The 144179-nt window shown below is 36.8% G+C and overlaps 1 protein-coding gene across 3 annotated transcripts; it reads right to left on the bottom strand.

Moving 5' to 3' along the window:
• Positions 1–56613: 56613 nt before the first annotated feature.
• CEP170 (centrosomal protein 170) lies at positions 56614–122249 on the bottom strand. 3 transcript variants are annotated; one of them, XM_062489205.1, is made up of 19 exons: positions 122145–122249; positions 117385–117474; positions 113626–113704; positions 113007–113065; positions 112727–112889; positions 109964–110098; positions 101514–101990; positions 98752–98922; positions 98279–98574; positions 87111–87260; positions 81017–81143; positions 76494–78290; positions 70502–70736; positions 65812–65959; positions 64180–64347; positions 63807–63895; positions 60677–60770; positions 57822–57873; positions 56614–56900 (listed from the first exon to the last, which is right to left on the bottom strand). In XM_062489205.1, exons 1-19 carry the CDS (start codon positions 122247–122249, stop codon positions 56614–56616), a joined length of 4722 nt encoding a protein of 1573 aa, XP_062345189.1. The 3 variants fall into 3 exon arrangements, with proteins under 3 accessions (XP_062345189.1, XP_062345190.1, XP_062345192.1); XM_062489206.1 differs by lacking the exon at positions 98279–98574 and adding an exon at positions 97307–97308 and having other exon boundaries at positions 98758–98922; XM_062489208.1 differs by lacking the exon at positions 98279–98574 and adding an exon at positions 97307–97308 and having other exon boundaries at positions 65782–65959; positions 70502–70628; positions 98758–98922.
• Between the last annotated feature and the right edge of the window lie 21930 nt (positions 122250–144179).

Raw genomic sequence — 144179 nt, 5'->3', positions numbered from 1 at the left:
TCAGTTGTTTCAGGATGATGTTAGCTGCATGAACTAACTCATCAAAAAAATTAAGCAAGAGCCATTGCAAGTAATAAAGAAATTGGAAGAGCAGACAGGAGTGACAGAGGAGGTGTAGGAGTGTTTTAGCAGCAAAGACCAACCTTGTCAAGATATCAAGCAGTGCCCCTGGGGACACCGATACAGATATGCAATATTCAAAAGAACAGTTTAATCACATAGGCAAGTTGTTTCCCTCACTCTACCCCACACACACAAAGTACTTGTATGATATTAGCATAAATTTGTCCTAATTACAGCAACTTGCAAGTATCTCCTTGTGTTTTTCACCATCCAAGACAATTAGTTCACTTTCACTACAGCCATGAGTTTCTGTAATGGTTGATGAAACACTGAAATGGTGAGAAGTGGCAATAAATGCATTTACACTGTACTCAGCAGGAAATCAGAAAGTTATTAGAAAAGTCAACAGCAGACTTTGTAACTATTTTGACACAATCATCAATATAGGCATTACAATGCAGCATTTTTCTACTTCCATTTTTTAGAGGATAAGTAGTCCCAATAGCAGGAAACATTTAAGAACAATGATGCAAAATGATTTTTAAAAATTGATTACATGTTTACAAAATAATTCTCTTATGTCCAAATGGAATTTTGAAATAGAAATCAGAAAAGGAATGTTTTTTCTATTAAATACAGATCTTTCCTAAACCCACTGAAATTAGGACTTCCAAATGCAAGTCTGAAATAGAAGATATGCCATTGGGCAGGACTAAAGCAAAATTAGCCTGAACAAACCCCTGAAAGACATTCCAAATACCAAGTACTCAACATCAACTCTTTCAGTCTATAGGTCTACTTCTACTTCAAAGCAATACTTGCTTTTGAAGTAATTGCTGGAAACTCAACTTATATCACCTACAAGATAAAGGACAAAGTCTTTCCAAGTTGCCCAATTGTCTGACTAGCTCCTGAACATAAACCAGGAGTTCTGGTACGGAACACCCTTAATTCACCAGAATATGGTTGTACTGCCTTTTACTACTGATATGAAAAGATAATCTTCCAAAGTAACAACCATCTCTGTATTAAGGCCAGAACTTTATGAAGCTACTGAATTGTTACAGCATACTGGTAATAAGGATTTTTCACTAATTTCTCTGTCAATTTTCTTTTAAAATGCAAGTTACTCACCAGAAGTCATATAACTGCTGTTATACATTCAGTACGAAAACAGTGATGATTAGTAACACAGCATGGGAATAGGTTCAGCAAAAGCACTTACAAGCTGGATGGAGAAGCTGCATGACTGCCTCTCTGTCAGGCTTACATCCAACATTCTGGGGTGTTAATGAGAGGTGGAATGGCAGAAATGGTGGATTTCAGTTCTTTTAATACTCATCTATCCTATTAGAAAGGAATCTGCCCCCTAAGGAGATTTCTGGGGATACAAGGTTATGGTATCATTTGAGGAAAATATAAATCAGATCTCCTGCTTTTAAAACTGTCAAGAGTGCTTATATTATTGCAGAGCACCTCAAGGGATCACTGACATATATTATTTACTATTTTAAAAATATTATTTCCAATTACCAAATACCATTTAAAAACTTGTAGATTATACCTTCAGCAGCTTCACAATAGGTAAGTGAAAAAGCAAATGAGTTGTCTGAACTGAGAAGAGAAAAATCTATATGAGGACATGCATCTTTCTTTGCTGTTTAGAATACATTTCATCTGTGACTGCAAATTCACTTGTATTCCCAAGCAGCTGACCTCTCTTTTTTCTGCAGACTTGCTAAATTGATTTCACATACACCACCTTTTTAAATGACCATTTTGCTCAAATTAATGAAGCTCTAGCTATCACATAGTTTCTTCTTTGCCAAAGTCCTTTCAAAAATAAAATAGAAACAAAGAAAAGACAATATGTTCAGTATCATGGCTTTCCATTTCCAGATATCCCTGGGGCAATGAGAAAACACTTAACAGTGCAAGCTCTGCATGTAACTGTGGTGGTGATTAAACACTGCACAATACCTTACCCACAAATTTGGATAAGGCATTATAGTATATGTTAGAAGGAAATAAAGTCAGTTGAGATACAGGCTCTCAAATAATTATTCTGAGTTTAAGTGGTGATCCTGAGCATCCTTTTTATTTGTAGAATAAAGGATATAATCAGATATGCCAAGCATGATTGCAAAGCTTGAAAAAAACTAGTGGAACAGGATTAAAACCTCACAAAGGAAAATAGTTCCCAAAATTGTCTTAGGTAGTCTGTAACAAAACCCAAGGAAATTTCTCTCCACTTCTTTTGCAAAAGATAATGCATTGTTCAGATTGTCACTTCTTCACGTAACAGCTGCTGTAGCAACTCAGGCTTCCTGTTTAGAGGATAACAGATCTAATCCCACAGCTGGTGCCTAGCAGTGCATCAACACATCAGCAAGGTAGAGGACTACTGTGTGAATTCTGAATCTCAAAACATCCTGATCCGTTCACTATGTCTGACTCTGACATGATCGAAGTAGTCATTTGGGCAAAGTTAATAAGGTTGAATTGTAACTGTCACATTTGTGCAAGCAAGTAAATCTATTGAGAGCTTGCCCAAAATGGAGGGAGGAAATTAAGACAGAGAAAGAGAAGTAAATGACATCTACACACCTTTGAATATTTAATGCTAAGAAGCACAATCACACCTGGATACAAGAAAAATCCAACCAGTTATAAAACCAGTTAAATCTTTCCTGACATCTCAAATTTATCTGTGACATACTGCAGCCTTTTGGGTATTGTTTAGTGTCTGCACCAGCTCAGGCATTAAGAGCTGCAGCTGACAATAGTAAAATACCTATCTCTCAGCAGTCATAGAATGAGGAGATAGCTCCTTTCAAAATAACCTTTTTACCCTGAGAACATGTCCAACGACTCCACGTTACACACAGATGTACTTCCAGAGGGTATGCCATTTTTATACCAGAGGAACCTGCAGCGTCATCACTTCAATTTGGTCTCCTAAAAATTCCACTTATTAAGTTGCACTGCTCATGCACAGCTGTTTGGCTGCTGTGTCATGCTGAGAAATGCTCTCCAAACACACTAATGCTGCATTGGCACGTTGCATAAATTAAGCTCCTCCTATCTATAGATGCAACTGTGCTGTGCCTAGCTCATTGTACATTAACTACATCATTTGCCATCTGTAATCTCTCAGCTACTTTGCATTGAATGTAGTCTAAGCAGGAAATTACCAGCAGGGACAGGTACTTATTCCACTCTCATAAACCCTGCCCAGTACAGCACTTGCTCCTGTATTAAGAGACCTGCTTGAAACACTACAGCTGCACTGTGCCTCCTTTATCCATCCTCCTTAGATTATGGATGAAACATATATTTCATGTTCAGACCAACTGTGGCTCAATTTCTTAAATTTAAAATAAATAGTATTATATTCTTCAGATTCAGGATGGCTGCAATACAATTCACGTTCCCTTTAATTTGCTGTGTACCATACACGCAAGTTCTGATGTTAAAGCTTCTGGAGTGCCACTCCCAAATCTCAGCAATGCACTAATCATTCCTCTGAGACAGAGCCCTTTGTTTCACATATCCTGCTCTCTCCTGCTGCTTTGCTTGCAATCTGCTACCAGATCTCGTATGCAATTTCTTATAGATATTTGTGCCTAAAAGCTATTTGTATCCTTTTCCTCATTTTGGAGGATAAAAATTTGCAGGATGTTTTAAAAAAGCAGATAGCATGAAAAATATTTTTTTCCCAAGTGAAAAATAACTAAGCACAGACTCTAACTTTATTTTTTTTTCTAGTACCATAAAAAGAAAAAACAACCCCAGGAACAATACCAAAGCTTAGAAATATGAATGTAACCAGTAAGTTTGACTGCTCTGTGACCTGTGCAACATTATTGCATAGACTGGCTCTGGTTTTCAAAAGATATTTGCTTTCTTATGATAATAACTATATTAGTATCTAGTAGTATTTACTATAATTACAGGTAAATTACAGCTCAGTATGAAGGTTTCCCAGCTATAAATAGTTTAGATTTAGCATGCCACAGAAACATTTTTGAGAACTAAGTTTTACTAATATCGAGAGAGGAGTTAATTTCTTCTTAAAAGGATATGTGGATGAACTTCACTGAACTCCATTTCAGCATTCAGGCTTACATTATAAATATAAAACACCTTTATGAAACACCCTGTGATGCTTCATAACTTATTGAGTTTTCTATTTCTGATACAGATAAGAAAACTCACATTCTATTAGAAGTTGTATATTCATGTCAGCTTTCACTGCTAACAAATAAACTAAACTACCCTAGAATATATACACTTGGCAAAAATAATCAATAAACTATTTCAAATAAAGGTTTTGCTCAAGAACAGATAAGAGTTTGTAGAGATATCCAACACCAGCATGCCTATTTACATGCCTATCAGAGAGTATAGGGATAGGTAGATTTTTTCAGTTCTAATAAAAAAATATAGTGAAAGAGCTTAATAAGGCAGGGTCTATATGTTTGGGTATTTGGTCTATATAGTTTGAGTATTTCTATAGTTATGCTCATTAATAGAGATACAAAAGCATGGATCTGAGCAAGGATGTAAATCTCCTGTCTAAAGTTACTTACCTAGTTCAGATAATGTGCTTTTATTATCAACTGGGACAACAGTGCATCCTCAGGAGAGAGAAACACAAATTGTAAATATATGATCACTCTTTCCTCTTCTAATTTAGCCTCCCTCCTGACTTTTACCTTGTTGAGCTAGGAAAAGGATTCAGAAACTTAAGATGCATAGGATATCTGAGGCCTACACGTCTAACTCTGCCTTCCAGTAAACTAATCCAATATGGCTCATTTTTTCATTTGATATCTGGTTAATATCCTTCTTTTTCATACCACACAAAACTTTTTGAGACTTGTGATAGCTAACAGACTACCTTGAATTCAACACTTCTACATGAAGACTCTTTTCACTGCAGAACTAAAATTGTTGAGAGCAAGAGAGGTGAGGGAGAACTCAGACATGATTTCAATCTTCCTGTGCCAAATACTCAACAACTATACTTAAAACATGTTCTCAAGAAGGGATAAATATTTAGGGTATAAATTAACAAAGTACTGAAAACACATGTTTAGTTTGGGACACATCTTAGTATCACAGATTCACATGCTTAAAACCCAACATAGCACATGCTGAAGAATTTCACCTATAGTGGTTCTCTATAGAGAAAAGAAATAAAATCCATCACTCAGTGAGCCAGGGAAGGAGGGCCCAACTATGCTATAAAACTCTTGAGAAACAAGCAGAATCAAATGATTTTTTAAATGGTGATCTCATTCAATAGCCCTACTTTCCAGACTTTTTTAACAGCGAAAAATCAATGTACTAATTGATTTTTCAACCATTTTTCATTTTCATCTGTAAGCAAATGGCATTAATAATGAACTGCGCTTGAGAAAGGCTTTGATTTATTAGTGGGCTATATTGTTGTATAATTAGAGGCTTCACTCTTTCCCATACTTCCTAACCTATTATATTCTGGACCATTTAAAATGTCTAATTTTCTAGAGATGCAATTAACCTTTTTTTCCTTTTTAATTAGGGGAATGCACATTTCATACTTGTATCATGTCAATCATATAATTTTTATATTGCTATCTAATTGCATTTAAGAAAATGGATCCAGTTCAGAATTGAATCTAAAGGAAGTAAGAAAACTATCAATGACCTCTTTTTCTGACCTCTAATTTTTTCTCCTATGTGTTCCCTGAATTAGATTTACCTTTGCAGCAGAAACATGGAAATAAAATGGGATTGTGGCTCAATGAAGCTGACAGTCATAGTGTTTCATTCCTTTACCCCGTGAGCACCAGGCAGAAGCAAAGATACTGCAAAAGGAAAGTATCCATAACTACTCTGTTTCAAATAGGTTCATGCTGCTTTTGTCCCCAATGGAACTTAAGCAATCTCACAGCAGCCTAAATTATGCTGCTGATCCTGAAAATGATCTCAGCAGCCAGACACCTTTTTTTACTATGCCATAAAAGCAGGGTGGGGAGAAGTACGTTCGAAAGCATGAGACAGCCTGGGGATTCTCTATGCTGAAGAGACGTCTTACTGAACTGCTATTTTTAAATATTCCATTAGAAAAATTGGCACAAATTTGGAGGCTTAATGACTCAGTTGAAACTGCTTATTGATAAGCAATGTGCATCTCAGAGCTCCCTGAGATTTATACTATACTTCTCATAGAGGATTCTTTAAAATGCACTTTATTAACACCTCATTAAAATCTTATTAAGCTCTTAAAAAAAAGTGTAAGAAACCAAAGAGCTCTTTTTTCATTTCATTTGAAACCACACTTGCATGACTGTGAGTAAAAGGAGAGAAAAGCTAAACAGGAAAAGCAGTAACTAAGCCTTATGCCCAGCATCTCGTCTCAGGCAGTACAAGTAATAACAAGGTTGGTTATATGATTGATTTCTTTAAAGGCTGTTTGGTACCATACATGTGCAGACACTGCCAATACTGTCACAAATTAATATGATGTACTGTTATTTTCATGAAACCTCTAATAACATACTCACCAATACCGTATATCCTCTTCTCAATGAAAGAAGAAATAAAAGAAACTTTAAAAGAATGTATGAATGAACAACATAAAAAAAGAGGATAGCCTTACAGTGTTTTGTGGTGAGGTCATCACTTTGGATTTTCTCTTTGGATATGTTTATATTAGTAGGAAGCAAACTAAATCTTTGACAATGCGTTTTCATTTAATTTATTTATTTACAGAGTCTTTTCAGCAGCAGTACATAGTATCACTTCTTACTCTTTAGAATCCCTCTTTTTATACAAATTCAGGTCTCCTGGGAATCATAGAGGTGCTTTCAAACTTTTTATTTTTGAGGGATCTTTATGTACACATTTTATAATACACTACTTCAACTCAGGACAAAGGTACTGATATAAGTATTTAAAAATAAATCTACAATTTTTTCCCTGAAATATGGTGTTGAATCTAGTTTTAGTCTACTCATTTATTAAATGAGAATTTTTTGTTGCTTTTCCCTCACATGTAAATTTTTAATCCATGGGCTATATTTTCAATGGGAGGACAAGGTTTTCAGAAGGAAGTTCTGAGAAACTCTAGAAAAATTGTTCATTGATTGAAGAAAAAGTAACTGATTAGAAAGCACTTTTCTGAATGAAAGATATGGATGAATTAGCATTTTTCTTCCATTCCTTGGCAGAAGAAAGCTGTTCTTGGTGCCTGCATGATATAACTTGGCTTTTAGGCACATAATCAAATTTTGACAGTCTTCGTACATGTTCTTTTTAACCTAGTGAACAACTGCACACACAAAAGGCAATAGGGAGCATTGGTACAACCTGACATTACTGTAGGTTTTGGAGGAGAAGGTTATAGAGGATGTGAATGAGACAGAAATAATAAATACTTCTTATAAGCCTAAGGTAGCAAAGTTTCTTTACTCTAGCACAAAGAATGTTTTAGTGCTAAATTAATTCGAGTGCCTTTCTCTATCCATATGGTTCGATTGGAAGCAATGGCAATAAGCCAAGCCTGGTTTAAACCTGTAACTCCATTTTTTAATGGACCCATTACATTATGGATTAAGTTGGAGAAAAATTACATACATGGCCAGTATTGTTCATTAGCATGGACTATTAGTACTGCTTTTCTCAGTTTCAAAAATTCTCTAGAGTTTTCAAATAACTAATTTCTTTTCTTCTCTGAGTTCTGTGGCCACCCAAGTACAAACACTTTGAAAGGATTAGATGTTAAGAGACTGTCTAACTCTCTCAGCATCAAGCTTATTTATAGAGGATCAAGTTAGACACCTAAATGTTGAACATACAAAGCAGAGAAAATTACTTATTTCATTTTCTTCTTAGACAAAAAATTAATATTAATAATTTACCATTTATTTTTGTTTTCTGTCTTTTCCCCTTTGGTCTGCTGCTTCTGTATTTTTCTCCCATTCTTCCTTGTTACTACTTAGACTGCCAATTTATGCTTGGAGTAACCTCCGTAAAAACATACAACATCCCACTTATATTCCTCCTACAGTATATCTTAACAAGGCATAAATATTACAAATTATCTCAGTCCTAAAGTCCACATACAGAGAAGACTTCTTGGGAACCAGGAAATAGAATTCAGATTATAACATTGCAGGGAGAACAGTTGCTCCAACAGTTAATAAAACCCCCAGTTAATGTAAGGGAAAGTGGATGAAATGTGACAAATAGCAAAGATTATCCAAGCTAAAGTACGGAAGAGTGTTAATGCTGGACAGAGCTCATACTCATTCCTCACATGCTGAGCACAAGGTGATGCATAACACCAGGCACACAGAGAAAAAAAGACAGAAAAGAGGACAGAAAATAGAAGGCAGAAATAGGTGAAGCGGCAAAAGAAGAAAAATGAGAGAGGAAGGAGAATAGAAAAGCAGATAAAGCTGACATTACTTTCAGCATCAAAATAATGAATCATGACAGGTGAATGTATTTGCATTTGGTGGAGCATGTGGTCTCCAAGTATCTGATACTTGGATAATATCCTTCCAGTAATCTGGCACTGTGCCCCATCTGTATCCTTAGACTGCTGAAAGCCACACCTTCTGTCCATCACAAATACAGATTCCTTCTCAGATTAAGCACAAAGAATGCACCATTCAAGTACCTCCTTTTTCCTTCTTGTATTTTATTGCCACTAGAATTTAAAAAAAAACGGCGGTATGTGCAGTCAGGGAGTAACACCCTTTCATCCAGGCCCATGGAGTGTGCCTCGTGCAAACAATAAAAAGCCCCCCCTTGTATATTAATGTAAAAATACCATATAGATAATGAGAAGAAAAAACTCTTCTGCAGTGCCTTGCTCTTAATGAAGTGATAAACTTGAAGGGTCAATAAATATAAATCTATTCCCTTTCAGTTCTTGACCTGGCACCACCAAACACCAACATGGTTTATTTTTTAGCTGAACAAGGAGAAAAAAAAATTAAGAGAACAGTAACATATAAACAGTCCAACTTCTGAAGTAATAAACCATTAACATTGTTAAAGGAGGTGCTGGGAAAAAATACTGTAATTATGTTTCTTTAACATTCAGGTCCTCTTTCTGTAACCAACATGAGCATGCACATATATATTAAAAAAAAATATGACTTGTAAATTTCTTGAAGAACAAATTTTCTTCAAATTTTTAACCAGTTTAATTTACCAATATATTTATATATATTTTGTTGGGCAACTGTTAGTTGTACTGCCTAACTATCTTCATCTGTCTCTCTTCACATTGTTCTTTCCCATTCTTTCACACCAGAAAAAAAAAATTAAAAAAGGCTTTTGTACACTCAGTGAACCATAACTCTCTATATAATAATTCATGTTTAGCATAAACATACATTATTTTCTTTTTCCACCATACTAAGAGCAAATGTCCAAAGCAATCATGTTGAAGTCCACGTTTTCATATCAACCAATCATGTCTAAATTTTCCAAACACTCTGCTTCTAAACTTTTATTTAGTTGCTTGGTTTTGTACTTTGTACAAAAATACACCAAAAATATTTTAATACTCAGTGGTAACATGACAATGCACAGTGGTACACAATGGTACACGTTTAATACACAATGGTACCAGATATTTTAATTTTCTCTTCTGGGGGCCCTGTATGCATGGAAACTACAATGTATGAGGTAATAATTCTACTTAAATTAGGTCTATGTTTGCTTTTACTTTTAAAGAAAATTGCATGTCACAAATATGTTATTGGCTGGCATGCCTTTCTATACTGTAGGATCAAATAACCAGTGAGGTCATATATCAGAATCTACTTGCATATTCCAGTATTCTTGGCAGTCTTTCTATTCATCCAAAGGCTATATACTGACTTTGTGGTTACTGTTTTACTTCATATGGTGTGGTCATTCTAATGCTATTTTAGACAAAGTAGATTTGGTTTAAATGAAGCTGGTAGCAATTTATTTAAAATATACTGATGCTCTGCTTTCCCAAAGCAATTTATGCCAAACATATTATTAGCCTTTTGTATTTTTTAATCAAGACTTGTCAATGCTTTTAACAGGCATTTTACCTTCCCTACACAGTTCACAGGCAGCCACAACAACTTTGAACTAAGTTCTTGTCCTTAAGCACAGTTTGCATATGCAGTCACAAACATTCCCCTCTGGATGAGGCAGGCATTAACACACCATCTATGTTTTCAGCTTATCAGATATGAGACCTCTAACAATGGGTCTGATGTGTACTAGCATCGAAAGAAGGCTCAGCCCTCCTCAGGCTGCCCATTTACCTCGTGTCCTGTCCCATGGTAGAGAAATGTGGAGGGACATGGTAGAGTGTCCCTCCACACTTCTGCGGAGGCATTTGTGGTCCTGGACCTCACTCGCTGGTCCTCCCATCCCAAACAAACAACAGGAGTGAATGGCTGGAAAGCAAAGGAGGAGCCCAGAAGAGCAGCTGGAGCAGTGGCTTCAGTGGCTGCTGTCCCCCCACCACCACCACCTCAGTGGGATATTTAGGGTGTCCTGGGGCTCGCAACTCTCAGGGCACAGGGGGCAACTGTGGTCCTTCCTCCAAGCTGCATCCAGCTTTACAAGGAATGTCGTGGCTTGATGCCTCAAAGCTCTGCCATCACAGGATCTCTTATCCACTGCGCAGCCCACAGACTGCAGCTAATTCCAGGTCTGTGTTAGGGGGTTTAAAATTCCTTTGGGAAAGGGCCATGAGAGTAAGACCAAATAGAAGTCAGGAAAGGGGTGGTGATGGAAGATATCTGCAATAATAATTACAAAATTTCTGTGACTACAGCTCTCTGCCTTGCAGCTCCCTGTGCTGTGTTGTTAGCCTAAAGGAGAAGTTCAGATCATCTCAAAACTGGGATCAATATTTTGCAGTTATGTGCAGCTGAGGAAAGACAATCTCACTGCAAGGTCCACAAAACCCCCACATTATGACCTATGCCCTTTCTCTGCGGGAATATGAAAATTAATCCATGCTTCTAGTTCTGAATCCCTGTCTGTGGTTCCAGGCAATGGAGGGTAAAGATGTATCTCAGAGATCTGTAGATATCAGATGATGGTACTCACTCTTCCCAGAAGGTTGTTGACAGGTTATGTTCATTAGTTTTCATATGAGTCACACTGTTACTAAATTGATAGAGTTACAGAAAAGCCTACCAGTGAACAAAAATAAATAAGAACACTTCTTCTCCCTAACTCACCATCTGCCACAAGCTTATGATACCTTCAAATTACTTCAGGTGGTTAAGGCATGTTTTCTATAGACTAGGCTCACTATTTACTTGATTTTTCCTCAGAAAGTGCAAGCAATTGAAATCCCATCAATACAGTCCCAGGGAACCATCCTGTATTTGGTCCAGCTAACCTCTTCTGTGATGTTTTCTAAATGCACTTAAAAAATCATTAACTTTACAGCTCCATGGACTTGCTAAAAAAAATATACTTAGATATGAGTACTACTGGTAGGTATTTTCTGAGTTGGTTCTGAGAATGAATAGCATAGCTATGTAAAGTCAGACCAAACCCAGGACTAACTCCAGCAGAGACTAAGAGCAGGGGACTCAGGAGCAGCAGGAAAACAAGGCAAAGCAAAATGTTCTGTCTCAACAGTGTTTCTACACTGTCCAGGCATTTTCAGCACAGGGATTACATATACCTTTGTAGTAACTATTAATAAACCCACTTGGCCAGTCCTCCTATAGAGGATTCATCTACACAGACCTTTAGACTCAAAATGACTTCTAGCTCAACAGCTCAGATACCTCAGATACAGCACAAAAAGTCACCTTACATGTTTGAAAACGTTTCTTTCCATATCCTTAGTTTTTGTACACAAGTGATACATAATTACATAATGTTGACATGCTGGTCATAATTTTACTATTATTTTGCTTAGTCATTTCCAAAATGTAGATCAACCATGTTTTTTTCCTGATGCCCTTCCTCAAGTCTTGCTATTGAATTGTCTCTGAGGTGAGGGAAAGATGGAAATGCCTAACAGGACCAGAGATGCATGCATACAATGGATGTACACAATGCCAAAGACACATCACTAAAACTTCCGAATGTTTGATTTTTCTCTTTTGATTGATAAGAACATTAATCTGACATTGTCTTGGAAACCTCTGTCATAATTCCCAGATTTCATTCAGAGCAAAGGTTAACTCAGAGCCCATCCCTTTATATGTGGAATTTGAAATTTTTGAATCAATCAGTGTTTCCATTGGATTTTAACTGATGGGCCTACAGCATAGCTCATGCATGTGAAAACAAATAAAGGTGACCACAGCTCTGAAACCTAGATACCTAAGTTAAAATAAGCACAATTTGCAGCAACAGCAATAAAAATGGTGGTACTGTATTCTATTCTGATGTTGCAAATGAAGTTAATACCCCATCACCGACACGTTTTGCACAGGTTAACTGTTCTTCCTGACACAAAGGGGATCTACGCTGTCCTGACTGACACAGGTTTACCTAAAAAAAGCTATTTTATTTGCAGAGAAAAATAATGTGTCTTGTATGTAATTAATGTAAAACAAGAGACTTTTTGCAGCAGCAAGTTCTGGACTTACACTTGTTGCGTGTGGATTTTTTTTTTTTTAATATATATAACTGCAAAAATCCACAATAGATAAAGCATAAAAATAAAAGCAAAATGTTTGCTGATTTTCACTTAATTTAAATGCAAATAAAACATGTCTGGCCTAGATTCCCAAGTTTGTCAAGCTGGAGCATGTATGAAAAACATTACAAGAGGTAAGTCTCAGCAACAGGTCTGGTATTTGGAAAATGAGTTGTTGATGAGTGACCAGCAAAAAAACTAAAGGAAATAAATTACAAACTGAAAAAGAAATGTGAATTCCCAGCTGCCTGTAAGTGGGATTTCATTTATTATATTTGTTCTGATATAAATAATCAGGTTGAATTGCTTTTCTGTAATATTAAGCAAGATTGTATATTGGTTTTATTTCAATATTTAATCATTAAGAATGTAAATAGATTTTCTGAGAATCATGTGAGCTACCATGAATCAGGTACTTAGTACTTTTATGTTTTAGCATTTATTCCTTCTTCATTTGCAATAAATTCATAGTGTATTTGGCCCACATCTATCTACTTTATTGAACATTTTTCATTTTGCAGCAGCTTCCCCTTTTAGAAGTGTCAGTTATAGAAAATCAGAAAATTAAACTTCTAGAATTATAGTAATTTTAAGCCAAACGTTTTCTTCCAATTCTATTATGCAAGCAGGGAATTTGGACCCAAATAGTACCAACACTGCCACTTCATTATGGATTCCCATACTAGATAAATGATGGAATGTTTCATGTTTTTTTCTGATTCCTGTGTCTGGGCTTTTCTCAGCAGAACCTAACACAGTCTGTCCTACCTTTACAGTAGTATCACCCACAGTGGTAAATTGAATTGCTGGTAAACTGAATGTGAGATCCACAGCCTGGGATGCAAGCTGGTAGTAGCTTGAACTTTTTAAGTAGAAATTGTATTGTTTCCAGTTGCTGAGTTATATCTGAGGTGGCGCAAGGGTTCAAAAGTAAGCAGAATTGGAAGTTTGTCTTTGTTGGCCTTCAGGAGCAGGAAGAAAAATCATGTGACATAAATAAATAGCTTCTGATTACCTGCAGGTTGTTACAGTTTCCTGAATGTTGGCCAAATCCAGAACGAAGTATAGGACTGCAAATAATAAGATTTGCAGGACTCAAAGAACAACAGATCAAGGATCTTGCATTAGTTTTGGTTGCTGAAAGGCCTGAAATAGTCTGACAGTGTCTGTTATCAAAATAATTATGGCTAGTTCCCAAAATGTTCTCAGTGGGAAATTTTAGGATTTAGATCCTGCAATAGAAGGCTAACTTGAAGAACCTTAGTAGCATGGGCATATGCTGGCAGCAATAATTTATAGCTAGCCTTCATTCCATAGGATACCCTCAAGAAATGAAGGGTTTAGCCCTTTGTACCACACCTAACACCCTCATCCTAAGAACAGCTCAAGTGAATGAGACAATCTGGACAGCCAAGTAACTTGTTGATGTTTCTGAGCTGCCATTCAAGACAAGTTTAGACTGCACTTGGGATTAATAGAAAGACGATAAAGATTCAGGTGGACAAAGATAACAAAGATGAGGGCTGATACCAGCTGGGCAACTTTTCATGGATAAGATATGGGATACTAGGCTAAGATGGATGGTAGGTTAACAGCTAGAATTTCAGTAAGCGGCACTGAAGGGCAAGACTGTTGCATTTTTAAATATTTCTGAAACAAGATGTGGACTGCAGAAGTACAGTGATGTGAATCACAATTTGTTAGGTGTGGGTTCATTTAGGCCAGAGTTTTAATGGATGCATATATTCATAGACCCACTGATAGGACCATTATTTACTCTTCTGTAACCTACTGCCTCATTGCAGCATGTGGGTGTTTTTCAGATTCCACCAGAAGAGCAATCATTTTGGTCCCTACTGCTGTGAACATCCACCCTATGCCACAGCTAAACCTATATGCTGATCCAATCTGCAACTAAACAGAAAAGCTGTTGGCCGGTTCTTCGCCAATCCTTATCTTACTGATGGGGACTTTGCATGACCTGTCAATCAACCAAAAGCTTCATTACCTCCTACTTCCATCCATAATTGAACTCTTAATACAACACCCAACTGTAAACACAGTTCTCAGATTTGGTTTGTACCTTTGCTCTGGAGGATCTGGTGGGTTCTCCAGCCTAACATTTGCTCTACCTTATTCCATTTTGTCCTGTCTTAGGCAAAGTCTTACTTCAGAACAGAAAGTTTTGTCTCATTAAATCACAGTACCATTTTTTACTGTTTTCCTATCTATTTTGGAGGATTCAATGACTAGCCTTAACCTTATCCTCAGAATAAATCAGGAAGGAATTGCCTTGCTGGCTTCAGTATCTTTATATCTTGCAGTATTCAGCCATAATCATAAATTCTTCAGTGCTCACTGTTCTAGCCCCCAACCCTCAGCCTTGGACATAACCTACCATATGCCTGTACCTGAGGCAGACACAGAATTATCTCAATCTCCACTGCTGGAGAACCAACATTCTTTCAAAGAACATTTACCCTTTGACTACTTCTCCAGCTCATGCTGGAAGAATCATGTGCTCTTTGGGTTGTCTTACAGATGTAATTCAGGTTAAAACAAAGTGCTGTCATCAGACTGAAATGCTATCATCCTGAATACAACAGCATCTAACTAGGACATATTTATACTCTGTACAGAGGAGTTCAAGGCAATATCATGTAAGAATACTAGATCAGGGTGAACTTAGACTTTCACTCTTAGAGACTGCAATTTCAGGCTATAAAAGGGTTATTTCTACATTATTGGGGTACCTAAATCTAAGGTACATGACAGTGCCTATGAGCACATGAGTGTGAAGCTATTATCTCGCTTCCAGACTTAAGTACTGCCAGATCTTTTGTGCAGAAATGGGTCTCCTGAAGACAGTAACAAAATAAGACTGTGATAACACTCAGATTTTATAGTAGCTTAGAAGTAGGAAATTCTTTTCTGGCTTCCTGGCAAATCTTCTCCAAAGCACTTCATCTATCATGGTATGTGGATTTCTGCAGTGGAGACAACCAATATCCACTAGTGAAACTGCTCTGGTTTTTAAAACTAATTGAAGTACAGCTTGGAAAGCACAATGGATGTGAGTTTGCTAATGAGGTTTTTGGATTAGAAGAGCTGATCAAAGGAGGGAGACCTCAGCTTCTGTTCCTTCTTTAAAGAATATTCATGCATTTCATCCTGCAGCTTTTTCATATGTAAGCTGTGGGGACAAATGCCAGGACTCATGTCTTCCCCTCATCAAGAAAAGTGTGAAGTTAGAGGACATGCACAAAATACTCCCTTCTACTCTTAAAAAAAGCCAGTGCACATTTTTCTTTATTCACAACACTGGTAGTGGTATTTCTCAAAAATATTAGTAGATTTTTAATGAAATGCACCATGGGGAATTGATTAAACAGGGTGGTGTTTGTAAGTTATCCTGTAAAAATCTAGCAAGACGGGGAGGAGGACAGGTATGGTTTGGGGTCCAAAGTGATTTACAAGCCTCACTTTCTGGCTCAGCTGGAGCAATCCGGTTCCATTCTCTAGTAAGGATAACAAACTTCGTTTTGACACCTTCATTATCACTTTGATAGGACATCTTTTGACCAAGCACAATTTTTGAAGACAATCTTCTAGGTTCATAAACAGTATGTCTTATATTAACCCTTGGGAGCTACAGCCCGAGTACATTTGGCTGCATAACCAGTGCAGGGAAGAACCTCCTATGTCAGTCATGGGTGCACGGATTGCTTTTGCACGGGCTCTGGGTCACTGATTGCAGACTGTGCAACTTGAAGGAGAAAGCCAGAAGCAGCAAGTGCAAGGGTGACTGAGAGCACAGACGCAAGTTGTAGAGGATAGGGTACAAGAGATGTGTCAATTTTAAAACAAAGCAGTTTCATACTGTGTGTAGAGAAACGTGACTTTCTGCAAGTAAACAAGATTAGGCCAGAGACTACACCAAACATTAGAGTCTGCTTTTTAATTCTAGTAGAACAACTGAACTCAATAGATTTGAATTGTATGCTAAGAACAGGTACTGTACTCAAATATTTTCCAGATTTATGATCTCTGCTTCTTAAATAAGAAGTCAAATTAATCAAAACACTGAAAGAACTGAGGGGAAAAAAACCCCAAAATTAATGACTGCCTGCATGTCTATTTCTTGTACATCAGTAGGAGCTCTGAAACCTGTGCCCTAGAGACTATAAACATTATCCTCAGGCTTAGGTTTGTGCACATTAGTCATATTGAAGACAATGTTTGAGTAGTTTCTGTACTGTTTAAGAGACCAATACAGAAAAATGACTGCACACCGAAATCAGGGGAAGCCTGACAGATTAGAATTTAACTGAGGAAAACAGGCTTCCCACTCTAAGCAATGAAATATTTGCAATTATTATGGCAAGTTCCATATTGCTAATGCAGACATTTAAAAGCAAAAGATACTATTGTGTTTCTGATGTCAAGTTAAAAAAAAAAAAAAAAGAAACTGGTATAAACTTTGAGTGAATACAAATGTGTTTCTCTCAATAAGGGTTTTCCAGAAGATTAATACAGAGACTTTGATTCTACAAACATCTGTACTTTTTTTTTTCATTTATGAGAATAAGCAGATGAAGTTAATCTACTGAAATGAGATTCAATATTTGCTTAGAACTTTGACTTGTTTGATAAGAGACTCAATATAATAATCAAAAGGAGTTTTCAATCAAAGGAATGTGAAGATACACTTTAACTGTTTGCACGGCAAAAGGAAAAATATCATGAAATAAAGAGATCGTGTACTTCCTATTAGTGATTGAAATTATGTGAGTAATGAATATTAAAATGGTTTATCAGCAACAGACAGTAAGAATTTGACCATTATATCTCAGGGTATTGCAAAGGAACAAGCAACTTACTAGATCTGTTTATATATACTATTCTTCCATTAGCAGAATAACTGACTTAAATTTATTTCAGAATTTAAAGGATAAAGAATAAGTATGTCTAGCTTTTAGAATATTGTATTTGACAAAAAAAAAATTCATATGTGCATAGCAGGAAAGGCTAATAAAAACCATACTGTTTACGAATCTAGAAGATTGTCTTCAAAAATTGTGCCCAGTCAAAACATGTTCCATCTAAGTGATAACAAAGGTATCAAAATGGAGCATAAAAGGAATAAGACCACTCTACAGGGCAATGGAAAACAAGAATTTTCTAAGTAATGGGATTCTTCTAGTTAATTTAGTCATGAGACTTAAAAAAGAGATATCCTAGTAGAGATTTCTAGTCCATTTCCATTATTAAGTTGAAATAAAGAGATTAATGGATATTCTGCCTAGGGAAAATGGAATTCAAGTGTTTGACACAGAGCAAAGTCCACTGAGATCATGGTAAAAAAACCCCAAACTTTCTGTTCCCAGTTTTTGGCCTACATTGAGAGGCATGTGTATCCAGTGGGTAGAGAACAAAACAGGGACACTGGAAAACTGAATTCTGTTCCAAGATCTCACACAAACTTCTTGTATGACTTCAGACAGGCCACACCATGTGCCTTTCATTCCCTTAAAAACACTTTGTCTGTTGCATGAGGTTAGCTAGCAGTCCTTGAGAGACAAGGGCTTTTACTGTGTGTTTGTGCAGCATAAATGAGACAATGTCAGGACTTAAATTTAAGTCTCTAGTGAATAAATATGAGTATGTTAAAAAAAATAAGATAAACAGCAAAGGAGATTGCACATGACAGTACAAGAAAACAAAGAAAATGGACTGCTCAGATTTGACACCATCTCAGTGTTAAAGTTAACATTGAGTAGATAAACATATATTTTTGATTCTTGCTATTGACACCAAAACGAAGCTAGAGACCAAGTTTAGGATTTTTGTAAGACAAGTTCTGCTTTGCAAAACATAATTGGATCTGTTGCAGCAATTACTCTTAAGTGGAGGCTCACAATTCTCCCTTTGATAATTACGTTTCAAGGCTTGAGAGAGATTTGAATATTAATGCACCTAATTGTCCTTTCACACAAGTGAAAATTCCCAGTAAGGCTGATAGAGGTATGAGTGAAAGCTGAAAACTCAGTGCAGGTGAGATACGGCAGCTCCAGCAGCTATGAGCAGCTACTCCTCATCTTAGACTTGCCTGGTTTATTACAATGTCCTTTAAAAAAGATGGGGAAATCAGTGCTCACAGAGCACAAAAAATATGCTTTAGCTTTTTGAAGACAGCTGCATTGCATCAGAGGAGTAAACTTAGTTTTATGTCATTGCTAGTTGATGTCTCAGATTTCCTGTGCTCTAGTTAGCAAACACTTGAAGATAAGAATCTGACCTTGGGTTTTCCACTTGGAGAAAAATCTGTGAAATGAACAACAGATCTGAAGGGTTTGTGGCAAGCTTTACTGCTGAAGAGAAGCAGTTCATCAGGCTGCAGAAGATAAATTTTCCAGAGTACTTTAGGTTTCTTGCTCATTTATAATCTCATTACACTTCAGAAGACGTACCAAAGACATGAATAACTGAAGTCAGGTTATTACTTCAGGGTGAGATAAGTCTCCTAGCCCACAAGAATTCCCAGGAAGTGTTACTCACTACTGTTCAGAGTTCTACGCACTTGCTGGGACTCTCGTAAGTATAGAACCTAAATGAGTAAAGTGTGGGTGTAGATCTTTAACCATAACAGCCTACATGGCAGCTTCTCCCAAATGGATCCCCAAAAGCTCCATTATCATCTCTCTTTTGCTCAGTTTACAGTAAGGTGTTTGCAATATATACCCTACAAAAACCGTTGGTTTTCAAACAATGAGCCATTCCAATAAAGGCAGTGTGTATATACATGCCTTAAAACAGGAAACAGTAGTAAGGCATTTGCTTATTGATGATGTTCAAGATCATGTCACTTATTTAATTTACTGGAAGCATGTAGATGTTGCTTAGGATCCACAGACAAGTGACCCTTGATAGATTTCATAATGAAAATGTCAGTGAGCAAAGAAGCACATTGCTCAGATGTATCTATCAAGGGCAGATTAAAATATTTTATAGGCACCACATAATTTTAGCTATTTTGATTACTAAGTGTATGGAATAACATAACTGGTAAATGGTCTAGAGTACAAGTCTTGTGAGGAGTGACAGTGAGCTGAGGTTGTTTAATTGGGAGAAAAGGAGAATTAGAGGGGATCTTACTGCTCTCTACAGCTACCTGAGGGGAGATTGTGGCAAGGTGAGTGTTTATCTCTTCTCCCAGCTAAGAAGTGTCAGGATGAGAGGAAATGGCCTCAAGTTGTGTCAGGGGAGTTTGAGATTGGAAAAATTTTTCGATTAGGAAATTTTTTTCACTGAAAGTGTTGTCAAGCATTGGAACAGGCTTCCCAGGAAGTGATTGAGTCACCATCCCTGAAGGTATTTAAAAGGCGTATAGATGTAGTGCTTAGAAATATGCTTTTAGTTAAACTTTGATATAAGCATCTTTTAAGAGACAATGAAATAATTTTAATTTTGTCAGTAAGTAACCCAGAAAAATAGTCAACTGTAGGTACTAAAGTTAGGGGGTCTTTTTTCTCTTATCTGGTTGATGTCCCAGCTGCTAATTCTGTGAGTTCCAGCAGAGTCAGTAGAGGGAAGTTGCTTTACAGAAAAAGACCTGCAGATGCAGGTGAACACCAAGTGGAACATGAGCCAGCAATATGTTCTTGTGGCAAAGAAGGCTTATCCTGGGCTACTTTAGAAGGAGCACTGCCAGCAGGTTGATGGAAATGATCCTTCACTCTGCATTGGTGAGGCCACAGCTGCAGTGCTGTGTCTGGGTCTGTGCTTCCCAGTACAACAGAAGTATGGACCTACTGGAAGAAAATCAAGCAGAAGGCAATGAAGATGGTTAAGAGACTGGAGAATCTTTCCTATAAGGAGAGGCTGAGAGAGCTGGAACTGTTCAGCCTGTGAAGAGAAAGTTCAGGAAGGAAGTCATCAGTGTGTACAAATATCTGAAGGGAGGACATAGAGAATATAGATCCAGGTTCTTCTCAGTAGCTTGCAGTGACAGACCAAGAGTCAATGGGCATAAACTAGAACACAGGAGGTTTTTTCTGAACATCAGGAAACACTTCTTTAGTGAGCAGTTGACTGAGCACTGGAACAGGTTGCCCGGAGAGGTGGTAGAGTCTCCATCCTTGGAGATATTCAAAAGCTGTCTGGACACTGTCCTGGACAGACTCCTCTTGGTGTCTTTGCTGGGGGATTGGACAATCCAGAGGGCCCTTCCAACTCAGCCCTTCTGTGATTTTGTGATCTGACTGTGAGTGCTCTGAATTATTAATGCTGGTGCTTGGTAATTCTTGGAACACTGGCAAAATTCTAGATAATAGAAGAAAATTTATGCTATGACAATATTAAAAACACCTAGTAGAAAATATCAGTCTTGGCCAAGACACTAGAACGGCTGGAAAAGAGTTGAAAAGTGAGGAATTAAATATGATAGGGTAGTAACAGCTAAGCATTATGGGTGCAAGCAGTGGATATTTTCATTAACTTAATTGTTTGATGGCATTATATTTTGGGATGCAAATACACACACACTCCACCCTAAAAAGAATTTATGTAATAAATTGCTTCATGACATTTTAATAATAATTAGAAAACCCAAACAACTTTGACAGAATTTAAATTACAGTTATAGAATCTTTATGTTTAAGCCAGGATACATCAGTAGCATTTATAATTAATTTATTCAGGTTTTCATCCCTCAATCTGAACAGAAAAAAAAATAACATATAAAATTATTAATAAGATATGCAGGTGAGATTGGAGAGCTGGACACTAATTAATAGGACAGATTACTAACAAAAGTCATACCAGGCTACTGGGTAAACATAAGTGAGGAAAAAAAAAGTAAGCAATCAAATCAATGACCCACACTCATCAAGAGAGTATGGGACATTCTACTTAAAATACAGGAGGCTGTATTGTATATGTCTTAAGAAGACTCTGTCCTGCACTGTATGAGCATATCAATATAAGCACACTGTGAAACTGTCCCAGACCAATAAGAAAACAATCCTATAACAGTCTAGAGCTCAAGGCTGTGCAGGTTGAAACACTCCTACTCTTTGTATCGACGTTAATGCCATTGGGATCTAATAGCTAGAAAAGTAGGAGAGAAATCACAGAAGATTTAGAGAAAATAAATCACAAGGATAACTAAGATGGGGAAAATGTTCCTTACAGTGGAGGACTTTCAACTTCTACCAACAAAGAGATGAACTCTCTGCTATACATGGGGGTGAAAAATGTCATCATGCCTCTGAGATAACTGTATCTTTCAATGCAGTAAAGTCTAGTCGAACACTGGAACTTGCTTAAGTATAGCATCAACTACATTTAATTAGGTTTTGTGTTTCTCTAATTCTCCAGCCCACTCTCTCAAGAAAAAAAACCTGCTTCTTAAGACCTCCCAGTGGCTGATGACTCACACAGCAAAAGAACTTTGTGCAGCAGAAGCATAATATATGCAGATAGCTTTTTCAGTTATCTCAGAGAGCCTCTTTGGCTCATCTTACTAATTCAATGCACATATTTCAGACTGTATGCTTTGAATTACAACTTTCTTTCCCCCTTCAGAATGAAAATATTCTTAATGATACAGTGAAAGTCCTGACATTTAGTGTCTCTAAATTGGTCATAGCTTTAAACTTCAGCAACTTCTCATGAATTTGTCTCAAACTGCTACTTACCTATATTTTTTGTGTTTCTGTTTCAATTGTTGTAGTGATGCTCAGGTCATGACTTCAGGCAGAAAATATTAATGAGGATTTGCTGAATGCTAATAAGATGATCCCTTAGACAGTAAATTTATTTAGTATAACAAATGTGGAAGAAGATGCAGATAATAAAGAACAGTATTTCAGCAGAACCATGCAAGTTTAAGTCTTTTGCAGCATCCTTTGAAGCATCAGGCATTCAAGCTGTATATGACACAAGCACAAAAAGAAGTTCTTTGGAGCAGAAAACAGTGGACAGCCCCATTAACAATGCTACAGTAATCCATCATTATACCTTTGAAGTTAACAAAGGAACTAAAGAGATTAAACAATTAGCCAAAATCTGTATATGGTAAGGTAAATGAAGCAAATATCGCACTCATTTAAAGTTGTTCAGCTAAATCCACCTAGTACCAAGGGTCTCAGTAAAAATTAGATTCCTGATTTAGCCTTCGGCTATATATGAGTAAAGTCAGAAAGAAAGGTAAAAGGTCAACACCCTACCTCAAAAACTCGATTTGATCACCGTTTAATAAAGTCAAGTAAGATCTCTGAATGCAAATTATTTTTCAGTCAGGAATCCTGAAACTGTAACTACACAAAAAGGATAATCCAAGTGTTTGAATCTATGATCAGTAAATAAAAAGCTCTAATTCACAACTGCAACCTGTCTCGATTAATGTTCTTTAACAAAACCAGACACTATTGTGACAGTTCCTCCAAATTCTTGCTATTTTGTCATCTCATTTGCTTCATTCAGCATCCATCATGCGTGGCTGGGTCTGACAGGCTGGTGATAAATCCACAAACTTAATATGTCATCAGGGAAGTGGTTGAGTCACCATCTCTGGAGCCATTTAAGAGATATATAGATGTGGCACGTAGGGACATGGTCTAGTAGTGGACTTGGCAGTGTTAGGTTTACAGTTTCACTTAATGACCTTAAAGGTCTCTTCCAAACTAAATGATTCCATCATCATTAAAAAGTTGTACTTATCTACCTCAATGCAAAGTGAAGTAGATGAAAATGTTCTTACTGAATAGTACTTTTAAAATTTGCCTACCATAAATGTGGGAATGTAAGCTTATGTAAATTTTCAAGTTATTATAGAAAATTTATCAGTATGCATTCTTACTTAAAATATGTCTGTTTGCTATCATCTTGTAAACAAAAATATATAGTTTGCGTGTGTCTCAAGCTGTGAATGCATCTAATTTCTTCCTACCACTGCTGTATAACACAGGCATCTTCTGAGCTTATAAAGACCAGAAAATTAATGTCAGTCCTTCATGTCAATCATATTTGTAGGTTAACCATGGGTTTAATTTATTTTCTATACAGATTCTAAAACACTGTTTAGAAACAGTCTCTTGGAAGTGACATGTACTTTCACTTCTCATTGGTTGAAAGCTATTGATCTCAGAATATTGAGTTTTGTCATCCCTCCTCACGTAAAGCCATGTGTGTGGTTGGCCATGAAGTCCATTCATTCAGTCTACATCCCATGGACTGATTTCCTGACCTGGTCTCATCCTGACCCTGAGCCTGAGGTCAACAACCTGAGCCTGTCTCTGACTCTGGTTGCCTCCCCCAGCCTCAAGCCTTGCCCTCATCCATGAGCTGATGGCCCAGCCATGCTGTCCTGCCTGCCCCTCAGCCTGCCCTGCTCTCTGACTGGAGCAGTGGGACAGGCTCTGGCTGGCCATGCCCTGCCCTGCCCTGCCCTGCCAGCCCAGAAGCCCCTGCAGCTCCCAGCTCCCTGGGATGCCAGTGAGCAGCCAGCACACGTGTGCCTGGATATGGAAAAACTACCTTCCCTCAAAACCCTCTCCGTGAATCATATCTGTGGAAATAAAAGCTAAAATCGAAGTCTGGTTTTTGTTTTGTTTGGCTTGGTATATTTGTAGGGTTTTTGTGACATGCAGCTGCATGTTTTCATCCTTACTTTTTCTTCATGTCTTTAACTGTTTGTATACAGCCATGTAAAGGAAGATACTAATCCACGGCATATTCAGTCACTGGGAAATCTTATCAGCATTACAAAGAGTCTGGAAACTCACTTGGAAACTCACTATTTAAAACTCTTATCTGGAAACCTGGGAAAAATCCTGTATCATTTTACTCTAAATTAAGGTACTTCTCTAGCATGATTTACTTTAACCATTCTATGAGATACATGGTTTTGAAAAACCAAACAAGAAATAGAAGAAAGTTGAATTGTTTCCATTTTGAAATATTATTATGATTTGGTGATATTTAATGCTTCCCATGTGGAGGTAGAAATGCTTTGTTAAATACTGTATGGTGAGCACAAGTCCCTCAGTCTGGGAAAGACAATTTAACTTTACAGTCTGAAATATCTGATATCTCCAAAAATTAAACATTTTCACTGCATACACTGTCTTATAGAATTAGGTCAAATTCCAATAAAAGTTTTGAAGTATAAGTCTGAGTAACTTTGTTGACTTCAGTCTGGAGATCTGGAAAGTTCTAGCACTTATATATTTTCATGTTTTCTACTGTCATCAACATGGCAGCCTTCCCAACATTTGTATGGATGACAAAATTATATCCCCAGTTACTTCCCCCAGAATGATATTGATCAGCTTAATAGATTTTGGCAGTATGCCCAGAATTTTCTTTAATAAATAATTTTCATACTGTCTAAAGATTTTTTGTCTTGAATTTACACAGTTTTTATAACAAGCCTCTTTGATTAAAAGCACTATTAAGTATAGTTAAGAATGAATGGAACCAAATTCAAGCAATTCATCATTTTCAATTCCACAAGCCAATATTGGTAAGTATAGAATAGCTCTGACTGTCCCTTGCTGAGATATGGGTAATTTTTCAAAGCATAATACCTGTCCAACCTGGAAAACAGCCACAGGATATGTTACAAAATTCCATTCCCTGGCATTTTTGTAGCTATCATGCTTTATGAGTCTGCAGAGGTTGTTGACTGTTCTCTGTGGAGTTTACTTCTTGCAGACTGTGAATAGTAAGTTTACCTTGTCTCTCTCTAAATGACCTTGTTGTTCTTGCATTCTTTTCACTTGTACAGACTAGGTTTTCTTTTTGCAGGTAGGTATTTCTGAACTCAAACACCAAATGGAAGCACAACTTTTAGGAATGAGTATTTGCATACTCAGGTGTGTGGTCTGCAAGCAAGAGAAGGCAAACTGCTATTCTTTCATCCTTGCTGTCTTGTGCAGTGTACCCAAGGCACAACCACCTGTTCCATTCTGTGCCTGTGGGTATTGTCTAGGGTCAGGATTCAAACCTGAGAGATTTCTAGGAGATGTACAGACTGACAGACAGACAGATAAATATGTCTACGGTGGGTTGATCCCTGCTGACTGTAAGCCCCCACCCAGTCACTTGCTCACTTCCCCCAGAGGACTGGGGGAGACAATCAAAAAAGACAGACAACCCAAAGGTAGAGATAAGGACAATGTAGTAAGGGCATTGATGGGAAGAAAACAAGAAAACAAACACAAAAAAATACTAAAGCAGAAAACTACCCAAGTGATACAGAAGCAATTGCTCACCATCAGCACCCCAATTCCCACATAGTCACTTAGAAACAGTTATTTTGGGAAAACTCCCCTCTCATTTGCTGCTTAGCATGATATTACATGGTCTAAAACATTGCTTTGGTCAGTTTGGGTCAGCTGTCCTGGGGCTGTTTCCCTTCCCAGCCTCTTGTTCACCCTCAGCCTTCTCCACTGGGATCACAAAGTGAGAAACAGAGAAGACTTTGGCACTGTATAACAAGTGCTCAGCAATAGCTAAAACACTGTTTTAGTCAACCATTTAAACAGGCTGCTGTGAAGAAAAAAAAATCTTCTTCCCAGAAAAACCCAGAATAGTGCTTTTCAAGAAATTAGCATGCCTATTTTTTCCTGAACAACCCCAAGTGCAGAATTTCTTTGAGTCCACTGTCTACTGTGTGCAACTTTTTTGCCTTAATACACTGAGGATATTTCTTCAGCCAAAAACAGGTGGTTTTGGATGATATTCTGCAAAAACACAGTCTTAATATTTCTTTTTGTGAGAGTAATCGTCAGAAAAATAATCTAAAATATTAGAAAATAGAAACAAAATGGACAGAGTGGTCATTGAAAGACTTTGCTGAAAAATATGATGTGCTACTGTCCTGTCAATCTTTCTTTTCACTGAAGAACTGCAGCACAGTAGAATAATGCTCATCTGTAGACAGAACTTGGTTAAGAACAGCTGCTTTTTCCAAGAAAGTAGATGGGCAGGCTATCTTCTATTCTTGTAAATAAAACAAAGACAGTGAACAGTTCATTGGCCCACAATTATAGCAACTTGGGCTACATTCACACTGTCTAGCATTTGACAAAACATTCACATCTAGCTCCTACGAGGAGTTGAATTTTCAGTTCTCAGAGGCTGTGCTGCCACACCTCAGAGAGATGCTTTTGTAGGATGAGACAAAATATGTCTCTTCCTGCTTCTCTGAGGTAGGAGCATCTGACAAATCTTGCTGGACAGTGCTGAAGAACAGTAAAGGGACAAAGAAAGTAATCCTAAAGCAGTGTGGTTCACACAATGTACTGAAAATGGCTTCTGGCACATGCTTTTCCCTGGACTGTTGCTAAGCATTGTCTCAGAGATTGCTAATTGTCATAAATCAAAATTATGTCAGGAGCTAAGCAGTGGGAGGGATAAATGATACCTTACTCAATCTCATGTCTTAACCCAGATTGGTTTTGCACCAGAGACAAAGCCATGGGGTCTGAAAAAGATCTTTTGCACCCCAGCACACAAACATGCATTTCTCTTGCCATTTGAGATGCAGCTTCCACAGGTCACTACAGCTGCATAGCTAAGGAACCACTGGCAAGCATCTGTTTCATTGCTAGGGATGAAGGGTTATATTGCTGTTGTCAACTGGCAACTCTTATTTTAGGAATGTACCCAAGACTAATTATGGTTTTCAGATAAAGTAGCTTTCCCACTGTAGCATAAGTCAGAGGCATGTCGTTTGTGCTCAGACAAAATACAAGAGGTTTGTTAATCAAGAGGAGTACTGTGTCATGGATTTGGGAAACCACACGAACATCACTGCAGAGCACTGCCAAGTTGCAGCACAGGATTGTCAGAACATCTGGCATTTATATTCTTTGATTTTTTCAGTGATGAAGCAATCATGAAGGTGCTTTTGACTACCTTTGTTTTGTGACTTTATCTCTTTTCTTTCCAGCTGCTAGCAAAAGCCTGTCTACAAACCACAAAACTGCAAAGAAATTCAAATAAGCTTTCAGCATTTGGTGCTCTTAAAGAGGCTAAAGGAAAAGTGGCACTTGATTCAAAAACACAAAATTCAAACATCACAAACATTTTACAGAACTGCAATTTCACACCAAGATACCATCACTCCAAAACTAAAGAGAAATGTTTGGCATACTAAAGTTCTCTGCTGAAGGAATTTTTCACCAGTTCACATATGGGGCCTCTCCCAGGCAATATGGAGCTAGGGTCAAGGAAAATTAAGATGCTGTGTAAGATAATATTTAGGCCACATGGTGGTTATAATGAGCAATGAGTTGTTAATGCTTGTAGTGTTTATGGGTTGTGAAATGCCTTGGGACATGTTTTAATGATATGTTACCGGGTACTGAAACGCCTGTTGTGCTTATTTTAGACTCCTGGTGTGAAAGGACTGCCAATCTGCAAGGGTTACAGTATGCTAAATTGATTTTATAGATTGTGTTGGTAAAGGTCAATGCATTTAGCAAATAAAATATAATTTAATTTTATCTTCAACTTTGGTTATTAGGGGCATAGTGTGCCATTTAATTGGTTCATGTAAATTGTGTGAGCTTTTCTGTGTGTCTGCACATATCAATAAAAAACTTTTGCAGATCAGGGGATTTCTCTTTCTTCCATTGAAAGCACTGAGAATATGTGTTTGAACATGATAACTTAGGAAAATCTTGATGATAAGTAAACGTACTTAAATCACTAAGCAATCTTCAACTTGTGATTCAAACATGAATGTGAAGGCATCTTTGGTAGAAAGAGAGAAGGATTTCCAGGTAGATCAGTACTGAATTCAGTAGAAGGAGAAATTTTGTGTTTTGCCAGGTGTGTTTGGCTTAACTATTCTGCATCTCTTTCTCAACACTGTTTTCCCAGCATTGCCCACCTCAAGGTGATCACTCCCCATGATAAAATAAACTGGAAAAAACACAATCCAAGCACTAAATGTACTGCTACTTCACAAATGTAGCAACAGCTTTAATGCATCATAGGCCAGTTGGGAATTGTTGCTGAAGATCAGATGCTGGGAGCACTGTCAATCACATCTTCAAATTGCACAAATAAGAGGCTTTGTTGGACTGCTGGCTAATGTCTTTTGTCTTTCACGATTGTTCATTTGGCACTGTTACCCAAATCTATGAAAGACCAGCTTAGTGAGATTGCATTATGAAGACTGATTATTTTGTTACGGAAGCCAAAATTATGGTGCTTGGCCTGTTCTCTTCATCTGCTCACCAGAGATAAAGTATCCCTTTCTGAGCAAGTATCTGCATAGGAGTATATCCTTAGCTTTCTATAATGAGTGTTACCTGGACATAGAACTCAGCAGGTCCTTGCTGGTACTCTGTAGGAAAAAATGTGGCTTTAATGCTGAATGCGGCTTTCTAAAATGGCATCCATCTTCCACTCAGAAGGGGGACAGAGTGGTCAGAAGACACAGAACCAAGAATCTGTAGGGATAATAAGGGCTGGGGTTGTCTGTCCTTGAGGCCATCACTTTCATTTTCTTGACATTCTTATTGCAAGCTGAATGTGTACAGAAGTGTAAGTAAGAGACTGGAATGTACTTGAGACTTGAGGAAACAGCCTCAGTACAGAGCCTGAAACATCATTGCTACATTATTGGCATATTTTAAATGAAAACAAGGCTGTTCCAGTGAGAAGTGACTTTGAGGAGAAAATCACCTCATACAATTTTACAGATAAATTCTGCAGAGGGGTAACTATAGGGGCTCCCAGGTCTTTGGCCTCCTTAGCTTGAATGGGTGAAGAGGTCCATGCAGTGAAAAATTATTGTTTTTAAAGAGAAGAACACTAATCCCTTTGATATGTAAATATTCATTGCTCTCTTTGTGTTAAAGAATTTGAGTTCCCTTCTAATTTGGTGAATTTTATTTTATCCACAGTTCTTTGAAAGACAGTTGGAATCAATTCACTTTATTTAAAAGCAGGGCATCTCTCCATCCTGCAACCCAGTCAAATATCAGGAGGCAAATCTATAGAGGAAGAGCATCAGACACCTAATTTGCATTTATGAGATTAACTTGTTGGTTTGGAACCAAGGAAAAGTAAAATTTCAATGGGGTTGCACCACTACAAAACTACTGTAAGGAACAGCAGAATGAGTACAGATATTGCTGTCTCACACTGTTGAGAGTACCTCAACTCAGAGTTGATTCTCAGTTGCTCTGCCTCTGTATTTAGCATTGCAACTGTTTAATATCCCACAGACAGAAAGGGGATGACTAATTCAAGAACCTTTTTTTATTAATGACTTCAGTATTTAAACAGCAGATGTTTGCTTCATCCACATTTCAGCTATTTAAAGATATTCCTCTTGCTTATCTTTGATGTTCCTTGTTTACTCCTCATTGTGTGTGACAATTTTAGACATACTATGCTAATTCAGTTTTCTTTTCAAGTCTATGTCATGAGAACAGATCTGAAAGCTAGTTTTCATTGTATTTTTATATTCTCACAGCTGAGGCATAATCAGCTAGGTTCTTCCAGAAGCTCTGGAGCTTGTAGTACTGTCAGCAGAAAGAAGACAAGCACTGTTACATCCCAGAGCATTCAGAGTCTGCAAATGGGCTACACCATGACAGTCTGTAAAGAGGTGCTGCAGGAGGCAGCCTGACAATCCCTCCACTGTGCTCTCCTGACGTGAATTGCCTTGTTAGAGGCTTGAAACATGGCCATGATACCACCAAACAGCACTGCACATATACCAAGACATCCTAATAAAGCTTCTGTTAAAGTGTCCCTGGGGGCATGAGAGCCTTCAGCTAATGGTTTAATTGCATTGATTTGGTGAGGAGTAATGAATTATTGCTGCTATGAAGCAGGAATATTTTATGGGTGGTGATATTTGTTAAAAAACAAGTGTTTGGAAGACTTTGGATAGCAAGGAGAGAGTTAATGCCAGGCTCTACAGTGTTGAAACACAAATCAGGTATTTCTTGACGTAAATGATAGAACAACACTAACTTTCCCCAGTGGAATGAATCTTACTGAAAGTATGGCTCTTCTGGGGTATTCATTATGCTCTAGGATGAAAATATATCTGTTTTGTTTTTTTAAATCTGGTTATCTGAAAACCAGGTATTTTGCTTGGTGTAACAAATTACCAGTTATGCAGATCACAGACAGATTTTAACAGTGCTGGCATCTGGAGTATGTTAGACATATATCAGCGGTACCCTTATATCAGAATCACAACATTTGTTTAATTCTATCTTGCACAACAGTGGAATGCACTTCAACACAGAAATATTTTTAAGTTTTAGAAGAATGCATTCAAGCATTAACCTTCAGGGCATCAGTCATGATCTATGATTAATGACCAACTTCTAATAAACAGCTCAAAGTAAAGATAAAATTAATGTTGCAGTCAAACATCATCAGATAAAATTTGTCTGAGCAGCTCTGTTTCTAAATCAACTGTCATCTAAAAATGTCACATAATCCATGTGATATTATGAAGTAGATGTTTTGCTCAAGAGAGGATCAAGTGATAAGTATGCTCTATTGTTAAACTAGAACTGGCCTTCTGAGGATTTCTTTCTTATGTTGACATGTAGCTGGTCTGTTGGTTAACCTATGCTGAAGTGTTTTCTCTGTAGATGACAGCTCATACACTGGGCATTCCTCAAAGACCAAAGGAAATTTAAGATACAAAGTCCTCATTTCTTATACGACAGTTTAAATGGGCTAAGCATGTTGATACAGAATATTGCCATGGGGCTTTTTCCTAAGTAAACAGGAAGCAGGAAGACAGATTTCACATTATTTCACAGTTACGGTTTCCCCAAGAATCAGATGAGGGAGAAAGTAGCTGATGCAGCTCAAGAACATGCCTGATTTCTAAAACCCTGCATTTGCCACTATTTTACTTTCCTCCTTCTCTAAACTTCAGCTAACATATTTGAATTCATTTTTGTTGGAAAAAAAAATAAGTACAAAAGGAAATACTTCGGGTGAAGTGACTGATACTAAGATTTTGGAAAATCATCTTTCAAAATCTAAGAAATGTAAGTTTGCTCCCAGAGGTCATAATTTATATGAATCCAACAAGGAATAAACACAATAAAACACAGCAGACTCACATAATGGGAAACTTACAAAGCTGGGCATTTGCCTAGAAATGAGTTCCAGCAGCATCTTGTTACTGCCCAAGCCACACAGAGCTGCTGTGAGTTGCTGATAGCAAAGAGAATGAGGAAAAGTGTTGCATCAAGCAAGTCTGACATCAGAATAAGCCATATTTTTATCTTCAGTTTGAACCTTCTTGGAGGCATTTGGGTCACAGTTTTGGCACAGAGATAGCAAATGTTTTCCTCATATAAAATAGCCCATGCCAGTAACATCATTTCATGGATTGCAAATTAGATGAGGAATGTTGTCAACAAAGCTTACGCTGTAGAATGGCACAGTGTGTGAAGGATATTGCTGTGGCTGTGTTACCTGAAACAGGAATGTCTGTACCAGTGAAGTGCTTCCTCATGAGTAGTTGAACTCTGCATGTTACTGTTGCACAAAGTTAATTTGTATGGCCTGAACTAACGATCAATAATTTTTACATTAACTTTGCAGTAATGAAAGGTACTGGAGTGAAACTATTGATATATTTGATAGCTAATTCCAAAATAATAGTTTTGGAAAAGATTTTGGCTGACATTATTTATCACCTATGAGGAAGGTTTAAGCTGCCTATGGAAGCAAAAGAAGCTCCTTAGCCCTTAGTGCGCTGAGTCTCTCTTCATCGTGATTTTCACCTGTCTGGGTGTTTTCTTTATCTTTTATGATTTTTCTTTATAGATAAATGTGTCAATTTTTATTATTTCACCACAGCGAAAACATCTGTTATCAACAAGTAAACAGAGCAAAACTGTAAGTAAGCAATTCTCAGATTCTTGAAAAGGGATCACATGAATGTCTCTTAGAAGAGATCTAAGATGTGTTCCTAAATTCCTTGACCAAATCTTCCACTGGCTGCAGAGAAATTGAAATTTTGTGGAATATAAGAAAAATGGATGAACAGCCCTAAAAAGACATTATCTCCACGTTGTCAGGGTTCCTTGTAGGCTACTCATTAATGACTTTTCTTTCTGGCTAATTTTGTCCCACCAAACAGAACAAGAAGTCTCATTTTTTTAAGACATACATCTTCATCCCATGTACAAGCAGCCTGTAAAACACAAACAAACAAATCTTGACTCCTTCTTATGCTCAGATACAGATGACAAGCAAGATTCATCTTTGGATTCTCTTCCAGAGGACAAAAGATGAACTCTCCACTGATCCAAAAAAGGAATATTGACACATGCCCCTGTTTACCACTACCTGCACCATGTGGCCACCTCCATCTGTTTTCCTTTTCTCATGAGTATATAAAATAAGAGAATCACCCTCAGCAAAATTAAGCCTGCCTTTAAAAAAGTGTCTGGTAAAAGACACTACCAATGGTGGCAGTCCCTAAAGCTTTTCCCTGCTTCGAGAACTGGGACAGTCCTTTTAATTCCTACCCAAAGATCACAGCAGAACTGTTAGCTAATTCCTGAAGGTTAAAAATTCAAGACTATCCCAGACTTGGTAAAATCAAGTCATATTTCAGAATTAAGGTGAAGAATGAATCCAACTGCAGAGATGTACCTCTAATTTTAAAACTGCACTAACTGTAAAGGTCTTTTACCAAAATCAATTACTGTAATGTGAAAGAAAAAGAACAGTTGTTGAATTAATAACCTTTTTCCCCAGGATTTTATCTGAATCTGAATTTCCACTTAATATATGCTATTATAAATGCCCAGTCCCACATCTCAGGACAAAAATACATAATGCATGGAGGATAAAAGTAAATGGGGGGGAATGGAAAGCCACTTAATTCGTCTAAGATCAAGATCAGTTTTACTGCACAGTAGAATTCAAAATGAACCTGACGTGCTGAGTCTCCCATGAATTTCCTGCTTCAGTACAGAACAGCTTTACCAAGAACAAAAATGATTTCTATACCTTAGTAAGATTCTCAACATGCCTGGCTTTTTCCAGGGAGCTGGGAAGTTAGGATAAATTGAATGCTTATGCTATTAATAAAAGAAATGCAACACCTTCTCCATAGATAGACCTCAATCCTGTGTTTTTAATACGTATTAGCCCTCTGCCTTCTTTTGAGAATTCAGAACTTGAAATTACTTCTGATAATCAAAGTTCCTAGCAGTTACAAATCCTCAAACCAAGCTTTTAGTATACAAATACCAGAATCAAGGGGTAAACAACAGCAGAAAATAGGTAAAGACAGTCATGAGCAAAAGAGAGTGTGTAAGGTAATCTCTGCATGTGTCTTCTTCAAGAAGGCATGAAACTCCTGTAAAAGAAAGTCAGTGCATAGGAAATAGTTGAAAAAGAAGGTGCTTCCCACAAATGAGAAAACAAATCTCTGAAATGTGTTGCTAGCACAGTGCATTGAAGAAATTCATGTGCAAGGTAGCCATTTCTCTAAGCTGCAGTGGGTTTCTCAGCCAGCAAATGGTTTATTCATAAAGAATGGCAGGACAAGGGACAGGGCAGTGGGAAATGGCAGTAGTTAGGAATAGGAGGCACTTATTCATGGCTTAAAATAAAGACAATAGATACACAACACACAAAAGAGTGTTCTCGGCTCTGACTCATTGCTTTTTTTCAAATTTCAGGAAAAGACATCTAAAACAACATCTGAAAGCACCTTACTGAGATATTGGAGGAAACCTATTCCTCTCTACCTGCAAACTAAAATCCTTGTTATCTGTTCTGCACAGAACACTTTTTTAGTCATTTAAGGGTAGGGTTCCTAAGGTACATTGCACGTTCTTTTAAATACGAGGTCCTAGATAATAAAAACTTCTTCTAAGAGGCACTGAAGTGTACAGACTGGCCTGACCTTCACCTGCTTCAAGCACCAAAGAGACAAGAACGTAAGTCAGAACAGGTAAGTCAGACACACATCTTCATGTTTTTCTCTCCTCATCCCTGCCTTGAATACCTGTATATAAACATCAAGTGTCTGTATCTAATGTAACTATAATATCCTCAGGGCAAGAGTCTCAGAAAAATCATCCACACAACTCTAATCCTGTATGTCCTACCTATGACTTGTACACACTGGCACGTGTACGTACACACATGCCCACACAGAGCGATTAACTACACAATTAGTCATAGCTGGTTCCCATCTATAACTTGCTGTTTGTCTGTGCATTTGCTCTAACTATGAGCTGAAACTTTAGACCAATGTGCCATCTAGTGACAATGCAGATGATCCTGAAAACCAAATTCAGAATCTACCATTTTATCTAAAATCCAAATCACTACCTTCTGCCACAGGAACCCGATTCTTCTTGGAAGAGATTTGTGTTTTCTGGACTTTGCTTGGTGCTGCAGGAGAATATGTGGGCTCTGTAGTCATGAATTTCCATACAAACTTGTTTGCTTTGAAAAAATACTTAGCCTGCAATGGACAACTCTGTAACTCCTATTTCCAGCATTTCAAGGTCTGTTAAATACTCACATCCTGCTTTATAGAAAAATTTTCCTGCTAGAAAATCCTGCTTTATAGTCATCCATGAATCTCACAGGTATTCATGAGGGTATGCCAGATGTGCAGCCATGAATGTTGTGTGCTTGCAGCCCAGAAAGCCTACCATATCCTGGGCTGTATCCAAAGCAGAGTGGCCAGCAGGTCAAGGAAGAGGATTCTGCCACACTGCTCTGGCGAGACCCCACCTGGAGTGCTACACCCATCTCTGGGGTTTTCAGCACAGGAAGGATATGGAACTGTTGGAGCAGGTCCAGGGGAGGACCAGCAAGATAATTAGAGAGACGAAGCACTTCTTACATGAGGAAAGGCTGAGAGAATTGGTGTTTGCCAGCCTGGAGAAAAGAAGGATCCAGGTGGACCTTACAGCAGCCTTCCAGTACCTAAAGAGAAAAAGAGACTTTTGCATTGGCATGTAATTACAGGACAAGAGGAGAATGGTCTTAAGATGAAGGAGGATAAATTTAGATTAGTTATTAGGAGGAAATTCTTCACTGTGAGAGAGGTGAGGCATGGAGCAGGTTGCCCAAAGAAGTTGTGGGTGTTCCAGCCCTGGAAGTGTTCTAGGCCAGGCTGGATGGGGCTTTGATCAGCCCAGTTTAGTAGACACTGTCCCCGGTGTCCCATGGCAGGAGGCATTGGAATGAGATAATATTAAAGTCTCTCCCAACCTTAGCCATTCCACGACTTGAGATTTTACTATTTTATATTACAGTTCTTTCCTTTTCCTCTCCTTTTCCTGACTGCAGTTAGAACAGCTTGATTAGTTTATAATAGTGTTCATTTATATTTGAAAATGTCCAATTGCCAGGAAATCAGTGCAGGGAAAGCAGATGATGACAGAGAGATTAACATTTTATTTTGAAAAATGCTCTTAATTTAAATATTAGCAAGAGGTGATCATTCAGCAGAGCAATACCATCATCTGCACTGCAACCATATCTGAAGGACAGATAAAACAGATTGGAAAAGATACCAGGAAGCTGACAGAAGTCCATGAGTTTAATGTAGCTCTTTTTATTATTATTTGCATGGGACTTTGTTTTAAATAAAATGTTAGTTATATCTGGGTTCTGTTTATGTTAAATACATCAACATATATATGTGTGTAAATGCATATAACATGTGCATGTGTGTGTGTATTTAATACTAGACAAATTAATGTCTAAGTAAAGATGAATGACTCACATGAATTCTTGACTGTTTTTTTCTAATGGTGAATGCAAGAGAGAGAGGCAGAACATAGCAGTACCAGGTAGGTATCAGTACAAGACAGCTTGTGAGGATCAGAACTGGAATGATACCACACTGAGCAGTCTACCAACAGAGAAACAGATTAAAAGTCACTTAAGCATGGATAAAGGTCAAGAAAAGAAATCAAATGTTCTCAATCATAGCAAGATAATCACTACTGAAAGTTTTTTTCAATTTATGTTGTTCATTCAGCTGCTACTAAAGCAGAATAAGATCAGAAGAGCTGATCCAAGCTGGAAAGTATAATTGTTTCTATGGCCACAAAAGTTTTGAAGTGACCACTGACTTTGGTTACCTCTAATTTTGGCATCCAAAGATTCAACTTTACAGGATGTATTTAACTTTGTCCTTTTTGAAAATTTCACCATAGATCTGCATAGAATGTTGGGAGTTTTTTTGGTTTTGTGGGGTTTTTTTTATTTGTGTTATTTGTTTGTTTGTTTGTTTGTTTGTTTTTTCCCGCTTGTTTGGTTTTTGGTGGGTTTTTTGTTTGTTTTTGGGTTTTTTTGTTTATGTTACAGAGGTCACCTCCATTTAATATGCCAGTTTTTGCCACAACCCAAATTTTGAATACATGAAAAAAATCACATCTTTAAAAGACATTATCCTTTTAGTCTTGTGTCCAGTAAAACCAGCAAGAGAATTTGCAAATCCACAATTAATTCTAAAAAAAAAAAAAAAAAAAAAGAAGAAGAAGAAACTGTAGCTTTTAAAAATGAACCAGATTAATTGATGCACATCTAAGACAAACATTATGGGCCAGACTAGCTGGGTTTGCCTGATGTCTTTTGCTATCATTTCCCAGTTGATACCATCAAATTTAAAAAATCCAAGGAGCAGAGAGCTGTTTGGGGTGACAAGTGATTCCAGTTCCAAGCCTGCAGTTAAAAAAGCAGCAGCTCAGAAACAAAACTACCCTCTCACAAGTTTTCATGAGTATAACATCCATGAAAGAAAAAATATTGTTTCATCTTCTGAGCTGAAGTTTCTAGATTGAAGATACAGAAAGATATTTATAGCCTACAGGGGCCCAGTTTTCACCTTCCAAGGAGGGCTTGGAGCACTAAAAGGGCATTGTATTGACTCAGTCTCTACTCTGAATATTTCACACTACGTACTTCAGTCAAAGAATGCAGAGCTTTACAGACAAGCCCACAGAAATTAACTTATTCCAGAACCACAGGGAGAAAAATAGGCAGAAATGGTCATGGTAGCACACTCTTTAACAAATATATGGTATGCCATGATTTCTTGTAGGGCTGTGAAAGTCCAGGTCAGCACGAAATCCTCTCTCCTTGCTCTGGGACAGTCTAGAGCAGCCAGCCAGCGCTCATGGTCTCAGCCAGATCTTTTGCTGGGACTCAGACACAATGATGGACCAACCCCCTCTTCTTTCTCGCCTATGTCACCTCCTCTCAAGGTGTAATAGGATGGGACTGAGTGATAACAGCAAGTTATTAAACATGACATGAGCAGCATGCAGGTGGAAATACCTCATCATGGTCAGTATCTCTCCTGGAAAGGAATTAGATCTGTGAAAATGGACAGCTGCAGGGGAATTTCAGACATCACTGCAGCAAAGAGCACATATAACAGTGAAAGAGCTGTACAGTCTGTCATGCATCTTTATATAGATAGACAATAGAGAAGGTCAGATTTGCATCTATTATTTCTATATCCCTTTGGGAAACACCTTTTTCAATAGCATAGGTTCAGGTAGGAACATCATGTTATTATAATTGTAGTATCCGCATTCCCAGTAAAACTGTGGCTTGATTTGTAGTTCCTCCATTTACAATGCTCCATAGGCTTAAGTAATGCTCTCCAAGAAGTGTCCCAAGACACCAAAAGCATCCTGGATCAGGCTACAGGAGGTTAGTCAGCTACCACTCAGGTACTCTCCCATGATTTCTCTTACCCAAACCTAGGAAACTGCCAGTGCTGTACAGGATGAGCAAACAAACCACTGAGTTCAACAGGAGTCCAATGAAAATGTTTGGAGTTATTTGCATATCTGATGGACTTGGGGCAGCTCACTAACAGCAGCAAAAAATAATAATAATGGCTAGAGATGGAGCCAGGGCAAGTGCATGAGCAAGGATGAGGAAACATCACACATGGAGGAGCTTAGATCCACTAAATCACCCAGGATTTGAGAATCCCTGAGAGACGCAACACTGGAGTTTCAGTACATGTTGCTACATGAACAGGAGCTTCAATGGCTTTTAAATCAAATGCCTGTTTTTAAGAATTTTGATGTCTATTTGTGTCAAGCAAGGCAATTTTGCAGTATTGAAAAGCCCAGAACTATCCAGCTACCAATTTAAACCAGGCTGAGTCACTTACTGTATCAGGTTTGGTATTTCCAAATTCTGTGTGGATGTTTATAGGAGAAAGCACAGTTCAGCCATCTGCCACACAGCTGGATGGCTTGTGTCACACACTGACTGATTTGAAGGTTGACAGGTGTAGCTTTTGTGAAAGAAAGAAAGAAGGAAAGAAGGAAAGAAGGAAAGAAGGAAAGAAAGAAAGAAAGAAAGAAAGAAAGAAAGAAAGAAAGAAAGAAAGAAAGAAAGCAAAAAGGAGAGATGGGGAGAAGAAACATTAGTGGGGGGGGCATAAAATCTCCACAGTCTTTCCTAGTTTATGTTTCCTTTTCTATTTTCCTCAACAATGGGAAATTTCAGCACCTCCCAGGTGCTCAGTCAGCAGCCGAGCTAGTGCTTGTAACGTGTAGGACTGGTATGCTGGCTTTTTTTGAGCTCTTTGGTAAGAAACAAGAGCCTGTACTGGAGACATGCACATAGTGGAGGGAACAGAGACCTGACAGCAACCACCACAGTCTGCTGGCTCTCTCATTTTAGTTACGATGAGTGTTTAAGTTCTGGACTCGTTTGTGTTGCAAGATAAATAAGTGTAGACATCCTTCCATCAACGTACATGTATTAATGGATCTTATCTATGTATTTTTTCCCAAGACAACAGCACCTTAGTTTGCCACCTGGTGATGCGTGGAGGGTGAGCAGAAGAGTCAGTTGTTTGGAATTGAGACAGAGAACTTTCTAGAAGAAATAACTGCTGAATATTGGTAATAGATAGCATAGAAACAGAAAACCTGAGCATCTTCACTTCTTTTCTACGGCTTCCCCTCTTGCTGGGCTGGGAATGATGGAGAAGCAAAGGAAGAAAAGTATCTGTACCAGGAATCTCAACAGCCATTGTCTCAGAGTCCTTCTATGGCAAATAGCCAGGATAACCTTACAAATGTCTAAAAAGCCTCAGTAAGGATGTGGGCTGACACAGGTAACATTTTGACTTGATAGAGCATAGTGCAGACACTCATTCTAGAATAACTGAGTTGATTTTCAGCTATTGTATGCCTGCTAATGGAGTGAGTGTCAGTGAAGGGTAAACAGCTAAATGCTGCAGTGTGAACCCTTGGTTTAAGTACTGCCAGGTAAATCAATATAATACAAATCTTGTTAATCACTTTGCACTTCAACTTTGAGCCATAGCATAGTCTCCAGAGATACACAGAAGTTAAAGGGAAAACAAAAAAATGAAGGAAATTGCAAAATTCCAAGTCCTTTGGATCTGAAACATCTAAAATGATGCTTTCATATCATATCTGAAATAATGATTTTAGACATGATTTCACATGTTTTCTCTTATCCACATATGCCATATTTCAAATGTCTATGGAACAAAAATTTAAAGCATTAAATCTCTAAAGTGTGCTCAGCAGAAACGTGGTGAATGCATTTATTCTCCAGATGTCAGTCACATGTGAAATGAGTTTGATATGTTCAATTTCTTTTCACAGCTAGCAGAAGTCTTAGTTCCTTCCCTAGCACCAAAATTACATATGTATGTATGGTTTGCAATCCTATCTCACACTCCAAATTGTCACCAAAGCTCATTGGCAAGGGTGCAGGGAATTGCTTACAAGAAATTTCTTGCAACATATTACCTAGTTGTTGCAAGTGCTTCACTATCAATTCTTATTATTACTGAAAAGAGTTCATAAAGATAAAGCAAATAGCTATATACAGCATAATAAAGAAATAGGATGAAAGATGAGAGAGGTTCCCCATTCCTTAAGACATCAGTCCTTATTTGCACAATCTGAAGAAACTGGCAGGAATTCAGAGTATAAAGGAAATAAGATTAAATACAAAACAAAGTAATGTTTTTGTCAATTCACCTTTAATGCCCAAAATTTGCAGCCAGAAACCTGTTATTTTTTAAGTCAGCCATTTACACAGCCTCCCTCAGCATTAATTTCCTGTGTCTGAAATGCTGTATTTGGTTGTGCAGTTGAAACAGGAGAGCTGAAATTTAGCAGGAGCTATTGCATATTGCACTGCGAATCAGGAGGTGGTTTTAATGTCACTTGAGAAAAGCCATTCTGTAGTTTGAACTTTAATTTGGTATCATTAACTGTACACCATGACTAATGCTGAAATACTAAGGGCTGTTTCTCATGGCCTCAAGCTTTAGTCCCTAATGACCAACAGGCACTGTAGACTCTGTGCCACTCCTCAGATGTGCATGGGAAATGTAAATATTACAAAGGCAGATTTAATCCTTCAGCTGCGTGATGGAAAATGTCTAAGGAGTTATAATGAAAAACCCCACAGCTTTCTTACAAGCCACATTAATCACATTTTTTTTTCTCCAAGTTCACAAAAATGTTATGAGATAGATGAGACAAGGAGAAAGGTACCCTGTAGGGGATGACAGCACAGTGCTCAAAAAACAGATATTGAACTTCCTTGTGTCACACAGCTCTGAAGTGTAAATGTGAATAGCAGAAATCAAGGGCTACTACTATCAAGATTATAAAATTAAGTGACAAATAGGAGAAAGATGCAACTGTCTTGTTTTCATTTCCCTGGGGGCAAGGGGTTCCCTTCAAGGTGAAGAAAAGCCAGACTAGGAAACTGACCCAGTTCTCTCCTCTCCTATTAAATGGTATCTCTCATTCTCAGACCATTAGATCAGATAGTCCTGCTGACTAGCCACCACATATCTAGGACCCTTCTAGTTGAGTTGAAGGGTGAAAGAAAAACTAGGACTCACACTTCAAAGGAAAATGGTGGAGGCAGAGCCAAAATACCAAGAGCAAATACTGGCACTTCTTTCAGGGTCAAGGCGGGAGACATTGTTGCCTTCCATGTTTTCCCTTCTCATTTAATGGAGTATATAATTTAGTAAGTATTCTGCCTGCAGCAGATTTCTGTCAGGATTTTCCAGTTCAAACTCCCCCCTCCTCCACATCTCTGAAGTGCACAAAAGCACAGTAACCTGCAGCAGCAGGACTTCTGTTATGTGACCTGGCTGGTGTTGGCCAGCATTCCTCCTGCCCATGGCAAAACCTGACCTTTGTTGCATCATTTCTTCCCTGAGTGAGCCAGAGTTGCTTTAGCTCTCACTAGCTTGTTGTTTACAGGAGCTGGCTGTCCACAGCTGCACTGAAACCAAGAAGAGTTGCTGCTCAGCACTTGTAAGCATCTGGCAGTAGCAATAACAATAACATCATTATTTAAGCAGTGGATGCACAGTCTCTTACTGTGTTTCACTGCTGAGATTACATAGCACAAATCGCTTACCTACAGCAGTTTATTAAAGCTGTCGCAATCTAATTTAAATCAATTCTGCTTGGTCTTTCCTTGTCTAATAGCTATTGTTCATCACTGCTCAGGTAACTCAAACTCCTGGAAGCAGTCAAATATGATATCTTGTAATTTTTGAAAGCTCAGTTACAGGTCATTGATTTGCCTTTTGATGTAAATAATTATGCATGCTACTGAGAGCATGAAAAATCTGGAAACCATGATAAGTACCAAATGCCATTTTGCAGCAAAGGGTTAGCTTCCCAACAGGAGCACTTAACTGCGCTGCTCAGCACAGCTGATATGTATTAATTCTTACTGATGGTCCCCTGGAAAACACAGACAATTAGGGAACAAGTACAGGCACAAAAACATCAAGCTGAAATACTGCTTTTGCTTCTTGCGTGTTGCCCATAAGATGATGTTTCTCTGACTGTACCAATGTAATGGATGCTGTGAGAAAGAGGAAAGAGTTTGAACAGCAAAAGTATTTATCCTGAGGAACTCCATTGTGGGATTTGTTCAAAGCGACTGACTGGAGAAGCTGCCAATAACCAGAGAGGCAGGGAGAAAAAAGGATATTAAATTGCAAGAAAACACAGAGCCCAAGCTGCTGGCAAACGTACCATATAGAGACAGCCCATAAATTGATTAAATGTGTCAAATAAGTGAGGCTCTAAAAAGATTTGCCCACACATCAGATGACAAAAGGAAAAACCCTGAATGCTCACAATTGATCTCAGACTCACAACAAAACAGTAAAAAATCAGACTTTTTTTGTCATGTCAAATGATAGAAGATGCAGAATGGGGTGTCTAATGAACATGACACTCAAATGGCCTTTCCTGATGTTCAGGAGAAGCTGGCATGTCTCAGAAGCTGCCTGGCTCACTGGGACAGACATTGTGACTTCTGTTGCTGTGTGAATGGAATCAAGACCATTGGGTTGTTCAGCCTCCTGAGATGTCTCCGTCATTTGTTTATTTAGTGCAGGAGCAAAAAAATAACTAATTCATTCAATTTTACTTTAAATGTAGAGGCCAGCCTGTCAAGTGCACTCTGAGCTGTCATCATTTGACTGGAATTTGAGGGGCAGTGAACTTAGAGCATTCATTGTACAGGATACAGGAATTCTTTGCTTGTTAAACAATTCCAAAATGTTTATTCTTGACAAGAGGAGCTACTTTTTCCCCAGGAAAACTCGGGGATCACTATGGAGTTGGCAGATGCATCCAGAATTTGAGGACTGCAGAATTAAATTAAATTAAATCCATCTCTATTCTGTGGATAAGAATTGATTTATCTTGGACTATTAGAAAGAGCTCTTAAAAAGCCCAGACTGAAATATATGATCCAGCTTTGCTCTTCAGAAAGCTGTTTGATAGTAAAATGAAAATAAATTACTAATCTCTGTTTATCTAAGATATAGTTTAAAACAACATAAAGAACAACAGCCAAGTTAAGTTCTTGTGAACCTTTTAAGACAGATTTTGCTTTTAGTCACAAGTTCCTCTCACTACAAAACACAATAATTACTACTATTATGGTAGATCTAGGTAAAAATTTAGTAGTCTGAGAAAGATACAGATTCAGCTATCAGTGAAAATCAGGTCTAACTATTTTAAGTTCATTGCAATACAGATGGGAAAATTTGCTGACATACCTTGCAGTGCAGCACTTCACTGTGCACACACCCTTCATCTGTTGTGCTTCGGCATAAGAGAGCAGCTGCTTCATATTCCTTCTGACTTTACATCTGCCTCTTGAAAGTATCTCCTGTACAGAGAACCTGTGTCCACATCTGAACTAGCTCCTGGTTCTGGGCTCCACACACCCACCATGCTGCTGTCCTCCTCTACTGCCTCTACAGGTAATGTTGAGTATTCAGTGTGTGCTCACTTCTTTGCAAAATTTTGGAAGTGTTTGGAACTAAAGCAGCAGAGTGCAGAGTGTGGGAAGTCGTGTCTCTGCCCACGGCAGGGGTTTTGGAATTTGGCAATTCTCTGACAAGCACATGGATCTCCCTAGTGGGATGGACGCTGTGATGAGACTGTGAGAGCGCTGAAAGGACCATAAAGTTGTGTTTGAACAGGTCTCAATATGCTGAAAATCCTTTCAGTACATTGATAGTCAGAGCTGGAATGGTTAACATGGTTAACCAGGCATGAGCCACAATTTTTTGAATCGTCCTGTGAGGGATAGAGACCAATCAATCGAATCCAGTTTTGTGTAGGCAGTGAAAAACTTCTTCTTTGCTCAATTGTAATGTTAATATTAGGGATTTGATAGCCAGATCCTCAGTTTTGTTTTGACTTGAATTCTCTACAAGGCATGGGATCTTTTTATAATTACATTTTCTGGTGGAAATAAAAGAAGATTCTCCTTATTTCCTCTGTGTCAAATCTTGCTGGCCAGGCCAAGGGCAGCCAAAAATAGAACGAGGTGATGAGAAACTATCAATCATGCAAACATGTCACTGTTGAGGTGGTCCCACTGGCTTTTAGTGTAACACTGCAGTGGTGGTGGCTCTTCAAATCTCTTCACATTTCTTGTTATCTTGATAAACCCAGCTGGAGAATGAGGAGGACAGTCCAGAAGGCTACATCGGGAGCCTTAGTCAAAGTGCTGGGGCATGTTTGCCATGGTACTAACTGAGCAGGCAATTTTCTATCTGCATTTGTAATAGTTTGTATAGTAGTCTTTCCGTGTGGTAAAAGTTGGAAACTGATCATTCATACTTCACACAATTTTCTTCTGAATATCTGTCAGCAGGCAAAAAAAATTTTAAAAAAATATATATATATACTCATAAAAAATAAGTAATGGCCAAAGTTGTTCTCTTTATTATGCATGAGTAGGTCATGTGCTGACATGTAAGGGATTAAAAATATTTCAGTTATCCAGGTTCTCAGAAAGTCAAAGACAGATTCAGATATAGTAATGACAAGCAAGTAAGTGTTTAAGCTTAGCCAGAATTATTCAAGTTATAGTTCTGACATAAAAATTTCACTTAAAAAAAACCCGCAAAAATAGTTTGAGAAACTTCAAAATGCAGAAGGATTTTAAATTGGGGGAATAAAATTATTTTTGCCTGGACTACATAGAAAGGGCAAGCTCCATGAATGAAATATTCAAGATACTTTTCCATTAACTTTTCTGCAATTACTTCCCATAATTAAATTCCGACTGGTTCTTAGCACACTTCCAGCTCAGTTAATAAGCCTTCTTGCCCAAAGTTCAGAGTCTGGCTTTTATTTATCAGTAAATGGGGGGGGGGGAGGGTGTGCGTTGAGTTAAAAAATAAATCTCTACTTCTCAGTTCTCTTTCTTTTTTGACCCCAAGCAATTACATTTGGCTTCTCCATTTCTCAGTTTTGTTTGTACATCTGGGCGAAAAGCTGTGTTTGAGCCCATCCCCTACTCGTCTTGGTTTTGTGGATCTATTCACAACATTGGAGCTTTAGCACACCCGACTGTTCTGGCATCTCAGTGTAGCAATGGCCCTTTCCTCTCTTTCACCTTTTTGAAGCAGTTTGAGGGATTTCATAAAGCCCCTAAGGCATTTTCTTTCGTCCTTCAAGCAACCCCATCTACGTTCCACTTATCCTAAGAGGCAGGGTGAGCATTTACTCAGCCCTTCAAAGGTGTTTAAAATGCAATGGACGAGAACAGCAGCCTCTTTCTACCTTGCGTATTAGCCACAGAGGAAGTCTTGTTTTCCAGAGCCGCTGCTGACATTTCCCTGTCCTTCTGTGTCTCCTGGGAGCGCTCCGAGGGCTGTCCCTGTCCCGGGGTGACCCAGCCCCAGCAGCCCCGGCTGCCCTCGCTGCAGCGCTGCCTCCTGCCGGCCTCGCTCTTCCCACGAGTTAGCAAAGCCCGGCCGAAACCGGGACAGAGACTGAAATGTTAATGGCTTAAACACCGTCATGAAGGGCTTTTGGCTCATTATGGCAGAACTACGTAAAGAAACTGTCACCACCGAAGACCACCCCTCCCTGAACAGGCCTCCTGAGGGGACCTTCGGGCTGCGAGATAAGGGTACTTCACTCACAGAAAAGATAAAGGTGACACTGCCGTCCCGTCTAGGGAGGAGTAAACAAGGCTGAGGGAAAAGAACGGATGCACGAGAAAGCCAAACGCAGCAGCTGCGCTGAAATTGATCCCCGGCTGAGTGCCCCGGGGCAGCCCGCAGCCCCCTCTGCTGAGGGCAGCTTTGCGAGAGAGCTCGGCTGTGTGGGGCGGCCGCTGCCCTGAGGGAGCGAGCGCCCACCCTCCCTCACACACACAGCCCGGAGCAGGAGCAGGAGCAGCAGGAGGAGGAAAGTTCGGCTGTGTGGGGAAGCCTCTGCCCTCCCTCCCTCCCTCCCTCCCACGAACCGGCTCAGGTGTAAAGCCCCTCCGCAGCCCGGGAAGGGCACGCTGAGGTGAGGGGCGGCTGAGGCGTGTCATCATCCATCAAAGAGCCCGAAGCGCTCCCAGACTCATTGCTGAGGCCTTGCCCCAGAGCACTGCACGCGCTGATCCGAGGGATCCAACAGATCCAGAGGCTGCTACAAACTTGCGCCCCGCTCTCTCCCCCAGGAAAGGTATCTGGCTATTCCCACCTGGCTGAACGTAGACTGACCCATTGAACCCTATATTTTGTGGGACCCTCGCCACTAAGAATACCAGGAGAAGAGGATTGGTGGGACACCATTAGGAGCCATGGAGTGGTGCATTTCCAACTTAATCCCTCTCTCGTCACTCTCTTTCTCTCCCTCCTTTCTCTCCCTCTCTCCTCTTGGCCCCCCACACCACCCCCCACCACATTTTCTGTTAAATAAAATTCATAATACTGACTTTGGCACAAGTTTGCACCTTAATTCAGGCAAAGACATCTCTCTGAAATTTTTAACACTCAGATCTTAACATGGCCTCTTAGTCAAGTCCTCTTGCGTAAGGAGAGTGTCTCTTCTAGACAGCCTGATTTTCTACCCACACAATCAACTACTGAGAAATCTCTGACACTTTCAATTTCTTTGCAGCATGACCCATTAGTTGTTGAAACCCAGACTGAGAAAGTTGTTGCTGGATGTGCAGGTTTCCCTGAAAATTGGATAGATGTTGGTCCAATCAAAGGTTTACTTTCCTCCATTCTTTCTGTGAAACCTAAATTCTTTTTTAAAAAATGTTATATGGGAATTTTATTCCATTTAATTTTATTTATTTGAGGAATTTCTGGTCCTGATGGAAATGCACAATGATTGACAAGCTTTGAGTTCAGTGCATTATTTGTTGCAGCTTGGTTCAGCAGGAGTATCAGCTTTCCTTAGAAGCTCTGCTGCTACAAACAGCAGCACTGTTTTGTCTTTATTATCCACCTGTCAGGCCAGTGCACTGGTTTCTATCAGAGAGAAAATCAGTAAGACAAATCTAGTATATCCTATGATGAAATTATCTCACAGGATACCAGAGTCAGAATGGGCCAGGGAGAACCTGACTGTCTTGAAATAACCACTTTCTCCCACCTCTGGTTTATCCTGTGACAGCAGTGCTAAAAAAAACTTGTACAGAATGTGGGATTATCCACTTAGCTCTGCCCTTCCAGATCCCTGAAAAAAATGAAAGCCTGCAATCCTTTAAACACTAACTTCGTATAGTTCAGTGGCAGCTATGACAAAGAAATTAAAAAACTTTTCAAAGGAAGGCAGATCTAATGGGCCATGTGGCCTTTCTCAAGAATTTACAGTTAAATTCTTGTTTAAATGGCAGCTTAACTAGAAAACATTAGAGGTTTTAGATTATTTTTTTTCTTCCAGATGTATCCATGTGCTCAAAAAGGTGCATCACTATATTTTTCCTTTTGTCCAATATGTTGATAGGACGTTTAACATATGAAGAAAACATGTACAGTCAGTAACTGAGCCTCTAGACCAAAGTGTTTCTATAGAACCCTCTAGAAACACCAGGGGTCTGCAGCTTCAGGCAAGCTGCTTTGTGATTATCTCTCTCAAATACTGCTGATACGTTTTGGACAATTGAACACAAACCACTTGAGTAGATGCCTTTCACACTGGGCTTCTGCAAACATTTAGGAATGAAATCAATAGATTAGAAAATGAAAGTAAACAGCTACTTCAGTGCTTCTGCAGCGCTGCAAAAGCAGCAGCAAATCCAAGACCCCAGGTACCAGTGGCTGAACATGACTATTGATATGATCTCTGTTAGTCCGTTAAATCTCGAGAATAAAAAAAAATGGATATTTTTAAACATATGAACATGAACCATGATAATTTCCATGGAGAATTAGAACACTTCAAGCACAGGCAGACCATGCTAATTCAAGAAAAACTGACACACGTCATTGTATCTGGCGTTGTAAAGAAACAAGGATTAATGTGAAAAAAGGAATTTTCAGGAGACATGGAAATTCTGAGATATGCACAGTACTGAGGCTTACGTATTTGACGTGGTTAAATGGAAGAAGAGACTATCCCAAAATGCCAAGTTAGCTTCCTGCTGCAACCAGCTGCTGGGGAGCATGCCTAGACCAGCAAATGCAGCTCACTGGGATAGATAGCCACATCTCAGAAGCTACAAAGATGCCAGCAAGATGCACTAGGGAAAGAGAAGTGTTCAAAACTGACCTGGCTGGAAAGACACAGGTCTCTGGCTCTGTCACAGTGACTCAAAAGTTTGGAATAATTTTGATATTAAATATGTGCACTGTCAGATCAAGTGGCGCATTATTAGTACCACCAGGCTGTGTGTTGTCACTTACTGAGATTTTGGTGATGGCAGAGCCTTGTCTCAGCACTTCTAAGAGAGAAAACATGATTTTTCTGAGTCCCTTTTCACATCTGTAAGACCAGGATGAAATACTTTCTCATAGAAATTTCATAACAGATTGAATGCTTGTGAAGTGTCTGAAAGATTTCAGAAGAAAAGCACCACTGGAAGGTAAAATCTTGTTACTGTTTCTTTGGCTTCAATACTGCAGTGAAAGCCTGCAAGCAATACTGATGTTTGTAAAATTATCTGTGCTAGTCCTCAGCACTGCCATCTGGGAGGCTCCAGGAAGTGCTAAGACCAGTTCATGGATCTGCAGTGATTCTCCAAAACTCATTTAGCATGAAGCTTTTAACCTTGTCTCCCTGGAGGAAATCCTTAATTAGAAATCCCATTCACATATGCTTTTTAATCATACCTATTATTGTGTGGATTTTTTTTCCCTACTATCCTATGCCTACCATTTTTTTCACTCATTGCATTTTAAGCAGTAAGGTAAGTTCCAGTGTGTTTCTTCATCGGGAGAAATTTAAATATCAATTAAAAAATCATTTATGTCAGTCAGGATTAATTTTTTCCCTACTAATTTTAAAATCATTGCTTTTGTAATGTCAGGCTAAAGCTTATAACCAGCTCATTTAAAAATCTTTGTGCTGGGGACAGCTTTTCTTAATTTTACATAACTGCATACAAATGAAAACCAAAATGTAGTGATTTGTGTTTGCACTCAGATAAGCAAGTACAAAACTTCGGCTGCACGAACCTTTCCATTGACTTCATGAGACCAGCTCTGCTTAACTTGTATTTCACTGCTGGAGCATCAAGGGACATAATTTATTCGACAGTTTTCTTCCAGTGACATAAAATCCACATATTTTTCCAAAGCAGATCACTTCATCATTAAAAGGGAAACTATGGATTTCTTTATTCATGTCACTTTGAAAATGCTTTTTACTCTCCTACAAAGAAAAGCTAAGAGAACTGGGATTGTTCACCCTGGAGAAGAGTAGGCTTCAGGGTAACGTAATTATCTTTCGGTACTTTAAATGAGCCTGCAAGAAAGATGGAGAGAGACTTTTTACAAGGACATATAGGAGAAGGGGAAACGGCTTCAAGCTGAAGAGGGTAGTTTGAGATTAAGCAGGAAAAACATAATTACTGTGAGGGTGGTGATGTACTGTAACAAGTTGCACAGAGAAATTGTAAATGCCCCACCCCTGGAAGTGTTCAAGGTCAGGTTGGATTGGGCTTTGAGCAACCTGGTCTGGTAGCAGATTCCCTGCCCATTGAAACCAGAAGCTCTTTAAGGTCCCTCCCAACCCAAGCCATTCTGTTATTCTATGATTCTCTGACAAAATACTTAAATTGGCAAAAGTTAGGAATATAGATACTCAAACAACTTGGAAGCCTAAAAACATTCCCAAAACTAAAAGCAGCAAATGTTGCTTGCATCAAAGAGCAAGCCCTGCTCATGCAGCTTGAAACATGGCTCCAAAGGTCTGTACGCCTGGGGCTCACGTCAAGGCTGAGATAAGCCACTAAGCTGTGTTTTCAGTTTTGTATTTGAACTTCTGCTGCCCCTGGAGTAATAACTTCAGTGAAGCCTCAGATGAGGTTTTCAATATAACTCAGCATTTTTAAACCTGCAGAGGTGTTGAAGAGGATCTAAATTTGAGGAGCTTGTACACTTAGACAATCAACTCAAGAAATTACAAAAGCAGCAGTTTTACCTCAGACTTGTGATGGGAAGAAAACAACTTATTAGGTGTTCAGAGTAGTGCATAAGTTGCATTTTAAAAAGTGGATTTTTGTGAACAACCATCTGCTCAGCTGCCCATCATACTGACAGCAGCAGTCACATGAGGCGCCTGGCTTGTGTATATTCCTTGCATGTATGAAAACAAAAGAAAGAATGAACATGATTGTACAGCAAATCTTTTGTTACCACTTGAGATCCCGAGTGTGCAGGTAATGAAATTACAACATTTTACACCCACATCTGTAGTCAGTTACTGAAATTTTGTCTGTGAAGTCAAAAAATGATTTCAGGAAGACATAAAAGAAAGTGCACTGGGGGATACGAATGTGTTTGGAGTGTTTAATTCCATTGTATGGAAAGTGTTGTCAGTTGGTTCAGTCAGTTTGAGAAACTCCAGCTATTCTGCAGAGTGAAAAATTATATGGTTACTGGCACATGCAGTAACTCCCACGTACACAGCTGCCATCCCCTGCCAAGGAGCAGCTCTCTTGCATCTGATGCACACCTCGGAGCAGGAAAAATGTTTTCCTGCGCAGGTTCTTACCAGCTCTGGATGGACCATTCTTGCAGGCAAATTCTTATGTGCCTCCTGCATCTTATAGTTCTCCTTTGTGCTAAAGCTGACTTGAACCAACTCCATGGTTCTGCCACACCTACTGCCGTGGCCGGGGACACTGTGTTCCCTCCCCACTCCACTTCTGTTCACCTCTGTCATTTGATTTCTTTCAAAAGCTTGTTTTAAAAGTTTGCTTGACTTTCTGCACTTCATTGACTTGCTTAATCCAGTAACGTCTGCTGGAAAATACCTTATGACATTTTCTTCAATAACTTTATTAAGGTATTTAATTTCTAAATACTTTTAAAACCTCCTGAATTATCTGCAGTCATTTCCCTCACCTCTCAACAAAATCAGTCATGGATAACCCAAACCCACAACTCACATCCACATCTGGTCTCTTTCCTGAATGAATTTCTCTCAAGTTACAAATCACCTTATAAGATGCGAATGCTGAAAATGAAATGTGAAGTCAACTGGTAACTTTTGTAAGTTTATATATAACCCTCGTTCTTTGTGCTTGGCTTCATGAAGGTCCACATCTCCATACAGAACTTAGAAATCTCATGTTGCCCATATTTGTTTATATTTTTTTAATAAAAACCAATTATCTTAAGATCACAGATTGGTTCAAAGATAATTAATTCAGCTTCTAAGCTTTTATTTTTTATTAAAAATATTTATAAAACTATATATAAATCTTTAGATTTCTGATACTTTTAGCTATCCCATAGCAGTAGAAAGCTCCATCAACTGTCTATTAATCTTCTGAAATAGGTCTAAAAATGCTAGTCCTAAGGAATTGATAGGCAAGAGCAGCAAACTTAGAAAGGACATGTTAATTGTTAAGTGGAAATGTAGGGACTACCCTAGAAATGAACAAATTTCTGTATCTCCTCACTCCACCCCTAAGGCCTTAGTGTGTGAATAATTTTGGCAAGTATTACTTGAAAATATTGTCCTTTACTGCCATAAGGGTATGCAATAACTACAAACACCTGTTTTAATACAGCCTCCCAAGAGAGTGCATTTTCTAATACCCTCTCATTTTAAGAGCTCTCCACAGACATGAGGTAAGAACTGTTTCAAAAAATAATAACTGCTCATGAAGCTGTCAGCAAGACAAGGCGAGAACTGGGTTTAGTTTTCACTAAAACAGCTAATTGTGGACTCATTGGAACAGGTGAAGATCTTTGACAGCAGGCTTCCAGTTCTCTTATCCTGCTTTAAAGTATTTCCAGGGATGCATTATCCCTGGCATCGCAGCTTGTTTGCTAAATGCATTTTTTTCTCCCCAAATATGTAACTGGTGAGAAAATAATCTGAAAAGGAAATGCCTTGCTCCCCGACCAGTGCTCTGTTGGCTGTCACTGGCAGGAACAGCACTGGCTAAGGCTAAAGCTTACCAAGTAGAAAACAAAAATTGTTTTTACAAGATTCCTGAGCTAGCACAGCTGGAAATGCTCTTCAGCATTAGGCAGCTGTCCTTTGACAATATTGCCAAGATAGACATTGCCGGATGTTTTTAATATTTGGTAATCATGGCTGAACTACCAGGATTGTAAACCTGCCAGCATTTGCAGCTCTAGCTGTATTTGAAGTCAGAGGTGACATTCTTACACTTGGAAAAACAGATTATTCAGCAAGACAAAGCTAAGCAACTTGTACAGTGAGTGGCCAAGTTTCTTCCTTGTAATTCTCTTCAGATACAAAAGACTTGGTGGTATAAAATCTTGGCAGGCAGCAAGTGACCTCCTTTTACTATACACACCATGTCATTGATGCTTTATATGTTCCTGCATGAAGGAACACCCTTGCTTTCCATGGCTGCATGCCAAAGCAGTAAATGTTGATCTTCCCTATACTTAAAATCTTCCCAGTTCAAATTACAAACAAAAGTCTTCCACCAGGTATTGACTGGAAGTCAGTTTTTGGTAGGAGGCAGTGTTCTCTTCTGAGATTGCAGTACCAGTTGCTTTGGTATAATGTACTTACTGTGGTGAAGTATCACCTTGCTGTGACCAGCTCAGGCACATGAATGATGTCCTTAGCTTTATTTCTGTGTGCTGCAGCTAGATGTCAGTGTCATTACAAAATGTTGTTTGGTGTAGAATTCGAGCAGTGCATGTAGCCAAGGGAGGAGGCACCAGTGCTGATCAGAAAAGGCTTGAGTTCTGCTTTCCCTGGATCCTGGTGTGTCAGTACCATTTGGTGGTGTCTAAAGGGAGCACATGACTGGTGCCATCTGGCTGGATTTCCTAAATACTTCTGAGTAACAACCCTGCATAACCATGGCTCCAAGTAGAGTGGTCCTGTAAAAAACTGTATGGAAAGAGTTACACTTCTGCTTAAATATCAGGGAGTCTGTACATGAGAATACGAGCCCAGAAGTGCATTCCTCTGTCCTCTGCAAAGAGACAGGGATGCTGGCAACAAGCGAGGAAATTATAGCAGATAATGAAGCTGGGGGATATGAGGAAGTTAGGTGTAAGTGAGCCCTTGTAACTTTCTTATGATTTTGACTGTACCAAACTGGCATCTCTGAAAGAGCAGTAAAAATCTCCTGCCCCTGCAGACCTGAGTGCTGTCTGTGCAGCAGAGTGAGTGTTACTGTGTGCCATTAGTGCTGTCTTAATGCCACCGGGCTGGGATATAAAGGAAAAATACACACACAGAAGCAAGATCAGAGCAGCTGATGCTGAGTCACAGCAAAGCTCAGCAACACCAAAATGAAATTCTTGGAGCTTTTACTAAATTCAAGGTTTTGTTCCTGCATGAAGCCAGCTAAGAAAAGGCAGTTTAGTGTCTTGCAGGAAAAGCACAGATAGAGTCAAACCTGGGACAGAAAAAAAGGCACCAGTCTGGAGCCAACTCAGCATCTTCAGTAAAGTTTTCCAATATGTGAAGCAGAGAGAAAACAGTCTGATAACCATCTACTGTTGCAGCTGGCAGGTGCATTAAAACTCACTTTCATTCCACAAAGGGAAACAGAGCCACTGTTTGGTGACTGGCATACTGGATTATTTTTGCCTCTAGCTTTCACACAAAATCAATTGAGTGTGGAAAAGAACCTGAGTACGGGAAAGCGAGCCAATACTGTCAGCACAGAATAAATGATGCAGTGGTGGCAATAACAGAACATTTTTCTGAAGAGAAGATATTTATGAAAAAAAACGTAATTTCCTATTTCAGTAAAGGCGAGTTGGTTGCAGAAAGATTGTGCGAACTTCCCAGCTCTCAATTACATATTCACACATTTGTAAAGTTCCAGAAACACTTTATTTAAAAATGGAGCTGTAAATGCATATAACAAAATAACATACATAATAAATGTAACAAAAATAAATAAAGAGAACATGTCCATACAAAATAATAACATAGTAATGCAAAATGCTTATTACACAACATAAAAGTAAAAGCGCCTGAAATAACACAAACAGAATCTCATATGAAGAGCCTGCACCTTTAATCCTTCCTAGCCATCTCCTACTTTCCACTTCTATCTGCAGAAAAATTATGTTCCCAAGCATTAAACAAAAGAAGGAATTATGGTGATGGTTTGGTACACTGAGTTTTCAATACCTAGCTCTAATTTCCATTTATTTTTGCCCTTCTGCACCTTCAAAAAGTTTTCCTGTAGCCTCTGTAAACTAGTGTCATTCAGGCTTCCACAGTTAGCTGGAGTAGAGCATATTGAGTCATACATGAAGACTGTTTGCTTTTAACTTTTTTTAAAGAAAATATGAAATCCATTATACAACACATTAGTGGTTTTGTTTTTACATCTCTACAAAAAAAGTTTTTGCATCTTTATTAACTGGTCCAACTTTTACTGATTTCTGAAAGCCTGTACAGTTTAAAAGCGTACAGAAAGTAGGTTTTTAAAAACAAATCTCATATAGGATTATTGCTGAAATATTAAAGACCATTTCATAAAAGCTGCAAAACTGTATCTTTAACCTTAATATATAGAGACTGATGCAAACATAAGAAAATTCCAGTCTATTAGTTACATTTAACAGAAAAAAACCATTCCTCCAAATTACAGTGTTCTGGAAATACAAAGTAATTTGCTTTAGTTTTTTTTAATTATTATTTCCAAATGTTAAGTTACTGGGACAACTGATAAGGAAAATAGGCTTATATAGGAAACTTTAAATAGACTTGCTTTTCAGTGGTATAAGCAAAATGTCCATGTTAGCAGTCATCGTCCAGAATCCTTTTAAATATGTAAGACAGGGACAGCTTTACTAGCAAAACTACAGGAAAATATACAGAAGCAAATAAAATAATTTGCTTGGGAGTGCATCTATCAGTCAAGCAAATCATGACAACTCTATTTCCAAGTTCCCTAAAGAAAATTTTACATCTCATGATCATTCCAAATTAACGCTAATTTCTTCTGTAAGCTTACTTTGCATTTGGATTGGTGAGAGCTCATCTGCCTCAGTATTCTTTAATATGTCCCACATTGCTATATGTTCAAATTTGTTTCCTAGTTAGTTTCAACGAAGATTTGGACAGAAATGGATATGAAATACTTCTACTTTCATTAACATCAAAAAGACTTTTGAAGAAGATCAAAAAGTGCCAAATAGTCTTTTCAGAAAGTGGATTAAAACACTGTAATGATAATACAAGGACAGTATTATCAGTTTTCTATGTACACCAAAACACTGCTTGCTGTTCAACGATATCGATATGTTCACCTACCACTCCCAGCAAATCTTAGTGCAACTATAATATGTGAACTTATTTGTAAACCCCAAGACAATTTACGCAGCAACAAGGTTACATAAACCACAGAACTGTTTGAGATTTTCCAGTACATGAGAATGAATGCTTTCTGAAATCTGTCTTATTTTTGCAGTAATGTGTCATTGTAGTCAAAGATAATGTTTCCTATATAAATCATCTAATTCAGAATCAGATGTAACTGTTCAACGGTTCTGTGCAAGCTTTAGAGGAGGAAGTCTGTTCATCAGAGCAGCTTGGCAAAGAGATTTGGGGTTTTCAGTAAATGTTAGACTGCTTGCATGGCTTTAAAAAAGAAATAAATCTATTAAGGGGAAAACTGCTGATATAATAATTCTTTTGCAAAGCACACAACCACAAAGGGCAAGCCTGCCACAATCTGCTTTCCTACACTGGTATCTATGCATATCTTTATGATCTGAAACGGATTTGTGTGACAATCGAAGCATCACAATTGAAGAAAACTGGTTTAATAAAACAACTGCTGTTTGACCAAGCCTTTTGTTTTTTAATTATAAAAACAAACATTATAAGTTTTCCTTGATTTCTAAACATTCCACATGAAAGGTTTTTGTATCAAACACTGAGATGTCACTCACGCAGCGTGGCATCTTCTTCTTCCCCATCTGGGTTAAACCTATTGAAATGTATGCTGAAATCTGCCTCGGATTCAGCATTTTCCAATTCAGCTGCCACAGGGCCGGTGGCAGGACGAGCAGCCCGAGCCTCAGGCTGGCAGTTTGGCTGTGCTGGCGAGCGGGGGCCTTGGGAAACAGGGCTGGACTTCGGCTTCGGCTGAGCTGGTAAGATGGGGCTGGTAAATCCCAAGTTGCTCAGAGCATCCAGGGTACCATCAGGGTCAATCATGGCATTAATTGCTAAGCAGTCAAAAAGAGATGAGGAGGAGAGGGAAGAAGCCATAAAAAAATGTGATTTTCAGCTACTATAAAAATATGGAAATCCTTATCTCACACTGTTATTTTTATGATGACAGATGTGAGTTTTTATGTGGGCTGCCCATGAAAAAGAAATGGTGCATCCAACATAGATGTAAACTGACACATATATTCAAAAGCAGTTACATATATTAAAACTTTAGATGAAATGAAACTGCACAAACTAAACATGAACTGATGTGTGGACAGGAAACAGAGATGATAAACCATCTATGATTAGGTTATAGGGAGTGAAGGATGGTATTAAATTAAGTGGCTTTTCCCCCAGTGTTACCATTATATTATGCTTTGCTCCACCCCACCCCCAGAAAATAGCCACAGATGCTGATTCCATGACTGTATAAAAGAGCAGTCATTTATTCACACAGTGAGGGCAAACTGAAGTACCTAGTATAATTTCATTTTATCATACTATTAACACATTTGTCACATTTAACAGAACTTGTCTTTTTTATTTCCAAAAATGTATTAACATTTATTACTAATTTGTCTCTAAAGGTGGTTAATGACTTCTCCTGGAACATTATTTTTAAAAAATTATGTGCTCTTGGATATGCTCTAAAAATAACAAATATAGGAAATCTACAACTAACATCATGATGATAAGCAGGGACCACTGATCCCATATAAAAAGATATGATCACTCTGCTGCTTTTAAAAAAAACAGCTACATTTGTTTATCAAATCAGCAATTATAATAATGTGCATAACTGATACTATAAATATATTATAATAAATCACAGTAATCACAGTTTCATGTTATACATACACACATATAGATATATGTATTAAAGAAATTGAAGCCAGCAACCACAGAATAGAGAAGTGAAAAAAGATTTGTACCTTGCAGCTGCTTCTCAACTCTTTTCAGTTCCTGTAAGATTGATGATATTTCCTAGAAAAGAAACAATCATGTTTCATTATCACAGAATCAGAAGACACCCTTAAGCTTTAAGTCTGGCTGTCCACCCAGCACTGCCACTGTAATTCCTATACCATTAAACCATCATCCAGTGCCAGATCCAGATGCCTCCTAAACACCTCCAGGGGTGGTGACTCCACGACCCCTGCGTAATCTGTCCCAATACCTGATCACTCTAACAGCGAAAAATAATATATATTTCTAATATATTATAATATTTAATCTAATCTATATAATCTAATAAAATCTAATATATAATATTCTAATATTTCTAATATCTAATCTGAATCTTTCCTATTGCACCTTAAGGCCATGATGGAAAAATAAAGAAGACTTCCAGTAGGGAAAAAGAGATTTAAACTACCCCTCAGGAGTGAACAATCCCCTCCCAAACCTGTCCAATTGCATTATGCTATTTGGATTGTCCCTCCTGGCATGAACAACACCCCTGTTTGGGTGGCAGTGCTGGAGGCTGGAGAGCCATGTCCCACTCAAACACAGAGCCCTCTGCACCGACTGCCTGCTGCCATCCCCAGGGCCTCATTTGACCCTTGCTCATCTGCCTGTGCCACCTCTGCTCAAGCACAGACTTACAGACACCACAGCTCTGTAGAGATCAGGCAAAGTAACAGCAGACCTTGAAAGGGAAGTGACGGGATAAACTCAGTATTAAATGGAACAGAGCCATTTATAAGATTGTAGAGATGTAACATCTCAGTCAGTGACATGACCACATCCAGGTTCTGTCTGCACCACTGGCCCTGTGCCCATGAGTCCCTGCACAGCACCCTGGTGCTTAGCACTCCTCTGCCTTACACATTTTTCTCCTCTGTGCTGCACTACTTGCTACAGCCACAGCCACAGCAATGCACTCAGAAACACAGCATTGATTAAATGTGCCACATCTTAAGCTGTAGGACCACAAGGAAGGGCCCACAAGGATCATCGAGTTCCAACTCCTGGCCCTGCACAGGACATCCCAAGAATGTGCCTGAGACCATTTTCCAAAGGGTACTTGACCTCTGGGAGGCTTGGGGCTGTAACCACCTCCCAGAGTAATTTCCCTAGTTACATAATTAGCAAATTTATATTAGTATAAATATGTAAATCCTACAATTGAAGGATCTTACACAGAAGAGTAGTGTAAACCCAGCTGCTCAAAAGAGCTGTCAGTAGTATTCTAAAGCTGAGAATTTTCAAAGACACTGATTTCAGAAAACCATTAATCCATTTCAGAAAGCTGCTCCGTACTAAGTGCTGTGATTTTCATGGGTGGCAAAGAGATTGATTATCTTTATGAAGTCATTATCTTTAAGCTGATTTCACAACTGAGCTGGCCATAAATGTTCCAAGGACAAAACAAACATTTACAACTGTCCTCTCTTAATCTGTAGTATTCTGTGGTAAAAAGAAGGCATTGCATTTGAACAAAATATTGCTCTGAAAACTAAGCAGAAACTTGAAAACCAGTGCACAGAGAAAAAAAACCCCAAACAACCCATAAACTTTCAAGCAGAGTGAAATTCTCTAACAGACTGAAAAAAACCCAGTAAAATGGTGAATTTAGGAATAAATATACAACTAACCATTTTTTTTTTAAAGAGTACCTGAACTCCCCATATTTAGGGCATTTAGAATATAAAACACTAAATTTGGATCTTCTTCTAGAGAGGGATAAGATAATTATATTATAGTATTTTGAAAATTAGAAACTCTCATGAGGAACTTGCTTAATTAAATTTTTGAAAAGCCTTATAAAAACTATCAGCAAATCTATTAAATTATAATACTGAGTTTCTAATGATTGCTCTTGACAAATACACCATTACGCAGAAATTACAGGCCAATTCTTTTATACTTCCAGAAAAAATCAGTTTGGAGGAGTTTACTAACTGATGATGAGCTAATAGAGAAGTTCTAGCCTGTTCAATGCCAGAGGAAATGTATTTACATTTGAGCAGTTTTCTCTCCCACAAAAAAACCTGCCTCTGTAAACAGATATTTTTAACAGCAGACTCTGCAGATGGATAAAGCAGGTTGGCTCTGCTTGCTGTCTCATGCAAGGATGTTTTTCAAACCCTATGCTCTGTGTTTAGAAGCAGAGCAGAGATGTAGTGAGACAACAATGTGTGTTCTGTCCCCTCACACTGTCACACAGTCTGGTCTTGAAATAGCTTGAATTAGGCCATAAACCACAGCTGATTTATGTAATTAGGCTGTTACATAAAACAGCCGGAGTTCCAGTGGGCAACCTATGGTTACCACTCCAGAAAAAAAACAACAGGATTGTTTTTCACTGAAAGGTCCTTTTGTCACAAAGTGTCTATGGATTATTTTCATCACATGCATTAAACCACAACAATTTCTGTAAACATTAATAATAAGTAATTAATAGCGTTAGGTATTACATATAAAGTATTAATGATTAGCAGGTAAGTAGTTTTTAGATTGCAAAACAAGTTCATTAAAAGCAATCTAACATTCAAACTAATGGTTGTTACCTTTTGTTAAACAAACATACTGATGGTCTATGCAGTTTGAATCTCTTTTACTGCATTCTTTATCTGAAAAATTTCCTCTGCACAATGACTTGTTTCTTAATGAGACAGTAAGTCTTAGTAATTGTTGAAGATTAGGTTTATTCTTAAAACATAGTGTCTAAATAAGGGCTTTAAGAGATTTTTGTCCTTTTGTCACTGAAAACACATTCCTCTACTGACTACTAAGCCATGAGAAGAGCAGCACAATCAATCCCAGAAAAGGTAACTATTCATACCATGCTTGATGTTTTCACAATAGGAACTTCACTTTCAGCTCGTAACTTGCTTTCAATTTCATCCCAATTTCTGTCTTTGTCCTTAAATAATATTCTAGAAGAAAAAAATTGAACAGTATGTTTAAAATAAAAAAAACCCATAAAATAAATGGAAAGATTAAATTACATGATTAGAGACAACAGCATAAGGAGTAGTAAATGAAAATAAAATATAAAATACTGAAACCTGATGGAATCTAACTTACAGTTTAAATTTCCAGGGAAGCACACAGGCTTTCAGCAAAATCATTACTATGGACATTAAAATGGCAGTTCTGTAGCTGAATACTTGCTTATGGTATATATACAGACACAGCTGGTTCTTTCCTCCAGCACTGACACAACTTTTAAAAGCCAACTATTTTACTGTAGTGAGAAAATTCCCCATTAATACTGCATTTTACAATAATAGCAAAACATAAGATAAAGGAATTCAACTTTTACATTTGTATTTTATATTAATAAAAAATAAAACACTTTAGGAAATTAAAAAAGATAATTTCCTAGAAAATATTTTTATTAACAAGTCTCAGTATGTACATTATATATATGTACATTATATATAGTAGTATGAGTATCACTTGTATCACACGTTTCAAGAGGTCACTACTAATTGTAAAACCCCGAAGCACACTGGAAGACTCCCTGTTTTTATGTTTTGCTTCCTTGCTTGATAAAGTTTTTGTTTTCATTGGCATATAATAAATATAATTCAAACTTCCTTCATTGGTGCAATTGGAAAAGAAAACAAAAAAGAAAAAATGCAATGCACAGATATTTAAGGTCTGTGAAATGACATCATGATGACACAGAGGAGTCCAAATCCACTTCTTCTCTAACTGGTATTTAATAGTTAAAAGTTCAAAAATAGCTGCAGTAAAACTGCTAAGCAAACAAACCACACAATTTCAAATCATGGTCAAATAGCAGTATATTTAAAAGAAGCTATTTACTGTAACTAGGTCTCTGAGGAAATAATTTTTAAGTTGGAAGTTATAATACAGTGAATGTCACAAAGACTAAGAATTTGAAAGAAAGCTGTGAACCTTAGTATCACATTTCTGTTCACCCTTCTTCAGTTACATATATCCTATGGGGAATTTCATTCTCCATTATTTTCCTGTCAAGAATATGTAATTTTGCAAAATATGTACCCTGCCTTATTTTATCAGTACACAGATTTCTGTAGACAACTCATCCAGAAGCTGCTTTAACTCTTCTGCCTTTGAGGTCTTCACTCACTGCTGGCTTGGAGTGTATTTATGTCAGAGGTTTCACTGTGAGGAAGGGCTACTTTGATGACACAACATCATGGGATGGAGGCAAGTGACTACTTCTGCCAGACTTGGGTGTATTCACGTACAAAGCAGACAAGGAGTAAACATTAATACATACTTCCTCTTGGGGAAGGAATAAATTAAAAGTAATCAGAACTGCAATGAAGAAAGCATGAAACACCTTACAGCCTTAACTAGGGTCATCATCTTCTGGAAAAATTCATTGTTGGAGGTCTGGCAAATTTTTGATGTGTTCTGGAAGGGAGTGAAAGAACTTCCAAAGCCATAAAACCTGGATACCAGAAATTTCAAATACAGTGGAAAACGTAGTATTTGCTGGTCACTGAGGACTGCAAATATGCATTAACGAAAGAAGAAGAAAATAAAGCAGAGATAATGAAGTCCTTTATGGGATCATAATTTAAAAAAAAAAAGCAACTTCTGGAAATATTTGAGTCAGTATACAGACAAGCTTATGCAGCTATACTTGCTCTAATATAATAGCATTTATATCACCCTGGAAATCAGCAGGAACATAGAAAGTAAGACTTATTTAGGAGCAAACACCACTAGCAAAAAAAACGCCTAATGTGATATTGTGTGATTTTTCATTTACCTTCTTGCCACGTTCTGTTGAAATAATTCTACCTTAATGTATGTGATCAGTGCCTTTACTTCTGTATGTGATGTTTTTAGAGCTAATGTTCTTACTTCTTTTTTAAAATTTAAAAGGTCTTTATTTCACTGGTCACTTTATTAAAAAAAGAATGGAAAAAAATGAAAGCATTAATTAAAAATTTTGAAACTGTTATTTAAATTATAAAGTGGACAGCCAATTTGTTTTTACTATAAACTTAGGAAGCCTATTTCCTTTTTTACTTCATCTTTATGAACACTTCATTTAGCTGTTTTTAATTTCCTCGGGAGTTGTCATCTTTGTCTTCTTTTGCTCTTCCTCTTTCTAACCATGTATTTCAAGTTAAACAGATACTTTCATAAATGTCTGTTGCCTTCTTCTCTTGCTTTTCCCTATTTTCAGAGGCAAACCTTACTTGAAGAACATATGCAATACACAATCCTGAACTTTGCATTAAGAATTTTCTCTTACTCTTGTCAACCAAAGCAGTCACCAACTGGTTGTACACTCACACATTCAAGTTAAATGGAACTGTCAGTAGAGCAACATGTTACTATTTTTGACATGTCTACACTTTCTCTTAGCTACTATGACATCTTATGAAGGAATATAACTATTTAAGCAAGAATTTTCAATTAAAAATGACAGGTGGCTACATCTGTTGGTTTAGAAGTCAATAGGATCGTACTACCCCCAGAACAAGCAGTTTTTCAGAAGGATTTACTGAAACAGCTCGCTGTCCAATTTGCTTTTCCTTCCTAAAATGCAAAATCCCTACAACAACTTGGTAAACCTACAGGGCCCAATTTTACAGTTCAGCAGCATTTTAACCCTATCTTTTAACAAAGGAAGTTTTACAAGACTTGCAGAGAGGTTGTGTAGATGTTGCACAGTATTGCACATGGTGGAACAGCTCCTCTGCTGGATATCCTGTCCATGTAAACTTTCCTGATATTCCTCTTCACATAAAGTGAAATAAACAGAAGGAATAATGAAAAAAGCATTCATTCCAAATCCTTCTGAATGCTAAAAATGCCATAGGTAACAGTATTTTTTAAAAGACAGTTTTCTACTGTGTACATTTCTTCTGTGACTATTGCACATATCTTTTTTTACTGCTGGGAATGTTGATGGGAACAGACATTTTCAGCAATAACAGCAATCTTAAACAACCCACCTGATTTTGCCAGCTGTTTTGTCTATGGATTGTCTTATCTTGCGAGAAAACTGGAAGACTGAGGACAACAGCAAACTGTCCCCCATAACCTGCAATAAGTTTTTAATAAAAAAGGATATTATTAGTTTAATAGTAACAATTCCATATATTTTGGTATCTTTAACTATAAAAGATCTTACTTATGTTTTAACTAGTATCATATACAGTGGTATTTGAACATTTTGCCAATAAAATAATACACATTTTTTCCCAATATTATAGCCACCTGCTAGAGGTAGGAGAGACAGGACAATGTCTGGAATATTAAGTGGGGAGATAATTTTAAAAGCTTAAAATCGACACATTCTTAGAGAGAATCCTGTTGTGTGCTCACTTCATCTCTGCTCCAAGTCCTTCTGCGGGTAATGGTTGGGGGATCGAGGGCCTCTGTCAGCTGAGGTCTGGCATCACTAGGCCGACCGTTCCCTTCCGGGGGTTTCGCATGCACTACTGGAGGGATTTTTCTAAAATTGAGACTTTCATCAAATACTCGGTCCACCAACTGCGGGATAAAAGAAAAATGAAGTTCATGAAATCTACCGGATATATCCAAAAATCAGATTACTGGGGTTTTTTGTCCTGAAACAGTCTTTAAGATGTCTGTCAAATAATAATAATAATAATAATAATAATTCTGCTGTCTTCTGTAGTATAAAATTATGCATCTCTTATGTAGGAATGTCTTGTACAAATGAACAAGATTTGGGTTTTTTTAAAAATACTAGACATACATGGCAAATTTAGACTACCCCACCAAAATTCTGCTTATAGACTGGTAACATAATAGCTATAATTTCTTGAATAATTTCTTCCTTTGATTAAGGGAACATATCTGTGGAATTAAGAAGAGTACTTTGAGATTTTTTTTCCCAAATCAGTCATAGTGTTACAAAAAGAGCTACACTATCTAAAGGAGATACTGCCACCTGCAGTATGTACACAATGCACCGTATTTTTTGAAGAAGAAAATAATAATTTAATAATGAAAAAAATCTGAGCGAACTAATTGGATCTGAGAAAAAATAGAGTGTTTTACTTCTTTAAAGTTTAGCCACAGTCTGTAAGTGAATTAAACCCAAAATCTATGTGAGTGCATTTATAATTTTTCTGAGTACCCAGCTCACAGATTTCTTATTGCTGTTTATATCTTTTTTTCCACAGAAAGAGACAGTATTAGACTAATCACAGTAAACTAGTGTATTAACCAAAATTTATGCACACAAAAATGAATAAAACACATTTTGAAAGAAATACTATGAAGAAAAAATGCATTACACATTTACAACACATTATTACGGTGAATTGTAACATGGTTGAAAGTGGTGATTTAAAGTCAGATTAACATGTTTACCAGCATTAGACCTGTGATGGTTACTAGAACACGTTAGTCAATATATTCATAGAAGAGCACACCAGAGGTAGGCAAAGAAAATAAGAATTGTTAGGAGCATAAAGCAAACTTATTTCAAGGCAGCTTTTTGACAATGTTATTAAGAAAGAAAATCTAAAGTTAACTGATGGTACCTAAGTATTTCAGTGTTCAGAAGATGCAAGTTTTATGTCACCTGTAAAAAGAGGGACTTTTTTGTTTTTAATAGCTAAGCAAAGAATTAAGTGTATACATTTATATATAGCTGTGCATACACACTAGTATCTTTAAATGCACTTAGATACCATCCAACAGTATCTAAGGCTACAGACAAGCAAGAAACAACTATCTTGTCCTATGTTTCGTGGAAAAAAAGAGACAGACAGATAGTACGCATCCTTTTGACAAGCTGTGTTCACAAAATAACTTCTGGGTTGTTTGTTGAAATGTAAAGGAACTTCAAATCAAAAAAAAACAATGTAGAGATCATGCATACGGGTTGAGTGGAAGTAACTAAAAAGGCTATGCAAAATGCTAAAAGCAAAAGAAATAAAGAAAAGGAAGAACCTTATGCATTTCTCCATGAAGATCTCCTACCTCTTCTCTAGTGTCTATGGCAGAGCCAGGGGTGGTGGCAGCAGTGCTTACTGTGGTACTGGGGGCAGTGCCTGATGAAGTCACTGAATCTATCTCTCCTGCTACATCGTTGATTTCCCGTGCGATGAGAGCCAGATCTTGACTGATCCTAGTAATAAAGACAGTGTTACATTCTCCCCTACAAATACTTTTGGGCCAGTAGAGCCCAGTCTGCAGCCTTTGAGGTTGTAAGTTCTAGTTCCTGATAAAGGTGTTAGGAAAACGTACATGCCTTTCTAAACAGAAAGATTATTTGGAGAACCATAACAGCAAATTTTGCCTGAAGCTTTCAGTAGCATGCCTTTCTAGAGGAAGAAGGTGGAAGGTGATCTCAAAAGACAGAGTATCCTTGTTTTCTTCCTAGGATTCAGACAGATATGTGCAATATGCAGTATCTCCAGCACAGAGGATGGATAGGAAATATGCTGAAAATACTGCACAGATGAGCTGTGTAACATGGCAGTAAATCTGAAATGTTCAGAAAACATTTATTTGTACCTTAGTTTGCCTACTTGAAAAAAATGTTTTCAGGACTTCTGATTTTCTAGCAGCTGCACACCTCACTCAGATCAAGCTACTCATGGGTCTGAAAATCCAGACCAACACCCTAAATCCTCAAATGTAACAAGACAAGTTTTCCAGTGGCAAAAATAGAAAATACCTTTAAAACCTTGATATGATAGTGTTACAAAAATACAGCTGAATTCTCAGCCAAAGATTACTTTTTTTTCCTTCTGATGTACCGCATCAAAAAAGCAGCTTTGCTCTGGCTTGCTCTGCTTGTGCTACTCCTCCCCAGGACGCCCCAAAAGAAGGAGGGAACAAGGTAAAAAAAACCCACAAAGAGAAAGCTAAAAGCCCTTACTAACTGTGGCACCCCAAATCTCCAGCTCGGATCACAGAGTTGAGAAGAGCAGACTGCTAAGCGACCCCCTTTGCAAAGACAGCAGTGAAGGCACAAAGCTGACAGTGCCACTTCTGCGCCACCGAGGACTCAGTGACGCGCAGCACCCGCCACTCCAGTGGAAGGAGGTGCACAGCCAAGTGACAGTGACACACCCAGGGCTCCACAGAGACCAATTGTTCAAGGTGAACTTCTTTCTGCTCTTGATTCTCACTTCAAGTCAAGAACAATGGACACCACTGGCCTAGAGACAGCTTAAGACTAAGTGAACAGAATTTCAACTAGAAAGGTGAACGTACCTAGAGAAAATTCCAGTCAAATTCCAACACTATTTTGTGGATAACCATCAGCAATCCACAATGAAGTGCAACTTTGTGTGGCTTAGATACACATATAACTGGAAGAAGGCTGTAGACAAATATGTGGCAATTTACACATGCCATTCAAAGTCCAATATTCTTAGTAGTAGAGATACTAAAACAGCTACTTCCTTTGTTTCATACAGTCATCTAACCTTTTCCTTAGACAAATTGCTACTATTCATATTTGATTTTCCGGGACAAATTCTGGTATTTAATGAGCAGTTGTGAAGAAAATAGATTATTTCAACTATCAGCAATTTTTCCAAAGAAAAATGTCATTAAACACCATAATCAAAAGTAACATCAATTAACAAAGACTTAACTCTTCACAGAAATCAGCAATGCTTCAACATGACACAACCACTTCATTTGAGTTCTTACCAAGAAATCAAAACTGCATGAAGTGTCAGATCACTATATAAAAGTTAATTCAAATGAATCCCGGAAAGTATCAGAATGAAAAACTCTAACATCAATGGTAAGCAACTTGGTAGATAATTACCACAGTCAAATATCAGTCATGTGAACAAAATCTGGAATAATTTTCTATGTGACAGTAAGATATAGCCCACTACTCAATTACATTTCTGTATAGAAACAATATAGAGTACTTAACAAGAAGCACTGTGAAAAGGATTAGAAACCAGCTGTGAGCTGAGCCTGACTTACGAAGTTTTCAAGTAATTCTACATTAACTTTCAGAAGCAGAAATTTTTGCTTAAGTATAAGGAGTATGTTTTGTGTAACCAGGGACAAGAGAATTAGGCTTTAGGTGCACACTATTTACTCTGCTACTACTTTAGGCTGCCTTGCAGATCTCTACTGCTTCCTGCATCAGACCTAGCAATCATACAAGGCAAAACAATTCACAGAGGCAAAACTAAAAAACCTCAAATTCCCTAAATCCCTCAGCCCACTCCAGGAAATGCTGCTTTAGATCCACTTGGTGAGCAGACTCAGGCAGCTACACAGCTCCATAGGGAACAGACTCAGTTTCCAACACAGGAAAAGTTGAGAACACAGGGCTTGGGATTGAGAGAGCATGACCACCTTTTTAAAAAGCCTGGAATTCTAGTTCTTACTTACCTGTAGTGAAAAAATGCCCATTGTTAGAAAAAAACACAAGGTAATCAGAATACTTCTAAGATATCTGTAATCGTGCTGAACTACTGGATTACTAAAAACATTTTTATGCTTAACCTACTATGTTATACTTCCTATACTGAGCCAGTGGATTTTGTAACAATACTTTAACATATACGTGAAGCTCCTGTTGTTCCAAGGGTGTAAATTCCCTCCACGTCAAAGTGGCTTTAAATCAAGTTTAGTTATTCCAGGAAGTTTCTCTAAACACCTCTTTCAAATTTTCAATTTTATTAACATCTGTAAATTGTGAAGTCTGTGAAAAGTGCAGACTGGGTCAGCCATGGAGGACCAGTTAGAACACAGCAGGACAGTAACACGGATGCAATGAAATATTTGCCATACAGTTTCTACACTACTTTCTGCCACACGTGTGTTTTATGAAACTTATCCTTACACCTGCCTAATCTCAGCAGTTATTCAACAAGAACAACAACAAAAATAAATCAACTAATTTTAGTAAGAGCATATAACCCTCTATTAATTTTTTAAAAACTCTAAATATAGCTGAAGGAACCCTGAACATAGAGGCTGCACTGACGGCTGGGTTGGAAAAAGAAAACAGGGTAGGCAATAATAGAGCCTATGGTTAGCAAGGACATAGAAGCAGAGACAAAAAGTACCTTACAGAGGACAGAAGTAAAAATTAAAGCCAGGGGAGCAAAAATGTGAATCACTACAAAGCTACAGAGGCACAGAAAGGATGAACTAGTGACCTACAGCAAGTGCTCTCAGCAGAGGCTAAAACTGGTACTGGAAGCAGTAGCAACAAATAACAGTAACCTAGAATTTCTCAGATGCTAAATGCTACTTTTCTTTACCTTAAATAAGCTCATTTAATGCAGGCTGTGTGAAATTTCTACATAAACCTAAACATTTAGCAATACTGATCTGATCCTCTCAGCACTTCCACTGAAAATAAAGCTGAAGAGGTAGGATAAGTACACAGCCTTTAGAACAAATTTTAAAGCCAATACATCAATGTAGGAAAGGGTGAGAATCCCAAGGGAAGAAAAAACTGCAAACCTAACCATCAAATGAGTTTAGACTAAATCATCAATTAACTCCAGGAAAAATCTCTCCTAGAGGAGCAAAACATACCAACAAGTCTTAATGAAGTAGAGGTTCAGCATTACTATTTATCAGGAGGAGCTAATATGATATGGCTATAAATTATTTTTCCCATATAAACACAATCCTTCCTATAACCATCTCTAGCTTCAGACTTCTGAAAAGAAAGAGATGTTCTAGGAAAATTATTTTGAAAATGTTTATTTCATTATTTATCCAGATACTATATGAGACTCCCTTAGTTATCTTCTGTGTGCCTCTCAAGCCTCTACATCTTCCCTTTGCACAGATCACACCAGAAAAATGAATGCTGAAAAATATTACCAAGATCAGGAAACAAAACATAATTAATCACACTAAGCAAAACACTTCCACAGTATTAAGAAAATACTCCACACTATTAAAATTAATCTTAAAAGGAAAACATGTTTCTTATTTAGGCTTCCCAATTAAGTTCTGTGAATATCTTTGAAACCTGAATACTGACATCTAAGTACTAAATAACATTTACATGCTTGTGCAAGCTCTCTGAAGTTTTCACTGCCTGGGTGTTGCATGATATGGGAATAACTGGTTACCAGAATGTGCAACTAACTTTTCCTTGGTTCACTTGAAGCAGAATGGTACCACCAATAACAGAGGTATTGCTATACTAATCTCATGGACTTGTAACAAAAAACAATTACTTTCTTGGTGAATAGGCATGACTTAAATCAGAAAATACCTAACATGAAATAATGTCTTGATAAATCAAAAATTAAAATGAGAACATGGTCTCTCACATTCCAAAGCTTACTTTTTTCTTTCTCTGTCACCTGCGATCGATCTGAAATTTTATCTCAATATGTAAAGGGAATACAAAATCACATACACTTCAGCCTCAAGAAATAAATAAAGTACCTCTGCAAGTCCCAATAATGCAACTGAAAGTTCATCTTCTGGGATTTGGCTATCATAAATCAGAAGTTACCCTCATTTTCCACTAAACAGATGTGCTGGTGATGTTAGTGCTCTGTCTGCCAGTCTCATAAGAATTTTAAGTTACCCATTCAGTTAGTGAAGGAAAGCAGCAAGCAGTGATACAGAACATCCATCTTTGTGCTCTATGTGCACCTGTACAAGTGGTTGGGCAAAATGCTGTGCTATTTTAGGGCACTCCTTTCAAACCAACCTTGCTATCTCTTCCCGGTGGGCAGTCCAGTCACGAATGTAGTCTTCCTGCTCCTTTATCCTGTGCTTGAATGTGTTGCTGCTTTGAGCTGCTGTCCCAGCGCTCTGCAGTCGCGTGGTTTTCAGGGCTGGAGAGGTACGCAGACGGGTATGTTTAGGGGAATTACGGTTTGATCCGAATTCATCTTCTGAGGTGGAAGCATAATCTGTAGGAAAGCGCCTCCATCTTGCACTTACTAAATTAGTTTAATTATTAAAAAAGAATTATTATGGCATCTTTAATAAGAAAAAACAGCATTATTTCAGTAACATCACCAAAATACACAGCTATTCATTATGCATCCCCAGGTACCTCACAAAAGGTTTATTTACTACGTCTTTAAAAGAAAGCTACAGAATTTGTGTTAAATAAAAAATATTGATTAATAAAAACATAAAACTAATGCTCTTTGTACAGCGATGAGTGAAGTAAGATGTAAAAGCCAGCGATTGCATATGAGCTCAAACAAACAAACAAACTGCATTACAAAACAAGGGCCCAATTCATTAACACTTAAGTTTATAGTCAGATTGCACTTTTTCTGCAGATTTTTTTCCCAAATTTCATTCAAGGTTTATGTGATATGCAAAAAAAAAAAAAAAGATATGAAGGAAGGATGGAGCTGGCACCAAGCCTGGTATGCGTGCTTACATAAGGAAAGCATGACACTCCTAGATGATGAGTAGGTCTTTTCCAACCTTAATAACTCTATGATTATGTGTTTAGTTCAGAAAAAGAATACGTAAAATTAACATTGTGTTATGAAAATCTGCAGCACGTCCATAAGAAAAGCAGCCTCAGAGAAAGAAGTATATATTCTGACATGCAGCACATAAAGAATTATAGAGCCATGATGCTGAGGACAGCCTGAAGTACAGGAGAACTGAAAGTAAGTAGGAGGCTCTTGTCCCCTTATGAATTACTGAAATCTACAAAACAGATTTCAGATGTGCTGCCCTCAAACATTCCAAGCAGGAAGGGATACCACCAAATGAAAAGAAATCCCCACCACCACAACCTGCTAAATTGTTGCAGAGGATTTAACACCCCAAATTCATTGACATTCATGAGGCTCTGTAAGTACTGCAGAAAATATATAAAATAAATAAGTGTGTGACAACCTATTGGTGATTGAAAAATAATAGGATCTAATTATGTAAATTGTTTTTTAGTATTAAAAAACACAAGAATTAAAAATGATTTTGCCTGCTACATTAAAAAAACCCCAACATCAGAAATGAAGTATGCACCAATATGAATTTAAGTAACGAATAATGGAAGTAGTTTTTGTATGATGGTATGTACAATATGACATTGGTGTATAAGCTTACATCCTTTCCCTCATATAAATAATGAAGTTTCAATTGCTGAAAACAAAAATATGCTTGTGTAATTTTTTTCAGGTTTAAATGTAGGTTTCAAATTATGTCCAGTTCTACTTTTTAAAAAATTTTCTAACTTTATCATAGAAAGTAACAATGTCTCCCTAATAACTTTCTGATGTCTTTTAGGAGGTTTCAAAGTTATTTGATTTTAGGGAAGTAAAACATAAGCAGAAAAAATGCATTTTTCCACAAACAGCATGCAAGCAATATGTGACCAAAGTCCAAAGAGATTTATGAGTTGGGCCCACATTTTTTCATCATTTTTTGTTTAAATTCTTTGTCCCAGTTCATTATTAATTATATTCTTCAAAATAATTACAAAATTAATCTTAAAATCTCTCAGGTAAGACAGTTCAGCAACTCAGCGCTGTACAATGAGCATATGTAATAACATATTTAAAAACTAAAAATTGAATGAGAAGTGAAATATCAGAAACAGATTTGATTTCTAGTACTCTACCACTGTAAGTTTCAACATCAGGGTCTGGGTCTGGGAGAAGCTTGGATTTCTCTGTGTACAAAATAGTGTTTTATCATGTTAATTAGATTTAAAACATTCAGATTAGAAGCATTTGCTTAAATAAAATATATTGATGAGATTAGTCTTAGGTCCTCTTTTCCACCCACAGTTTTTTAGGAAAAGATTATACTTTCAATCAAAGATACTGAATTTTGTAAAGGCTTAAACATTTCAGAGATACCAGCTGAAATGACATTAATAACAACAATTTGCAACATTACATAGTATCATAAACCCTCAATTTTTAAGACCATTCAATTTTAAGGCCTTGAAATGTTGGGGTGTTACATATAATCAATGGGTTTCTCTTTAATATGAGGAAAAAGTTATTGTAGGCCTACCAGTAAAAATCTCAAGGTTGTGTAATTCATGACAAGCATATCCAAGCATGTTTCCCAGTTAGGTAGCTATACATTTGCATATATATGCTTTTAATACTATCTTTCAATTACACAGGCCCAAAATGTCATTGTAGCTTATGTACATTTCTGAAAGCTGTTGTGTAGTTGCTTATTTCAGACACCAAAGACTGTGAATATCAGTACCACTAACTAGAAAATCCTTCAAAACCCTGTCTAAAATAATCAGCATTCAAACCTAATTTAGTGACTACTTTGTGAGAAGTATAATGTCCTGACAACCATCAAGTCGGCAAGTTTGGTGATTTGGACAACATACTCTCACGTCAAAGATCTGAGAATAAATTTTATTGAATATATCCCTTAAAAAAGTTTTCTACTCCCATTGATACATTGGCTTTTCAAGGTGCATTTATTTCCAAGTTCCTGCTACTAAAATGTACTTAGTAAGTGCTGTTTTTACTCCGTTATCAATTTCTTTCCCCCCACAGATACCTCAAAAGCTTTGATCAAACTAGCTGCCAGCTATCAGCAATGACAGCTCGGTCAGCAAGCCAGCAGAGCTGTCAAACACAACTGGCTGCTCAAGGTGTCTCTGTTCTGACTCAATGCCTCATTTTACAGTTGCAGCTTAGCACTTTTGCACGAGTTCTGATCCTGCCGTTTGTTTTCCCGATACATAGCTCCTTCCATAACATCATCTTCAATTTTCCTCCACCGTGAAAATAGGTCTTTGGTCTCCTCTGTTTTTACTGATCACACTCTACTGTTTGATGATGCAGTACCTTGATCAGACCTTTCACTGCTTGTGCTATAAAGTCCTAAACTAATTCTGCTTCACGTGTCTTCACAGCGTTGTCAGTTATCAAGCCTCCTACCACAGAAACACTCTGGTAATGACTTGAATGCTGACAGTTCTCACCCAAGATGTTCCATTTATCTGCTTGCCCCTCCATAAAAAAGTAAGCAATACTTCACTGCATCAAGGATTAGAACTGATTCTTGAAATTACAGACTTGCTGCTAGCTCTGACAATTTTAACCCTATTATGTTGCAATTCACCCACATGAAGTACAAGACAATTAAAAAAACCCCAAAAACTACATCGTACTCTGCTCTCATTTTACAGTCTGAATGTCTGAATATTGATTTGAGAAGTGCAGAAATAACTTTCTCTTTGCAGGCTGGATTTAAGAGGCTGCCAATGCTTGCTGATCTACAATGTGGTACTGTTAACTGACCTTGGATGAGATAACCCATGGAATATATTTGACATTTTGAAAGCAGCTAGACCCCTGGTAAAGGAAACAAAACTCCAAACCCAATACTGGCAATAATAATTCATTTTCCAGTCTTTCTATGTCTAGGGAGAGAAAAAAATCCATTCCTGTTATGCCTTGATTAAATATGCCTGAAGTAAAAGATATATTCAAACAGTTGAGGCACTTTAGTCAAGCACTTCATTAGTATTTTCCAGAAGTGCTGAAATTAACTGAACTGTTGACTTTTCTAGAAACAAAATTAAATAGAGGAATTAAAAGTGGCCTATGTGTAGTTGAAGATGCATTTATACATACATATATATATATATATATATACACACTTCTATATACACTAAAGATTACAGCACTTTCAAAGCAATTCAGATTTCCCTAAAGTATAATCTAAATAAATCAGCAAAAAAATGATACAGTAATGCTACTGATACAGACAAAATTCAGAACTCTGAATCCTAAACAGCAATAATAATATTTTTTTACTTATATAATAACAAGACTTAACTGGTTTATTATTGATGATTTTGTTTTGAAAGTATCTGACTGATCCATTAATTGCTTTCAGATTCTGACCTTTACATTGATAGGCTTCTCCACCGATATACATTAACTGATAAAGCTTCACGAGACAGAAGCTATTACCACTGTAGATTTTTCTAATAATGGTATTTGAAAATTACCTATATTACTATGTTGGTGTTAGATTATTATGAGGAGATGGCATCTTTTTTCTCTTGAAAATAGTGTTTTATACAAGCTACAGTAAACTTTGACTGTGTGACGTAGGTAAATGAACATTTAGCAAAGACAACAAAATGACAGACTCATAGAGTGAGAAGAGAAAGATACACTCACTTCCCTTAAGAGAAGCAGCAAACCAGTTCAATGCAGCAACCTGGGAAAAGTTTAGGAAGCCTGCAATACTCCACATGGACACAAAACTCAAAATTCATAGAGAGTTTTGTGAAAAACAAAAGCAATGGAGTGATGAACAACATCTGCACTTTTCAAAAATCAGCATTATCATAATGTGAACTAGTATTCACTATTAAAAATAAACATATGTAAGTCTTAACTGGCACCTCCCTACCCTAGCACTGCCACCGTTCAGGCTGCATCATCAATTCAAAATTTTGATTAAAATTGAAAAGATGCTGCTTTTCCAATTATATCTTTCAAGGAAAGACCAAATTTTTATACGAAGTGTCACCTGTTTTGGGTACCTTTGTAGACCCCTGTCATAGTAGCAAAAAGAATCAACTCCACAGTTCAGCAAACACCTCATTTATATCTCAGCAGAAATTTTTATTAAGACAATGAATGACACAGCCAAAAGTAACTACCTGGGGAATACACAATGCTGAGAATCCTGACATGGTCCACTTATGATATACAAGCAACAGAAGGACAGAAGTAGTGTGGGAAATTAAGTAACACAGTGGCTTGCATCGAGTCAGAATGGGATGTAGCAATATGTCAGTGCACTACAACACCAGAAGCTACTCTATTAATTTTATTCTGAGGTTGTGGATGGACTGCAAATATGGTAAAGCTGGTAGCATGACAATTCCAAAAGCAAGCAAGCAGACATTTATTTTAGATACTCATTTCACAAGAAAGTCCACTTTTTTATAATTACATTTTATTTTGATAGGTTTAATACTGCTGTTGAAAAAACGTACCAGCTTTCGCACCATTTGCACTAAGAATGTTATGTTAACTTCTACCAAAATAGTAGGCTAAAATTCATAGGTTGTATGGATTTTTCTTCACAAATGTAAGACAAGGTAGAGTGACAACCACACCATAAAAGATCAGCATGATCTGGAAATCATGATAATCATAAATCATAAATTGCCATGATTTGGAACAGAATGTGAAATAATCCAAGATAAGGCATACCCTTTAAAACAAATTATTTTATATTTAGTTAGGTACTACATAGTTTTTCAATTCATTACTTCAATGCTATTATTAAAAAAATCTCTGATTGCCTATCTGCAAGCCTACCTTATAAATAAATATTATATCTTTTATTACTAAATAGTGTTGCTGACCTTCTGAACTGCTACTACCATGATTTGAGCAAAGAGATCTTGGGTCTGTTTTTGCACTAAAACAAATGATTGCTGATGATTTGACTGTTCCATTTCAGCTCTGTTTTACTGATTTCAAGATGAAAACATATCCGAAGAATTAAAGGATTACAATGTCTTGTCTTTATGATTTTAAATCAGAGATACCTCCACAGGACCTGCCATGGAAGCCTCTTATTCCAAAGGAAAAAAAAAAAATCGCATCAACTAAAACTCAACAGTTTCATAAGAGCTCTTTCTTAAACAATTTCTTTTAAAAATGTACATGTTAAAAACATCTAGTATTGTATAAAATCATTCAAATAATCTCACATACCTGAGGGAGAATTATGAGCTGAAGCCAAGGATTTGGATTTTGAATCTGAAAGTCGAGAAATGCTATTGGCTCGAGTTCTAGCAGACATTTTAGCGCCATCTCCTCCCGAGAGTAACCTTGAACCACTTCTGATAATTGCTTCTGGGGTACGTGATGAGGCAGTGCTTCTGGTTATTGTTGCTTCAGAATCGCTACGTGCTGATAAAGAGCCAAGTCGATTTCTGCGAGGCTGAGCAAGTAAGTCTATTCTGGAAATATTTCTCCTCCCTGATGGAGGTTTTGATGTAGAACTTGTAGTGGACACTTCGGAAGCTACCGAAGCCTTATCAGCATCAGCAAGCTCACTATCTGAGACTTCACCAAGGCGTGCTCTGCGCAAGAGAGAAGTCCTTGTGGGACGAGGTCTTGGAAGAGTGGTGGATTTACTAGACTGCCCAAGTCCAACAGGAGAGGTTTTTGATTTAGCTGACTTTCCTTCCATCTTGGAATGTACAAGTTCGTCTGCTGAGGCAAAAGGAACTCTTCCATGTGATTTGCCAGAGTAGGTTTCCTGGTCAGATGATAGGATATCAGAAATGGCAGAATGAGGTACGCTGGATGTTTGGTCATCATCTGTTAAGTCTACTGACGGTTGTCTCATTCTTCCACTGGATTGCACAGTTTTGCGAGCATCAGCTCTAGACCCACCATCTGAAGATCGACTCTTTGTTTTCTTTTCCATCTTTTCTCTGGCACTTGCAGACGATTTTAAAACATCCTTTGAAGGGGAACCAGTGGAACATCTATCTTTATATAAGTTCGTAAAGCTCTTCCGCTTCTGCGTGGATTTTCTTTCAGTGTCACCAGTAACAAGACTGATTGTGCTGGCTGTATCGACATCTGATTCTGGTGATATGGAATTATCTCTGTTATAACTAGGAGTGTCAGGACCTTCATCAGTTTTATTTTCTTCACGCAATTTAGCTTCAAGAAAAGCCATTACAGCTTCTGTGTCTTTTAAAATGAGTGTTGTATCTATACTGGAATCAGTGTCCATTGAATCACTTCTGTCACGTAACCTGTTTGCAGATACTAAAGGGGCAGCAGAACCACTCTGCTTATTAATGTGAGGAATAAGTTCTATAGGGATATTTGTGCTAGGCTTATCTATAGTAAAGCTACCTTGCCTTACTAATGGTTTTGAAGATTCCTTTTTTTCTCCTCCAAGTACTTTAGGACTTTGTCCTCTAATGATTTCCTCATTTTTTCTTCTTTTTCCCTCAATCTGCGCCAACTTAATTTCTGCTTTATCTGTAACATATCCAGGAGCATTATCTTGATTATCCAAAGTTTTGGGTGACACAACAATCTCCTCCCTACCTTTCTCAACCTGGTTTGTAGCAGATTTCGTAGAGGATAATTTTGAGGGTGTCCAGTGTCCTTGCTCCTTTCTTTCTTGTTGTTGAATTTTTGCTAAAGCTTGTCTCACCACAGAAGTTTCAACTCTCTCTTTACTAGAAGAGCTGGGAAAAGAAAAAACTTTCTCTCCAGTAGCTTTGGGTGAAATACCATTCATTGTTCTGCTTGACTTAGCATCTGAGGCACGAGCTGGAGTTTCTTTCTCCTGAAGTTCAGTGTCTTGCTTTTCACCTATTTCTGACCTCTGATGAGATAAAGTTTTTGGTTTTGAGTTTTCATTTACTTTCTCTTCTACGGGAAGCTGTGGAAGTGTCCTCCTCTTTCGCTCACCTTGGCTGGTCATAGAAGCAGCTGAACCAGCACTTCTAACAGAAATACCAGACTCACTGATGTCTGTGTCTAAAAATGAAAGAGAAAAAAAAGATTTGAGAAGGCATTTCAACAGCAAGGCAAATAAAAAGATTTAATGTTTAAGGCTGCATAAGGCTTAATACAACATAGAACTGAAAAAGTCATCAGTCCATTCTGCTGTTCTATGGCAAGATCATTTATATTTAGACAAGTAGAAAAACATTTAATGAACTCTTTTATTCAGCTGAATCACAAATCCAAGCAATGCTTTTATGATCTCACAGGTTAAAACACGTAAGAAATCACTATTATATCAATTAGCGCACCATTACAACAGGAACTGCAAAGCAAGTCTTACATTTCTAAACACCTTTGGGACCAGATTTCAAAACCACCAAAAATAATAAGATCCTCCTTCTTCCTCCCTACTTCCCTGTTATACAGCTGTAGGTCTGTTTTGTGGACAGACTACAGCCTCTCCCTGCAAGGCCTCACCTCACTCAGGAAAGAATCTGCAGTGCTGGGAGACGTTTCTAAGCAATATTGAAAAGCCCCACTAACAAAGAACTTACCATAGCTGAGAAAGCAAAACTAATGCTTTTATCTCAAACAAGACACTGTAGTATTGAATTGTATAGAACACGTTTACAAAGCATCTAAAGAATGCAGTACTACTGCTAAAGCACTTGCATTGAATTCGTATTGTGCATAGAATGAATACTGCTTCGGTAGAAAAGCGTGGCCATCCCATGGACTGTAGCAAGGAATAACTGTTTAAGAAACCAAACTTTATTTTTCCACAGTGATGATGACTGTGCCCTCCTTGCCCATTTAGCAAACACAGCAGTTGTGCTGCCAGATGCAAGCCTTTATTACTCAAAGGTGATATAAATTCCTCTATGAATTGCTCCAACTTTGAATATTTGGATAGAAAAAATTCTTTTTGCCATTAATTTGTCTGCTCTTGCAATATAACTGGACACACTTAGTAAAACACACCTCTCAATTCCCTTTTTGCCAGGAGAGATCTGTAACCAACTGCTCTGCATACCCTGTTGGGACCTTCCTATCACAGCTTGCCACCAACATTGGTTGCTCCAGGAGTATGAACTGGAGTATAGGGTTTCTCTCTCTGCAAGAATCCTCTAAGCAATTAATTATCAACAATCACATTGCATGTATACCTGCTGCTTTCTATCCGTGCTCTTAATCTATCTTTTCTCTTTGCAGCATCACACCTTTGATGAAGAATGCACAAGGACTCACAGCTTTATTTTCTATAATCTATGTTAAGACACTGATTTGAGAAACAGTAAGTACCTCTGAAATCTAAGCAAGGTTTCTAGTTCCAGGACTGCTTTTTTTCTTGAAAATTATGAAACAAATTGAAGGTTCAATGAAAATCAGTATGATTGCCATCTGTGAAGATTGACTTCTCTCAGACATGCCTACCAGCTCAAATATTTTGTGCATATATAAGCATTTAACTTGCTTCCTGGTGAATTTCAAACAGCCTTTAGTGAAAAAAAAAAAAAAGACGTGGAGTTGTTCAGCATAATATCTCGCTATATATGTGTTATGTGAAGCTGAAATACTAAGATTTCTAAAGAAGATGCAGGCACCTAAGTCAACAAGACATGTTTTGTGAATTGGTTTTTAGATGTACATACTAAATTTTATTTTTATTACACCATTGGTTCTTTAGTGTGTTGGTGCTTTGAATGCTTTATTTCCCCTTTAGTAATTTAGAATTCTTGCAGTACAGATATGCACTACAAAGTATTTCCTTCATTTTATCTCGTATCTTAGTTCTTATAATGGTAAAAAAAGCCTCTCCAAAGCAGATCCTAGGTAGTGCCTTGTCTGAAAGTCACCATTTTAAAAAATGAAAGACCACCAAAGCTCCCAATTAACCACGCAAAGGATCAGTCTCAATAGCAATGATTTTAAGTGTCCCGTATGTACACACCCAATCCTTTCAAACAGTTCAAAATTTTCTCTTGATTTCTATAATTCTGTGTGTATCAGTTAATTTAATTTTTTGCCTTTCCATCTCTTTTGTCTTTTAGTATCCTAGGAGAAGTTCAATGCTTAGGAGAGGAAGAAAAGCTACAACAGAAGCAGCAGACACTGATAAGAATTCTTTCATGCATTGGTAGAGATATATGCATTACGCAACATCAAAACCAAAACTTCTTTGTAAAATTTCTCACAAAAATGATCATAATTTCTGCAGTGAAATTGGCAGGAAGAAAAAAAAGCAGAAGAGAAGTAAGGCATGTAACTTGTTTATAGTTAAAGAATAAACACAATCAGAAAGGGAGATAAGGTTGTTCATTGCTTAAGAGAAAGCTTCTGGGTTTTTCAAGAAATATAAAAGGTCTGTATTTCCAAGATAAGGAAGGATGCTATGCTTCAGCTGAAGTCTCTCAGGTTGGATTGTTTAATAATGATTACACTGAAGTCCAATTTAGTCTAAGAAAGATGTAAGGAAAGAAACATACCATGCAGACCAACCCAAAGTGTATTTAAGTGAAATTTTCTTTAATATTAAACAATTTATAAACTCTCCTGTTTTAGTAACATTCAGTGGAATACTGGCATGCAGACACCACCATTGCTGAGCTTGTTTCTGCTTAATGAAACAGAAGAATTTCATGTGAAAATGAGGCATTAGGAGTAAAAAAGCTAATTAAGTACAGCACATAATCATTCTTTTCCCCCTTTCACAGGTTTGCAGGATAAATTACGACAACAAGAACAGTTTTTAATACCATTTTCTAATGGAGCAGGCACAGAGGACTCCAATCTCATGTCATCTTGGTCATGACGTGTGTGATTAGCAGCCAAACTGGCCCACTGTGACACCCAACGTTTACTTCCAGGATTAGTAGAACCTTCCTAAGAAAGAAAAACAAAAGCAGAATAAAAATTATAACTGTTTGATAAAATGCATGCAATCTTTCCAGGTTTTTCCTGAATAGGTATGTCAGACACTATTTTCCTGGAGGAAGTTGGAAAAATTAGTTTACCTCAAATTTTAGAGTCCCCAGCTCTAGAATGGCAAACAAACAAAATCTATATAGCTGCTGAGTAAGTACCAAATAAACAGTTCTCAGTGCAGTGAACTTTTAAACACCAGAACCTATATAAAATACATCAAAACATGTGCTAGTTCTAAGATCAGTTTATTTCAGTCCTCAGCTCAGAAGTGTAGGAATAGTACATGGGGTGTGGGGGTGTGTTAAAAAATTAAAAATGTGCGTCAGGAAGACAAGGAAGTGACATTTTACCGGTTTAGAAGACCCTCTTGTCCAGATGAAATATTGTATTTACTTCATTACAGAAAGAATACCTTAAGGACTGAAAGAGTAAGATAACTTATGATGGAAAGGAAAGGAAGCTCAGGTTATTTGTTTGGCCTAAACAAAAAAAGAAGCAAAGATTAGTTTTAAACCATCCTACTGGGTAACAGCAAAGTCAATGTTATCAGTATTTCACAATTTTTTTTGCAACTAAACCAGAAAGGAAATTATTGTGGTTCCTTGATGGCAAGCCTTTTGAAATCTTGAAAATTTTTAAAATGTGAGAAAAGCATAGAATTAAACCATCATCTTGTATTATTACAGCATCTTTTTTTTTCAAATCCTGATTTCTAAATATAGTGCAGTGTTACTTATCTTACAGTCGCTCTTGCTTACATCTCCAAAAAACATCACTAGCCCTGCTGCATCTTCAAATCTTAACACTTCTGTTCAAAACATGGATTTTTGCCTAATGCCTTGACTACTCTTGAATTCTAGTCCTTGACCAGGAAACAACACTATACATTTTAAAAATTTATATAGCAGAACTAGAATGGTGAGCAATGTCACCTATTATATGACAACTTCTTTCAAATGAAAAGTTACTCAGACATTTGAAAAGCTTAAATTTATGAACTTGAATTTCTCCTGATTAATGCAAATGAGTGCAACATCATGAATCTCTACCAGAATTATCATGAATGTAGAAAATCAGAGATGCAGCAGGTAATTTGTTTGAACTATTATACAAATTTCCATATTTTGAATATATTTTTAGAATCAAAACGTTATAAAATTCAAATCCAACAAAGCAAAGGAAGGTAATGTTTTTTTTTTATTTATGGGCATTTCTGAAGACAATGCGAGATGCCAGTAAGAATATTACAAAACACAAACAGCATTTATGCACTGGCAACTACCAAACCCTTATTTTCTTTCCTATCACTAGTCTTTTTTTTTCCTGTCTGTACTAGCAAACTTCCATCCAATAAAACAACTAATTATAGCCAAATCCAAACACCATAGATGTCCCAATCATCTTTGTAACAAAATTTGAACTAGCTTCTTCTGTACCACCTAACCAATTTCAGAGACACAGGTATGTGTCAGAAATCTAAATTAGACTTCACAATGGAGAAACACACTAAGATTTTGCAGATTAACTGCAGCAAAGTAACATGATACATTATTTTTCTCTGAATGTAATTACACTGCCAAAAATGGTTTCTATATAGCAGTGAATGTAAATGTATGCTTTGCCAGCTCTCTCTGTATACAAGCACAAACAACAAAAACAGGCAGCTTCTTTTCCTAGAAGTTTAAGCACATGCAGAAGATGTAAGGCTTATTATAAAACACCTATCTAAAAAGTCACGTTCAGTTATCCTAATGGTCTTCCTACAATCTATATCAATTTGCATCTTACAGGCTCTCAATTAAGCAATCCTCCAAATCTTCTCTTGAATACCAAAAGCAATTTCCTTGTATTTCAGAAAAACTGGGTTTACCTGTTGTATACCAGCCTTTTACCTTCATGTAAAATCTGCTTCCTCTTATGCTCATCTCACATACAAAGTCAATAGAAGTAAGAAATCTTTCAAAAATATACAAATTAACTTCTGTGGACTTATCAGTCAGCCTGAAGATGTAGGGCTTCAGGCTCCATATTTGAAAAAAATCCACAATTCACACACATTACACCTGAAAGCATCTCCAGTTCTTGGCATTTCAGAGCAGAATAATAGTTTGGGTTTTTTTTTAATAAATTTCAACAAGGCGAATAAAATCAATAAAAAAAAATTAAATGTCTTTTCAGACACATAACTCCAGTCAGTTCAATTTGCAAGAATCATATTATTTCATTTTTTCATAAACTGCTGTCTTGAAAGCACTTCCTTCCTCCTCACTCTACCTGCTGCATATGTCTCTGTGGTGATGATCTTTTTACAGATTTCCATACATGATTTATTTACAGCCAATGTCTTCAAGTTATTCCTGGAACAACACTGACACCTATCTTAAACAGCTCTTTTTCTCTTCTATTACAGTTACTCCCTTTATATATGAAAATCCAGCAATTGCACCCATCTCAGCTATTATGAATTGAACAGCACTGATCTGCTCCTGTAAGGTAAATCTTCATTCCCATAATAACCTGAGTAGACTTTGTACCTCCTCTAGACTTGTATCCACTCTTCTTGACCAAGAATGGTAACAATTGTAGTGCTATTTTTACAGGGGAAGCTTCACGATGGCAACCACAATGCCCTTCTCTGCTGATAATACATTTCCTGGGTATTCAAGGGTCCTATTTGCCTTTTCACAACCCTGTGATATTGGTGATACATCAGCCTACATTTTAGTATAGCATCTAGCTCAAACAAAAAGTAAGTATCAAACTTCATAATAAATGGATTGCTGTACAGGACAGGAAAATACAGTACTTTGAGAGGACAAACAAAAGGAAATACAGCCTCTAAATACTCCAATTTTAGGAAGTAGTATAGCAAATATTTACATGAATGAAGTTATTCCATATTCAGAATGTCAGTAGTATTATTCATCTGATCCTCACAGGGAAAGACATAAAGTAGGTATTCAAAACAGCAAAAGGAACAGTCTAGTCAATGACACTGATGAAGAATCAAGTTTCTAGTTGAGCTTTAATCTTACAAAAAACCAAAACAAACCCCCAAACCAACCAAAAACCAAAGCATATAAAAAAAAATGTTGATAGAACATTATTTAAGAACTGTGTTTAGCACAGACAACGGACCACTGAAAACTAAATGAAAGTTGGATGGATAGATTATAGTCCAAATGACTACAGTATTTTTATTAACCGAACTTTTAGGGTAAGAACAAATAATAATAATAATAACAACAACAGTAATATTATCTTTGTTCTCTATTTACTTAATTTTGCTCTTTAATCACACTTACCTTGTTTGGCAAGTGGCAGCTTATAATATAGAAAATAAAAACATTTAAATATTTTACATAGATGGGATTTAGTATTTTCACTGCCTGTATGTAATCATTGAAAAGACAAGAACCAGTGTCTTCAGGCTCAGTCCAACTGTGTCCAGATATTCACTCTGTGTTTTATTTATGACACACACTACTCCAAACTATTCAAAGTTTGTTGTATCAAGCTGAGAACTTCTTTAACAAGAAAAGCATTTCCAAGCATATCATTAATGATACTTCAAAAGCCCTGTAAAGCTAAGATATTTAAGTTCAGAATAAGCTTTCTACCCCCAAAGTGACTCTAGATGATCCTGTCTTGCCTTGGCAGAGCAGCTGGACTGCATGGTCTCCAGAGGTGTCTTCCAACCTTAACTATTCTGCGATTCTGCAAAACTGTTTTTATAAAATCTTTATCGTTTCCCAGGCCATCTTTTCCATCTCCTAGAATAGAAATATCTTAGATTTTTATTCTTTGTTTCTTCTACGCCAACCATGTTCTGAATTCACCTCATTCTGCTAATCATGTACAGGAATAACTGTGATGGACAGCTGGAATAAGGCCCACCCACAATCTGAGTGGATGCAAAACTGGAAGACTGAGCTACCCTGACATTACCTGACTATTTAGCCAAGATCTTCAATAAGGTTTATAAACATATGATCTGCAGCTCAGTAATGCAGTAGGTCTTCCAAAACCCACAAGCAGAAAAGTTTGTTTATGAGCGCACCTGACCCACATACTTTACATATTTACAAAATACATTTGCCACTCCCTTTCCTACTGAGGGCAAGTTTTGTTAATAAGACTTTAAATGCAATCATCTTTTCTCAGTAGTTATCCTCATGATTGTTTTCCCATTATTTCCCTATAAAAGACACCTCTTATTTTCTGACCTAGCTTCTCCTTTACTTCTACATTTCTATCAACCAACTTCTACTTTCAGCTTTCTCTAGTAAGCTTTCTTTCACCTTCATCTGTCCTCAACTAGTCTTACACTAATCTTTGTTCTATCCACGTTGCTTATGTCAGTTTTTTCCTTGACTTAGTGAATAATTTTCATTTTTTCCCCTATCATCATGCCTTGCAATATTTTAAATTAAGCTAATAACCTAATCCCTCCCACTACATAAAGACCTTTTAATGCAGCAAAGCAGTCACAGTAATAAAACAGCATAATTCTTGTAATTTCCACCTAAATCAAAGTGAATTTTAATATGTCATTGCCAGGTTTCTTACACCCACTGTATGATTGCAGAAGTTGTCTCAGCCATCTAAAAACAAAACCTTTTATTTGCAAAGTTGATACCTGAAAAGCCCAATTATGTTAATAAAATAGATCATATATTCTTCTTCTGCTTATATAATTGTAAAAGTGCAAAAATATCAATACTCTTGAAAACTGACAAGGCACAAATGAGCTGAGTGCTGCAAAAAGTATAAAAAAAGAGAGAAAGAATATGGTTATAGATTTGTGCAAAGCAGCAAGGTGAAAAACCTTTCACAGGATATGCCTATGCTGTGTGGCAATACTTCACTTGAAGCTGTAGCATTAGAGAAATTAGTCAAAGGTTCTAATCTAGACACAGTGACATACGTCGTGTCTCAAGGCTTTGCAGTAACTAAAATATAAAGATGAGAAAACACACCTCTGGAAGAAACAGATTTGTAGATACTAAAATCAAGGTATTTGCATGGCAGGCACACTAAGTAATATTTCAAGCTCTTGAAGCCTTCCCAAAAAATTGCTTATTTATAGAGTTTGCTAAAATAAATGACCATACTTCAGAAACAGTTTGCCAAGGGAAGTAGATGTGTTATATGCTGCATTACTGTCCCCAGTTGATTCCACTCCATTGTGATAATGTTCTGTTCCAGACACTTTTCAAGCTACTTTATCCATCACAATGATATCAGAATGCCTCCCAAGATTTCATTATAAAATGTGATAAATATCTATCTTCTGTGCATTTTCTAAGTCATATATAAAGCCAGGCATTTTCTTCTGTTTAATCCTTCACCAGCTGATTAAGTTATACTGTGTGTGAATCAACTAATGTAAGTGACTTGTCATGAGTGGCACCTCACTGGAGAACTTAAACCACAAATACAAAAACCCAAAGTCCTCTGGCTTCAGGAAAAAATATGAAAAGTGTTATCCACCAATTTTTTCCTACATGACTTTGTATCATGCATTAAGTGCACACATCTTATTTCTGAATTTTAACATCATCATTTGCTTTGGGCTATAAAACATAACCAGCTTTTCCTCAGTTCTGCTGAAGAAGTTACATGAAGCATACACTGTACAAAGTTATGGTGTTGCAAGGAAACTTCTGCTACATTTCCAGTACACTGGTGTCAGTGCACACAGGAATGGAGCCAAGTCTTAAAACATCTCTGCAATGATTTATGCCTGTCTCTGACAGAGAAGCTTTGATAATGCAATAAAGGCCTAGGAGAAATAAAATACTTATAGATCAGAGTTAATCTTTCCCAGGAAAGATTTTGTTTCCTGTTTAACACTTACTGGTCAGTTCTTAGTGCTCTCTTTTAGTGGAAGAAAAAAGAAGACCGTCAAAAATTAAATTCTACCTCTGTGTCAAGAAATCCAGTTGTACTCAGTGGTCTTTTTTCTTCCAGCACTACTGTAGCAGAATTTATAGCCCAATCTTTTACTAAATCTTTCTGGTTCTCGTTGATAACAGGCCTATTATAATCCTGGCTGTCATCCACTCCAAATACCTGAAAATGAAACAAACCATTACATTCATTAACCCAATACCATCCTGATACAATATTCAATGTTAATGGATGGATGGTGGCATGCTGGATAGTGAGTATAAATAGGTTTTATTGTATTATACTTATCTGTCACCTTAGTGCAATCTACAAATTAAATGGAAGAAAAATCTACAGCAATTAAAAAAAAAGGTGGAAGTCTACGTCAACATTGTGAAGTTTCAAAGAACAGCTAGTTGGAATGGTCAGATATGAAAAAATGACACTTTGATGAAAGGAACAAAAGATAAAAGCAAAATCATTTTACCAGTTAAGGGAAAAACCCATTAACTAGAATCACCAAATGTTCAGGTTTTTGCTATTATCTAATAGTATCAAGAAATACAAAATCTTGCATTTTCTATTAATACGCTTATTGAATTATTTCTCTAATAGAAACAAACTTTCAGTTTTTCAACTGTTAGAGACTTGGTAGATGTTGAAAGTCCTCCAGGTCTCATGAATCATGTAGGCTCATCTCATCCAAGACGTGACTTGGCATACTTCTTTTACTACTGTATTTCCTAATGATGCTTATATTAATCTCTTCTGCTTATGCCAGAATAATTTTCCTATGACATTTAAAAAACATTGCTCAGAAAAAAATACTAGAAAAGCATTATTACCAAGGCAATTTAGTAATAAGAACTTTAGCAGGAGAATCACCATACTGTTTGTCAAATTTCTCATGAGTCATAGAAAACAAGGAATATTAATTGCTTTCAGAATTGATGTATAATCAAAGACATTGCAGAAAATATCTGTAAATTGGAAACATATAATTTATAAAATTTGCAAATTTATGATTCACTACTTTACTACTAGGGATTTAGACATTAAAAAGATTACAGAATTAAATGTATCTCCCACACACATTAAAAACTGGTTGCCAAAAAGTAACAGTTAACATCAAAAATTGTTTTGTTATCTTCACAGATGTTATCCTCCTGTAACAAACACTACTAGTGCAGAATAGGAAAAGGTGTACAGAATTCTTTTTTCTCCAAAAGTGTGCTGTAATTCAGTTTTGCACAGCAAATCTAGAGGACTGGTTTATTACAGTTCTGAACAAGGTTAGTGTCTTCAGCATGGATTCACCACTAGATGGCCACAAACCATAACGTTGTCAGCTTCTGAGAAGCAGACAAAGGCAAAAATAATAGTTAAGAACCCTGTCATTCAACTCCTTATGCTCTTCTAACTTGCTACAGCATTACTACATTTAGACGTGGGAAAATTTCTCAAATGCACTGGATTTGTAATTGTTCTTGTGAGAATAGCCTGCTTTCCTGACATCTTAAAATTCAGGTAGTGCTCCCCTATTTTTCAATTTATACATCCATCATATTGAGAGTCTCTGGATTAGAAGTTGCTTAACAGTATTTCCAAAATATTTATTTTCATTTTATAAAAGTAGAGTGTTAAAACTTAAATTTTTGCTTTCATGATATACTTTTGATTTGTATAGTTGTAGCAATTTTTGAAGAGAAACTAGTTACCGGTCCACTGACACCTTTCTTTGAAAATATCACTACCCTGCAGAGAGTTTTTTCTTTGTGTACCCTAGTTTCATTTATTACAGAATTTTACATGTTCTTTTAAATGAAATGAAATTCTGGTATTATCAATAAGCTCCAGAAGGAAAATATGAATTCCACACTTCCATATCTAATTGGGACTACAGCAGCAAATTGCTGCCTGTCAACTGCTTCATTTTATCTGACAGCACATTCATTAACCATGTCAAATTTCTTTACTTGTATCAGAAATAACACTTCCTTCAGTCTTACCTTTTCTAGTACTGAACTCATGTTCAAGCAAATTTTGTTGTTCTTCTTATATTATTGAAATTACTGCAAAACCAAACTTGAATATTGCCTATTTTTTTTCTGTGAAAGCATGAAACAATTTCCATTGCAAATCAGAACATTTTAAGTGACATGGGAATGATGACATGCTGTAGAAAGTTGAGACCTGTCTATGAAATGTTCTTGATGTAATTTTGTTTAACCTGCAATCCAGCTGGCCTCTTAAGCAAATGGATTAACAGGTGATACAAGAGAGACAATGTCTAACTGAGCAGCTCAGTAGGGGCCACCAAGATGGCCAAGACTAGAACGTTTTACCCATGGGGAGAGTCTGGGGAAGCCAGATTTGATCACTTTGGAGATGGGAAGGTTTTGGGGTTGCATAACAGCTGCATCCCAAGTACAATGAGGAGCTCACAGTGCTACACTGCAGGGGGACAAGCGACAATTCATGTAAGAAAACTTTTTTCATTCTGAGGACAGTCAAGCAAGCTTGCCTAGTCTCTGCCCATGTAGGGCATAAAAACCCAAAAGTCCCGGGCAATCTGCTGACCTCAAAGCTTCTTTGAGCAGGGAGCTGGACAAGACATCTCCTTTCCAGGTCCCTTCCAGCTTATGTGATTCTATGCTCCATAGTAACAGTGGTCTTACATAATAACTTAGCATCTCAGATCTCCAAGTGCAAAGTTTTGAGAAAGCCCCAAGTATCTCATAGCAGCAGGGAAAAGGTGAGCTCCTGGCACATACAATTTTAAAGCAGTGAAGTAAGTTCTACAAAGATCCCTATGATAATCCATTTACATTCTGCAGTTCATCCAGTAAAACAAAAGGACAAAACAGTAGGCTAAAACCATAGCAAGTCTCAAAGCACTATCTTGTTACTTGCTGGAATGCAAACTTGCCCTGAAGAAATACAGAAGGGAAATATGCAATAACTAATGGCAAAACAATTGTAGCTTAATGAGGATATTCACAGATTCCATCACTTTATAGCAGCAACAGTTTTTCCAATATTCTGAGAATATAACCTTATCTATATTAACCAGTAATTGTTAAAATTCTTTATCCAACCAAATCCAAGAATTAACAAAATCTATCTAACACAATAAAAGCAAGATGCAAATCTTGAAAAAGGTACTGGGATATTTTCAGAGATAGCATGAGTTACAGGACCAAATCTGAGACCATGCACTGATCTCTTTGGCAAGGGCTAATTTTGCAGAAAGCAGAGTACTCTCTTTTGGCAGGTCATATACACTTCCCTGTGACAACAGCTCATGACTCAGAGTTCACCTACTCAGCACTAGAGCTGCAACACAGCTCTAACACAAGCTAGCTGTAGTGAGCAGGAACTGGTCTTGTTCACTCTCCCTTCTCCTGCCCCAAAGTATATTAATATTTTTTGCAGCACAGATACTAGAGGTGAACATAACGACTTTAAAAATAACTATCAAGATGATTCTTAAAAATCACAGAAGTAATTTTTTTTTCTCGATATGTGCAATACTTTCAAGAAATTAAAATTAAAAATGGTCAGAAAAAAATAATGGCAACAGGAACCATTTTTTTCAGAATAAGAAGGAAGTGGTTTGCTAACCTCTCCCCCATACCCACAACCCTCACCTGATGGTCTTCTTTTTTTTTTTTTTATAAACTTGAAAGTTCTTGACTAAGAAAAAACTATCCAGTTGTATCTCATCTAGATGCTTTTCAAAGCTCATAATATCTGGACTTTATACTTGTTTTATCTTTAAACTATTTCATGGTGTAAGAAGATCACACTGCACACTTCTACAATACTCTTAATTATTCAGTACTTAGTGACCACAGAACTAGTTCCTTGTCCAAATCATTACTGAAGATACTGATATAAATGGAAAAAAGTATAATTTGAGGCTTCTAATAGATATGTTCACTCAGTTTTACAGCAAATTATGTATATTAGAATGGGAAAATCTGAAGAATCCTATCTTGTTTTAAAATTTAAAAAATTCCAAAAATTTTAGTTTACGAAGTTTCCCCAGTATCTTACTGCTGAAGTCTTAATGCAAAGGATATAGAGTAATTAACAGAAAACAATACAAAATATTAAGAATTCTAGCTGAAATTCCTATTTATTAATAATGGTATTTGAAAAGCAAAATTATTTCAGTAACTCTTTTTCTATTCTTTCAGATCCTCACAACAGTCAGGGATGTAATCTAGAAACATATTTAAAAAATATCATGATTTGAATGCTATTAATTTAAGTGCAGGCAATCTGCATAAAAGGAACAGAATAAAACCCAGTGACAAGAAAGACAAAAGGAAATTCAAAGATGAGCAGTTAAAAATAAACAAAACCAAATCAGAGCAAAGGTAAGGAACAAGGGGCTACACTGTACAGGGCATTAAAGAGGGATCATGGCAAAATAAACAAGGAACAAATGATTTATTTTGAAATACGGTGTTTTCCGTTATAAATTGATAGGAATGTAAATTATGATAGCAATTGTGTTTCTTAACCTTTTAGGAGAAAGGAAGATGATGAGCATATTTCTTTGTCACAGAAGTCAAAAGTAGATTTCAGAAACTGAGATGTGAACTGACAGAGTCAGACCAGCAAAAAACAAATATAGAAAAAACAAGAGAAGCATGATTCTGGGAATACAAGCAGGATTTCAGGATTTGAGCACAGTTTGGGTGTACTAAGAAAGAAGAATTTGTAAATAAACCACACTCAGAGGTTGATTGATTGATGGCAAGAGAGGATTCCAGGGAGCACAGAAATGGAAGAGGCTTCAGATGGTCTTGGAAGATCATCTTGGTAACACTGCATTTGGTGTTCAGACTGAGCTCCTGACAATTCTTCCACAGAAGGTAGTTCAGGCATTCATAATACACAGTAAATTGGTCCTTAAAAGTCAGTTATTGATCACAGAGAAAAGACAAAAGGCAAACATTTTTTCCCATCTTTCACAAAGTGAGATATGAGTACAACAGCTCAGCACACACAATGTTTAGCTACTGCACAAACTGTGTTTAACCAAGCTGCTTCTGAGAAGTTTAATTTTAATAGTTTTTGCTAGTTCTTGGCAGTTATCCTGGCCATGCCAGGCAAACAGACTGTGTTCTGTGCAGGGCATATCTCATGAATAGCCATGGATTTTCACAGAAGCTGTTTACATCATTTCAACTCTGTATCGAAGTTACAGAATCAGATGCAAGATGCTCTGGTATAAAAAAAGCCACATAAGCAAATGAAAAGGATCAACATGCCAAGTCTAAGAGATTCCTCTTACCAGACATCAGTTACATATTTACATGCATACATATTTTGTCCCTGTTTTGCCACTGTGAAGAATTCATTTTCTTTAGGATTCCAAATTAAAAAGGAAACAAGTTTAGAGGCTGTAAAACTCCTTTCCTCATAAGAAGAAAAGATTATAAATATCCTCTGAACTCTTGACGAATTTTATAAACTCAGATGATCAGATAGGCTTCAAGTGGCCTACTGGTTCTTCAGCACAGTACTAATAAAATAGTCATTCTGCAAACAAGACACTCTGTGGGGCTCAAGGCATTTCTCTCAAAGAAACTGCTGAAGCAATGGTAAAAGCAATTAAATGCAGAGAGTGTGAAAAGACAGAAGACCTGAAGGTGATTTTCTGAAAATAGATACATCTACCTCAGTTCTTTTAACAGTCATTGAAACATACTGAGATTTTTTTTTCTCTCAACTTACTCCCTGCCCATTGATGCTTTCCAGGTCATCTTTCCATTTATAATACTGAAAAAATAGCCAAGAGCAATTCCATAACATGTATGTTAACTCCATAACCAAAGGAATCATAACAATAACAATCTGCAGGATTATTGATAAATTTTTAACATTTGCAACAGAGAAGACAAGATCTGGTATAAAAACTACATGAAAATTTAAAGCAACAACAATAAATCATTCAAAAGTAAACACTCCTTTAAAAAAACACATTAGCCAACACTATATGGTGACTATGTGGTATGAATAGATATACCCTGGAAGTAAAAAGAATAAAGAGATTCCATTTTCTAACAATCATCTTTCAGAATAGATTCCCATTCATAATCAAAAAAGTCAAACCAAACAAATAAGTATCATCATGAGCAGAAAGATCTAGAAAATAAAATTGGAAAATGCACTGTCAACAGTGAACATTTTTCCCTCCATAATTACTATTTCAAAATTTTAAAGAGGGAAGAAGAATCTCTCTCAAAATTCTGTCAACAGAGTAAGATTTTATGTACCATCATTGCATAGTATATAATCAAGTAAAATTCAAGATGACAGACTGCACATTACAAACAAGATCATTCCTATTAGGGCCTGTCTTATCTACATAAATAAAGACTTTAAAACATCTAGAATATGGAGCTTGCATTGAAAACAAAATCATTACATGGTCACAGTAAGTCTTTCTGAAGGTGGCAGAAGGATGGATTGAGTTTGATTTTAATATTTTTCAAGTCTTCTGTTTGGGAATCAGTATGTATCAGGTTGAATTTGCAATCTAAATTTATGCTGCTGATGAAAAAAATCAATTACCTTTTAGGAAATTTAAATGAAAATAACATAAATTATGTAAAAAATTTAGGGACCAAAGAAAATTTTAAGTCAAATGTTTCCATATGCATATGAACTGTTATAATATTCCAGATTTCTTGGCTACCTGATGGGACTTGAAACACTCATATAGCCTCAATTCTATTCCATCCCTTCCCTTTCCACACATGCATAGAAGAGTTATGTCTGCTATAGTAAGTTCTACAAAATATTTCAACTTTTAAATACCCTGAAATGAAACTGGCTGAAGAAGAAAGGCAACAAAAAAACCCTACGCAAAACAAACAGAAAGAGTCCTCAAGAAAACCCCCAAAGAACTTGCAAAAAAATCACTGAGTTGCTTTTTATTTACTGCAATGGCCTCAAAGTATTTAATATTCCAAACACATGAAGAATTATTTGCACATTCATTTATTAATATTTATTACTGACAGTACTTTGCTTTATTGAAAAAGGAAAGTCATTAGCATGATAATTTAGTCTCTTTATATCTACAAAAAAGCAAGATGAACTGCAGAAGCATAATTTTGAATTCTTTCATCCACTGGCAGATTTACCTTTACTGTGGGCTATGAATATTTTTTAATGTGATATGACTGCTGAGAACAACTTTCCTCTAATAAATTTGACTTATTTAAAAAAAAAACATAACATGGATAGAAAATTTACAACTCAGAGATAAAAAGAAAGCAACTGATAAGTGTTAACAGAAGAAAGCACTGAACCCATCGAAAGAGCATTATGGCTGGATGTAAAGGAAAAACAAATCCTACAACTGTGCCCCATTTACTCATGTATTTTATATGGTAAACTTAACACTGAAAACATGTTCTAAATTAAATCAAGATCCTGAATTTGTTTTATTTTGGACTTAGCTACAATAAGACCATTATTCGGCTAGTTGCTATTTGAGTAGAGGATATTTTATGCCACGTATATTCAAAGTGGGCTTTGTGGTATAAAAGAGCAGCTTGCTTTCTTAACACATTGATGGAATTGCTCTCAATGGCAATTCTAAAAAAGAGATCTGTCATCTATTTTTTTTCCTCATGTTATTAGTATAATTATTCTCTAAACCTTAGCCTACTAACCAATTCATACTTCTCTATGAACACCTGGATGCAGAAATATCACTGGCTGATGAAAGGACTTTCAGGACGCAAAGTTTAGTGTTATTTTTCCAATATTCTCTATTCATAAAGAACATTAAGACACAATCATCAATTTCTACTTGCATCTTCTTTTAACATTTACTACTGAAAACTACGTGCATATGTACTCTATTCTTTCATCTTTAAATAATTTTTTTTTTTTTTTTTAAATATTTGAAAGCAAATTTGAAGGTTGCATAAAACACAAGCCATAATGCATTTGAAAACTTGCATTTTAGGTAAGCAGCAGACATTTACTGCAAGACAGTCATGACTGCAGATATGTGATTACCCCTCCCTGCTACGGAAAAGAATCAAAATTAAAAACTATTCTCTGTGACTTAATAAATGTTTTTTGCTTTCTTTCTGATCATGCATTTTTCTCACATTCTCTTCTCAAAGTCATGCTTCAAAATGGTTGAGAAATAAAGGTTCTGTCATTTGCTATTCTACTCCTTTTCTGCTACAGTGACAATACTTTTTTCTTAGAGGCTGAAAGAACACCAGAGGAAGAACTGGATCCTTAGCAATCTAAATGAAATAAAGATGCTGAATAAGCAGGACAGCATAGTTTCTGGCTTTTAAAAATCATCTCACACAAGCATCTATTCTTCTTGAGGCAATTGCCTAGAATCTTTAGTAAAAGGCTACACTATGCCAAAATAGTACTTTTGAAGGAAGTAATAGAGCTCAACATTAAGATTTTTACTCCCCTTTTCTTAGAATTACATAGAGATGGGTGTTTTCCAGTTTTGTTCTGAGAATTTTAACTTTGACTTCCTGCATGTTTCTCTTGGATTCTTAATGCAAAGAAGCATTAATAACCCCACCCTGATTTTTCACAAGTTAATACCACTCTTGCATTTGTGGTTCGCTCTTATGTTCCTTTCCAAAGAAAAGTGAAGTAAGGCTAAGGCTAAGAATAAGTCACATTTGGGAGTAATCTTTGGGTATTTTGGTCATTCTCATCCTTTCCTCCAAAAACAGGGAAAAACTACCCAAACCCAGAAGCACTTTATTCCACTGAAAATTCTTCAGGTAAATCACACGCACATTTTAGCACCATTCTAATGTAAATTGCAACTGACAAGAATGCAAATTTGTGCAAATGTTTTAGACAGTGATCCTTGCTATTTGTAGTGCATTTTCATCCCAATCCTAGCAAATCAAACTCTTGAATTTCAATTAAATTTTTGACCCAAGAGACACCCTTAAATGAGATTCAATCGAGCAGGCATATTAACTACTCAGAAAAAGGACTGATTTGCCAACCAAAGAGTGGTTATACTGAAATAATCGATAAGATGTACACTGATAATTCTCTTAGCTCCTCAATAAAGAAGCACAGAAGCACCTTGTTCTATACCTCACTTATCCCCCTTTGGCAAAGTAAGATTATCCAAAGCCTTAGCACTTTAAAAAAGGAAGGAAGCAAAGCAAAGCTCAGCTGGAGGACAAAATTTTGGCTTCCATTTGGTTTAGATTTTCTTCATTGGCTGTTTTTCTGCACTTCATAAAAATAGCATCATACTGCTTCATATTACCAAATCAAGTAAGAATTGCATAGCAGGGCTCTTTGAACTGGGTGTTAAAATATAGTATTCATAAGATTTCAACACAGATACTAAGTGAAATGATACAGAAGACCTTGAAGAAAAAACATATCTGCTTTACTTCATAGTAAATCTTTAATACCTAGTGGTGACACCTTTAAAGTTAGCAGTAAGGGAAATTTATGATGCCCAAAAGCTTTTACATAACTCTAAGATTATTAAGCAATACTTTACTATCATCCTTAAGGCTTCCATTCACTTCCTGTTCCTGAATCTCTCCTGTAACAGGAGAGATTTCTTTCAAACGAAAAACTGACTTTAGATAATCTGAATGGCTACTGAATGCCACAAAATTTTGAAATTTTATTAGCACTCGCAGGCCCATGGTGTGATTCTTAGAAGGTCCTGCATAGGACCTGCATAGGCTGAGAGCTTGACCCAATTATCCTAACTGGTCCCTTCCAACTCAGCATATTCTACGATTATAAATATTAGACAGTATTAACATTTTTATCATGGGCATAAATTGTCTATTTAAAAAATGTTATTACTTTTTGTGGTTTTCAAAAAAGCCCTTTTGAGCTACTGTGTTTAGCTAAAACTCAACTTCCAAATTTTCTGATTAGTTTGAATTCAATTTAGTTGAAGATTTATAATGTAAGAATAAAGTGTAGAAGTTCATAGTTCTTTAATATTTACTTGCTTCATTTGGAATGCTTTTAGTTCCCTGTTGTTTTCTTGAATATTGATTCAAAGAAGTAAAAAAATTTCCATTTTTACCTCCGTAAGAGGTGAAACTATTATCTTTATTATTTTATTGAAGGTGACACCCTTTACTTTAATCCCCGTCTCCAAATACTCCATAAACACCTTTCTAAAAGAAAACCATCTATAATAAAATATCCCATTTCCCCACTACTTCAGAATTTTTTTACAAAACCAAACCAGTGAAGCTGGCTTGTCTTGCAAAAAAGTTTTCAACCCTAGCCAAAATTAATACCAAATGTATTAATGGATTTGTTCAGCTCTGAAAAGTTTTAGACATGGAAATGAATCCTTAGATAATTCTAAAACAAGTAAGTGATGAGTTTCTGATTAAATTAGAAAAACCCTAAGCTAGAATTGGATGCAGGCACCCAATGATAAGATTATCTAGGAAAACACAACAAAAGCAGAGAAAAAATCCATTTCAAGTCATGTTAAACAAAATGATTAAACATAGCTTCTGCTGCCCGTATTTTCCTGTTGAATCCAAAGAACAGTTATTCGTGGTTATTTAACACAGTTTTTTAACTGCAAATATAATTTTATTGCTATTTCTATTGTTACCAATAAGATAAATAGGAAATTCACACTGCTATCATATAAACACTTGGGGAAAATGAAAGCATTTCTATACTTACTTTTTATAACTGACACTGAAATTTAAGTTACTGTTACTGTCATATATACTTTTTCAATAAGTAGAGAAAACATTTACAATCTATATCCATATGATAATTTGGATGGAAGCAATTTATAATACTGAAAATTAGAGAAACAATAGGCTCTCAAGAATAAGTGAATATTTCCATAGGGACATAAACCACCCTGCTAAAAAATACCAGTTAAATGAATTTTGGTGCCGAGTATTTTTACAGTACTGAAATCTTTTAAAAACACATTAACGCTACCAAACTTCAAGAGAACAGCAGTATGAAACATGGAATAATGTTTAGCCAAATGCCTACTGCTGCTCTTATGACATTTCATATTTCAACCTTATAGACCAGTTTAAAAACTTGTGTTACTGCAGCAGCTTTAGTAAACAGACCCAAAGTAGCAGACTTTAAGCTGCTCACACATCCCATAACACATGTAACATCAGAATGCATTTCAGGTTTCTCACCTTGTCAATCATTTTGCGTGCTTCCAATTCTTCAGGATTGGGATTTTCCAGCTCAATAGTGTAAGTACCTTTGTCACTCTGGTCATCCTCATTGTCCTTTTCAGTAGCAGCAGAAATATGTTGGCTCTTCAACTTTTTGTCCATCTCCTGGTTCTGATTAGGCCTATGGCCAAGGCTTCCTGAACTCCTTAACAATGCAGCTTGTAAGGCAGGTAATGCAGCAGAGGGTTCTTCTGATTTCTGTTTTAGAAGTTTGGCATGAACACCATGTACTGCTCTGTGATGTGATGAGCTAGCTTGCACAGGTGAAGGGACTTTCTCTCCTGATGCAGGTTTCACTCTTTCAGCTCGTGTGTGAGATGTTGGAGATGGAGATTCTGGGCACAGACCTCCTACATTCTGAGAAAAAGAGTAAGAACGTCTCTTGCGAGGATGGTCTTCATCAAAAAACTCAATCATAAAGGCAGTCTGACTCAAACCAGCTTGCTCTTGCTGCTTTTCTGTGGAATGGACTTTCTGGTGTGAGTTTTTCAGCTCTGTATGATGATGCCTTAAGTGTTCCTCAAGTGCTGCCCGTTTACTGTAATGCCGGTGTGCACCAATGTTTTCTGAATCACTTTGTGTGCCATCATCATGCTTATTCCCTACAAGCAAAGCAAACAATATATAGCACAGTGAAACAAAGGAAGACCCCAACATAACAGGCAAAAATAGATAAGCAGCAAGCCAGGAAGGAAATTATTTCAAACTGGATTTCTGTTTAAACTCCAACAGCTTACAGTACCTGGCTCTGCAAATTTGGTACAGTTCCTGGAAATGCAATCAACTTGCTACAAGTCAAACAGTGAAATATTTTAGAAGCTGATCAGTAACAGCAGTGCATCTGAAGTATCCTTTCCCAATATTCTCATCTGTGAATACTTATCAGCAACATACAAAAGCCAGTATTCTACCAGCTGTACTATAGTATGCTTTTTAATTATATCAGTTTTGTTACAGAGCCAGTTGATTACAAATGACTACTGACACATTCCAGGCAGGGTTAAGAGGAAAAAGAAAACCTTAATAAAGTCCTTCCGACAGTGGAAAGAGAGCCACAGCTCATATTGCTGGATTCCTCACACATTTACAATAATTTATCATGAGCAATGTCTACTTAAAATTGGATTGAATCCTTTTTTACTCTTTCCAAGAAGAGCAATGAGTTTTTCCATAATTCACTCCACTCAGCATCTGATGTGTGCTTGTAAAATGGTTGTTACTACTTATTCATTCCACAAACTACTCTGAGATCTCTGAATAAGGATTACATATTTCACAAATCATACATGCACCTACAAATACTTTGCAATGATACCTGAAAATGTATGGAATGCTGGATACTTACACATAGTAAGTGTATTTAACACAGAGCAACCTCATGTACAAGGAAAGTGTCAATGCTCCTAAGTTTTAGCCCAGCACCTGGGAAAGAACAGTTTCATCTTCCTTGAACTCTTTTAGAACAAATTTCACTCATATATATGTGTGTATATATATAAAATGTACAATTTCTGTATTTTTGATTCTTAAGAGGTTAGCTTTTTTAAGCTTTTTCTCATTTAAATAGTTAGGATATGCAGCTACTATTCATTTAAATAGTAATTACATATTGGCTAATCTTACTTATCATACTAATACCACTGAAAACACAGCAGAAATCCCAACTTACATTCCTGCTTTCTACTTGTTAGAATAGTGCCTACAAAAATTATGTGATGATTCATGTATTTCCAAATAATAATAAAGCAGTATTGACACCACAGTGAAAGTCATATAACCTAATTTTAGCAGTGGGATTTCAGTACAGAATATTATAAGAAAAAGTAGAAGAGGAAAAAAAAAAAGCTTTGAGTTTTTTTAAAAAAATCAAACTTTCAAAACACCCTGGTATATTTACTATCTAAAAATACAACTAATGAGTGAGAATACAAACAGGCCATAGAAGATTACAAAATTCAGGTATTTATTATGGCCATATGCATCCCATAACTAACACCTCTTTCAGATGAAAATTAATCAGAATTTGAGGAGTTTCTGCCAGGAAAAGGCTTATAAACAAAGCCCCTTCTATATATCCAAGTGTCATGGCTAGTATGTTAAGGAACGTTCATGAATGCAATACATTTACATGAAGGCCAAAGAATGTGATTTACATTGGAAGAAATAACATACTATTATCATCATGCTAGCACATTAATCTAATTCTGCTTTCAGAATTTTATTTTTAGCATGATGTTGAAAAAGTCAGCCTTAGAAAGCAGAATTTTGATCAATAAGGCAAAGGATGTTGCACCCTGTCCCAGCCAACTTAAGAACTAGACCTGATAATGTTGCAGAGCCAAGGAAAATGAGAATTGTAGGGTTAACCTGATGAAACTAAAAATGGAAAACAAGAGAGACTTGAAAAGGTTAATCAGAAGTTTGCATTCTGAAAGGTTGAATGGTACTGGAATCTTCATCTGAACATCAAGACTATCTGGTTCTCGCTCTGTTAAGTGACACTCAAGAGAAAGTACACTTGTCATGTGTAACATTTGATTTAATTTCATTAGAAATGTCACTCTCTGCAATAAATGAACATGTAGGATCACCTGAAACTCCTTTCAACAGCAGCACTCATGAATGCAATAGTCCTCAAGCTGAATACAAAAACTGAAGCTCTTCCTTTATTTCTGATTCCTGACTCAAACTTGACTCCATCAAACATGATCCATACAAGCATAATGATGCATTATTTGCCATAAATTATTTTCTTGGAACACACAAATATTCACAGAAAATATGCAATTGAAAGAGTAGCTAAAAGCATAAATTAAACTTCAGAGTATTGATTCAAAAAGCAATTAATGTTTTTAAAGTAATTAATGAGAAAAAGTGAGATATATAAAATTTAACTAAGTTTTGGGTTCTTTCCTCTTCTTTTTCACAATCAGTGTTTAAATACCTGATGTTTTCAGCCTCACTAGAACACCTCCAATTAGCATATTCATTGTAAAATGATTCAGCATTTGGTTTCTTATGTTCTTTGTAAGATTTAATTCAGCAGTAAAATTTCCCAGCCCAAATCCTTGTACATGTGTGGAGTATCTGTGATTTCATTTGAACTTGGCAAGGGCTCAGGGATCCTCTGACTGCATGCTGGCGAGGAATTGCTGCTTTCAGAATTAAGCACAGCTGGAATTATTCACTTTACCTTTCAGCCTCTTCAAGTACACTGGAACGTCACTCTTGATACTTTTGGAATCCTCCTCCGTTGGTTCCCATATCATTCTTGGAGGATTGTTCTGTGCCAGCCAATCTGCTACTTTGCTTTCTGCAGCCATCATCACTGTCTGAAGCCCCGGCAGGTCCTGCCCACTGGAGGAAGAAGGCTTCTTCGACTTGTGACGCTGTTCCAATGTGAATTTTGTCACATGATCTTTGATCTTTACTTTCCCTGGAGTGTTGTCATCAAATTCAATGGTAAAGGAAGCGTGCCCTGAAGCCGCTGCATGGGAACTTTGTGTATCTTTTGTGGGAATTTCATGAACAGTGCTCTCTGCTACCTGTGAAGCTTGCTGGCATTCTTTAGTAGGGATTTCAAAATAACTGGGCTCCCTACAGAAAGGATAAAGTTCTTCACTTGCAGATGCAGATTGCTCTTCAGATTGTTTGGCATCTGTGCTGCATCCTATTAGGAAAAATAATAAAAAAAAAACAGATTTCACAATACTTGGGAACTTCAAACTCTTCAAGAAGTTTCTCAACTCCTGTAAAGGCCACTTGAGTAATTTCTGGAATAAACAGCAAGATTGTGGAGTAGACTGAGCACCATAGTTCTGGAAAAATAGTTCCAGAATTGCATATAAAAAGTATTAATGAAAAGGCAGTTTGAACTTGAGCTGTGAGAACTGTAAAGTGGCAAAAAGCTCACTCAGAATTTGTCAAAGCACGTGCAAAATATTTTTAAAATATGTAAAGGTTGGATGAGTTATCTGAACATGGAAAACGGCTAAATCACAATGGCAAAATTGTGCAGATGATCATTATCGCAATTCCAATCTATTGGAAAAACCATCAAATCAGGATGCTCCCAAAACAAGTGCTAATGATCTTCCATCTCCTGCAGTGGATAGAACGTGTAATTTTGTTTGGCCAAATTCTTCAGAAAAACAATTCACACATAAATGCAAGATAAACATTACTTCTGGCTTGAAAAGCTAAACACTGCTAAGCACTGGAAAGTGTTTTGGAATGGAAGCACTTTATTTTTCTACAAAAGATAAAACCAAAGAATCAAGCTAAATCCTACTGTCATGTCCTCGTATTTTACTTGTTGCCATAGTTTGCAAATGAACAGAAAAAGGAACAATAGCTGGAAGCATGCAGAATGTTAGCAAGCCATGCTCTCACTGGCTAAAAAAAGCAGCAAGTAGAAAAAGCACAGGGTAGTAATTCCAAGTTCCACTGTATAGCCTAAATGAAAGCTAAAACTTGCTGTTAAAGGTTGCACCAAAGCTACCAATGTGCCTTTAAGAAAACTAATCTTCTGATTGCATTTCATGAACTAGTAAGCCAAAATACCTAGTACAGAGATGTGCTAAAAGCAACAGACAGTTGAGACCTTAACAGCAACAGCAACTAAGAGTCCAGCAAAAGAATTCTGAATAGTTCTGAAGCAATTTATAATGGACCACATTAAAACCACATTCAGGTTGCCAAGAAAAGAATTAAGACTCCAACTAATTAATTTTAGGTGCTGAAAAATGCCACTCTGTATCAGCTGAGGACGTTAACCTTTGTGTATGAAGCACACAATTGCTATTATGCAATAAGATAGCAACAGAAGCATTTATACTGAAGTCAGGAACTCAAGGGGTAAAGGATGCAGGATGGAATAATGCTCCTAAGCTGCTCCTCACAAACACATGCTTCTTGTGATGATTTAGGAAAAAGTTAAAAAAAAATAAAAACAGAAAAAAGAAAGGATGGTAGTGTGATACAGAGAAATAAACTATTTACAGGAAAGAATAATAGCTGGAAAAGTAAAAAAAAAAAAAGGTGTTATTGAATGAAAACAAGAACAGTACACATTTTTTATAATTGCCGTGTTTGGATATTCATTGGATAAAATTGCTCCAATGCAGGTAACAAAGCAGTTTTAATTTAGTTTTTCTACCAGTAGCTGCTACAAACACAAAACATGTTCAGAATTCAGACAGGTTTTTCTGTTGTACTGTTGGACTCCAAGAATCCCCAAGCTAATGCTTTCCATTGCACTATCAGCTACCTTATGTCTGTGAGAGAGTTTTCAGGTACTACAACAACACCTCACTACTCCCCTCCCTAGGAAACAGAATGCCTTTTTAATATCCTTCCTGAAAACACTTATGGCAGCAGACACACAATACAGAATTAATCTATTTTACTGATGCAGAAGTTATTAAAAATCTTCTCCGTTTATATAGAAAAAGTACAGAAATAAACAAAAATCACACTTTGCTGGTCCTAGACTTTAGGTGAACTACCATCACTCTCCATTTGGTTCATGTAGCTAACAAAAGGATCAAATCTAGAGCTGGATCCTTACAATATGAAACATGGTCACCAAAAAGGAGAGTAATCCACCACACAGACAATTCACAGGCAACTTTTTTTCCCCCACATGTTTCTGCTCAGAACTTCAAGTCAACAACATCATGCAATTCCCATAGCCAATAATTAAGCCAAATATAGTGTTCAATGATCATTCAAAGATAATACTCTGTTTTGATAAATATTTTTAATTTTGGGCAAGGCAGGAGCAATCTGCTGGCTACACAAGACACTATATTTTCCTGTAATTATGAAATAATTGGTTTATTACCAGCTTTTGAAAATAATAAAGACTGTGGGCAAACTACATCAGATGTACAGCAATAAGAGGATCTCTCACACTGGTTTGTCAGCATTGAAGAAGGATCAACTATTTACACTATAATATTATGAACAGTGTTTGATTCCAGTATTTTTGATTAAACAGATGCTAGCATATAGTTTGAATCTAAATTAAGGCAGTTTAATCAAAAGAAGTAAGAAACTGAACTACAACTAAATTGTAAATTTTACTAAGTAGAAAAATTTTTAACAATTATATAAATAAAAATATCCAGAGTATAAGTTAATTTTAATTACTTAAAAATCCTATTTTTAGCCAGAAGTACTTGCATTTTTAGAAAAGTTAAATGCACCAGAATTGAATAGAATAGGAAATAGAAAATGAGGAAGCAAAAATTAATACAAACCCTGATCTGATCCGCCCTTCAATATTTTCCTCGCAGATTCTAAATGCAAGTCCTTACAGCTTCCTAAATATTACAAAGAGTGATCTATAAAACAGCCTTACCTTTGAAATCCTATTACAAAATGTCATCTGCCAAGATGAAGGAAATTATATATCAGACTAAATACAGACACCTTTAAGAGAAAACCCTTCAAGCAAATAATGAAGATAAGTGATTGTCACTGCTCTACAATTTTTAAAGCAGAACAAACATAGTATATGTATAGCAAAGAAGGCAATTGCAAGTGAGGTTTGGGAAAATGAAGGGACAGGTGGGTGGTGAACTTCAATCTCTTAAGGGAACTAAGGACTGGCAAGACTAGAAGGAAAGGGGCAGAAAAGTAGCAGGATTATCTGTAAAAAGGGAGCTCTCACTCTTCAAAGACTGTGAGCGAACTGAACAACTGCTTCTAGAAAACAAGCAAGGAAGCAGTAATTGGTAGCTGCCACCCAGGTGTAGTGACATTATTATTTAAACGAGTCTAGGAGGAAAACTGGAATATTTGGGAAACCATAGGCTTAATCAAAGGGAGACTGAGAGAGATCCTTCACTAGGATGCGTGTCTTGTGAGGAACGATTGAAGGACCTGGGTTTGCTTTAGTCTGGAGAAGAGGAAGCTCAGGTGGGATCTCATCACTGTCTACAACCACCTGGAAGGAGCCTGTAGTAAGGTGGAGCTGGTTTCTTCTACAGTGCCTGCAGTGAGAGGATCAGAGGAAATGCCCTTAAACTGGGACAAGGGAGATTCAGATTTGACAGGAGAAAAATATTTTTTCACTCTCAGGGTGGTCACACATTGGAATAGATTGCCCAGGGATATGGTGGAGACACCATCCCTGGAGGTGTGCAAGAGGCACTGTGATATGGCATTGAGTCGTGCTTTAGTGGTTACAGTGCTGGGTGCATGGTTCAACTAGATGATCTCGGAGGTATATTCCCACCTCAGTAATTTCTTGTCTTGTCTGAGATGACCATTGGAAATGCAACACTCATGTCACTTTGTGACATTAGGAGAAATGATTACACTTTCTAACTTTCTAGGACTTTCTGGGTTTTCTTAAATTCTTATTTCTCAAGTTACACACAAATAGTCAGAAATTTTAACATTTTACTTGTTAGCCTGGACAAGAAAAATCATAGGTGTATGTGCTATTCAGATATACAAAAAAACTACCTCTGTATATTAACATATCATCATCTGCAATGACAAGAAATCTCGGAAAATATTCTGCACAATCCTCAGATTTTTAGTTATGCTCTATTCTTTCTGCCTTAAATATACAATTTTAAGAATAAAACTTGTAAAAGAAGGTGATCTGAAACTTACAAAGCACTTCCTGTAAAAAAGTCTGTAAACATGAAGCAATATATTTATTTGCAGTAGGTATAAGAAACAGCCAAAATATCATATTTACACAATACCCCAAAATATTTTTAATAATAGCTGATATTTGGCACTGTGCAATGGTATGTGTAATAAAAGAAGCTGAATTTAGTGCTTTCAACTGCTTAACAGATTTTCATTTTTTCCTTCCTCTTTCTTATCATATTCCTGCTTTTTATTTCCCACTTACATTGTAAGTTTTCTTTTTTTTTTTTTTTTTGCTTTGCAGCAGAAGTTTCATTTTTTATTTAAAGGCAAGATTTCAACAAATACATATAATGATTCACCTAGTATTGAATATGAAATCTCTGTCTTTCAACGCTTTCATAACGAGTGTTATGAAAAAATACCAGAATTGCTCTTTCAAAATAAAAATACAAACCAGCACTGTATATAAATCCCCATCTCTCGTAATAAATCGCTTAAGTACCTGCTTTGAAGAAGTTTAAGTGAAAAAAAGGACAAAACTAATCTTACTTAAATATGTTGCTGTGATGGGTCTATAGAGTTCTGTGAGCTCCCCATGACATAGTGTGTACATTTGCTGCTAGAGCTTTGCAAAGCAAGCCTTATATGCAGCAGTTGTACATATTTCATTACAAAACTCATCAATATTCTAGAACAAACATCTAGAAACTTAACTGCTAATACTGCTGATTAAGGATCACATGTTACAATGTGTGTAAACTCCTACACACACTGATTACACTCGTATTTCTCAAGTAACTGTCAGCCTGCTTTACCTGAAAATGACACTGTTTCTTAAGTGCGAGGAATGATTAATCTGATATTCTTATGTAATGCTGGAATTATAATTCATGCCAAGTGGAAAGAATAACTTCGGATTCCTGAAGTCTTCTTAAAAACTCACCTCTGCCTTTTCTTAGATTATTCTGGTAAAGGCATTAATGATACAAAATTCTGCAACTACCACTAAGATCAGCAGAGAACGCAGTTTTTGATTTCCCAGGAAATGAGAGTGTAACATACGGCAGTAAGAACAGTTACACACCAAATAAACTTGCCAATAACATGGATATTTGACAGCTGAAGCATAAAGCCATGCCAGAGGTATACACACAACTGTTCATTTTAACACAGACTAGTTCATCTATGGATCAATGAATTAGAACATTACACGTGTCTGAAGAATGCAGGAAGGATTTTTCTTTTCAAAGTGTTCCAGGTTATTCTGCTGTTCGTAAATAACTTTCATTAGTGAATTTCTGTTATGATAGAAATTCATTGATAGTAACATTGAAATAATCTTATTAACTTTACACTGTAAAGATTAATTGTCTATAGTTGGCTTAACAGAAACAAATCTCCCACTTCAATCTCCTTTTTAAACCTTACCCCATCTCTTAGAATTCAAGTTTTCTTTTCAGTAAATAATCACATAATAAATCATCAAATGACAGATTTTTGATAGGATTACTTTCTTAAAATGTTATCTGACTTTATCAATTTGAGTTAGTTTAAAAATTCACCTGTAATGTACTTACTTTTAGGCAGTTTATATTAAAAATTATGTCCCAGATCAGTGTTTTAAACAGTACAATTTAACCTACAAAAGAATAATTAGCTACACCAATCTTTAACATTTTTATTAAACTTTGCTTATATTTTAAAAATATCGAAGCATGACAATCTTCTGAAGTTTCCCATTTTCATTCGTAAAAGTGTATCTTTATATTGATTTCCTATTATTATATTCATCTATATCATAAAACCTAAGTGCTTGAAGAAAATACATAATAACTTGGTGAAAAGAAGTTCATCTTTTCATAGAGCAGAATTGTAGGCCGAAGTAGCCCAAGAATCTTATGGCTTTATAACTGCATGAAAACATTCAGAATGTCTTTTGCACACTTCTACAGAGACACAGCGCTCTGAGACTGCAGAAGTGTCCAAAAAAGCAAATGTCAACTCTTACATGGTTTGTCTTCTCAGACTCTCTGCCAATAGTACTAAAAATTATCTACAACAGTCAAAAACCAGACTAGTAGAATGTACAATTAATGTCTACTCAGAGATTAGGTGATCACAATAAATAAATAACTTCTCTATAAAATGGGATTTTAATTCTACATCCTCACAAATTAAACAGTTCTGCAAAAATGTCAGGTTTTGGCTTTTTCTCAGAAGTGTCTTCCTTTCATATAAGCTTTTGTTTAGTATGTGCTTTTTCAAACTGAATTCCACTCCTGCGGATTTATGAGTCTTTCAGTTTGAGTAAAAAAAAGCTATTCTTACACTCTTTTTAGATCAATACCATTCATAGGAGATACACTCATGGCTAAACAAAAGCAACAACATAAATTAAAGGGATTTGTAACATATATTTTTTAAGTACGAAATGTATTGGCCAAGAAGGCTTTGGGCCCAAATTTAGTTTTTCTATTAGTATATATATGGAAAACAAACAAATAATTCAAAATAATTTAGAAAATATTAATCTATTTTCTCTATTCAACATTCACCTTATGATGACTATGCTAAACAAATCATGTCAAAAATATCTTCATTACTGAAGTTCAGTCTAAAACAAACTTATTTTTGTCTACTACTGAAACAGTTGGCATCTCCATGATTAGTTTGAGTGAAAGTTGGAATCTTATTTTTCTTGGAACTCAGGAACTAAGATAGAAGCTAAGATAATCACATGCTTAAAAATCTCTTGATAAATACAAGAGCATGTAAACCATTTGCTGCAATTTCATGCTTCTGAAAAAGCAATTTAAAATTACAAAAAATAAGAACAGGCACATTACTAAATATAAGCTGGTATCTTGTGTCACACCTTGTTAATGGCATGGCATTGCATCAAAAGCACAGACTTCAGCATATTACTTCTCAATAATCCTGTATTTAATGAGGGAAAATGAATTTAAATGTTTTTATCTGGTTTATTTATATTAGTCCAAATCCTAATAGACTTTACTGTCTGAATGATGACAACTTGATAATAATATGAAAAAGGTCTTTAAAAATGCTATGGTAAAAAGCATATGGTAAAAAGTTAATTCCAAAGACCTTGCTTTTTCACTACACTGAAGTGTTCATTTCATTTGATTTACACATTTTTAGACTTCACTCCAGCTCCTGCAAAATATGATTCATGTTAACCAAGGCAAGTACTATGACAGGAAAAGAGAAATTCTGACCTCAATTTTTTAAAGTACTTTTAAAAACTGCAAACTTAAAACTTTTCAAGCTTAAATGTGTGTCTAAGGAGCTAAACAAACATGGTTAAATTTTGTCCTAACTTGATTAAGTTTTAAGTTACTGACTTCATTAGAATAGCAGCCACTTTATTTTTATGCCTGATGATAGATATAAAAGCCTAATTATAGGTACTGAGATTGAAGTTCTGGCAATACATACTGTGTCTAGACAAGCTAACTAATAAAAAGGTCTGTATTAGTGGGGAATAAGCATTACCAGTTTAACTTTAGACTACACAAATCTTTACTTCAAGACCTATGACATGCAATTCCCATTAATACAGCATTATTGAATTACAAAAGAGCGTGTTAGTACAGATAACTTTATATAGCTAAAAGTTAGACACAAATATAAAACATCACCATTTATTTTCAGAAATTATTTCAATAAAATATTCCTATGCATATAAAATAACATAGTAATTAAACTGAAAAAATAAAAGACACGCTGGTTCAGCTAATGTTATTCGCTATCCTTACTGATAGAAAATTGTGTTACATACTAGAAAACTGACATATTATATATGAAACTAATCTCTGTAAATACACAGTTTCTCGCAAAAATATATTCTTCAACTACCTCTTCTTTTAATAGGCTTTCATCTATGCAAACTGTGAAACTTCCAGACATTAATATCTGTTTAGTTCCTTAGTTAAGAATATAGACAGTTCAGTAAAGAGAAAAAACCAAAAAAAACCCAAATCAACAAAAATAAGACAACACACTTACCTGAAGCTCCTGTCTCAGGCATTTTTTCTTCATGCTTGCTATCTGGCTTACAACCACCTTTTTCATCAGCTTCGTCTTCACCCCACCAGGCTGGCTGTCCATACAAAGGTGTCCCACGAGGCATGGCAGAAATATCTATAAAATCAGCCCAAAGCAGAGGAACTAACTTTTCTGTTCAGCCGTGATATTTAGGTTAAAATCACATTAAGAGAAAGTTATTTGTTTGGATCATTTCTCCTGGAAGCTGAAGTGAAATGCTTGTATGCATTCGCCTAAATACAAAACAAACTTGGAGGCCAGACAACTGATCTGGGTTCTAAATATAAAAGCTTACTAATGACCTGATCAAAACTTCTGGCACAAATGTTTATGCAAAGGCAGCTGGCAACTCTAATTGTTACCTTGATATATCTGTAAATATTATCTCTTCTTTCAGTTTGAAATCACCAAGATAGCAATACATTCCTAAAAGCTGTTTGCTGCTATTTCTGTGAGAAGATTTTCATTCTTACCCTCAGTGACCTTTCAAGGAAATCTGAACTCACTGCATTAAAAAGTGATCAAATTATGCAATGTTGCCAAGGTTCCCAATTGCTGACAACTACTACAGAGTGCTGAAAGTTACCTTGTGTGTAAAATATTATTGAGCACAATCAGTTTTAGAAGGTTGGGGTTTTGTAAAGGTATCAGTTAAATTATAGCACAACTGAAAATGCTATACACATGGTTAAATATATTTAAATGCAAAAAATAAATAAGAAAAAAACCACTGATATGATTAAGATTTTGAATTTCATGATATATTGGCTAGGTTAGGTTTGATCTGATCTTCTGGAAGAACACCTCACCCTACAGAGATTTAGCTATTCTAGCATCATACAAATGTTATGAATATATTATCTGTTAAAATATATCTTAGGAGCATGTCTGTTACTTTACCCATTAGGAATATCAACATTTTTTCAGTATTTTATACACTTGCATTCCAAAGAGGATTTCATAGCCACGCAAAAGGTTTCAACATTATTTTAAGACATTAAGTACTTTCTTTTTACATAGCATTATGCTTTAGTCAATACTAAATTGTTTTTAAGAACTTGATGGTTACACAGTGAATTTCTGGATGCCTCATGCCTGAAGTGTTGCAGGACAGTCTGGATGAGGCTTTGAGCAACCTGGTCTAGTGAAAGATGTCCCTGGCCATGGCAAGGGCATGCACCCTAAGTGATGTTTAAGCTCTGTTCCAACCCAAACCATTCCGTAATTCTATTCCTGTGCACTGAATTAGCAATAGCGAACAGATATGCATTTATATAGCAATGCTGAGAGAATCAATCAACAAAAAGCTTCTGAGAATTGCATTTAAATATAAATCCCTATCCTCGACTGTTATTTTTGAAAGAGTAAAAAGAAAAATAGAAGATGTGGACCCCCCCCAGCCGTGCTACTTTCTGTACCCTTAACAAGATGCTGGATTAGAAAACAAAACAAACAGGTTAATTAAGTACACCACAGAAGCCTGAATGTGGGGAAGAGAATTCTTTGAAGTGAATCTTCTGGAAGAATAGATGAAACCCAACAAAACTGTACAGACTTGACCTAAGGAAATCAGACCTAGACAGTTCCATTTTAAGGAAACAATAATACTTGATCCCTTTCTTGTTCTTATTGTTATCTCCACTACACTTCAGCAAGCCTCATGCTGAAGTTCATCAGAGAATGGTTTGAGCTGGAAGGGACCTGCCACGGGCAGGAACATCTTTTGCCACACCAGTTTGCTCAGAGCCTTGAACACTTCCAGGGATGGGACATCCAGAAACTCTCTGGTCAACCTGTTCAAGTGGCTCACTACTCTCACCGTAAAAAATATCTTCATAACATTTAATCAAAACCTCTCCTCTCTCAGTTTAAAACCATTGCACCTAGTCTTTTAGCACTATCTGCCTGTGTAAAATACACTCTTCCTCTCTTTTTCCCTTTAGGTACTGTACAGCTGCTATGAGGTCTCCCTGGAGCCTTTCCTTCTCTAGGCTGAACAACTCCATCTTGTAGCCTGTCTGCTCCAGCCCTCTGCTCATCTTTCTGGCCCTCCTCTGGTCTCACTTCAACAGATTCAAATTCTTCCTATACTGGGGTCCCAGAGCTGGCTGCAGTACAACCCACATGAAGTTAAGACAAACACAGCAGAGCCACCATAACACATTAAATAAATATGCATTATGGTGTAGGAACAAGCCTGAAACTACAGTACCTACAAATCTTCAAACTACAACAGAACACTTAGGTTATATCCTGGCACATCAAGCAATGAATGCTAGGAACTACAAAACAAACAAACAAAACTCCCGCCCATTTAAAAAGGAAGAAAACCCCAAACCAACCAAAGGAAAAATAGTGCACTTGGTAATGGTGATGGTAAAAAGTGCAGACTGTTTCTGAACAAATACTTTCACTTAAACTGCAAAAACTAGCAATTTCCTGCCACAAATGCTGCAAGTTTGTGATTTGGGCAAAGAGACATTTAAAGATTTTACAAATACCAATTAAATCTCTCTTTAAAAATTTTCTTAACATGTGGATATTACTGTAAAAGATAGAAATTAACTGCCAAAATTTATTATTTACATCTAAACTACGGTTAATTGTTCACGTATATGAAATTTTTACTGTCTGCAGAATTTCACAATCATCCTACTGAAGCAAATTAACATCCTTTCCAAGTTTTTGTGCTTCAGCAACAACAAAAAAAAAAATCAACCTTACCCATTGATTTTTCTTCAGATTTCAGTGTTTCTGTAGTTTTGTGGTGCCCTTCAGCTGTGGAGTCTGTTACCTTGGACTCTGAACTTTTGGAGCTGCTTTGTTTCGATCCTTCTGCCTCTGAAGATTTTTGGGATAACTGGAGTTGGCTTGTGAATTTTTCATGCTACATGACATTAAATAGAGAAAAAACACACAAACCCTCAAAGAGTGGGAAAAAAACCCTCTATGTTATAATAACTATACAATGACAGAAAACCATCCAGGAACTGCACATTGTTACCTTAAGTGCTTCTTCAGGGACTCTCATCTCTCCCCTGACCACAGTAAAAAGATTAGTATGTAGGAAATAATAAGGAAAATACTGAAAAAAAATCTCTGAATTTACAAGAGGACTTTACAGAAAACAACAATTGTGCAGCTTATTATGCTGACAGCTTTCAGAATACATGACTGTTAGGATACTGTGCACTATCATACTCATCAAAGCAAATGAATTTATTTACTATTTGTAAACAGAAGACTGAGTGGATACCTTAGTGTTTTAATAACACAAGTATGTTTTTTCATTCAGTAGTTTGCTGAATAATTAATTGTAATTTTATCTGTTTGTATACAACTGCATATGATGCATATGCTTCTGTATTTGCCTCAAACAAAAGTAGTACTTTTAGCAACAAAGAAGATACACATTATGTTCTAAATCCTAATTGAAAGTCGAGGTTTCTTGTAGTGAGAGACAAGGAAATGTACTTTATCAGTAGTTCAGACCAAGGTAGAATATCCTAAACCCTGAGATTTTCTCTAATATAGGCATTTTTGTAGCAATGAGAACACTTAACACAACCATAATGCTAAAAAGACAAGTGTGTCCCAACACTGCATTTTTATGACAAGGATATCATAGCCAAATCTCAATTTATCTTCTAACTTCAGAGTGATGTATGTCTGTTCTGGAATCCTCACATCATTCACAAATGTCTGCAGAAATAAATGAAAGAAATAGCATTAAATTCCAAAACAATAAAATTTAAATAATTTAAATCATTTTATGCAAAAGTCTTCAGCACCACATGTTTTCTACTGGCGATTCACAAGGAAACCATAAGCTCAAATTGCCAGCTGTTTAACAAACTATGTCAAAAGAAAGGTTAAACACCAGTTGATAATGAAGTTGCAGACTGGCCTTGAAAAATTCCTTGCACATTTAATCTTGTTAGCAATATTCATGGAAGTGTTGATTAATGATCCCTTGAATTAGCACCTCCACTTACTATTTTTCTTGTAATTTGATTTTTCAAACCAAATTAACTGCCAGAATTAATTTATAATCATATTTGTACAGCATTTAGCATTGGATATGAGAGTTCTGAGGCAGTTTATTTCTAATCATTGTCAAAGGACTTAAGTAAAATATAGATGAAGTTAGTGCATCTCAGTAACACCAAAAATCAGTGATAAGAGTTCAGTATATTGCAACCCTAGAGGATCATCCTACTTCTGAGTTAAAACTTCAACAATACACATGTTTCTAAAGAAAGAAACAGTTGAAATATGCCATTTTATCACCACTCTAAAGTTGGAAAAACTTGAATAATTAAGTAAAAAATCTGAATATTTGAATGGTTGTGTTGCTTATGAGTCTTGTATTAAATGAACTGTAGTTAGAGAGAAACCATCTCCTTCCCCAAAATAGTGAGAGGATCTTCCATTTCATTTTCTTTTTCAAAAGGAAAATAATGTTTATTTCATTATTTTTAAAAACGTTTACCTTCTTAGAAAGCATCTTCCACGGGAAATAAGAATAAAAGGTACCGCTATTTACTGGTTTGTAAGCATGAAACTTTCAGTAATGTTTCAGGTGTATTTATTTCACTTTAACATTTTGAGAGTACAGGGCAAAAAACTTCTGTGAAGACTATCCTCAAGGAACTCTAAATTTTAGTGAACCAACAGAATTTAGGCCACCTTGCAGACATGTATGCATATATGAATGCATACATTTTCCCTCCCAGGTCAGAGTTCTGAAATTCATGTGCATGCATGGCATACCCAGCACAGAGTACTCCAAAATCTGTATGTGCGGTCTGCTGACAGCCTCATGCTCATGACTGAAGTGATGGCAAACAACAACCAAGTCTTAGTTACTCTGTCACTGGAGCTTTAAAATCTCATCATATGCTTTGGGATGCCAGACAAAGCTAACTTGAAAAAACTAGTTACTGTGTAAATAAGGAATCCTTCTCCCTTTAAATCATTCCATTCAGATGATTTCTAAAGTGTTTTCTTCAAATAGTGAGAGTCAACTGTCTTTAAGTCTTCATAAAGTTTGCTAAGCTTTTTACAATCCAGTCCTGAAACATCAGTGGGAAAGGACTTTGCTATCCTATAAATATTCCTGAGAAGAAATTTATTTAACAGGGCCATGAATTGTTAATACTTCCTCTGGTATGTTTTTGAGTTCACAATTCAAAGGAAAAAGTACAGCTGAATTCTACTAATAATAGGGAACTAATAATTACATACTAGCAACTGAACACATTTGCTTTCAAAAAGAGAAATTCCTTCCTCTTTTTTGTATGGAAAAAAGAAGAAAAACAACACAGTCCAGAATGAGCCACGACAGACTATCAGAAATAAAATTTTACTTCATGTAAAGCTTATTAAATTTACTTTCTTTTTTGAAATCTAGATGTTCAGGATAAAGACTTGTAGATTTAGAAGTACAGGAAAAATACCCCAGTAACCTTTTCACTGAACTGAGTGTGAATCAACCATATATATAAGAATATTCAGGCTTTAGGGCATCAGGTGCAATTACAGTTCAGCTTGTGAAATTATCACACTCATAACACTCAAAACTAAAATATTGGTATTAGTCACCTCCCCTTAAACCCTGAACTGTCTTGAGTGGTTAAAGTGCATTACACCAGGAATGGAGTAGACCTTTATATCTGTTCTCAAAAGAGATGGGACCAACTGGAGAGATGCAAATTAAATCTTTTGATGAAGAATGCAAAATAAGAAAGGGCAGAAGCTGCTGAAGCACTAGAAAAGGCACTTGGCTGCTAGGGAGGTGGTGATCTCACTGGGAACAGCAGCTAGACTAGAAGAACTATCACCTAGTCACCATATGGTACTGAGGCATTGTTCTGCCACACAATTAAGTAGGGTGTTACAAAAATAATGTATTTTCTCCATTAACCTGAAATCAGGTAAGCAGAGGTATGAAAGAAAAGCACAGTGGGAAAGTGATAGTAAGGAAAACACTGTGAAGATGAAGAGCAAGGACTGAACTCCTGAGACTTTATATTCCATGTCACAAAACAGTGGGAAGAAAGAGTTCCTTTGATGTCTCTGAGTAAACAGCTCTAAAGCAACTGAAGTTTCACCTCGAACTTGAGAATGAATTAGATGAAGTGAAGCAAATCACTGAAAGCTCTTTCTCAGAGGCAAATAAAGGAGCTGAATGAAGGCCTTTTAACATATATAACTATTAAATTCCAGTTTTGTGACAAGGCAACAAAAATCTGAAGGTATGCATACTGACTTATAGGAGTTACAGAACTAGGGAATAAAATCAAGTGTCTCGGCAAAAAAAAATTCTACACATTGAACTTATTTTTTATCACTGCTTTGAAACAGCACACAGACTTTGAAAACACAGAGGTGTATTAAATATTTAAGGACCAAAGTCCTTGTATGTCTACAACTGTTCAAAGGATACAGCCCCTCAGTGGTTTCACATGGAGTTGAGACTGACTCTTTGGAAGCTGAGTAAGTTACCTTAAAATACAGAAAAGCTAATAGGGACACTGACAGAGTTATTTCAAAATGCACTTCAAAAGGCAGTAACTTGCAAGTTCTTCTTCATCTTCTATTTATTTAAGCACTTGATAAAAACTATTCACCATCAGTAGCTTTCTAAGTATTACTCAAATAAGCAGTCACAGATGAACTCATGATTTAATTCCGTACATATTCATGACAGAGCCAAACATTTAAAGTTATAAAATAACAACCATAACTAATGCAAATACAAAGTTCATAAAGAAGTATCTAAAGGGCTACAAAATTATGACAAAGTTACTATGTTTTTAATAATTTGCTGTAATATCAAAACTTATAAAAAGTGATGCTTTTAGCCTTCTGAATATGTAATTCCTAAAAAAGCCTTAGAACATAAAATGTCATACAAAACTCTACTTTTCCCATAACTTTGGATTTTTTCTTCTATTGGTTTGCAATTACTTGACACAAATTATTCATAGAGATTATAACAGGAGAATAAAATCCGTAAAATAAAATCCGTACCATAATTGTAAATTTTAGAAATTGAAATATATTGGGGCTCTTAGACCTTATATTCAGGATTCTGCTTTTTTTTTAACAATTCTGAAATATCTAAGTATAACCTACTTTTTTATTGTTCTAAGCTTTTCCTACTGCCAAGGCCCTCTTATTACTGGAATTAATGCAATGGTTTAAAAAAACATGCAGTGGAAAAACCCTGCAAAGACTATGCTTTCCTTTTGAATGTTCCGCCCCTTCCAGTCTTGCATTAAAAAGGTATTAATGTACAATTAATAATGGTTTGAAGAAATCCCAAAACAAATATACAGAACACTACGGGGAACTATCTATTTCTAATGTTAACTTACCCCGTTCAAGCTGCCCAAATCCTTCACCAGGTGTTCATCTGTAGAGGCATCATAGTTGAGTACAGCGTGTTGCTTGTCCACACTCCGTGACTAAAATATATTTAAAAAAAATAAAGGATTTGAAAGCCACATGAAGTGGTTATGGCTATTTCTTAGAACAGTCTGATTATTTTCTTTCTACATAGCACATTTATTCAAACTGTATAAAAAAAGATAGTCCCACATGCAAAAAACACAATCTCTAACCCAACCCCAGGTACCCATAGCAAAATTCTAAAACTAATTCAGAATAACTGTTTTCTTAATCTTTCCCTAAATATGATGAGTCAGATCAAGATATATCTTATCCAAAGGTCTCATTTTTTTTCAGTCCAGCTCAGTATGACTGATGTTTAATCTAGTATCATCAACTTCACTTTATTTCTTACCCTCTCTCTCCCCCCCCTTAATTACATTCATCTTTCAAGACATGACTATGATTCCAGGGTGTTGCTGTTCTCTCTCAAACATACTACTTCCTGTCATGCATTTGGGATAATCACGATAGTATACAAGCAATCAAAGTGTTTCTCCTTGATCTCAATTTCCTGAACTAATTAGCTATAGCCTCTTCACTAAATGTCTGAGCAGTTCCTGAATTACTATTCCCATCAGTTCTGACTTTCTCAGTCCTTCCTTAAGCACTTCAGTATCCGTTTATTTATTTAATGAATTCTTTATTTCACATCCAAACATCACCACACTGATGAGGAACAATCCTTGCTACAATTTCATCCAAGAACAGCAGCTCTCTAACAGCCAAGTCCCTCTTTCAGCACTCACTCCTGGCCAAGTGTTTGCAGCCTGAGCTGCTGATGGCAAGCAAGAGAGCTGGGGCTGGATGTGTCTCCTTCATGCATGCATATGGTCAGCACCTGGACATCTTCAAGAGTTCCCAAGAGAATGGAGACCACAGCTCATCTTCTCCATCAGCCCCCACTCGATCTCATGTTTGCCAGTAATTCTGCTGGTTCACTGTCACAACATGACTGCACAGCAGCAAACTCCTTCCACTAGCATTCTTCCTAATTTCAGCACACATAACTGGTACTCCTAAGGAAATGTTTACTCTTATTGTAATCCCATAGTTATCACCTTGCTCCTTCTTCATTTCTTGAGACTTGCTACTATAATTTTCCTTATTTTCAATATACTTTCTCATTCTTCTTTTCCATTTTATCTTATGACTGCTTTGCTTTCTGCTCAAAGAAGTGATATCAGTGTTCTGCTTATACTTACTATTTTAAGACTTTTAATTTTGCTCTGCATTTCTGAGGGCTGTAATGGGAGGGGTCAGCATATCAAAGTGGAGAATTAGGAAGAGACAGACAAATGAACAAGTTCCCTGCCAATATAAGCAGCACTAATATACTACATTAGTTAAGTGTTTTTAATGGCAGATGAAGTCACAGCAACATGGTTCATTTTCTACTAGCTTAGAAATCTTTCAAGTGAAAACAATCTCAATACAATGAAACTCACTGATGTGCATGTTCTGCTGAGCCTACAATATCAATCCCAGATTACATTTTTCCACATTCAAGTGGAACCACTGCACCAAGAATTACCCTAATTTTACCTTGACTATTGAAAAAAAAATTGAACTTCTCTCAACCTTGTTATTCTAATACATACTATATTATGAATCCTTTATTTAATTATCTTTATGTGCTACATCCTATTAAAAATCAGTTAGAAAAGAAAAAAAACACTAAAAGATCCTTAAGCTTCATGATACGGTGTCACATCATCTGAAATGCTAAGAATGATTACTCAAGTCTGCAGCTTTTACAGAAACACTGGAGATTCTGCAGAACATCACAGTTCTCCTCAGGTTGAGATTACTTGCATATAATTAAACCTTTTATTAATTTCAGCTGATCTTTACAGGTGCAAAGACTACAAGTCTTTTGAATGCCTTTTTTCCTTTGGCTTTGTTATTGCAGCCTTCCAATCAAATTTAAGGGTTTTTAAAATTCCTTCTTGTAAGACTGCAGTGCCCTGGCTGGCAGCTAAACACCACACAGCTGCTCACTCACCCTCCACTGCCCAGCAGGATGTGGGATAGAACAAGAGCAAAAGGAAAGAACTCATGGGTCAAGTTTCAGCAGCAAAGAGGAAGAAGGAAGAAGAAGTAAAACAAATCAAGTGAGAAGAAGGCAATCACTTCCCACCTCCCACAGGCAGGCCAGTGCCCAGATGGTCTTTAAGCAGTGGGTATCTTCCTCAAAGCCCCTCCCTCAGTTTTCATTGCCAAGCATAACAGATTATTTGTCACAGAATATCCCTTTAGTCAGTTTGGGTCAGCTGTCCTGGTTGTGCTCACCCTCCACATTTTGTGCACCCCCTCAATGAAGTGTGTGTAGGAGGAGCAGAGCGAGAGAGAATGCCTTGAAACTGCACACACACTGTTCAGCAGCAGCCAAAATAGTGCTGTGTTATCAACAGTGCTTTGGTCACAAATCCAAAACATAGTACCATAATGGATTCTAAATGTAAAAAAACCCCACCAAGCAGCCAGATCCAGTACAAAGATTTATATATATGCCTGCAGAAATAAGAATCACAGAATTACTGCAGTAAGAGCCATATGAATATAAAGAGGAAAATTCTACCATCAGTTTTAAAAAAATTGTAACTTGTGTTATTTTTAGATAGATACTCTTCAATCCAGATTACTAAGAAAATATTCAGAATACAGAAAATAAATCCATTCTTCTTTGCAAATAATTCTGATATAGTGAATAGTGTAAATTTCTTTTTTCTTGGAAATTACTTCTCCATCAACATTCAAAAATATTTCTAACCATAAAGGTGAAAGAAGGAGAAAATGTAGTATTTATCCACAATCAGGTTGATGCAATGGAGCAGCTAGCTAAAGAGGAAGACTTCACATTATGTTTGAACATATTTACAAAAAAAAGGCAAATCTGTATTCCGAGACACAAACAAAAACTCTTGGGTTAGGTAGAGTTCTGTGATCTATCAAGCATGAAACAGAGTAGACATTCTTTTCATTAAGGCATTTATAACATGTTTTCTGTCAAGCAATTATGAAAAAAAAGCATTAAATTCTGATTTCTTTATCATGCATTGTCCACATGCTTTGCAGTAAGAGAACAACCAAGTTGTCAAGAGTGGAAAGGAAGGTCTTGTACAAAGAACTATACATGCAGAACAAGAACACATTATTAGCTTCTCCTTTGGTGGGTTCCTCCCCCTGCAGCACTATGTGGTGTTACAGTCATGCTGGCATGTAGACCTAAAATAGCAGCAGGCTAAAAAATATTCTTGAAAACCACCAGGCCTCTTGATTTTTTTCACTAACTCTGAAGTAAATACACAACAAATTATGTTTGTAAATAACTCAAATCTATTCATTAATCAAAGAGGCAGCTACCTTAGAAGGTGAAGTTCTGTACCACAAAAGAATAATTGCTTCTCTCTAAAGACTGATCTATTACAGATGGCATAGCAGACAAGAAAGGAGACACTCCCTCACTTATAGACAATAGACCTCTAAAACAAGTTACTAGTAAAATATATGCATTTTTGGATTATAACCTACTGGGCAGGAACCAGTGGGGTGGGGCTTTTTGGTTGCTTTTCTTTTGTTGTTTCTGATGCTGATGAGTTTATCTGTGTGCTTGTTTGTTTGGGCTTTTTTGAATGCTACCTACATAAATTACCAAGACTTCATCCTTTTTGTTGCTAAAGAGAAACTAAGAGTATTTTCAACTGCTTTCTAACATCAACAATAAGATATCTGAATGCCTTCTGAGGCTGAGAGCCAAATGCACTTTATTAGAGATACAACATTGTGAGTTATAAACATAGAATTACATCGTTAATCATTTTATCTACATGTAAGATTCTAATTTGGCCAATAATGGCTGCATACACAACTTCTGGAGACAAAAACTGTAAAACAAAATATTTTATTGAATGGTAGGAAGGGTTGAGAATATTAGTTTTGAAGTTCAATCTTCTCAAGATCACTACAGTAAATGACAAAAAATTAAGAAACTCCCAAAATACTACCATTAGTTATAATAAAAAAATAAAATTAGAAAAAGGCAGCTCAGAGGACTACAGCTTTGGCAGGGCAAAGTGCATGCAGTATGGCTACATAACAACACAACTACACACATCCAAGACTTCCACAGAGTGATCCTCAAAGCTGAGGAAGTTACTGAAGGATCAAGCTATTTTGACTTGTGTATTTTCAATTCAACTGAAACTGAGTCATTCAACTTCCTTAGAGATAGGGAAATACTATTCTCTACTAATTTCATTTTCCTTTGTACAACAGTGTTGTACACTGGGGGCAGTGTTACTTCAAATCATGTGACTAAATTAGATTACAAACTGCTGAAAAAAGAAGGCTCCTTTCAAAAGCATCCAGCTCTCTTAACATTATCACATTTTATGGAATGCAGTCTACTTACTTTATTGGTCATATTGCAAAACTTATTTCATCTTCTATCCTTGCATGCTGCATTAGACGTGTATGAAGAAAATGTCATTCTCTGTACTTAAGCAGTAACTGCATGATTGACAGCAATACATTTAAACTAATTTTTTTTCCTAAGGAAACAAAAGATTCCTCAAAACAATTTCTCCCAAATATCTGGGGAATTTATTTTTCAAAAGGAATGCATGAAGTTGGTGCATTAAGTTCATGATTTGAGCAGCTGCACATGGAAGGCTGAAGCAATTACCTGTAACATCAGCTCACAGTCATCTCTTCCAACAAAAATCATTTCTCGTGGCAGCCTATGTCGGGTGCCTCCACTGCTCACCAAAAACCAGGATGTTAAGCTCATTTTCTGCTTAGCTGATAAATCCTTGGCAAAGCTACGTCATCCTGCAGTGAGAAAGAAAGAGAAACAGAGAAATTCGTTTTAGTTATTTTTAGCTACAGTTTCTGCTCAGCAAACACTGTGAGCAGAATACAAAAAAGCCTCTGAAAAATACAGCATTCTCAATAGCATGTGCTGAATCCAGCAATCACAGGAAGCGACAGGCTTCAGATTTACATAGTCTCAGGCTCTGCCTCATGCAGCCAGGAAGATTTAATTGGCAATCTGCAAAAGGAACAAGCAGCTAGCTAATGCCAAAGTTGTATGTCAATTATCAGAAAACTTTTAGCATTTGACTACTTACTATCAAGATAATTGCTACAACAATGCTTCACTATCACAACCAATAAACAATGTAGCAAACATTCACAAAAATACAGCAAGTAACATGCACCTGTGTTATTACATTTCCTGTGAAAAAGAACCACCCCTTCGGATTTTAAGCTCAAGTCCTCTGTACAACACCAAATCAAAGGAGCTTTAAATTAATTGAATTTTTGCTCTTATTTAATCTCAGTTTTCCAGGATAAAACATGTATTTTGGAAATTTAACAGTGTGCATTTAGCATTCCAAACAAAGCAGAGCAAAATTAACAACTTAGAAGTTATCTGTAAGTACTGAATCCAGAAGAAGTATTCCTACAAAACTTTACCTTTATTTATCAATTAAAGCCCAACATACACCATAAACCAGAACTAAAAATCCACAGCTATTTAAGATGTCATAAAACTGCATAAAATCTATTACGGAAAACTTCTTCACATAAATATTATTTACTTGAACCTGGACAAAAATATGATTAAATATCTCTTCAGAGTAATTCAATGGCTAACAGTTGAAAAAAGCTTTAGGAGTATTCCAAATCTCTCTTGAAGAAAATGCAAGCCAAAGCAATTATTTCATTCATTCATCACTACACTATTCATTAAAAGAGAAGCTAAAAAATTCAAAAGCAAGCTTTTCTCTCAGTTCCAAATAGCTGGCATTTCTCTTCTATTATATGCCCATTAGTGATTTTCTGCAAGGTTAGCAAATGTACTGTATGTAGACATAAGTCTGTAGTGGACTTGAGCACACACTTGAATAATAATTCAGTGAGGAATTCAGAGAGGTCCTCAAAACAAGGGCTAACATGGAAACACTGAATAAAATGACAACGCAACACTATGCATCAGAAAGTACAATCAAGGAGACACCACAAATTACTAAAACATGTAAAGACAACTCAGTTTAAGTCAAAACTGCATGTGACATGACGAAGCAGATTTTTACAAAATAGTCAAAAGCATCCCATGTCAGGTGGTAAAATGAGCCAGAAGAGCTGTCAATCCAGTTAAAAAAAAAAGTAATGCAATTCACATGGAAGAATTTAGAATGACTTAATGTGCTAAGGAGTTACTGAATAAAGAAGTAAATATGTATTGCAACAGTATTCTATAGTAATACTTACAATAGAATTATCTTTCCATAGCTGTATCATAACACATTCAAGTGAAATGTATGTTCACTTAATGTTATCTGACTCAACACAAGAATACAGCATCTCTAGCATATTTTATTCCTATAAACTAAAAAGATTAAAAATTACATCTACAATAAGAACTTGCTGAAATAAAATTCAAAGTGGTGTAGTTACTAAATACGTGTTTTAATAATTAATTATTATTCAGCACCTTTGAAGGAAATTAATATTTGTATTTTTAATTTAATCTAGTTTAAAATGACAAGATGAACTGGGTCAATCAAATGACATTTTTCAGTTCCCTTTAAGAGAGGAAAAGGAAGTATCACAAATGGCCAGTCTACGTTCCAGCTTTTAACAAATAAATTAACTGGATGTTTGACAGCAAGCATACTGCTGTTTAGTAACAAAGCTCCTCATTCTGTTTATATTTTACTACCTTTTAAAATATCCCATCTGTTTCTCATAATTACATTTGCACCATTTGGCCTTCCTGCTCTAACTGAAAATTCATATGAAAATCTCCAAGATGATATAGAAAAAACTCAAAAACTGGAAAAATTTCTTAGTAAAAACTATGTTGTAGTTTATGCAGGTAGACTTCCTGTAAAAGAGGAAAACTGTTTTTTGTTTATAAAACAGACAAGTAGGTCAGCAACTACAGCTAAGGAAAAATAAACCAACACTCCAAACTTCCTACAAATGATAAAGCCTGACAACAAACAGATTAAATTAAGCTATCTGAAATAATTTTTAAAAATATATTGTACAAAGCAATCACTGCCACACAGCTTGGCAGCACATTTGTAGTTTAAAGTCCATCACCAGTTCTATCGAACTTAATAATGTTGTTCTTTTGAAACAGTTGCTGTCTCAACTGCAAGAAACCATCAACCTAGATACATATTTTATTTTAAAGTATTCTTTAGAATAAACCAATGCCTTTGATCAGAGCTGTGCTGGAATCTGCATAGCAAAACTGGCTGAAAACATAATTCAGTAGCAACAGTTGCTTAATATCAGAACAAAAAAAATGCATTAAAAACTCAATGTGGAACTGCACACTTATTATATACAGTAGGTGGACAATTAATTACATCGCACCTCAAAACCTTAATGAAGGTTTGCAATGTTTTGAATATACTGCTGTCTCAAGTAGTCTAGCTGAAGTATTCTGAACAATACAAGGATGAAAGACACTTCACTGACTAGGAGATACCAAATTAAATTACTTCATGACAGGCACAAAATCATCACAAGAAGTGGCTCTTTACAGAGCGTAAATTTAGGTCATGATAATTCTTGCAATGAAATTTTATGGACACTAAAAGGTTGCACAGGGTTCACAAACCAATTTTTTTTCCTCTCATGAATGCTTTTTTTCAATCCTGTTATATGAACTAATGCCACTTAGAGCTCAGGAAGTTCATGCACTGTGCATTTTGAGGGACTGGGAGGATGCTCTAGTGAGGTTTCATACTGCCCCATCCAAAAAGCTCTCTTCCTTACCTAGCCTTTCTTTATGCTTGACAGGATATTGTCCCAGATGCACCTGTCTTACTCCAGTATAGACTACACTCTTCAGACGAGGTATTTACCAAAAATATTTCTACCCTAGAAAAAAAAAATTAAATGCTTCATTAAATGCTTCATTGAAGCATTTGGTTTGATTAGTATTTTCTAAAATGGCAGTTTTGTGTTGTAGTCTTTAACCAACTAGCAAACATTTCATCAAGCCTAGATCATTCAAATCTTCATTCCAGACACGTGCAAGTCAGTGGCTGAGACATCTATGGCAGCTGCAAAATATTGCCTTGTCTGCAGAAGACACAGGATTTTATGGTAGAAGGACTACAACTTTCAAAAGGCAGTAACCAGCATGTTGGAATGAACATGTGGGTAATAATTCATTTGAAACAGATGATGCAGCAACAGGGAAATTGGCTGCATGATCCCTGTAAATATACTTCACTCCTAAGAATTAAGATCCTGTATTATGTAGCCAAAAGATGGGTGTAACCAATTACAAATGTCTAAGGAGACAATGCCAAGAGTAGTTTTAATACAGTCATGTTATTGCAAATGAAAATCCTTAACAATCTCAAATTTGAGCATTTTACAGTCTACAGTTTTGTACTTGCCTGTAACCGAAAACAGCTCCAACTAAAGTTAGCGAACACTGAGACAACAATCCTACAGAGAAACAAAAAGCTATGCTTAAAATTTAAACCTAATATATGTCTGAAATTCCAACTTTTAAGCACTGTAGTCCTCCACATTAAGACTGAAAATAGTGTAATTGTAATGGTATACAATTATCCTATTACTAGTACTTATGAATATTTTAAAACACCATTAAAAAAAGCCCTGCACCAAGCTGAGACACAGTACTGACAAAGCCAGAAGTCCTGCTGCCCATTATTTGCCCCTTTAAGTTCCTGTTTCCAGCTGCTAAAATATTTGCTAAAATTAAGTTCATCTTCTCATACAATTGATGAGTAAATTTGGGGAAATTTCTGAAGAAATAACTGAAATATTTCTAAAATTAGGTTAGAGCAGAATATTCTATGTCACTATCTTTAAAAAATACTAGCTGTACTTCTTATATGCAAGCTGATATTGAAATGTGGCATGAGGCCTGAGTATCAGTTTGTACCTTATATTATCACTCTTATACAAATCCATACAAATGGTCAAAGACAAGCAAGAGGCTTTTGAAAACTTTCCTTGTGTATATTTATTCAACAAGGACAGAGAAAAATTCTCTCAATACATCTATCTATACAGAGTTAGTTAAACAAACTTGTGGAGCATGCTATTTTAGTATTATATTGCAAGAACCAAAAATAAGGCATCTTTTTCCCAGTACTTTCAACTCATCCTATGTTGAAGCAGACATGAGGGGTGGAAGACACAGGAGAGAACACCAACACACAAGGAGAAGACACTTGAACTGGACCTAGAGAGATTCCAGAATCAGGTCTCAAGAAAGGTAAACATCAGTAGTAAGCCATGACAAGAGAGAAATCAGCAATGACAGCAGTGATGGAGCCAGTAATGACTGGAGAAGACCTGAAGTTGAAGCTGGTAACCAAATCATAAAGAAATGCTGTCAGCAAACAACACCCACTGAATAAGTGCCTCCCAGGACTCCTTTACTGACTACCCAACATAATAAAAAATAACAGTGCCAGCAGTTCTGATTTTGACAGAAATGGAGAAATCTATGCCAAAGAAAGAAAAGACCAAACTGAAGGTAACTTCAACCCTGAGAAGATTATTGTCTCCATATAATTGATATTAAAAATTAATCAATAAAGCTAATTGATTTAAACCTTGGAAGTTTTAAGTGGTAAACAGCACAGTAATACTGTCTACTTCAAAAAAGCCTCTGAAGTGGGGCAGTGTAACACACAAAGTGTTCCATGGGCAATCATAATTAACCTACTTACATACATGCATTAGAAAACACCTTTAACTACATCACATATTTTAACCAGGACTCTACCGTACTCATGTTAAAACAAAGAGCTTGACAGTCAGTTAATCAGTGTTCTTTTTCCTTTCCTCATCATTTGATTAGCATGTGCCTTATTTACTACACATCACTAAAAACCTTTCCTGAATTATTAACTTCCTCCTCACTTCATCTGCTATTCTCAACACCACCACATGACAAATTCATTAACACTTACGGTAAAACCTCCACAAGTATTTGTAGAGAGGATTTCATGTAAATGGAGAACTGTAGAGAGCTTTTTTAAAGACTGAAATATCTTAGTTTTGAATGTTTAAGTTCCAAACCCATCAGCATTTCATTTTAAAGTACCTAGTTTCACACAATATACTGGTATTCAAATGATCTCATTTATTTCTGTTACATCTCTGAACACCTAATGCTTCAGCAAAGTAAGCTTAAATCCACATGTAGGGTGGCTAGATAATTAAGACAACTTTTCTAAAGTGAAGGGAAGGGCTCATCTGTCTTCATAGAGACTTTAAAAACAAGAAAACAAGTCATACTCTAGGAAGGCTTCTAAATGTTTAGTCATGAAACTCATGTAACTATCCTTGGTGCTTTCGTAATTCTCTGCTCACATTGCTGTCATCCCAGAAAGGGAGACAGAAGGCTGCACAGACAACAGCCTCCTGACTGAAAGTACTCTCACCAATTCCTAGGGCTAGTACTCCAAGGGGTTTTGTTAACAAAGAGGGTATCTTGTGCAGGAAAAAACTTGTGCAACAAAACCAGCAGATCCAAATAAGAAAAATAGGAAAGTTACAGGACTGAAGAACCTTCTGTTGAGAGCTGGAATTCAATCTACAGGAGCCATATGTCATGCCACAGTAGTGTGCAATGTTGCTCCTCAAAACCCTTAAATAAATAAATACCAATCTGAATTTAAATGGCTTAGGCTAATGATCAATAAAAACATTTTTTCAAGTATTTATGGACCTTTTGTACACTCAAGTGTACTTCACAAGTGTTGTCCATAAAGGTTAATCAAAATATTCCTTTAAAGGGCTTTTAAATAAAAGACAAAGGAAGTATAAATAAGGTAAATTATGCTTAAAACCATGTAAATTCTCCATCAGAATGAGAAGACAAACTCACATATTCAGGAAAAATTACCAAAAATTCCTAGATTTTCAGCAATTTAATAAACTAGTATCGGTATTTTCAAATATTTCACTGACTGGAAAATTCAGCTGAACACATCTCTCTAGAAACATTCAAATGCCACATACAGCCCTGAACATGAAACTGTTGCAATTCTCACTGATATAAACAAATATTGATACTAGTTATAAAGTTAAAATTTCATTAATTTACTGGATAAGAGTGGAACTGAATTACAAGCATAAAAATCTGTAAAGTTGAAGAAAACAGGTAACTCAAGTGAAAGAAAAGGGACTCATCCATTCAAACTTCCTTGCTCAAACGTGGAAGAGGAGTGCAATTAAGATAACTGTCCTTATCACTAAACCAAAACACCTCATAAAAATCTCACTCCTTCTTGGTCTGTTGGCTTCTCTCCTAAAATTACTAAAATGTAACTGACAGGGCTTGGACTGATACCCTTGAGTATTCTGCTTCTGAAGTATTTGACCTGTTCCACCTCAGCTCAAATACTCTAATTTGGCCACAATTTCTTGAAAAGCAGGTTTTAAAAATTATACTAAAGCCTTACACTATGTCTAAAAGATGTCATTTTTAGTGTGGACTGAAAGATGTAGCCACGACAAAATTTTACAGTACAAAAGAAATACTGAGAGCATAGAAACCTTCTTGATCACTACTCTGCACTCTTTTACCTTCTTTGCCCTCCATGTTTTCAGTCTTGTGGTTGATGTTCTTCTACAGAGAGATGGAGGAAGAAAGAAGGCAAAATAAAATATGTAAATCTCCTTGAATCTCATGTCTGAAAAATCCCAGAACTTCTGTTTATAGACAGAGAACATCTGCTAGATCCACTCTTATAAAAAAAGATTTTTCTAAAAGCTATTTTAAGCTTAAGAAAAAAATTAGATATAACTAACAGATGAGAAACAAACAAAACAGAACAATAAAAGCAAGAAACAGCCTTTATAAAGCATTAGAACATCAAGGGGCAAATCATGCCCCTTACTTCCTTAATTAGTACAATCCTACACAGGTAGATATGCACATTACCTATACTGCCCATCATAAAAGACTAGAACAAGAGTTACAGAGCTGTACCAAATATATAAAGCAACAGCAGTGTATTTCTCAGGCAGTCTGTGACTAGGAGAGAAAGGAAAAGGGGCAGGGGAGAAGGGCGAGGTGGGGAGGAAGAGACAGACAGCCACACCTTCAGCTTTGCAGTGGTACAACAGGAGGGTACAGGCCAACCCTAGCATAGATAGGCCACAGAGTACTCAGCAGCATTTGAGGGAAGAAGCATTACTTCCTCATATTTTATTAAAAAAAGGCCTTCCAGCTGTGAATATCACTAAGCATAAAGAGAGATTTTTCTCCTGCATTCAAGGAGTTTGAGATCTCTACAGAAGGGACCCAGATACTCTTCTTGCCCTACAGGTCACTTTACGTACCTGATGGAATAAGGACAAGAAAGCAGCTCAGGAGGCTGTTGCCCTCTGTCAGGCAGCAAATCTGTTCTGTTGCATTGCTGCAGCTCTGGGACTGCGCAAGCATCCTCTCCCCCTGGTCCAGGTCAGAATTAGATCCACGTCTATTTTACTGCTGTGACACACAGGAATAGTTGTCAGAACAGCAACTGAAATAGATTTCTTTTTCTGCCAACAGTGCAGCTGCAGTCCAAGTTGCTTTGGGGTTTTGACTTTGAGGGACAGTGACTTAAAGACTTTATTCTACTCTGTTTTTTATATAATTATGACGAAAAAACCTGAATCCTGAGATCATGCCCTTTGCTATTACGCCAGTATCAACATACAAATGCTGCCGAGGAATCTATGAAATATAAGGCTTACCTGATGGCTATCAGTCACTTGAGTGTCACAGGATGCAGAAAGATCTGGTCCAGTGATAATTACCTGCTGCTATTATTTCATGTGGGTACCAGTGACACAGACAGGGGCAAGCAGAGAAGTACCAAGGATTACAGAGCAGTGATAAAACACTCTGGAACACAGGCAGTTATCACATCAATCTTCCCAGTTAAAGGGAAGGGTTGGGAAGGGCCAGTTGAATCTGGAGAACCAATAAATGGTTACAGGACTGTGCCGCACACAGAGGTTTGGCTACTTAGACCATGGAGCTAACTTTGAAAAACCTGATCTGCTGGGGCACTACTGGCATTTATCTATCAGAGAAGGGGAAGAGCATCTTTAGACACAGGTTTGCCAAGCTGGTGAAGAGGCCTTTGAACCACAGGTGCCAGGAAGGCATCAGAGAGACATGGTGGGATGGCTTCTGTGACTGGAGTGTCGGAATGGAAAGATACAGGGTCTTTAGGAATGACAGGCAAGGCAGAAAGGAGGGGGTATCACCTCCCACATCAGTAACCAGCACGGAGTTCCACCTGGGGGTGGATGAGGAGCTGACTGAGAGCTTATGGATCAGGATTAAAGGGAGGGCAGGGACAGGTGTAATTATAGTGGGTTTCTGCTTCACTTAACCTGCAACACTGAGCAGAGAAGGCCCTCAATGGACAGACAGGAGTGTCTGTCCTCAAATTCATAATTCCAGGTCCTTATGGAGGACTTCAACCACCACAGTATGTGCTGGGGGGATAACGCAGCAGGGTGTAAGCAGCACAGAAGTTCCTGAACACATTGATCATAACTTCATTCTGCAAGTGCTAGAGAAGCCCACAAAGGGGCTGGTGGACCTTGTTCTCACCAACAAGGAGAGGCTGGTGTGGAATATGAAGCTCAAGGACAGCCTTGGCTGCAGTGACCCCATGGAGGAGTCTGAGATCCTCAGGGCAGCAAGGAGGGTGCAGAAAGCTAATTGCCCTGAACTTAAGGAAAGCAGACTGGCCCCTTCAGGGATCTTCAGTCTCTTCCTTAGACTAGGATATAGCCCTGAAGAGAAGAAGGGTTCAAGAAAGCTCATTAATATTCAAGGATCACATCTTCGATGTTCAGAAGAGATGCATCCCAACAGAAAGGAAGTTGGGCAGATTTGCCAAGGAGGCCTGCATAGATGAAAAGTAGTTTCTGGGCAAACTCAAACTCACTCAAAAACAAAGCCTACAGAGGACTGAAGCAAGGACAAGTAGCTTGGCAGAAATACCATATGAACAGCCACAGATTGGGCAAGGAAAGCTAGTGTCCTGAAAGAATAATCTGGTCAGTGATGCCAAGGCCAACAAAAAAAGTTTCTTTGGATACATTGAGAAAAAACAAACAAACAAACAAACAGATAAAATGTGGGCCCTGTCCAGAAGGAAAAGAGTGACCTCCTGGGATATGGAGGAGGCACTCAACCACTTCCTTGCCCTGCTCTTCACCAGCAAAAGCTCCAGCCCCACTATCCAAGTCACAGAAGATAAAGGCAGGGATTGGGAGAATGAAAAACCATCCACTGTAGGAGATCAGGGTCAAGACCCCTAAAGAACCTGAAGGTGCAGAAGTCCATTGGATCTGATGAAAGACATACAGGTCCAGAGGGAACTGGCAGGTGAAGTGGATAAGCCACTATCCCAAAAAAAAAAAAAAAAAAAAAATGAAGCTATTAAGGGGGAAAAGAAACAATGCATCACAATCCCTAGTAGAAGCTAAGAGATCAGACTGTATTAAGAACAGCAGACTGAAACTAAGTCCTACACCAACTTGACATAAAAAATAAAATACTGGGTTATCTTCACAGAGAATATTGGTAAACAAGGAAATCCTTAGAAGACTGGTTAGAAAACCTTGCTTAGGACTGTTTACTGGTGTTTACGTGAATACAGTCTTACACAACAATCATAAGCTTTTCTTCATACATACATTGTTCTTATAGAGAAGTACCTGAAGATTTAATTTTTTCATTTTAAGTTACCCTACCTAAACACTAAAACCTACTCCGTTATTGGTGGCTAGGATAAAGCCACTAAGAATTAAAAGAATGATCCTGTTTTATTCTTTGCTACCAGACAATAATGACATTTTGCATTTAGTAAAGAAACAGCTCATTTTGCATTCCCAATCTCTACATTAAGAAAACATAATTTTTTGTGAATGTACTTCTCTGCAGCCTCCCCATATTGAACAGCAATACTTTTCAAAAGCTGCTTTCAATAAACAGCTAAAATAAAGGCTAATAACTGCTTATAAGAGTGGCTTAATTTATGTTCAAACAATGAAGTCTTTATTGTTTGTCCATCACTCTCATTCAGATTAAGGAATTGCATAAAATAAATTATTTTTTAAATTCCCTATTTCACATGGTCAAAAGAGGTCATCTCTGGAGAGATTAGCATACCAAGTATGCTAATAAAACAGTACATCTGATAAGTTGCCTTTAGAAATGACTGTGGAAAGCTGGTCGAAGAAATCATAACCAAATCATCTTTGAGAAAAAGCTCCCTGTGATGAAAGCTACAGAAATCCTTCCTTTCCCTCTATTCCATATCACACTGCACTATTGCTGAGATGAGCAAACAGGAAAATAAATAAATAAACAAATACAAATCAGGCACTGCACTCAGGAAGAATGTAATCTTAAAAGAAGCAGTCAAGTTCTCCTGTTCCACTTCCTATTCTCAAGGCCTCAATCATTGCATATTTCAAGTGATTTTGTATGCTGTGTGTGATGGGATGGTTTAATTTGCATTGGCCAAGTACTGACCACAGCCCTGAGCACTACTGAAAAAAACAAACAACATTTTGCAAATAAAACTGGATCTCTTAAACTCCCAAGGGTGGTGATTTCACTTTCCCCAAAATTGTGAAATATATGGAGTTTAGCTTGTGACTCAAGATACTTAGTAAGATTAAATTACATTCAAGGCAATGCAAAATTTTTCTTCCTTCATACTAGGAATTATTTATTTAGTGGGTATAAAGATTAAGTCTACTTTCCTTTGAAAAGCATGTATTGAAGTAGTTTTAATATCTACCTTCCTCCTTTCAATTCCATTTTACTTCTTGACACAATGCATGAATACACAGAACATGAAAGTTGAAGTGATTGAGGACAATTCTTGACATCAATGTTACTGATCTCCACATCCATTCATAGCAATACAGATACATACCTTCAAAAAGGTATTCAATTATTATTCTTTGCTACATCTCCGCTGTAACACAAAGAACATTTAGTATGCTCCACACAAAATATTTGATGCATTTTATCCTCTCCCTTATGGAATGCTTTGGAGCTTTTTACAACTACCCTCAACAGCCAAGTCCACAGATGTATTTTTCTTGGAAATACACAGAATTGTTTGTTCCAAGACCAGTAACACAAGCCCTACACTATTAAAAAAAAAAAAAAAATTGGATGAACTTATTTTACAAAGGAAGCAAAAGCTCAAACTTCTGCCTGAAAGTTGCAAGAGATGTTTGCTCTAGGCAATCTTCACCATCTGAAGAGAGGCAGAGTACGTGTGCATGCACAAAGCATAAAAATAATTCTGTGCCATAATTATGTTGAGCTTCATGGGTACTCTATGAAGTAATTAATATCAGGACAAGCTTAAAATCAAAATTATTTTAAAATTAGCATGGTAGCCCTGATGTAAAGAGATCAGACTTTTTTTTTCAGCATTTTTCAGTATCAGACAAAAACATTAGACCTGATTTTTAGATCTTTTCCTGATGGGAAATCCTCTTCCTGGAGATTCATGTAAAAATTGAGTAGAACAAGGCTTAAAATGCCTTACATTTTAATTATTTGTTTGGTTATTTAATCAGAAGCCAAACAGACCAAAAGAAATCTAATCCTGCAGTTTGGAATGTGGCATTTCTTAAATGTTTGTATCCTCCTAGCTCTCTCCTTCCTGTGAAATGAAACTGAAAGACACCAAATATAACAAACACTTTCTCAATGTATGATCATATGAAAACAGCATTAGAAATGACAGCATTAGAAATTTAGCAAGACAGAAAGCAGGCTAAGACATTTGCTCAATGCTAAGAATACTCATGGTTTTAATGATCAATTCTACTTACTGCAAAGATTTTAAACCAGTCTGTAATTAGTACCCAGTAAATGGCTTCCCCACAGAGAAGCTATTCCACATCTGCTTGTGGTGCCTACTCACTCCTTTCGTCTGTGCAGCCAACAAACAGGAATATAGCTACTAGCATGGTAAGTCTTAATTCTATTTATTATATCTTATTTACTAAATGTGATTAAACAGTTACAAGTCAATTATCAAAATAAGCTTTCAGAATTAACACACAGAGTGCATACAGAGTTCAACATTTTTATGCGAGAACTTGTTTGAGCAGGTAGACTACAAACCCTCAACTGAATCACAATCAGAAGCCCTCACTGCTAAGTAAGAAATCTCTTTTCATGTGGACTTTATAACCTGGTTTAACAATGACTGGGGACTTGAACTTGATTCAGAAGGCTAGCATACCATTTTTTCAGAATGCTACAACAAAATCTGATTGATTTCAGAACACTTAGAGATCACGCATCATACTACATATATTTTTACAGGCTATTAAATGAATGCAAATTTGTCTTTCAATGGACAGAAACCTGGAATTCAAGTCATTCTGTGGGAGGAAATCTATATAGATTTTCTGCTATATGTTCAATAATGTTTTGTCTTAAAAAAAAATAGAAGGAAGAGATGTAAAAGGGAAGGCTAAATGGGAAGAACTCCAAACTACACATACTTCTCCAGGCACCAAACCAAACAAGAGGAAGTGGTACTGTAACCTCATCCATAAAAAGGGATCAAGCCATGCTTCTTGTTTGTACTTTAGTGAACAAGTTTGAAGGCTTAGATTTTTTATTACTTTAAGAACTATCCACAGATACTATGAAAGTTACTCATTTTATGTCTCCAACAAAAGAATTAGACTTCAAACTCAGTTAAGCTCAGCTACATAAAAAGCTATGTTAAGCAACACTGACCATGCTGCTGCAGTAGAGAAACAATCTTCTGGTTTACCAAAAATATTTTACAACATTTTAAGATGGAACTAAATATGGACAAGAGCATATGAAGTTGATTAAAACAGACCATTATGAGTTCCATTTTGAAAGGCTGGAACAATCCACATCCTGTATTCTTTAAATTATTCTATGTTTCATAGAATCTTGGAACGGGTAAGGTTGGAAGGACTTAGAGTGAGTTATCTGGCCAAACCCCCCTGATCAAGCAGGGTCATCCTAGAGCACATAGCACAGGACTGTGTCCAGACTTCTTCAATGTCTCCAGTGAGGGAGACGCCACAACCTCTGCAGGCAATCTGTTCCCGTGTGAGGTACCTGCACAGCCTGCACAGTAAAGAAGTTCTTCCTCATGTTCAGGTGGAATTTCCCGTGCATCAGGGTTTTTTTAAGAATGTATTCTCCTTCTACCACACAGGTAGCAATTAAAACTCTTGCTGAAACCAATTTTAGTTACCTGAGGAAATAAGGCTTAAGCAAACATTTTGTTTCCACCAATCGTTCCTCCCAACGGCAACCTTTAGAAAGCTGGAGATTTCAGAGTTACAAAGCTCCTAAAAAGTTTCAGGAAAATGGAGAGCTGAGCAGAACAAGCTCAAAAAAATAAGTCCACTGTCCCACTAGAAACACTGCTACAAGTTCAACAATTCCCAGCTCCTTACAGCCTGCTGGCTGACCTGTGCTCACACGGCCCCTTTGAGCTCTCACTGCCTTTGAAGGACATTTGCCACTCAAGTTCTTTTCCCCACAGAACATTGTGGGGAACAGAACAAGTTATTTTCCTCACACAAGAGTGAGCTCAGATGCATGTTGAGATTCAGTACAGTTTGGACACATCTTTAAGAAACCAGACATTACTTGCTCTCCTGTATGTGTTTTTCTCTCTATTTTATCTTAATAGGATTGTTTTACTTCAGATCAAAGGCAAAGTGCTTTCCCAATGTTGCCAGGATTTCAGAAGTGCAGGGTTTTTTACCCTTTAGCTTTGAATGCACAAGCCATGTACTATTGCAAGCTAGAGGAAGGGAGAGAAAAAATAAAAACATTCCCTGTACTTGGTCCCCAAGATGAACAGGTTAAGGGCCACCCCATCCATTTTTAACAAGGGCATTCTCATGGCATTGCAAGATAAACACACAAACACCATAATGGATTAAAGAGATGTTTCCTTAATAATGGCCCAACTGTGTCCACCAATATATCCACAGAAGTTGAACTCTACAGTCAGAAAACAGCTGGTCTAGAATAAACCAGTAATTATGAACCTGCAATCTTTTGCAGATAGAGAGGCAACTGAAAAATAAAAGAACACTCAATAATCACGACAAAACAATTATTCTTTATTATCTGTATTTTCATTCTAAGCAGTTTAAAAAACTCTATGTAGAACAGAGCTACAAAGACTGATTTTTATTCAAATTTTATCCTCAACTTCAAAGTGCTTTTCAGATAGTTTTGCAAGTTTGGTTAGAGAGAAAGAAAACATATTTTCAGATTCGGCACAGCTTTTAATATTTGGTAAAATTCCAGTGTATTCAGAATTTCTGAGAGGGAAGCAGCCTGTTCCTAAGTTTTGCTAGCTGAAATGGGGAAGGTAGCTTAATTAAATTAAAAAATGTAAATATAGGAGCAGTATGGAATATGAAATTTATAGTGTAGCAACTCTTCCTTATTAGCAGCTCCTGCTTACACACTTGTATCTCTGCAAATTTCAAGTAGCCTGCTTTGTGTGAAGTACCCTGTTTTCCCTGCATCTGCCATGGAATAGGAGCTACTATGCAAAATTAATACATGCTATCTAATTAATATATACTAATACTAATACACAGATTAAGATACCCTGTCATAAGTTGCTTGCATGTCCAGAACTCCAGTGAATTGACTTATTTTCAACCCTAGCGTTGAAGGTTCAGTGGACAGGCAAACAGGCAGTTCTAAGCCCTGCCATACAAATGCTAAAGTGAAGAAGCTGCAGTTCCACACTAGCTCAAGCCAGTTTCTCTGCTGTCAGGATCCCAACCCTCTCACCCCAGCCACAAAGCCAGGACTCCTCCCTTTGCCCTGGCTGCCTGCCTCACCTGCCTGCACAGCTGAGCCATTTCAGTGTTCAACTCACCACAGAGTAACTCCTGTGCTCTTCTCCACTCCCATGAAGAAATGAATGGTGCCCAGAAGCTACACACCAGTGTTAGGACCAAAGCAAAAGGGGTGAGGCTGTGCAGGCGAGGGTGGGAAAAAAGGGAAGAACAGGGCAGGACCAGGACAGCCAAGCAGGAAGCTCTACTTAGGCTGCTATGACAACACAAGGCAGTTACACCAAACTCCCCCAAGCCTCACAGGACTTCTTATATTTAGACAAATCTATAGGAACTGTAAGGACTATTAATAGACAATCACAGAATGGCTTGGGTTGGAAGGAACCTAAAAGCTCATTGAGTTCCAACCCCCCTGCCATGGCCAGGGACACATTCCATTAGACCAGGATGCTCAGGGCCCAACCTGGCCTGAACACCTCTAGGGATGGGGCATCCACCACTTCCCTGGGTAACCTGTTCCAGTGCTTCACCACAATTACTATCCCAATGTATAGTAGGCTCCCATATTTATCCATTACAGATTAAAACTATGTACTTTGTAAAATGTTTCAGTGTGTAATTTCATTATTTTTTCACTGGTTCAACTATGTTTTGCAACACACTCAATGATCAAATCTTTAGTCTCTCATCTCATGATGCACTAATGCAGTTGGTCTTCTAAATCTGTTTTAGATCAGTGACCCCTGATGTGAGTAAGTATCTTGAATAGAAAGGAAGAATTCCTATGGAAATAACTATATAAATAAAACAATACATGGCCATTATTGAGTAAATTTTTTGAAGATCAATGGCATTGTCCCTCAAAAACCACAACAGATAAAAATAGCAAGGCTTAATGCTTTTCTTGGTTTTGGAATGAAACTGCACAAAGGCAAAGACTCACAAAATTCAAGAACTCAAGGATCTTAAACTCTTAAAACTAGTCTTGTCCCACAGTGCTATTTGAACTAATTTCATTAACTACACTAAAAAAAAAAGTAGTAGTATGTTAGATAATATTCAGACTTTTTAATGAAATTAAAGAGTTCCATTTGCCTCAACTGGACAATGAATGACTCATGACTTCCTGGTTCACCCTCACATCTTGAGGGTTCATCCTTTATTTTTACTACCACATTTCAAAAGACTTTACTATATGCTATAGTCTGTCCAGACAATGTTCAAAGGAATTAATTAGGTTAGACATTCAAGTAAATACCAAGCCATATTAACCAAACCAACTGAAAATGGTTATTGTGTGGGGTACATAAATGAGGTAAGAAAAATTTGAGAACCAAAAGCAACATCAGAAACTCCAGCAGAAAAAAAAATTGTACTTCTTAACAAACTAGAACTCAAGCCACGATGAATAAAAAAGTACCATTAAAACACTTCAACTGCATGTAGGTATTGAAAGGATTGTTGCATAACTTAGTTCCTAGTTCTGTTACAAACACTGACCACCTCAAAGCCAGTAACCAGGCAGCATTTTGAAACAAGCCACATGCAATGACAATTCTCCAAGAGTTCAATACAAACCAGACTCTGGAGTATCAGTCTGCCCTAAGGGGGAAGGTGACTGTTGCTATTTGCAGCTTCAACAACACAACATCCAACACATTTAACTTTGACAGCTGAAGTTGCCAATAAAGTGTGCTAAAGAAAACGCAATCAGGCCACAGAAATGGAGAAAATCAAGGTGTGTTTCTTTAAGGGATGGTAGAAAAATTACATATCCAGTACAAAAGACAGTTACATGTAATTTAGAAATTTCAAATACTGGAGAAAGTAATATTTATTTCAGGAAAATAGAAAAAGACAATATTGGTTAATGACAAGCAATACATTTCATACAGTAAGCTAAACAATATAATGCAACAGAATTATATTGGGCTTTGCGTTGCTGTGTAAAAACAGATCCTGCCATACACAGATGTAATCTGGAGCACCTGAAGATCCATTGACTGCACTAAGACCTGGGGCAAACAGAGACTTACCCATGCTCAAGGAAGCCAAAAATGAAATTTGGAGTGAGAAAAAGAGACAACAAAACAAACAGGGTATAAAGATTCAGCACAAAACTATGATTAGGGAAATAATGATACATCTTCTGGAATAGCTAGCTTCTTTCAAATAGTGTTATTATCAAACTTAAAAAAAAGAACTAAAAAAAAGTTTGCGACATATCTGGGCCTTCAAGTTATTGACTCAATTGATATCCAAGCTTAAGTTCAACCTGATATTTTTTGCATGAATGAATTTTTCCATTGCTCATTATTGATAATCTTTTCCTCTATTTTTGTTTTGGTTTTGGGTAGTATTCTTCTTTTACTTATTCTTTTTCATAATACTCCTACTGACTATATCCAAGTATTCCTTTTTACTAATTCCAGTTCTAAGCCAGCAAAATTATCTTCTTACTGTTCTCCAACTAAGACAAAAACTGAAGAAAACAAAGCCACACAGCACTATCTACAGAAGAAGGAAAAAAACAAACAACAACAACAAAACAAAAAAAAAATAAAAAAAAAACCACACATGCTCATCAGAAGCCTGGCTGCAGTTCCCCATAAAACAACTGGAGACAATTCTCTCCACCAGGAATCTGTTTTCAGCAGAAAAACACCCATATGCTTCCAATCTTCATTCCAAACCTTGAGGGGTTCATGCCTGTTTCTGATATGCTACATAATATTTATCTGTGGGACTGATGGTGGGCATGAAATTGCAACTGCACCTCCCAGAACAGCACTCAGCAACAAATAGTTAGGCACAGGATTCCTTGTAATATATTAGGACTGGAGGTTGTCTAAAAAGAGATCACAAGGTGAATTTAAAAGCTGATTAAATAAGATGTGATTAATTAAAAATATGCTACAGAATTTGTGATCAAAATGTCAAAGAGTTGAAACTAAACACAGTTATGTAAACAAACAGGCAGGAATTATGGCATATTTAGAAATAATTAATTTCACTAAGGCTGTTCAACATTCAAGTCTACAATGACTTCATCAAAAGAAAGGCTCTACCCAATTATCACCAATCTGGCCCAATAAAATAATCAGCATGATGTTTAAACGATTATGAGAGCTTGATGACTGAGCAACATTCAAAAGAAAAACAGTTTTTGAAAAAGATCTTTTATTATGCTTATCAACAAAACTGTAAGAGTAAAACAAACACAAAATGACCAACCAAGGGCAATATTATCTGTAACATGAAAAAAATGTACAGGTTCCATAATTCTTATGTCAACAAGTTGCTATCATTCTTCAAAACTCTTTGCTAATGCAAAAGCTAAACAACAAGTTCTGGGTTCTTAGAGGCTCTTCAAAGGCTTCCTGACTAATCTCTGCTTAAAATTAAAAAAAATAATTTGTAATAGAACAGCCAGTGTCACAGTCAAAGCTAAAATTCAAGCGGTGTTTTTGACTAGTGAATCACTTCAAAAACTCATTCCTACAAGAGGGGTTGCAGCCTCATTTTACATTAACTATCCCCTCTGGAAGTCAAGTACAATAAAAAGAAAACATGAACGTTTAAAGAAAGAGAAGATGAACGACCAGAAGAGTAATCATTAATCTCATGAAACTGGGACAGCTTTTTTGCAATAAAAAAGTAGAAAACCAAGATCTTAATTATTTAATTAAGCTGATACATTGCTTGAACATGAATAAAGAATTAGGTCATTTTTACTGAATTGCTGTTTCAAGACTCAGTTGAAGAAATGAAGACCAAGTGGAAGGAACAATCCTTAACAGAAACTACACCTGACTCTAAAGTTTGAAGCAGAAAATAGATGGGAGGGTAGCAATGCCTCAGCAGAAAGCAAGAAATACTGCTTGCACCTTTTTCAACTCTACCTTGGCACTAGGTTGTACCTATTCTTGGAGAAAAGATATGGGGTATAAGTCAGAACAAAGGTCTGACTTGGACTATGCAGCCATTTTTAGGAAAATTCCAAAGGAAGAAAAAAAAGGAAGTAAAACTACAGTATTCCCCTTTAAGTGTTTTTGATTTAGTAAACTAAATTATGAAGCTAAGTAGAATAATTCCTGACATCAAGATTCCTGTGATGATACAGTTCCAAAGGACTAAATAATCAGCTAGGTCACAGGGTAGAGAGGAGAGAAGGGAGTATTAATATAAGCAGAAAATAAGTATGTTCATGAGAAACTCAAAAGGTATCATGACACTCTAACTTCCTGCATTTTTCTTCCAAATTCTGAAGTGCAATCCACTTCGAGAAGCCAAATAAGACAAAATTGAAAAGGCTTTGGTTTTGAACACAGAATAGAATGCATATTTAGATAGGCAAATATTTGCAAATGAATAGAAAAATCATCAACAAAATTATTTGGACATGTAATTTTGCGGGAAAAGTTGCAAGAACATCTGATTTAATGCCCTGAATGTATTACTACTTTCAGACCATAATGACTTGCTAATGGATTGATTACAAGTTTTTCATATACCACAGCTGAAGACTAACTAAATGCCCCATGCACAAAGAAACATCTTGGAAATGCCAGGGAGTGGCACCACTTCTGTTATTATGTCTCTGAAAAGCTCAATAATTGCAGCTCTTCCTGGAAAGAAACAAAATGAGCAGAACCAGAATTTTATTTGGAATTAAGTACAAAATGAGATCTGGAAAATGCACTACACAGACTTCAAAAGACTCAGCCATTTGTCAAGGACAATACCCTCTTAAGTTTCACTGACTAGATCAGAATATAAAACATTTTAGTTCAAAAGAATAGAAAGAAGTAAACAGAAGACCCTATTAGTAGAACACCAAATCTTGCAATAAAAGCAGCAGAACCAACCAAAGGAGCAAGACAGTAAGAGGACTGCAGTTGTTGGATCTGAATCAGCCACCCAGACCCAGCAGTGGATGATGTCAGAGCTCTGAAAAGCACCTAGCTAAGGAAAAGTCTATTTTTTTAATAACAGTTTCTGAGAGGAGAAAAAGAGAAGGAAAAACAAAGCTGACTGATTTGCTAGGCTCACATGTGAAAAATTTATCACATTCTATTCAAGGAATAAAAAGAAAAACTATGTTTTAAACTGTTTTGAATTTAAAAACCCACTGTTTCTTTAAACCCCTACTTACTAGCACTTTCCTACAATTCACAAAACCCACACACTTAAAATGAGTAAATAGGAGAGATAAAACTATGAAAATACTTCAAAATTTACATCCCTAAATTCCATAAAAGAGAAGATACCAACATTAGCCTGGAACAAAAATCCTCCTTATCCTAGTACAAGGGCTACAGTGCTTAACAGAACTACTTGTCCTCCTTCTTTTCACATTTACTTTCCAGAGAAACTCTTTGTCTTCCCGTGATAGGTTCTGGATATTTAGTCTGTGGCCGTGGACATTTTACATACCAAGGACCTCAAATAAAGACTAACAGAATAAACCCGATATCTTAATTTTTCGTTTTCTTGGATTAATAACCCACCTCCCGTCTGATCTCAGTAGTCTGCAGTGTGCAGGGGACAGCCATATAGGATGGTAAAGTAGATGAAATGTATCTTTGCTACTGGAAAAATGAGTATTCCCCTCTTTCTGGCTTAACACTGCTGTCCTCGTACTGTGTACTTGCTCTGGCACTTATCTGGCCACACAATAAGATAATTCAATTTGCTAATCCAAGGGAAGAAGGGGAAAAAAAGAACAAAACAAAAAGAAATAGTGTTCTCCTGGGTTAGTGGAGTGAATTAACTTCTCATGTACTTTGCAAAATACCAGAGTCACTGCAACAAAGCAGTGCAGCCATGCTGTACCAAACCCAAAGAAGAGGGAGTAACTGGGAATACTCCATGTAGAACCATCAGTGTAGGAGAACAACTCGTCAGCCTCTTTAATATCCACCCCACTCCCTCACTTCTCCCCCACAGTCTAAAAGCCGGCAGGACACACCTCAATTTCAGTGATGCAGCACGGAGTACATTCCCAAATACGGGTCTCCCCATCTAAAATGTAATTATGTCAGCAATCTACTAAAATATAACTGTGGCTTTTATTTGAAACCTATAGGAGAAGCTGGTTTTGACATATGATAAAAATTTATATATACTAATTTAAAACATAACAGTTTTTTGAAGGTCAAACACAATTTTAACTACAAAGATGACTCTACCCACAAATGAACCTGTAGAATAAAAGCAGCCTCCCAGCTTTTTGGTGGTAGAGTCAGGGAAACTAAACTACAAGACAGAACTAGGCATTTGACATTTATCTTAGCATTCTTTAATATTTTAATGAATGCATAACTGTACAACAGACATACACAAAGTCAGTTGAACAACTCTCTTCCCACCCTTATTTGCATGCATTTTGTTACAGTTAAAGTCATAATCACATACTATTTTTCCCTTTGACACCTGCCCCATTCAATGCCCTAGCTGGACTGTGATCCAGGGAAACATCACCACTGAGCACTGAAGGAAGCTGCTCTCATTAGACCGGGGATACACGCAGGGATCAATACTGGAACAGAAGATGCCTTCGGTGAGAGCACTGCAAACCCAACAGACAACAAAAGGCCTCCAAAGGCTCAATCAGCACAGTGAAGGTGTGCACCTTAGAGGAGATACACACATCTAACCCCAGCTCCCAGCTGGCACTCTTGAAGCTCCCATCCCTCAGTCACAAACAACTTCCTTTTCTCAAATTGCAGTCTCTTGGTCACAACACAATCAATTTTTACTACATTATGCATATTCTTCAAAGAGGGGCAAGTGCCATTGTGCCCTTTTACACAAGTGCTAAAAGCAG

Source organism: Cinclus cinclus, chromosome 3 (genome assembly GCF_963662255.1).
Source record: "Cinclus cinclus chromosome 3, bCinCin1.1, whole genome shotgun sequence".
Taxonomy (NCBI): domain Eukaryota; kingdom Metazoa; phylum Chordata; class Aves; order Passeriformes; family Cinclidae; genus Cinclus; species Cinclus cinclus.
Note: the sequence above shows the minus strand (reverse complement) of the source record. Positions and strands in the feature narration are given on the sequence as shown.

Coding starts and splice junctions, on each gene's coding strand:
- CEP170 (XM_062489205.1), bottom strand. CDS start 122,249: ATGAGCTTAACATCCTGGTTTTTGGTGAGCAGTGGAGGCACCCGACAT. Junction 113,066..113,625: donor TAAATTGAGATTTGGCTATG/ATATCCTTGTCA, acceptor ATTATTTCCTAC/ATACTAATCTTTTTACTGTG. Junction 60,771..63,806: donor AAAACAGCTGGCAAAATCAG/GTGGGTTGTTTA, acceptor TTTTTCTTCTAG/AATATTATTTAAGGACAAAG.